The sequence below is a fragment of the Clinocottus analis genome, unplaced genomic scaffold, assembly GCF_023055335.1.
Source record: "Clinocottus analis isolate CAN_PGR_092001 unplaced genomic scaffold, fCliAna1.0.p SCAF_6, whole genome shotgun sequence".
NCBI lineage: Eukaryota > Metazoa > Chordata > Actinopteri > Perciformes > Cottidae > Clinocottus > Clinocottus analis.
This window is the reverse complement of record NW_027176218.1, coordinates 1,391,704-1,534,683: the sequence shown is the minus strand read 5'-3', so window position 1 is coordinate 1,534,683 and position 142,980 is coordinate 1,391,704. Positions and strand designations below refer to the sequence as shown.

The 142,980-nt window shown below is 42.7% G+C and overlaps 10 protein-coding genes across 13 annotated transcripts in view; 7 read left to right on the top strand and 3 right to left on the bottom strand.

Moving 5' to 3' along the window:
• Positions 1 to 1,851, top strand: part of LOC137803784 (serine/threonine-protein kinase pim-3-like) — a 4,672-nt gene extending 2,821 nt beyond the window's left edge. The window contains exons 5-6 of the mRNA XM_068602513.1: positions 284 to 460; positions 564 to 1,851. Coding sequence (XP_068458614.1) covers positions 284 to 460; positions 564 to 730 — 344 coding nt within the window. The 3' untranslated portion in view covers positions 731 to 1,851. The remainder of the gene's footprint in view (positions 1 to 283; positions 461 to 563) is intronic.
• Positions 1,852 to 2,548: 697 nt separating this feature from the next.
• ftsj1 (FtsJ RNA 2'-O-methyltransferase 1) lies at positions 2,549 to 6,465 on the top strand. Its single transcript, XM_068602512.1, has 11 exons — positions 2,549 to 2,575; positions 3,218 to 3,354; positions 3,675 to 3,744; positions 4,106 to 4,217; positions 4,493 to 4,571; positions 4,668 to 4,720; positions 4,799 to 4,852; positions 4,959 to 5,061; positions 5,344 to 5,427; positions 5,761 to 5,864; positions 6,026 to 6,465. The coding sequence occupies exons 2-11, from the start codon at positions 3,234 to 3,236 to the stop codon at positions 6,188 to 6,190; spliced, it is 945 nt and encodes a 314-aa protein (XP_068458613.1). The 5' UTR covers positions 2,549 to 2,575; positions 3,218 to 3,233; the 3' UTR covers positions 6,191 to 6,465.
• Positions 6,466 to 7,056: 591 nt separating this feature from the next.
• LOC137803779 (bromodomain-containing protein 1-like) lies at positions 7,057 to 18,572 on the top strand. 2 transcript variants are annotated; one of them, XM_068602507.1, is made up of 12 exons: positions 7,057 to 7,340; positions 9,349 to 10,739; positions 10,872 to 11,028; positions 11,451 to 11,579; positions 11,732 to 11,860; positions 12,081 to 12,393; positions 13,093 to 13,902; positions 13,998 to 14,127; positions 14,726 to 14,856; positions 15,543 to 15,637; positions 16,000 to 16,184; positions 16,875 to 18,572. In XM_068602507.1, exons 2-12 carry the CDS (start codon positions 9,367 to 9,369, stop codon positions 17,062 to 17,064), a joined length of 3,642 nt encoding a protein of 1,213 aa, XP_068458608.1. In that variant the 5' UTR covers positions 7,057 to 7,340; positions 9,349 to 9,366; the 3' UTR covers positions 17,065 to 18,572. The 2 variants fall into 2 exon arrangements, with proteins under 2 accessions (XP_068458608.1, XP_068458607.1); XM_068602506.1 differs by lacking the exon at positions 15,543 to 15,637 and having other exon boundaries at positions 16,875 to 17,020.
• Positions 18,573 to 50,330: 31,758 nt separating this feature from the next.
• On the top strand, positions 50,331 to 51,974 carry LOC137803780 (E3 ubiquitin-protein ligase TRIM21-like). 2 transcript variants are annotated; one of them, XM_068602509.1, is made up of 2 exons: positions 50,331 to 50,557; positions 50,594 to 51,974. In XM_068602509.1, exons 1-2 carry the CDS (start codon positions 50,331 to 50,333, stop codon positions 51,972 to 51,974), a joined length of 1,608 nt encoding a protein of 535 aa, XP_068458610.1. The 2 variants fall into 2 exon arrangements, with proteins under 2 accessions (XP_068458610.1, XP_068458609.1); XM_068602508.1 differs by having other exon boundaries at positions 50,331 to 51,974.
• A 7,356-nt stretch (positions 51,975 to 59,330) lies between these two features.
• On the bottom strand, positions 59,331 to 83,538 carry LOC137803596 (chemokine-like protein TAFA-5). The gene is made up of 4 exons (XM_068602206.1): positions 82,888 to 83,538; positions 72,583 to 72,732; positions 65,303 to 65,430; positions 59,331 to 60,852 (listed from the first exon to the last, which is right to left on the bottom strand). Exons 1-4 carry the CDS (start codon positions 82,976 to 82,978, stop codon positions 60,844 to 60,846), a joined length of 378 nt encoding a protein of 125 aa, XP_068458307.1. The 5' UTR covers positions 82,979 to 83,538; the 3' UTR covers positions 59,331 to 60,843.
• A 13,121-nt stretch (positions 83,539 to 96,659) lies between these two features.
• On the top strand, positions 96,660 to 100,103 carry LOC137803693 (zona pellucida sperm-binding protein 3-like). Its single transcript, XM_068602404.1, has 9 exons — positions 96,660 to 96,789; positions 97,440 to 97,747; positions 98,047 to 98,165; positions 98,475 to 98,578; positions 98,883 to 99,060; positions 99,163 to 99,280; positions 99,398 to 99,480; positions 99,681 to 99,772; positions 100,042 to 100,103. Exons 1-9 carry the CDS (start codon positions 96,660 to 96,662, stop codon positions 100,101 to 100,103), a joined length of 1,194 nt encoding a protein of 397 aa, XP_068458505.1.
• A 1,185-nt stretch (positions 100,104 to 101,288) lies between these two features.
• On the bottom strand, positions 101,289 to 102,932 carry LOC137804010 (E3 ubiquitin-protein ligase TRIM21-like). 2 transcript variants are annotated; one of them, XM_068602931.1, is made up of 2 exons: positions 102,706 to 102,932; positions 101,289 to 102,669 (listed from the first exon to the last, which is right to left on the bottom strand). In XM_068602931.1, exons 1-2 carry the CDS (start codon positions 102,930 to 102,932, stop codon positions 101,289 to 101,291), a joined length of 1,608 nt encoding a protein of 535 aa, XP_068459032.1. The 2 variants fall into 2 exon arrangements, with proteins under 2 accessions (XP_068459032.1, XP_068459031.1); XM_068602930.1 differs by having other exon boundaries at positions 101,289 to 102,932.
• Positions 102,933 to 107,044: 4,112 nt separating this feature from the next.
• Positions 107,045 to 118,946, top strand: LOC137804106 (ceramide kinase-like). Its single transcript, XM_068603125.1, has 13 exons — positions 107,045 to 107,381; positions 108,693 to 108,833; positions 109,207 to 109,329; positions 109,427 to 109,552; positions 109,935 to 110,001; positions 110,091 to 110,236; positions 110,754 to 110,828; positions 111,733 to 111,885; positions 112,144 to 112,249; positions 112,752 to 112,831; positions 112,988 to 113,193; positions 114,114 to 114,328; positions 114,450 to 118,946. Exons 1-13 carry the CDS (start codon positions 107,243 to 107,245, stop codon positions 114,535 to 114,537), a joined length of 1,665 nt encoding a protein of 554 aa, XP_068459226.1. The 5' UTR covers positions 107,045 to 107,242; the 3' UTR covers positions 114,538 to 118,946.
• A 5,167-nt stretch (positions 118,947 to 124,113) lies between these two features.
• On the top strand, positions 124,114 to 135,146 carry LOC137803692 (cadherin-related family member 5-like). Its single transcript, XM_068602403.1, has 14 exons — positions 124,114 to 124,198; positions 124,850 to 125,028; positions 126,818 to 126,907; positions 127,316 to 127,402; positions 127,624 to 127,725; positions 128,059 to 128,229; positions 128,703 to 128,793; positions 128,889 to 128,986; positions 129,798 to 130,001; positions 130,862 to 130,972; positions 131,053 to 131,119; positions 132,097 to 132,294; positions 133,432 to 133,601; positions 134,655 to 135,146. The coding sequence occupies exons 1-14, from the start codon at positions 124,114 to 124,116 to the stop codon at positions 135,144 to 135,146; spliced, it is 2,145 nt and encodes a 714-aa protein (XP_068458504.1).
• Positions 135,147 to 141,094: 5,948 nt separating this feature from the next.
• Positions 141,095 to 142,980, bottom strand: part of LOC137804349 (GRAM domain-containing protein 4-like) — an 11,691-nt gene continuing 9,805 nt past the window's right edge. The window contains exons 18-19 of the mRNA XM_068603533.1: positions 142,191 to 142,259; positions 141,095 to 141,728 (exon numbers count right to left, since the gene is read on the bottom strand). Of these exons, the coding sequence (XP_068459634.1) occupies positions 141,606 to 141,728; positions 142,191 to 142,259 (192 nt within the window). The 3' untranslated portion in view covers positions 141,095 to 141,605. The remainder of the gene's footprint in view (positions 141,729 to 142,190; positions 142,260 to 142,980) is intronic.

Below are 142,980 nucleotides of genomic sequence, written 5' to 3'. Positions count from 1 at the left end.
GTTCATTTTAAATGTATAAATGTTCATTTTAAATATATAACAGTTTATTTTAAAAGTATAAATGTACATTTATATATTTAAATAAGACAGATGTTATTATTAATAATAATAATAAGCAGTCAACAGTCAAGTGTTCCTTTCTTTTGAGACGTTTGTAGAAGGCGAGGACCATTTTAGAAAGTATTTATTTATTTTTGGTCGCTTTTTTTGTGAATATTGAAGTGGCTAGAAATTTGGAAAAGCGTGATTACATAAAATATGAATCCTCCATCATCATCATCAGGCACGCGGGTGTATAGCCCTCCGGAGTGGATCCGGTTGCGTCGGTACCACGGCCGCCCGGCGACGGTCTGGTCTCTGGGCGTGCTGCTGTACGACATGGTGTGCGGCGACATCCCCTTCGAGCAGGACGAGGAGATCCTGAGAGGACGCGTCTACTTCAGACGGGACGTCTCCTCCGGTGAGTCCACCACATCGCGTCACGCGGGGACAAGGGTTTCCCTCCGACCAAAAGACGAGTCGATGTTCATCTCCTCGTTTTTCTTCTTCTTCTCCTGTCACAGAATGCCAGCAGCTGATTGGTCGGTGTCTAAGCCAGCAGCCGTCTGACCGGCCGACCCTGGAGCAAATCCTGCTGCACCCTTGGGTGAATGACGGCGCCGGCGTCACGCTCCATGCCATCGGAGCCGACGCAGATTCCTCCTCCTCCTCCAGCCAGCAGAGCTGCTGACCCGTCAGCGCTTGGCTGCCGGGACATCTTTTCTTCCTGCTTCTGAGCCACTCGGTGCTCCACAGCGCCCCCTGTGGTCCACAGAGGGTGACAGCCGGAGAGCTGAAGGGTCCAGTTAGTTTCCAAAGAATTCATTTTATTTTTGTAAAGTGTAAACTAACGAGAAACGGCGCAAGGATTCAATTTATTGGGAGTTCACTTCCTGTTTCCATTCATTGTGCTAAGCTAAGCTAATGTAAGTCTCCAATGTCAATGAGTGAAGAAGTCGATCTTCGCATTTCACGCTCTGCAGGAAGTGATTAACAGGATTTCCCAAAGAATGTCAGACTGTTTTTCCCACCTCCAAAACAGGCCCCTCCCACCTGTTGATGTCATCATTTAGACATGCAAAGACCCCGCCCACCTGGTGATGTCATAATTTAGACATGCAAAGACCCTGTCCACCTGGTGATGTCAACATTTAGACATTTATAGGCCCCTCCCCCCAGTTCTGATACCAAAACATGACTTTCTGATGCTTTTCTGCATTTTCTTCATAAACTAACTGAAAAAAAATAAATATATATATATATATATATATATATTTATTTATTTTTAAATAAATTTTCAGTTAGTTTATTTCTCAATCAAGTGTCCCTCTTCAGGTTGACGTTATTTTTCCACAGTTGAGGTTCATCGAGACGGTTTGATTGTTTGTTTGAATTTTGACTAGTTTTGATGCACTACGATATCTCATGACCTCGTCCTCTCTGGTACACGATGCACAGTCAATGCAAATATTCACTATTATATTTTGAATATACTGTACGCGTTTGTTTACATATGTATATATTTATATATTTTGTACATTCGGTTTTATTTCTTTAGTAAAGCGATGCTCCTCATCATTTGGTTATTTATTTAAGTTGTCTAACGTTTCGAAGATGTTTTTTCATTTTTTGTAATTAACTTTTTTTATTTTTTATTTTTCGCCCATTGAACGGGAATACAATCGGGGTTGGGATTCCTCGGATTCTGATTTTTGTATCTTCATTTTTGGTGTTTTGTAATCAATTCTGACAGAAAGAGAACTATTTTTTCATGAACAATGTTTGAATTAAACCTCTTTCTATACAAACTAATGATCTGTGTGATGTGTTTCTCCTTTATCTAAAAAAAAAAAGAATAAGTTCCTCAAATTTTAAATGATGTTCTCCCCCAAAATTCACTTCTATTGATTAAGTGACTCACTATTAGAGGAGCTAAATACATTAATTTATTTCAAGACTTTATCATATAATGTATTTATTTAATTGCCTGTTTTTGTAATAGACTTTGCCTACATTGGTTCATTGGACATTGAACATTCCTTGAAACGCAACAAAATGAGCAAATAAACTGCTTTGTGATCACCGGTGGTGTTAATTTTGATATAAATATTATGGTCTGCTAGTTCATGGTGCGTTAAAGCAAATCATTTTGGGGGAATTAATCTTTTTTTCCATCCACATATTTTATTTTTTAAAAAATAATGCGTCTCTGTTTTTTTGATACAGAGCAATACAAATGTCCTTTTACTTGGACCCAATACTTCTATCATTGACATTTCTCTCGAAAGCAGTTTCCTGTGTCTGCAGCGACACCGTGTGGCCGCTACCGAAACGACAGAAACCTGCAATAAAAAAGAAAAACAAATCCTAAAATGTGTCATCACTAAAGTATAACTTTGATGTCAAAATAGAAATGCCTTTAATTTATCTTTTAGCCTTGAGGTTTGTCACAGGCGCCGCCATTTTGAACAGGCGCTTTGGGGGCAGCTATTAGCGGCGGTCCGTCCGTCGTCAACACCGGAACTGCACGTGTGCGGTAAGCGGCTCAGTTTGTTAGCGGTTCATTATCTATTAAAATGCAATTTGGCGCTATTGTTCTCCGTATCTTGTTTTGTATAAAGATGCATTGATTCAACATGCAGACATAAACTAATCTAACGATGGACAATAAGCTCTGGCAGCCATGACATAAGCCGCTTCCCGTGCACTCGACGCCAAACTGCGTTTGAAAAGTGCTTCAAAGTAGATGAGCCGGTCTCCAGCACGATAACAATGTTTACTTAACAATCAGCAAATACAGTTTGTGTTCATTAAGATGCGCTATAAAATTCGGCTGATTTAAAAATCAAACCAAAAGTCATTAATACAAAATCTGGACATCACTTGGGTCCTCTTAAAGTGTAAGGTGCGGTGTTTGGTCATTAATGTTTGCGTTGGTAAATCATAAGAGAAGTAATATCAGTTGACATAAATTGGATTTTTTTTATTCTTCTAATCCAGCAGAGCTGTGTATCACAACATGTCGTCATCATCTTATTATTGCAGTGAGTCCACTGAGAGAAAGTAAACCATTAAGGGCTTGCTGGTGTGTGTGTGTGTGTGTGTGTGTGTGTGTGTGTGTGTGTGTGTGTGTGTGTGTGTGTGTGTGTGTGTGTGTGTGTGTGTGTTTCCATCAAAGGGGGTCAGAGGTCAGGATGGGTCGCTCTTCCAAAGATAAGCGGGACATTTATTACCGCCTGGCCAAAGAGGAGGGCTGGAGAGCAAGGAGCGCCTTCAAGCTGCTGCAGCTCGACCAGGAGTTCAACCTGTTCACAGGTGAGACCCCGCAGGCCCCGCCTACATGTCAAACAAATAATCTTCCTGAAAGTGTTTTTTTATAGGCGGACCTGAAACCTTTTCATTTCTTCCTGTGTGTCATCTTCATTTCCTCTTAACCAGTAACATACAGACTGATATTTACACATCTGAACAACATCTCACATGTGTTCCTTTTATTATAACATCAACATTATTCAAACAGCCCTAGTGGTTGCAGATATCACACTTTTTAGTTTGGGGATGACATTTTAGAGGAAAAGGGACTTTTCTATTGGTTAACTGTCTGCTTTGTGTTAACGTGTTCCTCTCTCTCTCAGGTGTGAGCAGAGCCGTTGATCTGTGTGCAGCTCCTGGCAGCTGGAGTCAGGTCCTCAGTCGAAAACTCAGGTTTTTTTTACTTCTTTTTTTTGTACTTTGTGTGACCCTTAAACTCACATGAGCCGAGCCTGTGCCTGAGAGGGAGGAGCCAAAAGTCCTTCCTTCCTGCTGCTGTTAGGCTGCATAAGAAGCTGAGCTCACAGTAGCCCACACACACTTTAATCACGTTCATCTGGTGCAATATATGATACATTTAAGTACTTTATATACATTTTTATTCCGTCTGTATATATAATATTGCTGCTGTATTCTTCTTAACTGTTTTTATTACAGTTTTACTGTTTATTTATATCTCTTGTGTTTCCCCGCTGCGGGACTAGTAAAGGATTATTTCATCTTAACTATTTCCTTGTTTTGTTTGTGCGCTCAGAGGCCGGGAGGAGAAGGGCGTCGGAGTGGAGGAGGTGAAGATCGTGGCGGTGGACCTGCAGGCCATGGCGCCGTTGCCGGGCGTCACTCAGATCCAGGGAGACATCACCAAGGTGAGGAACCCCGATCCTCCTCCTCTTCCTCTTCTTTCTTCTTCAACTCCTTCTTCGCCTTCCCCGAGCGAAGCGTGAACACCGTCGTCGTTGGATTCACGCTCCTGGAACTAAATCAGGGGACGCAACGTCCAAGTTGTGTTTTTGTGTTTAAGGACGTAATGTGACCTGGTTCTTCTTCTTCTTCTTCTCCTTCTTCTTCTTCTCCTTCTTCTTCTTCTTCTTCTTCTTCTTCTTCTTCTTCTTCTTCTTCTTCTTCTTCCTCCCACTCCCAGGTGTCGACGGCTCAGGAAATCATCCGTCACTTTGAGGGTCAGCCGGCTGACCTGGTGGTGTGTGACGGTGCTCCAGACGGTGAGACTTCCTGTCTGTCCTCAGGACTTCAGACTTCAGGCTTTTTGTTTTTGTAATTCAGCCGTCTGGATTTATGTTGCTGTTCCGTCTCCATAGTAACCGGGCTGCACGACGTGGACGAGTATATCCAGGCTCAGCTGCTGCTGGCGGTGAGTCCGGCCGTGTGTTCACGTTCTGTTCACTGTGACATCACTGTGACATCACTCTGACGCTCGCTTGTCTCTCAGGCGCTGAATATCACCACACACGTCCTGAAGCCTGGAGGCACGCTGGTGGCCAAGGTGAGACCTGTGTGTGTGTGTGTGTGTGTGTGTGTGTGTGTGTGTGTGTGTGTGTGTGTGTGTGTGTGTGTGGAATGTAACAGCATCAGGTCTCTCTCCTGCTCAGATTTTCAGAGGTAAAGATGTGACTCTGCTGTACTCTCAGCTGAAGATCTTCTTCAGCAGTGTGACCTGCGCCAAGCCGCGCAGCAGCAGGAACTCCAGCATTGGTGAACACACGCACACACACACACTTTCTGACCAATCACATGGCTCAATAAGGAGACAAACCCCACCCACCTGCTTTTACAGTCATCGTTTATATACAGCTGAGATCTTAAAAAGTGTAAAAATGAGACTAAATTTACTACATTCAGTAACATCTTAACTATGAACTACATCTACAACTCTATGGACTAATTACTGTGCGTGTGTGTGTGTGTGTGTGTGTGTGTGTGTGTGTGTGTGTGTGTGTGTGTGTGTGTGTGTGGTGTGTGTGTGTGTGTGTGCAGAGGCCTTCGTGGTGTGCCAGCATTACTGTCCTCCTGCCGGTTACGTCCCCAACATGTCCAACCCGCTGCTGGATCATTCCTACGGTGACTACGATCTGATCTAGAAGATAGAAACATATCTGTTGACAAGTCAGCTGGTGCTACGCCACTAATGTCTATTAAAAACATCCATAGAGTGCAAAAAAAAAATATATATATCATGCTTATTATCTTAGTTTTGTGGCTAAAAGACCTCTCAGCATGTTAATACCAAAGAAACCTGCTGAACAGTGACCCCTGTGGCCGTATGTGGTAATGCTGGGTAAAAGTGGTGACTACTAAAGCGAATGCGTTACTTCCTACTCTAAAGGTTGCATTCTGGTAGTTCTTTTGTTCCACTGCGTGCTCAGTCTGGACTCTGCTGTCTGTCCTTTTCAGATGTGGACTTTAACCAGCTGGAGGGTCCCAACCGCGTCATCGTTCCCTTCCTGGCATGTGGCGACCTCAGCGCCTTCGACTCGGACAGGACCTACCCTCTGCAGGTCTGACTCACAGAAACATGAATATTTTCACTTTAATAGATGCGTCTTTTTAGGCATTACTTGTTTATTTATAGTTGCCATGCTATTGAATCAGATTGTTTTAAAAATGGTAAATTCCATCAATTATCCATCGACTTTTTTTCCTTCCTTCCTCCCTTAAGCTGGATGCTGGTAAACAGTACCAGTACACGCCCCCTACCCAGCCGCCGATACGCCCCCCCTACCAGCAGGCCTGCCACCTGCGCAAAAACAACCTTCTGTCCAAAGAAGACGCTCAGCCCGGCCGTCCCGACCAGAGCTGGGACGAGGCGGCCGAATCCACCTGAAATGTCGACTACCTAAAAAAAAAAAGAAATGACGGCATCTTGAGGTAATCGCCTTCTGTCTGATGACAAGATGGGAACTGGTCTTGATTCCTGAAGCAGAGGATTCTTTATTAATCCACCTTTTTGCTAAGCTAGACTAACCTGAACAATCGGACCGCACCAGATATTTTTCCTTTATTTTTAATTTTTTTATGGCAAATACTTTCCTTCCATTCGTCGTGAGTAATTGTAAACATTTCATATTTTAAAAATAAAAGTCATCTCTCTGAGGCAAATGTTTTTTGTATTTTTTTTTGTCATTTCTTACCTCCTTCATATCCTGTTGTCTAGTTTATTCTACATCATTGCATCCTATTATATAAGATCATCATGTGTTTGTAGCGTCTGTGTCCCGTGGGAAGCTTTTATCTCTAGAAAAGACCGTTTTCATCTTTGTGAAGATGTATTTTCCAGCTGATCCAAGAGGCTTTAATGAGTTCATTTATCCGAAGAAGGAGAAAGAGTTTCTCAACACGTGGATTTACCTGGACAGGAAAGGATGATTGTCATGTACAGTAAAAAGTACAATATTGTAGAGCAGGAGAAGTATAAAGCTACATTACAGATTGTTATAATTATGATTCCTAATACAATTAAAGTTAATGTTATATAAAATATAATGTAATATACATACTAAAATAAACAAGAAATAATTTGGTATAATAAAATTTAAAAAAAAATAAAATTCATGTAATACAGTATAATAAAAAAAAACATTAAACGTGTGTAAAAAATTAAATTAAAAAAAAAAAGCCTCGAGTTCCCTGTGTCTGTACGCGGTGACGTCATGACGCACGACGCACTCGCACAACCGCATTGTTGTTGGGGGAAGAGAAGCTCGCTCCGCCGCTGAGCTCCGCCGCTTCAGACGGTCTCGTTGAGCAGCAAACCGCCCGATCGGTAGGACCGACACCCGGGGAAAATAAAAAAAAACGGCTCCCGTCGCCCTGGATACCCGTGACGGTCACGCGCAGGTTTTCACTCGGTTGAGCGCGAGCCGCGGCCGTTTGGAAGAGCGGACCGAATGTGGATTTAACTGCCGCTCCGCTCCGCAGGCCGCGCCGCCGCCATTGCTGCCGTTTCTACACGCCGAATTTGTGAAAATACCCGGGTAAGTTCAGCCCCGCGCCGCCCGCACCTCTTCAACATCGACCCCTCGCATCCCGGGCCAGTTCACGTCGGGACCGGGGTCCGCGCTGCCGTGCGAGAGAGCCTCTTTTCCCCTTCGGAGGCAGCTTCTATGTTGTGCTGGTCGCCATCTTTCCTCCTCCCCCTTCCCTTCACTGTAACACAGCCGGGGCTAACGTTTAGCCCGGGCTGGGGACGGAGTGTCCTAATGCGGCTAAGCAGACACCGGAGGGGCCGCCTCCACCTCGCGGGGGACGCCGGGGGAGGGAGGCCGGTTCATCTCTTATAAAGCTGGCTCGATTCACGGCTAAAGATCGCGAGGCAGTTGGAGAGGAGCTAACGTCAGTGGGGCACGCGCACGCACGCACACCCCTCCATTCAACCGAACGAGCTGCAGCAACAACAGGCGGCTTCAGCCCGGGCTCGCGGAGCTGACAGCCGCCGTGGAGGTGGGGGGTTGTGTGGGGGGAATGAAGGCTGCAGAGCCGCCAGCGGGGGGGCGGAGCTACCGCTGCCCGCTGCACTGGTTTGTGTCCTGGTTGCACAACCAGAGCAGAGTTGGAAATAACTTGTATTATTAACACCTCTCTCTCTCTCTCTCTCTCTCTCTCTCTCTCTCTCTCTCTCTCTCTCTCTCTCTTTGTGGTGGAGGAAGTCCTCTGTATTTAAAGGCCGTCACAGCGCCAACGACACGGATACAAGAGAAAGTCCTGCACGCAACACCTCGCTTAGAAGCATAAGCGGCAGAAAAAAGAAAAAAAGTGGAAACATATTGATGCAGAATAGCCTTTAATTCTGTTGGCAATGAAGGAAACCACGAGGTTTGTTTTCCTCAGCTGCAGACAAACACATGCACAGGAGACACAGGTGCACGTAAACACACACAGGTACACCAAGTACAAGATTGTGGTACAAGTAGTGCATCGATTTCTGCAATACATATCTGTTAATCTACCTATAGTTTCAGCTGAACTGGTAAGCCAATTTGACATAATTAAAACCAAGGCAAACATTTGATAAGGCTAGTCAAATGTTAGGATTTTGGTACTTAAGTTGACACGTTATCAATATTTAACACACTGCCATAAACTATGACACGTGTTACACATCCAATGATCGATCCATTAGAATAACTTTAACTGTTTTGTTCTGTTTGAAACCTCAATACTTGTTGAATACTAAAAAAAAGGCTCTTTGGTGTCCTTTGACTCAAGAATATCTGATTTAATTACCGCTTTAAAACTTTATACAACCTAGGCTTTCTGTTTAAACTAACCCCTTTAGGGCCACGCTGTTAACGGTCGAGGAAAAGCCGCTTGCACAATAAATCCAGCGTCTCCTGATCGAGAACCAGCCGCCGTGTGAAACAAGTGCTGTTGGTTTCAAAATTTGTTGGCAAAAAGTTTTGTTTCACTTTTTCTAAATTTGAGTTAGCAGGAGCCGCTCTGTCGAAAGATGTGAACGGCAGCTGGAATGGCACAGCATGTAAGCGTGAACATATTCTGTCCTTTTAAAATCAATGAAAAAGTCGTGACCTCGATGTCGATCAACAATAACCACGGTTGTCGCTTTGCCCGTAATCGTTGAATACATTTTGTTACGGAGGGGAAAATGATCGAAACTCGGGTATCGTAGTGGCCCAAGATATCAAACGATAACCAGCACGTATCTGGTGAAAAGACGCGTGTCTGTCGCATGACAGGAAGTTGATAGTTTGCTAGACCCGTAGGAATACAATTACTTTTTGTCTTCACGTGTTTCTTTGCTCCCGCGTGATCGAAGGCCGGAGGAGGTGAAGACGTCCTCGTGTAAACGCCACGGTCGCTCCTGAAGGCCCCGTCGAAGGTCGAGGCTGTCAATCATTGCTGCGGGTCGCCGTAGATGCACACGCGGCGCTCCACTCGCTGCTTCACAGACGTAATTACTACAACAACAAAAAAAACAGTCGGCTGAGTCTTTGATGCTGTCGTTTCATCCGTCTGGTCTTTCAGGGTCTTCACGGCTTCAAGATGAAAAAGAAAAGTCGGCACCACCGCCCCGCGGTGCTGAAGAGGGACTCGTCGCCCATCAAGCCGTCGGCCAACCGGGAGACGCTGACGTACGCGCAGGCCCAGCGCATCGTGGAGCTGGAGGTGGACGGCCGCGTCCACCGGCTCAGCATCTACGACCGGCTGGACGTCATTGGCGACGACGACCCCACGGCGCAGGAGATTACCGAGTGCAACAGCAACAAGGAGAACAACGAGAAGCCCCAGCAGGTCCTGGTGCGCTCCGTGCGCCTCAAGAACAACCAGCAGAAGAAGAACGCCGCGCTCATGGCCACCACCACCACCGCTGCGCACGCCGGCACCGGCGGTCTGCCGGAGCCCAAGGTCCGGACGGTGGAGTACAACCTGCCGGTGGTGCCCAAGAGGCCGGCGGCGTTGTACAAGTACACGGAACAGACGGCGGAGGAGCTGGACGAGGAGGTGGAGTACGACATGGACGAGGAGGACTACGCCTGGCTGGAGCTCGTCAACGAAAAGCGGAAGAGCGAGGGCGTCAGCCGGGCGTCGTTCAACCTGTTCGAGTTCCTCATGGACCGCTTCGAGAAGGAGTCGCACGCGGCCACGCGGGGCCAGGGCGACCCGCGCCCGCCGGTGGATGAAGACGCCGTGTGCTGCGTCTGCATGGACGGAGACGGCGCCGACAGCAACGTCATCCTCTTCTGCGACGCCTGCAACATCGCCGTGCACCAGGAGTGCTACGGCGTGCCGCACATCCCCGAGGGCCAGTGGCTGTGCCGCCACTGCCTGCAGTGTCCGCGGCGGCCCGCCGAGTGCGTCTTCTGCCCCAACCGCGGCGGCGCCCTGAAGAGGACGGACGACGAGCGCTGGGGCCACGTGGCGTGCGCCCTGTGGGTGCCCGAGGTGGGCTTCTCCGACACGGTCTTCATCGAGCCCATCGACGGCGTGCGCAGCATCCCGCCGGCGCGTTGGAAGCTCACCTGCTACCTGTGCAAGGAGAAGGGCGTCGGCGCGTGCATCCAGTGCGACCGCGTCAACTGCTACGCCGCCTTCCACGTCAGCTGCGCCCAGCGCGCCGGCCTTTACATGAAGATGGAGCCCGTGAAGGAGGTGACGACGACGACGTCCGGCGGCTCCTTTTCCGTGAAGAAGACGGCTTACTGCTGCGGCCACACGCCGCAGGGCTGCGACCGCCGGCCACTCGGCGTGTACGACGAGCCGCGCTCCAAGAACGGAGCGTGCCACAAGAGGGCCGACAAGAGGGGCAGGTCCCGTGCCAAGGGCTGGGCCAAGAAGAAGAGTAAAAGGGCCGAGCTGGAGCCGAAGCCGCAGCCCGAGACCCCCGCCAATGCCGGGCCGAGTATCACTGCGTCGAGGTAGGCACAACAGGACTCCAAAACCAAGACCAAACCAGCAGCGTTGGTCCTGCTCGGGTTAATCCCTCTGATGAAGTGTGCTTATTGATTAATGTCTCTCTCTCCCCTCCTCTATTCCCTCACGTGGGTCAGCTTCGACACCATCCTGAACCAGGTGGCGGTCCAGAGGAAGCGCGTGTTCGTGGAGCGCGTGCTGAGCTACTGGGTGCAGAAGAGGCAGTCGAGGAACAACGTGCCGCTGATCCGCCGGCTGCAGGCCAACACTCAGCCGCCCAAAGTCAAGCAGATGGTCAGTGACTTGCTAACTCACTCACTTGCTCACTCACTTGCGCACTGGGTTGCTCACTCACTAGTTTGCTCACTCGCTTGCTCACTCACTCACTAGCTCACTCACTCACTAGCTCACTCACTTGCTCACTCACTTACTCGCTTACTCACTCACTCACTAGCTCACTCACTTGCTTACTCGCTTGCTTGCTCACTCCCTCACTTGCTCACTCACTTGCTAACTCATTAGCTCACTCGCTTGCTCACTAGCTCACTCACTTGGTCACTCACTTACTCGCTTGCTCACTCACTTGTTCACTCTCTTGCTCACTTGCTTACTCACTTACTTGTTAACTCGCTTGCTCACTCGCTTGCTCGCTCGCTCAGCGCGCCGTCCTTTCGTTGTGGTCCCTGTTGACTGGAGCTCGTGGTTTGCTCCTGCAGGACCGGGTGGAGACGAACCAGGCGCTGAAGGAGCAACTGAAGGAGTGGCACCGCCTGCGGCACGACCTGGAGCGAGCGCGCCTGCTGCTGGAGCTCATCAGGAAGAGAGAGAAGCTGAAGAGGGAGGAGGTAGAGACGCCTCGCCGTTTCCTCACTGCCAATGACGACGACTCGTCTGGATACGTTTGTTTCCAAAACACTTAAAGACTAAAAGTTACTTTTACTGAGGGCTTGTTGTGTGTGTGTGTGTGTGTGTGTGTGTGTGTGTGTTCTCCCATCAGATGCGGCTGCAGCAGTCGGCGTTGGAGATCCAGCTGACCCCGTTCAACATCCTGCTGCGAGCCGTGCTCAGCCAGCTGCAGGAGAAGGACCAGTACACCATCTTCGCTCAGGCCGTCAGCGCCAAAGAGGTCCGCTGCCATTTTTTATCGTTCATCTGTTTGACAGGAAACTTTCAAATGAAAATCACAGTTTGACATGTGAAAGAAGTCTTTACCGACTACTGGGAGCGCTAATGAAACCAAGTGTGCCATCAGTGTTGTCTTTTCTCGACTGTTACCACCAACGCGTCACTTCCTGTATGTGTTTTAACGCAAAGACACCCCCGCCCCTCTCTGCGTCTCTTCGCAGGTTCCCGACTACTTGGACCACATCAAAGACCCCATGGACTTCTCCGCCATGAGGAGGCGCATCGACGCCCACGACTACAGGAGCCTGGAGGAGTTCGAGGCCGACTTCGACCTCATCATCTTTAACTGCATGAAGTACAACGCCAAGGACACGTTCTTCTACCGGGCCGCCCAGCGGATGCAGGACCACGGGGGGGCCATCATCCGCAGGGCCCGCCGAGAGGCCGAGAGGATCGGCTTCGACTTCCCCAGCGGGCTGCATCTGCCCGAGACCCCGGAACTGGAGACGCCGGCCCCCTTCTCCTGGGAGGACGGTGAGTCCGATGATCGTTCACGAGACTCTAATCCTCGACACTGGAGCTGGGCGGTACGGGCGAAAATTAATATCAGGCTATTTTGTAAGAATCTGGCGGTTTCACAGTATTTTTTGTTGTTGATCAAACTTATCCATTGACGCCGAAAAGGAACCGCTGCTGTCGCTGTTGCAACTGGCCAGCGTTTGTACCAGTAGCTGTTTGTACTTTAGGGTGTGAGGAAGTAAACAGGGAGGGATTTAGGACCCAAGGAAATCTAGGTGGAAAAAAGAACGGAAGGGTCTGTCTCTTCCTCTTTTTTTTCTAAACGTAGTGACAGAGTTTCTTCTTGTTGTGACAGCAGGCGAGCTGTACCCAGCATGCAGTTTGGTGTCATTTCATAAATGTCAAATTATTAGTGTCACAAACTGTTGTGTCGTGGTGTTTAACCCTGTTAAAGAACGTTAGTTGTGGGTTATTAACTGTTTTCAAGTTATAACCATGACTAAAGTTATAACATGACACGTAAAGAGCGCCGACCGCTGCGCCCTCAGCGGTGAAAATGAAATGTTGCTGCCTGTCGAAGAGCGATAGTCGTTACTTTATACCGTATTGAAATTTGAAACCTGTATATCTGCCCAGCCCTGCACATATTGAACATGAGTATTTATTATGAGTAATGCCAGCGATCACACTGTGACGATGTCATATCCCTCCCAGTGGACCGGCTGCTGAGCCCCGCCTACCGCCAGCTGACGCCTCTGGAGGAGCAGCTGAGGGAGCTGCTGGACAAGCTGGACCTGAGCACGGCCATGAAGCACAGCCCGTCGCGCAGCAAGCGGCTCAAGCTGCTCAAGAAGACCATCACGGAGGTGCGCAGCGAGCTGAGCCTGAAGAAGTCCCTCCTCCGAAAGCGGCCCGCGGCGCCGCCGACGGAGGAGGCCGAGGAGAGGCCGCCGCCCGAACCCGAACCCGAGCCCCGCACGCCGCGGGAGGAGAAGCCTCCTCTGTCCCCGCAGATCTTAGAGCTCTTGACCTCGCTGTCGCGGATCGACACTTCGCCCGGCGACTCGGAGCCGCCGCCCTTCCCGAAGGCCGCCAAACCCGCCGCGGATCGTTCTCCCTTGGAGCTCGACGCCGACGCGTCTACTACCTCAGTGCCCGCGGGCGCGCCCAACGGCCATGCCCCGGACCCACCGCTCCTGAACGGCGACGTCCACGCCACCGACGCCTGCGGCGCGCGCAACCGGCGGAACAACATCCTCTTCCGGAAGTCCAAGAGCGCCAGCCCCCAGAAACCGCTCAAGAGCCACGAGGCGTCATCCGCCGCGCAGCAGCAGCAGCAGCAGCAGCAGCAGCAGCAGCCGCCGCTGACGCCGCCGTCGCCTTCCCTGGGCGCCAAAACCTTCCTGTCGGTGGTGATCCCTCGACTGGAGACGCTCCTCCTGCCCAAGAAAAGACGGCGCAGCAGCAGCGCAGACGGCGAGGAAGAGGAGGACGAGGAGTCGCCGATAAAACGCCTCGGCACAGGTGACGACTTGACTGAAATTGTCGAAGAAACGATGAGAACACGAACCCCCGACGACACCGTGACGCATGTTTTTTTTTATCGTCTCTCTCCGCAGGAATAGCAAATGGCTTCGTGGTAGAAGAGGAGGAGGAGCTCGCGCCGTCCCCCCGCCTGCTGGAGCCTCGCCGCCGCTGCGCCTCGGAGTCGAGCATCTCCTCCAGCGGCAGCGTCCTCTGCGGCACGAGGTGAGGCGAGGACGGGAACATCCAGAGCCCCGACGACGCAATTAAACCCCCGACCCAACCTCCCACAAAAAAAAAAATCAGTTTGAACCGACCCAGTTAGGAGCTGAGCACTGTTGCATGATGGGAATGAAATCTGTAACACGCTGCTCTTTACTGGAAGGTTTGATCTGCACCCAGTGAGTTTCATTCATGTGGTACTGCTACTTGTATCTAATATAAGAATTTAGCTTTACATACAAAGAAAACCAAAAAAAAGGCGGTTGCTACCAAGTCACTCGCTCTTAACCAATCGGGGCCCATTGTGGGTGATTTTTACAAACTTCATACATTCAACCTTTTGTTTCTTCTTAATGCTTTTAACACTTGACTAGTCTCTTTACGGGGTTTGTATGAAGCTACTAAAGCGGTCCATGAACAGGAGACATCAGTTTTCATACCGTTACACTCTATCATATCTCCGAGTGACACTCGCTGTGTTTTTTTTTTTGGATTCCTCACGGTTCCCTTTGCGAGACATCGTCCTCCCGCGTCATTGACTCTAAACGTTTTGGTTTCGTGTCGTTCCCCCCCTCCCCCCTCCCGCCCTCGTCTCTTTCAGCACCGTCATCGTCTCTAAAGGCGGTAAAGGCCGGTCGCCGGCGGCCCGCCGGAGCACCGTGGACGACAAGAGCGCCCTGGTGACCTGCGTCGAGAACGGAGAGTTCGCCAAAGCGGCCAAGATCTCGTCAGGTGAGCAGAGCAGCACCACCCGATGGACGCGCGTGAAGCCGCACGGCCGCCGTCGCCGCCGTACTCGCCGCCGCGCTCCATTTTACCAAACGCATTACACTGCTGTTCACATGTAAGGAAAACATTTTTGTGTTGAACGGTGAAGTAGAGCTTGAAGTGTCGAAGCTGCAGGTTTAAGCCGTGAAACAGGAAGTGGGGCGTGAGCGCCAGCAGCAGGAAACCTGCGCGGGGGACGCGCTGCGGTGGAGGGTGAAGGGAAGTCCGTTATTTTGCGATTACAACATTCAGCCTGTTTTTGTCTTTGAGCCGACGGGCAGAAGGACAAAACACACACTTTATTCATTCAAAAATACAGAGAGCGCCGATTCCAAAACTACAGAATCCAGGAGCTTGAGTCATCCGTGTGCGATTGTAACGAGAGAGAACCGTTTGTAAACTCATGTCTCATATTCATGGATCACTTTAATGCCTTCATACAAACCCCGTGCAGAAACAAGTCCAGCATTAAAGCACGATGAAGAAACAAAAGGTCTAGCAGAGGTGATGGTGGAGGCCTCTGGATCCGCCCCATTGCGCTCCTGGTGCCTCTTCAACTGTGTTTCTGTGTGTGTGTGTGTGTGTGTGTGTGTGTGTGTGTGTGTGTTTGCATTGAATACCTCATAACCTGCTTATCGTTGTTCCTGTAGCGGTGTGGAAGCCCTCCGCCGCTCCTCCATTTGTTCTGGAGCCTCTTAAACTAGTTTGGGCTAAATGTAGTGGATATCCCTCCTACCCCGCCCTGGTGAGTGAGTGCTAGCAACCCCTCCTCCACACCTCCATCCACCAACCAACCAACCAACCACCACCACTCTGTGTCTCATTACCCATCAGCCCCCTCTGCCATCGTGCGTGCCGTAGCTCGTGATTTGTGCTCGCGGCCATGCGGTGTGTGTGTGTGTGTGTGGAGTTGGCCGCTTTCGCTCAGAGCGTCTCCGGCTGGACTCGGCCGTGCATGCGTGTGTCTCTTCTTGAGTGCGTTGGCTTCCTGTGAGCGGCCGCCGCCGGCAGGAAGTCCTCCGCACCGCGTCGACTGTGAGAAGGCTTCACTCACTCTCCATCTCGCTCTTCTTCTTTTTTTCGTTTTTTTTGTTGGGGCTTTCGCAGATCGTGGAACCCAGAGCGCGGAGGACGGGGGGTCAGCACAAAGGGGCGGAGCTTCCCCGGTCGCCGCCACCACCACCACTGCCGCCGCCGCCGCCGCCGGACGTCCTCAGAGCCGGAGAGCGGATGCAGTTCAGGTCCGCAGAGAAACTCTTCCTCGTCCACTTCTTCGACAGCAAGCGCAGCTGGTGAGGAACTCACCGACTCACAGAACCACAACCTCTCGTTAAAAGACTGTTTAATGAGTTCTCATCAGTCAGCTTTTCATAGAGCTTCTGGTATAAGGATGTATGATATAAAGCTGGTTTAAGAAAAAACACCCACACGCATATGAGCGTATGACGCGCCACATGTTTAGCTTTTTTTACGATCTGAGAAACCAAAAATAATCACTGACATGCTGAGGAGTAAAGGGGGATTTACCAGAGGCCCCACGATGCAATATTATCACAATATTTAAGTCACAATGCAATATTATCACGATGCCTCAGCCATGATACAATATTATCACGATACTGAAGTTGCGATACTTACGATGATACGGTATTATCAAGATACTTAAGTCCCAGTACCATATTATCACATTGTTAAGTCCCGATACAATAATATCACAATAATGTGATATATTGAGTATTGCGATATATTACCCTTTTTTTTCTTTTTTTTTTTTAAACCGCAAATTGTCCCCAAAGGGAAGCGTTGTGAACATATTTAATCTAATAAGATAAAGCTTTACAATCGATACTCTGCTTCCGTGCATCGATACAATATCGCCATGCAAAATATCGCGATATGTTGCTGTATCGCGATAATCCCCCCTCCTTTCCTCCTCCCCACCGCTAGTCGCCACACTGACCTCCTGTCCGCTCTCTCCTCAGGCAATGGCTTCCTAGATCCAAGATGGCGCCCTGCGGGGTCAACCGGGCGCTCGACAAAATCAAGCTGGCGGAGGCTCGGCCCTCCTGCATCCGAAAAGCTGTGCGGCTCGCCTTCGAGCGAGCCATGAACCACCGGAGCCGCGGCGGCGCCGAGCCGGAGCAGAGCGCCGGCCCCGCCGCCTCGGACTAAACCTCCCCCACCACGCACACGCACACACACACACACACACACACACACACACACATACACACCCACCACCTCTGAAGTCATCCCTCTCTCCTCTTTCAGCCTTCTGTTTTGAACACGAGCGGAGACGCTCAGTCTCGGCCTCATACGCACACAAAGACCCACACATCATGTTTACCACTTCCTGTAAACTGGACCCCCCCCTTTCCTCCTTCTCCTCCCACTCCCACATCCAAAATACTGTAGCTGGTGACGTCATCATGTTTTTGTCAAAGAGCTATGCAACGACAACGACTCAGTTAGCGAGTGCAAAACGTTAAGAGAGAGAGAGAGAGAGAGAAACCCTGGGCTGTGAGAACTGAAAAATCACAGGTTCACCTGTTGAATGTGTCGGATTTGACCTCTGACCTCCTTTAAAAATGTGCTGCAAGACTGCTGCAACAATCTCACTGCCATGAAAGTGTCCATCAGAGTGTGTGTGTGTGAGTGCGTGTGTGTGTGAGTGCGAGTGCGTGAGTGAGGGTGAGATTGTGTGTGTGTGTGTGTGTGTGACTGCAGCAGCTCCTGTAAATATCCTGTACAAGGCCTGACACTAATTTATTCACTCCCTCAGTTTGTTTTGGTACCTGGTGTTCAGATATTTATACGGCTGGAGGTGTTTTCTGGTGCTATCTCTCCACGGAGAAAACAAACATGCATACTGTAATACCGTCTTTATTTTATATCTCGGCTCCAACGGTTGTTTTTTTTTTGTAAGTTATTGAGTTCTCAAGCTTCAATTCTTTGGCATTAATTGTTTTTGTGAGTCCTTTTTTTTCTACCTGAATGTTTTTACTGGATTTTTTTTTCTTTCTTTTTGTTTGTACATATTTATATAAAATCTATATAGATGCTCTCAAAGTTTAAAATGCCTAAAGTGCATCATTCACACCGAAACCAAAAAAAAAGAATCTGCTGCCCACAATTATTTTTTTTTACAGTTTCATTGTTTTTCAGGTTTTTTTTAGTTTGTGTGCTGTGACGAGTTTGAGTCTGTGTGTTGTCACAGAATCTCATCTTTTCCACCTGAACTGAGCTCCAGTCGCTGTCGGAGGAAAGAGAACGTGCCTGTACTAATTTATTGTAAAGCAGAACATGTTTATGCATTACTTTATAGAGAGAGAGAGTATTGTATGAGGATACTACGGGCACACAGGGAGCCGTACGTAGAGGCTCCTCCTCTTCTTCTGTTTTTTTTATTATTTTTTATTTTTCGGGGGATTTTTAGCATTAAATCTGAGAGGTGAAGTGATAGTGTTTTTGGTGTTTTTATTTTGGCAGGGTAGCAATGGGTAGACTTCCTGTTTCTGTTTGGCCCTCTGGATGTGGATGTTGTGTGTAAATAGATTTGGTACTTTAGCTGATTCTCTGGGAAAAACCACAGTTATAGCCAACGGGAGCGAAACCAGCCGGCAGCTGGCCGCTGGGATTTTTATACTAAAAACACTGAAAAATTAAAATATGTTATTGAATCACTGATTCAACGTGTCATGGTTTTATTTGAAATTGAACTCGTATATTTTTTTATGGTCCCGTTTTATTTTGTGATTGTTTTCTTTTTGCAAATGTTTATATCTATATATCTATATCTATATAGATATAGATATATAGATATATCTATAGATCTAGAGATATATCTATAGATCTATCTAGATAGATATACATATATATCTATATATATATATATATATAGATATATATGTATATTTTTCATCTGTGCGTTTACATTTTTGCAGTTTAATTTCATTTTGAACTTTTTAAAAGATATTTCGATAATTTGAACTTGTGATTATAAAGCACTTTGTATCACATGCACTCATAAATCCCAAAAGATCATGTGAAAAATGTAAATGAAAAGAAACCTTTAAAAAAAGCATTAAAAATACTTTCCTCAGTGAACATGTGACCAGATGACCACAAGGCGGCGCCATCGTTCTGCCCGTGAAACAGCTGACGAAGCAGAAACGAGGAGGAACCGGTGCGGTGAGTGTTAAACTCGGTGCACACACGTACACGCATACACGCACAAATACACACACCCACATACACACCCACGTACTCATAGGCACATATACACACGTGTATATATATAGACGCACGCGCACGCGCGCGCTCTCTGGGGGTTTAAATGTCTTTGAAGTTGGAGATGACGATCCAGAGTGTGCGGAGTAATTAACTGTCCTGCTCATAAGTAAAGACATTTCCTCTGCACACACACCATTAATGCTGCAGACGCCGCTGGTTCAGCTTCATGGCGACGGAGGAAGGTGGACAAAATAATAGAAACAGGTCTTTTTTTTCTGCGCAGCGTTGTGTTTGAATGCTGTGCGAAAAAAAAAGAGCCGTTTCTATTATTTTGTCCACCTTCCTCCGTCGCCATGAAGCTGAACCTCCTCGGTGACGGATACACTGCGAGGTAGCGATCAATACTTCCTCAATATGTATCCATGAGTATCTGTTCATTATATATAACTTGCATTTTAAGTTATTAAATGTAGAAATAGTAGTAACAAGTATAACACTGCCTTCTGAATGTTTATTGGAGTATAAAGTAGAAGGAAATTGAAATCGTCAAGTACAAATACATCAAAGTTTAAGTACTTATATGACAGCTATTTCCAATTTACATATTTATTGTAAAAAAAAAAAGAAAGAAAGAAAGGCGAAAATAAATATATGTTCAACAACCGAATACTTGAGGGAGACATTTAGTATAATTAATATTACTTAAAATAACCAAAGACAAAACTTTTCTCAGGGGTTAGATTCACATATAGAACACAAGTGTCTAATATTTAAACATTTTCAGGTTTTCAGACTAAATAAAACTCAAACTTAAGCCCAACTTGTCCTCCGTCAGTCACGTGACCCAAGTTACAGAAGTTCAGATGAGTAACTGTAAATGAATGAATGAATAAGTAATAACTGGCTCATGCTGGTGTAAGAGTTATTAATAAACATTCACATACACACGTATCTGTTCTTGTACCATGTGGGGACATTAACATTCTTCACACACTGACATGTGGGGACACCCGGCCTTGTGGGGACCGTCAACGGGGCCCTCTTGCAGAAAACACAATAAATGGTCACTACTGTTTGTTTGTTTGTTTGCTTGCTTCCTCGTGAACATATGAATGCGATGCTCTCTCTGAGACACAAGAGGAGCATCAATGACTTGATAATGAACAGAAACTACGAGCCTCATTCGGCTGCCGTTAATAGTTTTGGAGGGAACAAAACGTTTTTGTTGCTTTGTTTTCTTTCATCTGAGAGCGAGAGCGCCGGCGGCGGTAAATAGTTTAGTGATTGTTTTGTTTAAGGTGGTGAGAGAGTCACAACGTTCTTTAATTCTGCACACAGAGCTGGAGGGAGACAGGAAGTGAACAACGCACGCCAATGAACAATGAATATATTAGTTTTTTATTTATAGTGTAAGATTGAGAAGAAGACACTGATACATGACAAGGCAAGAGAGAAACAACAACAACAACAACGACCAAGAGCAAAGATGTTAGAGATCGTGATAGGCTGAAGTAATTAACGGGAAGTACCTCTAATTTATTCCCCAGGGGGCGACTCCTCTGGCTGTATAGAAGTCAATGCTTCATGTGTCAATGTGTTCCTGAATATGTGAGTAAAGAAGTAAACAGTAAACACACACACATGAATAAGCGAGGAGGTTTTGTGTGTAATTGTAAACGGATCGGCAGGTTTTGACAAAAGATTTTTTTTTTAAAATCTAATAAATTTACTGGAAGCATAGCTTCCTGTCACGTTGCCACGGTTACTGTTGAAACCAGCGAACTGCGTGTGTGTGTGTGTGTGTGTGTGTGTGTGTGTGTTCTCTGTTCAGTTCCCAGCGTTATGTTTTAATCGCGGTCTTAACGAGCTGGAAGAGGAGAGGCTTCAGGCTCCATTAGAAACTCTGTCACCTTTTAACTGCTCTGAGAACGAGCTGCCTGCCGATGGAGAGGGGTGGGAGGGGGGGGGGGGCTGATTGACAACGCACTAATTAACCAATCAGAGCGCGTACGAGCTGCACCTGCAGGTCCATTACCTGCTGCTGCTCTGCTGCTTCCTGTTCACACAATCTGTCGGCCTCCGAGAGCCCAACGACCCGCTAATAAGACGAGCGCTGCAGAGTCCATCTTCATGAAAACCTCCTCCTCCTCCTCCTCTTGTTCTTCTTCCTCCTCCTCATCATCATAACAGCTGGTCCATCTCGACCTTTTCATCCCCCCTGAGAATCCGGGCGCCGTTGGATATTATAATAAAAAAGAGGAGAGAGTGATTTCCGTTGGACTTGATTCTCTCTTCAGAAAGAGGAATGAACAGGATGATGAGGAGGAGGAGGATGATGGCGGTCTTTCACCAGGAAATGAAAGAGCTGCTCCTTCCTCTCATCTCTCGACCCCTCAGGTCATTATGGGACCTGATTGGACGAAGCAGCCGGTCCACCCGGCGGTCCGGAGGCAGCTTCACGCCGGAGAGGGAATAAAGAAAATAAGTCAGGTAGTAAAGGTCTGGACTGTTTCAGCAAAGAAAGAAATAAGACACGCCCACATTCAATAAGACACCTCCACCTAGAAGAAGGCACGCCTACCTTCAATAAGACACGCCCACCTTCAATAAGACACGCCTACCTTTAATAAGACATGCCTACTTTCAATAAGACACGCCCACCTTCAATAAGACACGCCCACATCCAATAAGACACGCCTACCTTTAATAAGACACGCCCACATTCAATAAGACACCTCCACCTTCAATAAGACACGCCCACCTTTAATAAGACATGCCTACTTTCAATAAGACACGCCCACCTTCAATAAGACATGCCTACTTTCAATAAGACACGCCCACATTCAATAAGACACCTCCACCTTCAATAAGACACGCCCACCTTCAATAAGACATGCCCATCTTTAATAAGACATGCCTACTTTCAATAAGACACGCCCATCTTCAATAAGACACGCCCACCTTCAATAAGACACGCCTTTGAGCCTCCAGCTGCTTCTGGACGTCGCCGAAAAGCTAAATCTGAATTTAATTCATCGCTGTGAAGAAACACAAACCCTTAAAGCTTCTGTTGTGTTGAGTTCAGGGGAAACATCTCAGAGCACCTGAAACACAAGACGGTAAGACAGTTGGGGCATCATGGGTAATAGTCACCTGACGCTGATTCACGGGTAGTTACGCTCGCACAACCAGCGATTAAATCTAATATGATATCGGACTATTGTTTGTGTGTGTGTGTGTGTGTGTGTGTTGCTGGGAAAGTGACAGTATATTTTGCAGAGGTATGAATATTTTATGGAGTGAACTCATTAGACGCTCGGCCTCTCGGGAGCTCAGAGGAGAGTTTGTTTTGTTCCAGATTATTTGCGTGATGAATTATACATCTCTGGGATTCAACAATATGAAAACAACGCGGCTACAATTAGACGCAGGGCGGAGGACTATATTTACACTCCACGCATCCGCAAAACGCCGACCTGGCCCACTTTACCGTCCACCGGCTCACTTCCTGTCTGCGAAGGACACGTCGAGTCGGCTTTAAGTCACAAAGATCTGCAGTGGGAACTCGTTTGAGAACTATCTGTACAAAAGGAACCAGGGAAAAAATACAATGTTTTTTGTTCGTTTGGTCGTACACCTCGGACCCAATCCGTTAAATTTAACTTGTTTCTTTTTGAGAGCGAGAAGTCGGATAAAAAATCGGAAAATAAATCTTTCATGAATCAAACGTTATCTTGAGAAAAAATAAATCTCATATTTGCTCTCGTTGTAGTTTTCATGACATCGTTAAGAAGACAAAGTGTAAAAACAAACCTGCAAATGTTCAAATGTACGTTCCCCTGCTGTCAATCAAAACATAGACACGCCCACTCTGAGTTTTTTTTATTTTAACCTTATTAAGCCCCTCGTGCCTATCCAACAGTTTTTTTTTAACGTTTCCTTAATTATCTCCGCAACGTGGTTGTTTAACTTAAACTTAATGTTTATCTTGCCTGAAGCCTTCCTGGTCTGCCGACATTTCTAACACACAGCGAGTGCGAAAAGCTGAGGAATATTTTGATACCCAGCATGCCCAAATGGGCTAATCTTTTGCCATAGATTTAGACAATTTAGACAGGTTGAACAACTCTGTGACCGCTCCAGGAGGCGTTTTTGGTGAATCTTGCTCATAATCATGCTGGATGTTCATAGTTATGATCAAAATATGGTATAAAAGTGATGTATTTGAAAATATACATTTTATTCCCAAGAAAATTCTGAAGAAAATCATATAAAATAACACAAGTATGTGAACTCATTTGGGGTTCCTACTACTACTGGAACTCGGGGGAAAAGAGGTGCCATGGGGTTCTATTGAAGAAATTATATATATATATATATATATATATATATATATATATATATATATATATATATATATATATATATATATATATAAACTTAATTATAGCTGGACTTTATCAGATGAACACTGGTCACTTTCCACTAGTTTTTCTGTCACTCTGGTCGACTGTACCTTTAACAGCGAGGTGTGTGTGTGTGTGTTTGTGCGTGTGTGTGTGTGTGTGTGGGGGGGGGGGGGGGGGGGGGGATCGTCTCCAATCTCCTCCGGCTCCATTAGAGAGCTGACAGGGCTGTGAATGGGCAGGAGGCCTCGTGGCCTCGGAGCAATCACCGCGGTCATTTCACACCCTGCTGATCCCCTCATCTGCTGCCGGGACGAGAGCGAGGCTCCGAGGGCCCCGAAAGGCCCCTGATGAAGTCCTGACCTCACTCTCCAGAACCCCCCACCACCATCACCACCACCATCATCCACCCTTTTCTCCCCCCGGGATTAAAAAAAAAAAAAATACTCCTCCCGCTCAAAGTGAGGACGGCCGGCTCGAGTTGGTCGACGGAAAAATTGGAAAGTTTTATTGCGGGATGAGAAAAGTGACTGTGGAGGCGACGAGCCTCACAGAATGAGCAGAAACATTTAACACACACACATTTAAACCCCCCAGGTGTGTCATGTCAAAGTTTTTCTTCCCCACATAATAAAGTTGGCAATTTCGCAGATGAAGTTTCTACATTTGATTCTTGACGCTTGCCAACAGATTCGCGTCCACCGCCTCCGTCTTGTTCTGGTGAAAATAATGCAACATGTTCTATTTTTGAATATAAAGAGGTAGATTTCCAAATGTAGACTTCCACGTTCCTCCTCTCGTCAGGTCTTGATAATCAACGCTTGAAAAACGCCTGCATGTGAAAGTCTTTGTCAAGAGGAAAAGGGATGAAGACATGATAAAATAATAATTTGATGACTTAATATGGAACTAAAATCGTGGCACATCCACCGATGTGATCATCCTCTCGAGTTCAGAGGTTTTTTTGAGCTGTCGCTCCACAACTTCCAACGTGGAGGCGATCAGATGTCACGATTTTGTCTTTTAACTCGTCGACCGCAAATATTCCTCCCCGTGAAGTATTTGATCCTGACGAGCTTCTTACTGTCGTCAAAGGTTGAGAAAACTTAACAAAAATCGATGCATCATGTTGCGTGATATTTTAAGTTTTTCCAAGTCCTTTTTTTTTTTTACAGTGCAGTTATTCCATGTCTGGACCTTTTCTGTTAAACGCTGGTGGGGCCGGGCTTTTGTTGGGTAAATCCTGAAGTTCACCGATGTAGCTGTGTGTGGTTTCTTTAGATTTGTACAATCTTATAATCTGATGCGAATCGAACATGTTCAGCCTCACAGACTTTGAATTCTTTTGGACCTTTTTTCTGCCGGACGAGTCGCGTTCGTCCAGTTTGTTACAAGAGGAACCGCGTCGAGCAGCGGCCGCAGCATCAGGACACAGATAACCGGCAGAAAACACACACACACACACACACACACACACACACAATCACAGCAGTAAATGACAATCTGCTGCACGACAAAACCAGAAACGAGCTCGCTGAAGAAGAAGAAGACGCAGTCCCACTCTGTGTAATGATCTCGAATCAGAGGCCACTAAAAGGACAATTTTCCTCCCCGGGCGTTAGCGTGCGGCGCTCATCAGCTGCTCCGCCTCAAATAGAAACTGATGTGCCGGCTCTCTCGGCCCGTTTCTTGCGGGGGGAAAGTGAGAATTTCAATTACCTCGCCTCAGCGGCGGCCAATCTTAATAACTTCTTTCTTAATTCGTGTTCGCGTCCAGGCGTCGCGTCCAGGCGCTTCCCCCTCGCGGCGGGGGCCGGCGAATAACGAGACTGGCACCACTTAGCTCCGCCGGGACCCCGCCCCCGCTAACCGCCCAGCTCCTGTGGAAGGAAAGGTCAAGTAATCAGGCATCTGGAAGGACAGCTCATTTGTCATCCCTTGATAAATGCGTCAGCGGCTAATCTGCAGAGCAGGACCCCGCCGCGCCGCGTCCCCTCCTCCCCGTCCCCGAACAGAAAGGTTACGCGATTCAAAACAGGAAGCGGTGGAGGACGACGAAAGAATATAACTTCATTTTGATTCAATTGTTTGGTGGCTATTTCTGGAGCAGTGCATTGTGGGGAGGCGCCGACAATAACCTCCACCCCGCCGCTAAATGACAGCAGACTGCGGCGAACATTAACTGTGACAAGACATTAGCGGCGATGAGGCGCCGCGGGAAGGAAGACGCCGCTTGCCTCCATCACCGAGAGCTCACATTCACTCCTCCTCCCGGTCGCTGAAAGTCAACTTGACAACGCTGGAACAAAAAGTGGCTTCACAGAGATACAAGGACAACGGCCCCCAGACTGTCTACAGGAACTGGACGACGTCATCGTGACGTTGCGCAATAGTTTGTGGTTTTGAAGCCTTGAGTCTGACGATGTGGCCGTCGCCATCTTGGCCTCCTGCAACCGATCAACATAAGTTACCATATTTGGATTGAAGAAGAGTGACGTAGAGACACTGTCACTGTGGTAGAGACCTGTCAATCACCTGGTAGCCCCGCCCCTAAAGCGTCCCCTGCTTTATGGTCTGTTTGAATCTAAATGACCATAATGTACTAAATGAACATCATGCTGTATAGAAGAAGACTTGAAACTAGAGATTGGGACATAAACTCATGTTTACAATGTTTACTGAGGGAATACATCAAGAGAGAAGTAGAGTCATTTATATAGACTTCTATACAACCAGAGGAGTCGCCCCCTGGTGGTCAGGAGAGAGAATGCAGCTTTAACACATGAAGCATAGACTTCTATACAACCAGAGGAGTCGCCCCCTGGTGGTCAGGAGAGAGAAAGCAGCTTTAACACATGAAGCATAGACTTCTATACAACCAGAGGAGTCACCCCCTAGTGGTCAGGAGAGAGAATGCAGCTTTAATACATGAAGCATAGACTTCTATACAACCAGAGGAGTCGCCCCTTGGTGGTCAGGAGAGAGAATGCAGCTTTAACACATGAAGCATAGACTTCTATACAACCAGAGGAGTCGCCCCCTGGTGGTCAGGAGAGAGAATGCAGCTTTAACACATGAAGCATAGACTTCTATACAACCAGAGGAGTCGCCCCCTGGTGGTCAGGAGAGAGAATGCAGCTTTAACACATGAAGCATAGACTTATATACAACCAGAGGAGTCGCCCCCTGGTGGTCATGAACGTAAACACATGAACATAAAATTCAAAAAAAGTCTTGTTCTAATTCACTTCTGGGGTTTCGCGCTCCGTCATTCTCCTGAGCGACTCGTGAACTTTCTGCTGGGATGGAACTAGTCTCAGAAGAAAGTTTGCGTCCGGCCTCTCGGCTCGGACCCCGTCCCGTCTCTAAAGCGCAGATGAATCACTCGTCCAAACTTTTCACGCTCCATCCGTCTTGCTGCGGCCGGTGGACGCGGGGGTCGATCAATGCCGATATTGCCGAATCGCAGATCCGGACAGAAGGTCTTACTAAGATGGAAACAGTTGCCGAGGCGTCGATACGTCGATATGGAAGAGTGAGAGCTGGACAGAGTTACGGACTTCCCTTCACAGTGGGGGAATGTAACCAAGTATGGTTGATCAAGTACTGATAGTTAGTACCAATGGAGGTGCGCACTGTGAAAGGATTTAGGTTCTAAGATGGAAACCTGGAAAACTCCCAGACGCTGTGGTAGAGACCTGTCAGTCATCTTGGTAGCCCCGCCCCTAAAGGGTCCCCTGCTTTATGGTCTGTTTGACTCTAAATGACCATAATGTACTAAATGAACATCATGCTGTATAGAAGAAGACTTGAAACTAGAGATTGAGACATAAACTCATGTTTACAATGTATTCCCTCAGTAAGTATATAAAAAATGAAGTCAATGCTAAAGGGCCTTAAACTTGCATTCTCTCTCCTGACCACCAGGGGGCGACTCTTCTGGTTGTATAGAAGACTACGCTTCATGCGTTGAAGCTGCATTCTCTCTCCTGACCACCAGGGGGCGACTCCTCTGGTTGTATAGAAGACTATGTTTCATGCGTTGAAGCTGCATTCTCTCTGCTGACCACCAGGGGGCGACTCCTCTGGTTGTATAGAAGACTACGCTTCATGCGTTGAAGCTGCATTCTCTCTCCTGACCACCAGGGGGCGACTCCTCTGGTTGTATAGAAGTCTATGCTTCATGTGTTAAAGCTGCATTCTCTCTCGTGACCAGCAGGGGGCGACTCCTCTGTTTGTATAGAAGTCTATCAGGTGGTGGGCGGGTTTAGAGACCCGTCAATCATCTGTCATAACAACAGCATCCAATCAAGTTTCAGTACATCTCTACCAGTACGATACGTCAGTTTGTGGTAAAGCCAAAGTCATCCACTTAATAGAACTGTCAATCACACACACACACACACTCACACACACACACACACACACACGATGACTTATTGATCAGCTGATTCATAAACACAGCAGGAAATGTTCACATTGTTCGTTCCACATCTGCATGACGGAATGAACATTGAATATCTGTCGGCCTCTACACACTCATTAGCATATTTTACGCCTTCAATTAGCTCTGACACAATTGGTTACTGAGCTTGCAAAAAAAATCTTTGTACAAGGTTACCGCGTTTGTGTGTGTGTGTATGTGTGTGTGTGTGTGTCAACAAACTGCAGGCGAAGCAGGTAACAAGCAAAGCAGCTGATTCAATAAGAAAATGAATGAACACTCAGTCTATATGTATTTCTTTTCATAGTTTTAAACTTTTTTTAGTTCGATAAACTCTTCAGAGGGAGAGAGAGAGAGAGAGAGAGAGAGAGTGACGTGAGATGTCTAGATGTTCTTACACGGCTTCTTCACCTTGAGGGTCGGGTTGCACAAAACAGTTCAATATGCACAAAGATTTGAATTTATACTACGGTGATGTGATACTGTTAATGAGCTCGAAGCTGTGAGACATCAGCAGTTTGTGTGTGTGTGTGTGTGTGTGTGTGTGTGTGTGTGTGTGTGTGTGTGTGTGTGTGTGTGTGTGTGTGAGCCTCCTGAATTATAGGACGATTATGGTGTTCAATACATCCAAATACAGCAGTTTTGGTCTTTTTTCAGAAAATAAGCTATGATTTACAGTTTTATTTGTTAAATTGTCAACTGGACTCTCCCTTCCCTCCCAAAAGTAAAATATATGTATTAGAATTTTGCAAGAAATGCTTAATTTCCCCCCAAAAATGGATAATAAAAAAAATTAAAAAAATTAAAATCCCCAAAATGTTTCCAGAAAAAGAGTTCACAAAAGATTCGCCCAAAATGTTCTGAATAAAAATTCCCCCCAAAAAACAAATATATTTCCAAAAAGCTAACAATTTTACTCACATAAAAATGTAAATCCCAGTTAATTACAAATTATGTCTAATCCGTCAAGAGTTTCCAAAAAGTCCAGATTTTCTGGATGTTTAATTTCCAAAGTTTTTATTTTAACAAATAAATACTTCCTCAATTTACCCCCCCCCCCCTCACCCCCTCCTATGACCCCCCCCCCCCCCAACAGTAATGAAATGACGAGGAACAGCCGCTTGTCTTCGGTGCATCAATGACTCTGCTGACGAGAGAATAATCAAATGGTTCATTTTCAATTTTTCATTTCTTTCATTATTTAAAAAGCTGCTGTCAGCTGCTCGGCCTCAGACTGACCTTCACTGATTATTATTTGTGCAACACTTTCTCTGTCAATCCTCCTCCTTCTTCTCCTCCTCCTCCTCCTCCTCCTCCTCCTCCTCCTCTTCCTCCTCTTCCTCCTCCTCCTCCCGCCTGTCAAATCCTTCATCTGACTCCTTTAACTGAAGAGTAAACAAGCACCGGCCCATGAATCGGTTCATTACTTTATATTAGTGCTGAGCATGTAAACACGTTATAAATGCGTTATAAACGCGTTATAAATGCGTTATAATTGAGCCACTTACACGGTTCATTATATTGATGAACTGGTGCTGCTTCTCATGCTTTTACTGTTCCTGCATTTTTTTTTTATGTCATTGTAAATTGATAATCACAAAAATAACAAGATGAAGATAAATATGATGGCGTTCAGTCTCCAGAGAACAATTTAATAATTATGACAGTGAGAAGTTAAGGCGACATGTTTGGATCCGCCTCCAATTGAAGCTTTAAAGCTTTATAATAACAATAATAATAATTATTATTATTATTGTAATAGGTTATTTGCAAGATGAACTTCAGCCTATTACTCTGAGTTTTGTTGTTCGGCTGTCAGTGAACCCTTCACGTCTTATTTTAAATGCTGAAGCCGTGTCTGCAGCCCCGAACACTGACTGACAGGTAAATGCTTTTATAACCTCCACACCTCCATCCTCCATCCCTCCACCAGGCCGGTGGTGAGTGAGCGGCGGCTGCAGAGGTCAAAGGTCAGACGATGGAGGGAATCGCTCCATCGGAGCAGAGAGGATGAAACCAGAGATTAGAGCCAAAGTCCCAATGGAGACAAATCTATAAGAGGAGGAAGAGGAGAAGGAGGAGGAAGAGGAGGAGGAGGTGATTATTTTACTCTCCGTCACTGGTGGAAAAGAAAAACTATAAAAAGTTGAATTCTTCTCACTAAAAACCTTTAATTGTAATTTTAACTACTTTCTCATTCTGCATTCTGGTCTTTTTCTTCACTGTACTGAGTTTTCATGCCGTATTATGAGGCTGAGTCTCTCTCCCCTGAACACACCTGAGTCTTCCTCCTCGGCCGCTTAATAACTCGGTGCCAGTTATGAACGTATGAAAATCAAAAGCTTACAAATCAACATCCGGCCGGCTTGTCTGAACCGGTTTGCGCCGTCATTCGTCTTCACGATCGGGGTTACGCGAGTAAATATGGACGCGATCCATAACCGCCGACCTTGTTAGATGCTCCCGCCGAGGTCAGCGCTAATTGGGTGTGTGTAAGTGTGTGTGTAAGTGTGTGTGGCGTCTGCAGGCGTCAATAAAACAATTCCCTGCCTTTTACAGGAAATCGTTTACAAAGAAAACCAACCACTGGGTTCAGGGGTCAAAGGTTAAGAGAAGATTCAGAGATTATTCACAAAACTAATTTTCTCTTATTCTGAAAGAATTTTTTCACTGAACTTTATTTTGAAAAAAGTGAATGGGTGACTCAAGGGTCACAGAGTGAGTACTACACAGATCCAGGGCCCCAACATATGGAGGGCCCTAATTCATGAATTAATTTGACCCTCATTTTGAAGGAAACGCGAAATAAGACTTTCAATATAAAAGACAAAAAAAATTGAAATAAAATAACTTCAGATATGTTGCTTAATGTTAATTATTTCTGCTGTTATGTAGTACATATTTTTTAAAACTCTGAACTATTCTATAATAACATTTTGAGCCAAGATACATTTTTTTAAGGGCGGCCATTTTGTTTTTCCTGTATTTCGGGTTCCTGTTTGCTTTAATTGTTTGTTAAATTGACAAAATAAACTGCGTTCATGTGATTAACGTTTGTTCTGTTTGTCCAAACCACGTGATCATGTATCTGAGCCACATATTAAACACAAAGACAATGGACTGTGTGGTGAAGGACAGTTTAAAACAAGTGTTAAAAAAACGAAAATAAACATAAGTCAACCAAAAGGTCAGAGGACTCTTTTGGGTTGGTAGAGTCTGGCCATGAAACCATGGATATTAACAAATAAAGTTTGACTCGGCAGAATTTAACTACTAAAAACACAGTATTTGTCTTTTATTTTGAAATGAAGTTCAATGCTTAATGCATTCAGACTAGTGACGGGTCATTTCCTGTTTCCACGCCACCGATGCAAGAGGGAAGGTAATGGTTTATTCAATCACTCCCATAGACGTCTGCTGTTATGACAACCTATTAACACTAAATTTACCCCCCCACCCCCTATTTTTGACGAAAGCCGTCCTTCTCTTCCCGCTGTCAGGGCGCCGAAGGGGCTTCAGAAACAGAGATAAATGACCCGTCAGCACGGAGCGACTCGGACAGCCCAGAAGAGGGAGGGGGAGGGGCTGATTGGCTGTGAAAAATGAAAATGTCACTCGACCGTTAAGCGGGGTGTTTGCCGGCTGTCGGCGCCGGTCGCTTCAACCTAAAACAATATGACGGACACGAGCGCCGTCGCCCTGAATGTTAATATCGACGCAGGAACATTCTTTCATTTTATTGTGATTATAAAGAACAGACGAGCAACAATGTAGCAAAAGAGCGAGCGGCCGACCAGATCGTCAGCGTAGAAATGACTTTGGTTATCGCTTCGCGTAATATATTCTATACTATGATATACTAAATATATCTTTATATACTTCATGGTACTCAACGCACATATTGTACTGCAGCTGTGTAACTGTACTTCAGTCTTGTACTTAAACTTTCTTGAAAATTGATAATACTTATTTGCAAAGTAAAGTCAGAATATGTTTAGAAAATGGGGGCATTTTGGTTAATGAGGACGTTTTTGGAAAGTGAGGACATTTTGTGTGAAGTTGAGGCATTTTTGCAAAGTAAAGACATTTTAAGAAGGTAATTTTTTGTAAAATTAGCACAATGTTGAAAAAAGTGAACACATTTTTGTAAAGTAAGGTTGGGGTAAAATTAGGATTTTTTATTTTGCAAATTATGGACAAAATTTAAATGTTGGACATTTTTTATGAAATTAAGAATGTCTTTGGAAAGCGAGGCCAATTTTGGATAGTGAAGATATTTTTTGAAAATGTTGCGTAACGTGGGGACGTTATTCCAGAGCGAGGACGCTTTGGTTAGCGAGGACATGTTGGTCGTGTCTCGGGAACGCTCGATGCCGATGAGCGTCCTCCAGAGTCCAGGAGTACAGTGTGTGCGTGCTTGTGAGATCAGCGTCCGTCCCCTTTGCTCTGCCTTATTAATCACAGATCACTGACCCTTCAACGCGGTCGGGCACATCGTCTCCAGACCGCCCCTCCTCGTCCGCGTACCTGGACAGAGTGCCAACCGATGTCCACCGCGACCTCGTCCCCTGTGCGCCCGCGGTCCGCTGCGCGCCGGGACACCGACATCCATCACCTCAGGATGCAGGTCGACATCAATCAGCGGCGGAGCGCCCGCGGACAGGCTGGCCCCGCCCCTCTGGGTGTGAGTAAGGGGTGTGTGTATATGTGTGTGTGTGTGTGTGTGTGTGTGTGTGTGTGTGTGTGTGTGTGTGTGTGTGTGTGTGTGTGTGTGTGTGTGACATATTGACCTGTCATCTGAATATCGAATGAGGACCCTGAGAGTGTGTTTCCATGACAGATTCGGTTGCAACTGGACGGAAAATGTTACTAGAAGTTTTGGAGGGAATGTGAGGACATTATTGGAAAGTGAGGACATTATTGGAAAGTGAGGACATTATTGGAAAGTGAGGACATTCTTGGAAAGTGAGGACATTCTTGGAATATAAGGACATTAATGGAAAGTGAGGACATTATTGGAAAGTAAGGACATTATTGGAATATAAGGACATTATTGGAATATAAGGACATTATTGGAATATAAGGACATTTTTGGAAAGTGAGGACATTATTGGAATATAAGGACATTATTGGAAAGTGAGGACATTATTGGAATGCCAAAGAACAAACAGAAGGACGAGTCATATTGTTAATTTAAAGCAACAAGTGATTTCTCATCATAATTCAGAACGAAAACAAAAAGTGCCTCAATTTGTTTTAATCTTTTAAAAAAGAGAGAAGGTGCCAGCAGGAGTCCTTGGCTGACATTGTTACAGCTCTCCATATTTTAGAAAGCTCAGACAGCCCCTCCCCCTCTGCTCCAGAACACGTTTCCAGCGCTAAATCAAAGTGTGAAATTAATGACAGTGAACAAACGTACCTGAGCTCCCCGTCCACTACCTGCTGCATGTGTTTTATTATAAATATATATATAAAAGCTTTATTTAGGTCAGAGCGTCCCCTCTGGTAACAGAGGATCTTCTGGCTGCTGTTTCTGTAACAGATTGTGTGGGGATTTCATCGGGATGCCTCCATGGCAATAGAGATTAGGCAATTAACCTCGGTGTCACTGTAATTATTAAGACACGTTAGCCAAAAAAATGAATTAATTTCCCAAATGGTGGCAGCAGAAGAAAAAAGGGACGTAATGCCGCCCGGCCAGAGACAGAGAGAGAGAAAGAGAGACAGCGAGAGCGATACCACGCCGACGGGTAATTAGAGGAAATGAAAAGAGTGAAAGATAAAGAACAGAGGATTCATCTTCATCTTCATCTTCAGCGGGTTTCTTCTTCTGAGGCCGAAGGGATCCGAGCCGCGTCGTTCCTCTTTCATGATTTAAAAATACAAAACTGAACCCCTGGTCTCGCTCCCGGGGCCACATGCAGACGGCGTCCTGATACCGACGCACAACACACAACTCACGACACACAACTCACAACTCACCTTCAGAGTCTCCGTGCAGCCCGGGGAGTCAAGTGGGGAAACCAGCCAGTGATGCTTTTGTGTACATGGACACAACTTGTGTGTGTGTGTGTTTTGTTCTGCTCAGGGTGGAAAAAAAGTCCAACAACAACACTTTCAACCTTGAGACAGGTGTTTGACATTGTGTGTCCCTTCAGACATGTCGTGTGTCCCTAGAAACAAGTTGTGTGTCCCATGAGACAGGTTGTGTGTCCCTTCAGACATGTTGTGTGTCCCTTGAGACAGCTTGTGTGTCCCCTGAGGCAGGTGTTTGACATTGTGTGTCTCTTGAGATATGTTGTGTGTCCCATGAGACAGGTAGTGTCCCCCTTGGGACAGGTGTTTGACATTGTGTGTCCGTTGAGACAGGTTGTGTCCCCTTTCAGACAGTTTGTGTGTCCCATGAGACAGGTTGTGTGTCCCTTAAGAGAGGTTGTGTGTCCCATGAGACAGGTGTTCTGTAACGTTGGCCATTTTAACACGGAGGAGGATTGGCTTGAGCCCCGAGTGGACATTTGAGGAACTGCAGTCTTCTGCACTTCTGTGTTCGCTTCATTTTTCAGGACCGAAGGTTTTTCAGCTAAAACACAGTTTTCCTCCTCTCTTCCTCCTTTTTTTCGACACATTTGGTTGTTTGAAAAAGCTTAAGAGGGAAGAGAAATAATTCATCTCTAAACATCTCCTGCTCAACATGTGGAGAAATGAATCAACGAGCTGCTGTCGAGCTCTCGCTGTGAATGTGTTGAGCCAACGGGCGATCACATTGGGAACATTCAACACATTATAAATCATCCAGGAGAACTGCAACCGCTTTAATCCAAATATGTGTCAGCTTCTCGCCCACTTTCTACTTTTTATCTGCATGTTTTTAATCTCATAAACACTAAAAGAGTGTTTGATTGAGGGAACGCTTTTTCCCCTCAATCAATATTCATATTTTTCTCCAGGAAACCCTAAATATTAAATCCACTTTAAATGAAAAATAAAAAAAAAAAAACACTTTCACCTCTTCTGTCATCATAAAAAGAAAAAGTGGAGACTCAGGAATAATTAATGTTCCCATCATAAAATAAGCCTGGGTGCATTCAGAGAGTTCATGGGAGAGCCTGCGGTCTCTGTTTGATGGACACGTGTGAGCAGCCGCCGCCCACATCTTCTACACCGCTCCACCCGTTCATTTCACCACCTGCCGCTCCGCCCAGATGCTTAATTACATCTGAGTGCAGGCGAGGGTTAATGAAATCAGTGTCATAGTGGCGGCACGGCGGAGGTCAGAGGTCACGGAGAGACCGAAGGGGGGGAGGGGAGGAGGCGTGTTAACGAGTGGGAGGAAATGATGGTATTTTAATTAGTATGCTAATGTGTTACAGTGAGAGTGTTTCCAGCTCACACGGCGTCTAGAAGTTATTTATTTATTTATGAAGATAACGGGAGAGATGACGAGGCGTGACGAGAACGTTGACGTGAAGGCTTGAAGGCTTGAAGGCCTTAATCTCTTGCTGCAAAGATATCTATCAGAAAATACATTATATATACATATATATTTTCTCAATATAATTGAAATAATACAATTTATTTTATAAATAGAATTTCAATAAAACAATAAATATTTATTTATTTTATAAATATAATTATACTTTTTTTTTACGAGTTCTTTATAGTCAAATTATAATTTTTTTTTAGAAATCTGTCCTTCTCCAAATCCCTCTTTCTTTGAACATGGGCTCTAATCCTCGGTTTTAACGGAAGAACTAACAAGCCAACGGATTAAACAAGAAAAAAGAGACTGAAAGAGAGGAAGAACGAGGAAGCAGTGAATCAGTGAAGCATTGAGTCAGTGAGTCAGTGAATCATTGAATCATTGAATCTTTGAGTCATTGGTTCGGTGCCTCTTCTCATCTGTCCGGCTGCAAACCATCAGTCAGCTCAGACGAGACATGTTTTTTCATTCATATCCTGCTGGTTAGCGCTCTGCGCTGCTGTTGCTCATTAAATGCTGCTATGCTAATAAGGACGCGCCTGCGTTCGTCTTAACAAACACTAATTACAGCGACTCGCTCGGCTCTCGTGACATTAAAATTCACAAAAGGCCTTTTGAAGCTTCAGACCCGGAACGCAGGAGGAGCCGAGCGCCGTCGCCTTCACCTAGAGACCGGCGCAGGAGGACGCAGATCTTTATCCACAAGACTTTCTTTTCTTTCTTTTTTTTACCCTTTTATTTTGGGGATTTTTGACCTCAATAAAACTTCTTAAAAAAAAGAAAATAACTGATTTGTCACTTCTGGAATGCTTCCAGTCAACGAGGCGATGCTACAGTGTTGAACTTGTGCTTCTTTTTGAGCTCGTGAACTTTCTTTAACTCAACTTCTGACCAACATGATCCCACTCAGACCCTTTGGTCTAAGGGGGCGGGTCTTACGACCCCGAGTCCTGAATTGAAACCAGAACGTCACAAACTGCCTGTTAAGAACCACAAACATCAACATTTCCCCCAAAAAACGTCTTTCTTTTTTTTTTACAAAAAAAAATCTTTACAAACCATAAGTCCTCACAAACCATAAGTCCTGACAAACCATAAGTCCTCACAAACCATATGTCCTGACAAACCATAAGTCCTCACAAACCATATGTCCTCACAAACCATATGTCGTCACAAACCATAAGTCCTCACAAACCATAAGTCCTCACAAACCATATGTCCTTACAAACCATAAGTCCTCACAAATCATAAGCCCTCAAAAACCATAAGTCCTCACAAACCATAAGTCCTCACAAACCATATGTCCTTACAAACCATAAGTCCTCACAAATCATAAGCCCTCAAAAACCATATGTCCTCACAAACCATACGTCCCCATAAACCATAAGTCCTAACAAACCATAAGTCCTCACAACCCATATGTCCTCACAAACCATAAGTCCTCACAAACCATAAGCCCACACAAACCATATGGCCTCACAAACCATACGTCCTCACAACCCATAAGTCCTCACAAACCATATGTCCTCACAAACCATACGTCCCCATAAACCATAAGTCCTAACAACCCATATGTCCTAACAACCCATATGTCCTCACAAACCATACGTCCCCATAAACCATAAGTCCTAACAACCCATATGTCCTAACAACCCATATGTCCTCACAAACCATATGTCCTCACAACCCATATGTCCTCACAACCCATAAGTCCTAACAAACCATATGTCCTCACAAACCATATGTCCTCACAACCAACATATCACGACAAGCAACACATCTTTACAACCAATCTGTCTTCACACCACCAGCTTGTTTTCGCCACCTGTTTACAACCAAATGACCTCGCAAACATAACCTTGATGCTAGCTCACACCTGCCGCCATGTTGAGAGCCTTTGAGAGGCAATAGAAATGTTCCCAATGTGGTACGTAGCTCTTAAAATAATTTCAAAGCTTCTGGGAGACATTTAGTGAGTAAAAAATAAATAAAAAAATCTACATATGGTTGTGTCAAAAAAGAATTGCGAAAATGTGTAAATTAACGCAAATTAAATGTTATTTTTTAGTTCCTTTTTTCAGTTTTTTTAGCTAAAAAAAAAAAGATTTGCACTTTTTTTTCTCCCCCTCTCACAGACAGCCACACACACACACACACACACACACACACACACACACACACACACACACACACACACACGCACACACACACACACTGAACAAGAGGTTTTTTAATATACCGTGAGCCTGATCGTGGTCTTGGCTTCTTTCTGGCAGCTGTGAGGATAAAACCCCTGACGGAGTGAAAACAGCCTGCATTAGTCTCATTATTACCTTCAGAGGAACACATTTAATCTGCCGGATAACTGGCGGAGCAGCACAGTTCATACTTAACAGAAACACAGCAAAAAATACTCCATTAGAAGGTAAAGTCCTGCTTTCTCACACAGTAGGTTGTTTTATCTTCTTTGCGTTTACTTTGGAGGACTCGCTCGTTTTGGTGATTTGAGTCAGCAACACAAAATTTACATCCCGTGTGTGTTTTAGAATACATAATACATAATTCATGAGTCATCCAAGTGTCACTAAGCATCAACAAAATATTAGCACAGATGTTGTTAAACTTGTGGACTCTTCTGAATTCAGTTGATTATATATCAGTAGAAGCTTAATGGATGTCTTAAACATGCATTCTCTCTCCTGACCACCAGGGGGCGGCTCCTCTGGTTGTATAGAAGTCCATGCTTCATGTGTTAAAGCTGCATTCTCTCTCCTGACCACCAGGGGGCGGCTCCTCTGGTTGTATAGAAGTCCATGCTTCATGTGTTAAAGCTGCATTCTCTCTCCTGACCACCAGGGGGCGACTCCTCTGGTTGTATAGAAGTCCATGCTTCATGTGTTAAAGCTGCATTCTCTCTCCTGACCACCAGGGGGGGACTCCTCTGGTTGTATAGAAGTCTATGCTTCATGTGTTAAAGCTGCATTCTCTCTCCTGACCACCAGGGGGGGACTCCTCTGGTTGTATAGAAGTCTATGCTTCATGTGTTAAAGCTGCATTCTCTCTCCTGACCACCAGGGGGCGACTCCTCTGGTTGTATAGAAGTCCATGCTTCATGTGTTAAAGCTGCATTCTCTCTCCTGACCACCAGGGGGCGACTCCTCTGGTTGTATAGAAGTCCATGCTATCTGTGGTCGCGCCCCAACATGGCTGCCGGTAAGCTTCCTGCAGAACCACTTGACCTTCTTCTTATTTATAAAGTTGTTTTATTTTCCGTTGTTATTCCACGCTGTCTGGTCGTGAACAGATTCATATTTTGCCGTCAGGACAAATCTTCACTTCATCATTTGTTCCCGTTAGCAGACTCTGCTTCCAGCCACTCATTTACACTCTCATTTGTCTTCTTTTCTTTTTTTTTTTTGTTCCGTGAATTATTATCAGCGATGGCTGCATTTATTATAAGCGGGGAGTTATGTTTCCTGGAAGCCATTTCTAGGGGAGTGGCTAGCCCCTGTTGATGAATGTTAGCTAATCGCAGGCGTCAGACGCGGCGTTCTCGATCATTTATCACGTCTTTAAAAGGACGTCCCTCCGGGAATATTAACCAGACTGCTGCCACCGCTCCACTCTTTAAGGAAGTCTTTAGTGATATTACAGCAGCTCTGTGCCGACACGTCAGGTGACGGAGGGAGAAGACTTCAGGCTATAGAGGACGAGACAAAAGTCCTGCAAAAATGATTTGGCTCAACAAACAGATGATGTTGTACAGATACGAGCGGGGGCGAGTTAAAGATAACGGCGCCGCCGAAAAGGTCTCGAGCTAAGTTTGCATGTCGTCCAAGTCGAAAGTCAAAAGAGGGATATTTATGATGCCGCTTGCAAATTACCATCAGAGGTGAGACATTTGGGTCAGTTTTTGTTTTTGTTTCGAGCTGCAGTTCATCTCATGTAGGAGTGAAGCGCAGCTGAATGAAACCTGTTGTCGAGCTGCAAGAGTCCGGAAGTCAATTGAGCCGCTGAACTTGAAGTATCGAGTGAAGAAAAGAGACTTTTGCAGCTGGAAGTGTTCATTGATCTGCCAGAGGAAGTCATTGTGGGAGGAAATATTAAGTTAAATATCGTGAAATGAAGACGTGGCTGTACCTCACTGGTGGGTTTTATTAGCTGCTTTAACTGAAGAGGGGACCCTTTTATATCAGGTCTTAAGGTACAAATCAAGAAACAAACATCGGTTGAATCCAAAAAAAACGAACATGTTGGGTATCAAATTAAACACTTAAAAAAAATATACTCCCATACAATGAACCTGCGTTGTCAGTTACGTTTCCCAGGGATTGCGATTTCTTTTTTCAACGTATCACAAATCAGTTTCTCTTCATCGTCGCCGTAGGAAGAGAGAGCTCGAGTGTCGAGTGGGTCCAAGAAACGGGACTTTCATCCAGAGAAGCCGTTTGTGGAAGCTAAAGTCACGAGACGTTGACTCGTTCTAGTTTACATTTAAAGCGAGTAACATACTTATCTTAAGCTAAAGCATGATGCTTTTAATTTAACACATCAACCAAGTGTTTAAAGCTGCATCGGCTAAAGCTTTAGTTTCATGAGAACGTAATATTGAAGGAGACGTCGTTGGCTTTTTCTAAAAGGCCAGATTTGAGACACAATGTTTGATAAAGGTGCATTAATAAAGTGGATGAGGACAAGCGGCTCCATAGAAACCTAAAGTTGTGGATTCGAAGAAAGACATTTCAAAGCTGACCATCTGACTTTCAAGTTTGCGTCCGTCACAACAACCACATCCACTAGAGGGTGGTGTCGTCTCCTTGTAGTCCCATCGGCAATCAACCTTCTGAACCACTATAAAAAGGTATACCAGGCTCCTTCAAACAATGACACATGAGTGCACAAAAACATAATTAGGCACCCTACAGGAATCACTAACAAAAACTATGAAAAATAATGACCAGAGCAAGATAGATCATCATCACAAGAACTCGCGAAATAAAGAAACGTGAAACAGATTGATCTGTTCTGGAACATTTCAGACTCTGCAGCAGCTTCATCAATCTCCGATCTCCTCAGAGATCTCTGTGTTCTCGGTCCTGAAGAATCTGCGTCCCCTAAGACGAGTGCATCCTGGTCGCTCCAGCGACATCTGCACAGCGATCACACTCCAGTTTCAAGCTCCTGCTGTCCCAAGTTTTGATTGTCCTTTAAAATGTCCTGACATCGTCAAAACTGTTATAGCAGAAAGGGACCTTTTGTACCTTCATTACGTCTGTTCGCCACCAGACAAACCGAGATAATAAAAGGGATTCGGACAATTAAGTGAAGCTTTCTTAATGAAACAAACCGCTATTAGCAAGCTGCTCTGGGTCGTTTTCAGAAGGCCGGATCCTGAACCGACTTCCTCAATCCAAGCACGGATCAGACAGAACAGAAGAGCCTCTCCTCTTTAAAACCTGTGCGCCGCTCGTCTCGGCCCGGCCCGGCTCTCCTTGTCAGCTCATGATTTGTGGGTCTCACAGGAGAGAACCGAGAAGATCTCCTCTAGGTTAAAATCTGCAAACAATGAGTCTTCTGTGGGTGTGATGGATGGTGCACATCCGGGCCCATTTGTCTGTGCTTTACCGCTCGCCGGTATCAATTGTTAAAGAAACTTTGCTTAACATGCAGTCCTGGATGTTGGCCGGTCACAGCGAAGGAAGAAGAAGAAGAAGAAGAAGAAGAAGAAGAAGAAGAAGAAGAAGAAGAAGAAGAAGAAGAAGAAGAAGGAAGGGAGATAAGATGGATGTTCGCTCCGATTGGGGAGATATTAAGAAGGCTGGTCTCCAGTGTCTTTAGAAAATACTGTTCTGATACTGAACTCCTCGTAACTCCCATCAATAGATAAAGAAATATGTCCAATCAAGTACGTTTAAACTGTTATTCTTATTTTTTGTAAAGTGAAGACATGCTAAAGTAAAGAGTAAATATAGATATATAGTAGATATGTCCCTCAGGAGGTGGTGGAGACCAAAAAAGGAGCTAAAAAAGTGAAATACGACTTGTCCTTACGTTCATAAACACAAAGACTCCCAATGAATCATCGTGTTGATATTTAACTGCTGGGTGTGCAAAGAAGCAAGTGATGCTAACGAGTTAAACATATTAGCCTGAAAGCTGATATGTTACCGTTATGTTCGTAAATGTGTCGCTAATATCGAGTTATTTCTTAATAAGCTGGATTATTGAAAAAGAACATGATTAAATGGCTCAAATAAGATAGAAGTACAATAGCAGTGAAGTCACCGTGGAGGAACATGTCGACTTCGCTGCAGCAAGATGAGCCACCAGAGGGCAGCAGAAACAAGATTTTCTTTAACTTTACTCAAGCCTTTAAGGGTGTAGCTAAATATTTAAAACGATGTCGCCATTTTTAATCCCACCATTAATTCAAAGCTCTAATCGTCAGGCAGACGTTGTTAAAAAACAAAACAACAAATGTTTTAAAGTGCGTTGCTGCTATCGCTCGAAGCTCCGATCAAACCCTGATCAAAATGTCAGTGTAAGTTGTTTGTTCTTAACATTTTTAATTAGAGTTTAAATATAAACAAAGCCCAGATGCCGGCTGCTTTAGATCAATATTGTTATTTTGCGTTTGAAACTTCCTGTTAGCTTACATGCACAGTGCAACGTTTGCCTCTTGTGTTGCGTAACCATATTTAGTTGCATTAGGCAATTTGTTCCACGCCATCTGTTGGAAATGACAGAAGCACATTCAGTCGTTTGCTTGAACAACAGATGCCGTGTTTTCTTTTTTTAGCATGTTGATCCATGTTTTGGTCCCTTTAAAGAATCATCACATCAGATTGCCACCGGCAAACAATTAAAAGTTTACCGAGAGAAAATGAAACTTTTACTCTTAATTCAACCATACTATTGGCTCTGAATTTGCACGAGGAATATAAAGCTGTGTATTCTTAGCATCTTTTGTACCCACTACAGTCAGCCGATCCGACGACTCCTTGCTGGACCGGCGGATTTGCTTCATGTCCAGCCACCGTCGAGCTAATTGGACCTCTAGAGGAATAATTAGGTGATGCGATGAAAAGCGACCGGGCTTTTTGGCCTCACCAACAAACGTCTTTTTACTCCCTTTCGTGCTGCAGATCATGGCGCTTTGCCGTCGCCGCGGGAGTACCGCCTGCACAGGGAACGGCTAACGAAACAGCATTAATCGCACCGAATTGCTCAAATCTGTCTGTTTTCAAACTATTTTTTCACACAGAAGAAAGTTTACAGCTGAAGATGTTGTGCTGTTAGCATTCCCCAGAAAAGACAATTAGAAAACAGTTTCAGGAGAACTTCACTTACTCAACCCTAAAAACAGACTTTCTGAGCTTTGGATCGTCAAACAGATTTAAGCTAATTTAGTTATAAACAGAGTTTTCATCAGTGCTCTAGTTGTTCGGACAACATGCGTTCCATTCACCAACAAACAGCTACACGTCTCCGAAAGAAATACTTAAAAAAATATACATGGATACCAGTTATATCTCCACGCACAGTCCAGAGATAGCTCACAGGTTAGCATAAACACACAAAACTAATATCAAGAACTAGACAACTTACAATTCCAAATTCAAAGCTAACAATTCCGTTGAATAGCGCAAACGTCATGTAAGTTAACTATTCAGTTTAATAGATAAAGCCAATCCGCGGAAACAGTTAGCTAACACAAAACAAAAGGTTTTGGTTAGCAATTCAAACTAGCTGAAGTTAACTTGCACTTCATTTGAAAGTCAAACAACAAGAACAGTGAGGCTTTGAGCAAATAACCAAATCATTAGCGCTGATACAGTGTGTGTGAGTGTGAGTGTGTGTGTGTGTGTGTGTGTGTGTGTGTGTGTGTGTGTGTGTGTTGACAAATTACAATAAATGAGGCCATGATTGTGCAGGGATGCATTCACACACAACCTCAAACACTTGTTCCCTTTGGCCAAATGCAAAAGTACGTCGTCGCTGAGACAAACGATGCCTCCCAAAAGCATTCCCGGGAAATGGTTTAAGAGTTATAGAAATGGGCGGAGTCAGTTTGAAGAGGGCGGAGCAAACCGTCACTGTAGGGATAAGAGGAACTCTGCTGAGACGAACGATGCTTCCCAAAAGTGTCGACGAGAGACGATTCAAGAATTATGGAAAGCAGTGGAGTCAGTGTGAAGCGGGCGGCACTGGAGGAAAGAGAAACTCTGCGGAGACGAATGAATGATGCCTTCAACCGAAATAAATCCAAAACCGAAATGTCCTCCCTCGGTTGAGGAATCCTTTAAAAGATTGCATTGACAGTACCAATACCTGTGCATCCTCTCTCTGGGTTCCTCCCTTCTAACTGTCAGCACAGTTAGCACTGTCGGCCATGGCTAGCTCTGTTAGCACTGCTAGCACCGTTAGCTCGTAGCTGCAGCTCAGACGTCCCAGCTGTTGGGGTTGTGGCCCAATCACACATAGCACTAAATCAAAGTACGCTTGCAGTGATTGGCTGAGAGCAAAACCTTGACTTTACTTTTATTACATCTGGATACTTCCTCCACCGCTAGTTTATGTTTCGTTTTCTTTTCTTTATGCTCTCAGTTCATCATCAGACACCTGAACGGTTGGAAACCGTCCCCAATGTTTGACAACTAGTGTGTCCCCCAAAGCAGATTCATATTGTGCTACAGATACGACTTCTTGTGGTGTTAATACAATATGTATATATATGTGTGTGTGTGTGTGTGTGTGTGTGTGTGTTCGTGTGTGTGTGTATGTGTGTGTGTGCGTGCACGGCGGCCTCCGCTTATGATCTACTAATGACAAATGGATGGAACGAGCCGGAGGAGCCCTCGATGTGGAGCCAGTCGTGTGAAGTCAAGTGCAAAATTGATATTTGAGGACAGCTGATGCATTGTGGGAGCCGGGTCTGCTCGGTGTCATTGGCTCAGTGTCCCGGCGACGCTACACTGACTCTGTTTCGATCACGGCTTCATCCAGAGAGGGGAAGCGTCTTTAGAAAATAGTCCCTCGGCCGCAGGGAGGATGTCCTCGGACCCGGTGGAGAGTTGAGACTTCACAGTGAAATGACTGAATCACTGAAGCGACGCAAATTAACGTTTGCATATAGACGACCTGGAAACCCGGTGTAGAAGCTACAGCTGTGAAAAGTGGGCGAAGAACTGCAGGAATTTAGTTTGAAAATACAAGTTGTTCTTAGAAACCTTTTCCAGACTCCTCATCATTTAAAGTTAATGTTCAGCGTAATCTGATTGTTTTTTGAAGCTTTTCTGTCAGATATTAATATAAATCTGCTGAATCGCTTCACAAACGTGATGCAACATTGTTCTTATGTTGCAAAATTATTCAACAATTAACCGTAGACCCTAACCATAACTATGAACAATCTCAATAAAACAAAGTTTCAGTCAAAAAAAACTGTGTCGATCGGTTTAAAAATGGAAATATACTCCTTAAGGATTCAGTTAAATCTTACAGTTCGCCGTAGAAGTTGACAGAGCTGACGAAGTTTACATAAGTACCTAAACTTAACGGTTACTTTCTTTATGTTTTAAGTTAAACAGCGATGTGGTTTCGGAGATAAGTGAGAAACGTTTTTTACTTTGTGTACGGTAATAGGTGCTTGCTGTCCAAAAGGTTAGCAAACAAATGTGTCAGTGGGTTAAAATGACTAAAATATGTCATAACGTTGACTTTAATTCACTTGAATTACAGGCAACTGTCATAATACTTATTAAAAACATGAATTAATAAATATTCCAAACTGCTAATAATTAATAAAAAAACATACAGTATGTACACAAGCAAGGTTTCCATCTAAGTAGACGAATAACTGAAAACAGAAAAACTTCAGACTTTTGGTTTTGCAGCTCATTATTTATGTCTAGAACAGAAAGAAAAAACATGTTAGATTAAAACATTTTTCAGCTATTAAATCAAGAATTAACACTAAAGTATGGAAACCCGTTTCCACCACTGTGATAAAAAAAATTGATCCTGTATAATCTTAATTTTGATTTACAGGATCACATTCTCTTTTCACAGTGCCGGTATCGGACTTCCATACAAAGTCATAAAACGTCATAATTATGACAACCTCTCCATCGTGACGTAATAAATCATAAAATATGATATAAACTACAATCACAGGGGTTCAATATGTTATATATTAAATTAGGACAAATAATTACACGACTCATAATTAGTACAGTCAGAATTGCTAATTATGAGATTAGCAGACACACATTATGTTTAGTAAATGTATTCACGTCCGCGGTGGGAATGTGGTCTTGTGAGTAAATGCGTCTTTGCGTCTATAAATACAAATAAGCATGATAAGTGCGTCTCCAGCGAGGTGAGCGATGGCCCCGCATTAAACCTGCTTTTGCTGTGTTTTCTCTGATAGAATAAGAACGCGCTCGCCGTCCGGCTCCTCCGCGTTTCCCCCGCGACACTGAACGATGGAACGCAAAACGTTTTATCCGCCGCCGTCGTCCTTCTGCTCCGCGCGGATTTGAAGCAGAAACCTGCAGCGCCGGATGCTTTTCCTCCCGGGGACCGAAAACTGCAACCTGCGCGCCTCCCTCGGGAGGCGGCCATGATGGATGGCGTCGGAGAGCAACGGGACACAAATCCCAGGAGGCCGAGCGTCTCTCTCTCTCTCTCTCTCTCTCTCTCTCTCTCTCTCACTTTCTGCAGGTTAAACAGCGCTCAATGCTGAGCAACGTCTGCTTGGACAATGTGTCAACAACAACACATTGTCAACAAATAGGAATATAAGAAGCATGCATTAAAGATAATAACCATAAAGCACAACATGAGTAAAAGGTTCAGCATTAAACATTTCATTTCCTGGATTCTGGTGAGTATGTTTTCATTGTGAGCTTGTTAGCATGCTTGTGTTAGCATGTTGGTATTGGCTGTTGTAGGCATGCTAGTGTTAACATGCAGGTGTTAGCTGTTGTTAGCATGTTGGTGTTAGCAGGGCGGGCGGCGAGGGGGACTGTTACTCAGTGGTTAGCACGCCCGTCTTTAAATCAGAGGATCGGTGGTTCAAGCCCCGGTTAGAAGCTCACGTCTTTAAAAAAAAAAGAAAAATTAAAAAAAAATAAGTTATTTTTTAAAAAGTATAGACATCGAGGAGCGATAAAAAAAAGTTAAATAAACAAAAAAATATACTTAAAAAAAACCTAAAGACATAAATGCAGAATATACTGAATCAATGTAAAAAACAACTAATGGTGCAGAACTCTTCCACTTCTTGCCTCCTTCCATTTCTCTCTTCCACTTCTTGCATCGCCTCCTCCCTTCCTTTCCTCCTCCACTGCTCATCTGTCTTCTCTTCCACACTTCCTTTCCTAATCCTCCTTCTCTTCCCCTCTCAAAAACAAAAACAGGTTTAGTATTTTAGAAGTCGTTCATTTGTTTCCGGGTCGCGGCCGAGTGAAGAGAAAAGAAGTAAGTAAGTAAACTCCTCAGATTCTCACTGCGCTGGTGTCGGACATGAACATAAAAGACTTCATCATATATTTATAGCCGTTATAGAGATCTATGCGTTCGTTCTGATCCGGTCTCGTGTTTAGATTCCTCGCCACTTCCATTCATTCAATATTTAGTTGCTGCTCAGCTCCGCATGCAGCTTTGTTTCAGACGTTCATGTGGAAAGATCAAAGAGCACTTTTTTTTATTTCATCCTCCTCAGGACCAAAAAAAAGGGACGGATAAATCTGAGTGACACGTGTTTTTACTTTTAAACCAAGAAGATGAAACATGTTAGGGCAATTTTGCATTAAACCTATTCATAAAGGCAGATATGATCATTTACAACACTCGCGGCACGTTTTAATGAAAAGTTTGGATGCATTTGTGATCAGAAGACCAACGACCAGAATCTGAACGACACCCGAGGAGATAACTGGAGCTCTTTGTCTGAAGGGGAAAGAAATCATTGCAGCTGTTCCCCCGCCGCCGCTCGCCATCGCCATCACCGCCGCCGTCGTACTCGTCCTCAAACCGACAGCGGGAGAAACTCCGGTGATGTTAAAGACGGTTTAATTAAGTAAAAAAGGAGACATCCTTAAAAAATTCCACATGATAAATGTCCCTGGGATGTAATTTAAGGTGTGGAGGGGAAATAAAATGCAAAAAAAAGAACAAGGCCGAGGCGGACGCGGCTCCAGGGAGACGAGCGAGGCTTCATCCTGCCGGGAGTCCTTCGGGGCGGACTCGCCGCTTGCGTACCGGTCCGCGAGGTGCCGCGGCGGCGTACTGGGACCGCCGGCAGTCCTCAGCCGCCTCGTCTAACCTTCAACAAAACAGCTCCGACCCCGACATTAATCATCCGCCGGCAGCGTCGCCTCTCCGCTCCACCCCCGACGCGTCTCAGAGGGGCCGATGGCGTCGTCCCCGTCTCACCTGTCGTCCCTTCCCCCTTCCCCGGAGCTCGCCTCGTTTGCCCGTTGACGGCGACCCTCCTCGTCCTTCAGGCCTCCTTGACACCCCACTGTCCTCGGGGCCTCGGGGCGTCCTGTCTCTTTAAGGTTCTCGGACATGATGATGTTTTTGTTTTTTTATTGGAAGCCTTTAGTTTAGTTCAGTTAAGTTTTAGATCTTTTTCGTGGAAGACCAGCAGCTGGGACATGTTAGAGGTTAAATGATGAAGGGAAACTAAACTCTCTGAACTCTGATTGGTTGGCTCTTGTCCTGCAGCGTCTGGCTGTTCCAGGAAGGTTTGAAGTTGTGTTCCTAATGCCGTGTTTACACGGAAAGAGTTGTAAAATATCAACGGTATCATAGTGGCTGTTTGTGATGAATGTGATGAACTGAAGGATGAAGCGTTTCCTTTATGTGTTTAGAAACTCCTCCTTCAGCTAAATAAACTCTTTAAAAAAGCCTATTAGATCAGCAGGAAAATGCTGATTAAGTTTATAATGCACGACATTTACTTGAAGTGGATTATATTCACAGTTTGGTACTCAGACTTTTACTTCAGTGAAGGATCTGAATACTTCCTCCACCACTCCCTACTGGCGATGGGCCACTAAGAGGAGGAGCAACACAGAATGAAGAGAGCTGTAGAGTCACTTTTCCTGAAATGTAATTAAAGTTGTTGTGAGTGACAACAGAGCTGCAGTCAAGACAAGTCTCTCTGTTTCTCTCTAAAGAAACATTCAACTGAATCCAGCAGCTTTTCCTCAACAACAGAATCTCTGACAAACACTGGTGAGTCCTCTGATCTACAAAGACTAAATACACTCTCTACATATTTGATCCACGTTGAGTTCAAACTAGAATCTGATTGTTTTACATCAAGGTTTATCAGATAAAGAATATGAAGCCACATAAATGTGTCATTGTAGATCAAACCAACAGGTAGAAACCAAACCACAGGGACTGAACGCTGGCTAGTTGAAGGTTACACAGGATACCGTCACAGCTAGCATTAGCTTCAGCTAACTCACAGACCTGTTTCCTGTTTGAGCTCAAAACCTCAGCTCTACTCAGACAGGAAGTTCCTCTCAGTGAATGTTGAGCTGACTCACCGACAAAGCTTAAAAAAACAAGTCAAGTGAAACATTCCTAAATATATCACAGTAAAGTGTAATACATGTGTTAAGTCCAATATTTTGAAAATATTTAACTTTAAAAACAGACTTAACAGCAGTTTAGCAGTATTATTATCTTATTTAATCTGCGATGTGACAGTAATGGAGGGATCACATTGTGGGTTTTTGTAACTGTGCTGAAGGTTTGCAGGAGGCTGCAGCAAAAGTAATTGATTTGTACCCAGCATGCAGTTTGGCGGTGTAATTTTATGAATGTACAACCATTAGCGCTACAAATTGTTTATGCGTCACGAACTGTTGTGTCATGGTATTTTGCGCTGTTAAAGAGCGTTAGTTGTGGGTTATTAATTGTTGCTAAAAGTTTTAACCATGACTAAAGTTATAACCCTGATACGTAGGTAGCTCAGACCGCTGCACCATCGCCTGTCAGCTGTCAAAATTACAATTTGGTGCCTGCCAAAGGGTGGCAACAATCGTTACAGATATGCACCAACAGTATTTGAAAAATTCAAACCATACGGACCGGTTAAACCGGTACAATGCACAACCCTGATACGTTGTTTGCAATACACACAAAGTATATTTCACTTGAAATAATTTAGTTTGTTTGAAATAGTAATATGAAGTTGGCTAAACTATTCAAAAGTACATCTTAAGTAAGGTTTTAAATACTCCTTAATCATTATTTCAGTTACTTAAACGCAAGTGTAATTTTATTAAATGAGCATGTTAGTAAAACAAACAATACATAGTCAACCTTACTGGACTGTAATAAGTTCCTTTACTTGCTTTTTTTTAAGGCAATCGGTTTGCAAGGTTCTACAAGTAAGGTTAACTAATCGAATTTTACAGTGTATTTATAGAAACATTGCGTGAACATCAGATTCAGATGTTTCTGGACACCGTCACGATAATAATACAACCGTCGTAGGTACCGAGACTCTCTTTGATCCATAAGGTTTTGAGGTTGGAGCAGTCACTTGACCGTGTGCTATGTGCTAGCTAGATGCTAGCGAAGCTAGATAGTTTTTCTTTAGCCATCTCAGTACGGCTGTTTAGAGTACCTGTATTTTCAATAGAAATATTGATGTTTCGCGCCACTGTATTGATAAGAATTATAATACATTCCAATATAGTTGTCTCACCACTCCCGCTGAACTGCACATCTGACTTCTGGTTCACTCTTAGCAAATTCAGGATGACTTTCTTTATAATAATCATATAATCAAAAGAAATGTAATAAAAGTTAGTTTTTCTACTCTTGTTGTCCTCAGAGTGTCGATATGTCTGCTGCCAGCTGTCTGCTGACTGAAGATCAGTTTCTGTGCTCCATCTGTCTGGATGTGTTCACTGATCCAGTCACCATACCATGTGGACACAATTTCTGTAAAGCCTGCATCACTCAACACTGGAAGGTTAATGTCTCGTCTCAGTGTCCCAACTGTAACAAGCGTTTCTCCACCAGACCTGAGCTGAAGGTCAACACCTTCATCTCTGAGATGGCTGCTCAGTTCAGACAGTCAGCTCAACAGGAAGCCAGCAGCAGCAGCTCAGAGCAACAAGCTGCCAAACCAGGAGAAGTTCCCTGTGACGTCTGCACTGGAACCAGACTGAAGGCCCTGAAGTCCTGCCTGGTGTGTCTGAACTCCTACTGTGAGACTCACCTGGAGCCTCATCTAACAAGACCAGGTCTGAAGAGACATCAGCTGATCGACCCTGTGGAGAACCTGGAAGACAGGATGTGTACAAAGCACGATAAACTGCTGGAACTGTTCTGCAAGACCGACCAGATGTGTGTCTGCGCGCTCTGCACTGTTCTAGACCACAAGAACCATGATGTTGTTCCTCTGAAAGAAGAGTATGAAGGAAAGAAGGCCGAGCTGGAGAAGACTGATGATGAAATCCAACAGATGATCCAGAAGAGACGACTGAAGATTCAAGAGATCAAACACTCGGTGGAGCTCAGTGAGGGAGATGCAGACAGAGAGATAGCAGGTGGTGTTCAGGTCTTCACCGCTCTGAAGGAGTCTGTTGAGAGAAGCCAGGCCGAGCTCATCCACACCATCAAAGAGAAGCAGAGAAAGACAGAGAAACAGGCTGAAGGCTTCATCAAAGAGCTGGAACAGGAAATCTGTGAGCTGAAGAAGAGAAGCACTGAGGTGGCGCAGCTCTCACTCTCTGAAGACCACCTCCACCTCCTCCAGAGATCCAGGACCCTGAAGGCTGCTCCACCCACCAAGAACTGGACAGGAGTCAGAGTCAGTCCACCTTCACATGAGGGAACTGTGAGGAGAGCTTTGAATCAGCTGGAGGAGACGCTCAGTAACCAGATGAAGAAGCTGCTTGAGATCGCGCTGAAGAGGGTCCAGCAGTCTGCAGTGGATGTGACTCTTGATCCTGATACAGCTCATCCCAAACTCATCCTGTCTGATGATGGAAAACAAGTTAAACTTGGTGATGTAAAGAAGAATCTCCCAGACAATCCAGAGAGATTTGATACTGGTGTTAATGTCTTAGCAAAGCAGAGTTTCTCTTCAGGAAGATTTTACTTCGAGGTTCAGGTTAAAGGGAAGACTAAGTGGGATTTAGGAGTGGTGAGAGAGTCCATCAACAGGAAGAGAAACATCATACTGTCTCCTCAGAAAGGTTTCTGGACGATATGTTTGATGAATGAGAATCAGTACTACGCCCTTGATGACCCTCCAGTCCGTCTCTCTCTGAGGTCTGGGCCTCAGAAGGTGGGGGTGTTTGTGGACTATGAGGAGGGTCTGGTCTCCTTTCATGACGTTGATGCTGCAGCTCTTATCTACTCCTTTACTGGCTGCTGCTTCACTGAGAAACTCTACCCGTTCTTTGGTCTAGGTCGTAATGTTGGTGGTAAAAACTCTGCTCCTCTGATCATCTCTCCTGTCAATCACACTGAGTAGAACAACCACTTGATTCTCTACAGAAAGATTTACTAATAATGAATACAACAAATTTATTGTTTTGGTGATGCACATTAGTGATTTTTTATATTTTTATCTGTAAATGTGTTTCTTTGATTTTCGTGTTGCTACTACACACAGCTTTTATTCTAGTGATTGTTTTATAATTTAAACAAAAAGATGTCCTCATGAATAAGACAATTTTCAATTTTTTTACTGAGTACTTTCCTTCAGTACAAATCTGAGATGATTTTACATTGCTTCAGTATTGGAAATTGGTTTTGTGGCGTGAGAGCGTATGAAAATATGCAAAAGCGTGTGTCACACTCTAGAAAACTGTTGGTTCTTTTTAGATATGGAGGTTCTCTACAAACACATGATGATCTTGTAGAATATGATACATATGATGCATTAATGTAGATTAAACTAGCCAACAAGATATAAAGGAGGTAAAAACATGCAACAAACACATGAATGCAGAAACATCAGATATATTTTTAAACAGATTTTTCTGCATTTTCAATACTTTTCCTACTTCAAGTAAATTTGGTGGCAACAGCTCGCACTTTTTGCGGCCGTGCGTCGGTTGTGAAAAGTTTCCAGCGGAGGATGTTAGCGGCTAACATTGTTTAGCGGCCGCTAACATTGTTTAGCGGCCGTGCGTTGGCTGTGAAGAGTTTCCAGGGGAGAATGTTAGCCGCTAACATTGTTTAGCGGTCGTGCGTCGGTTGTGAAGAGTTTTCAGTTTAGCGGCCGCTAACATTGTTTAGCGGCCGTGCGTGGGCTGTGAAGAGTTTCCAGGGGAGAATGTTAGCTGCTAACATTGTTTAGCGGTCGTGCGTCGGTTGTGAAGAGTTTTTAGAGGACAATGTTAGCGGCTAACATTGTTTAGCGGCCGTGCGTTGGCTGCGAAGAGTTTCCAGGGGAGAATGTTAGCCGCTAACATTGTTTAGCGGTCGTGCGTCAATTGTGAAGAGTTTTCAGAGGAGAATGTTAGCGGCTAACATTGTTTAGCGGCCGCTAACATTGTTTAGCAGCCGTGCGTTGGCTGTGAAGAGTTTCCAGGGGAGAATGTTAGCTGCTAACATTGTTTAGCGTCTGCTAACATTGTTAAGCTGCTCACCAAAGGTGAAGGCTGCAGATTTGGTCGACTATCAGAATCCATTCGTCATTTAGACACAAACTAAATAGAGTACGGGTTAAAAAAAACAAGTAGCCCTTTGAGTAAAGGATCTGAATATTCCTTCCACATATTCTCAAACTCAGCGAGAAGCAGAAGCACAAGCAGAACATCCGTCAGATAGTTCAGCAACCGCTTCACTTCCACTCGGGTAATGCTCTGGAAGTCTCCGTGACCTTCCATCCTGCATGGACCGCTATCCTGTCGGGCAGTAACCCCCCTCCACCGCCTCCGGGGTGCAGCGGAGGGGCAGTAACAGGATTACAGGAGGCCGGACGTCTTTTGTTGTGAACCCGGCTGCTTGTTCCAGACCGCCGGAGACCCAGACTGATTGATTCATGAGCCGAGTGGAGATTCCTGAAAGTCACCTTCCAGCTGGACGTCAGAGGCTCTGAGAGGAAGAAGACAGTTTACATGTCAATGACTGTAATTTGTAAGTAATAACGTGGATGTAATAATGTAACCGAATCAATCGATTAATGGAGAAAATAGTCAGAATATTTATGAATATAATCATTATTTAATAGTTTAAAATGAGCTCGATATATGAGTTCAGTTCAGATCAAACTACAGTCATGAATAAAAGAAGTTTTAACATGAATATATATTTAATTTATATATATAAACATATATGCACTGTATATGTATCATATATATTTTATTATATTGTATAGCAAGCTACTGTGTGTGTGTATGTTTATAAATTTACGTGCATCACATCCTGCAAACATGAAGCTTCCGAGCTTAAATTATTCAACCGAAAATCCTCTGACAGACACACAAAACGTAAACACACACACACATACAATGTACACACACAGCAACACACAATATATATGTACTGTGTGTCGTATGAAACCCAATTCAAGTTAATGGAAAATGGCATTACTCTGCTGTGAGAGGCCTGCATAAGCTTGATAAAGTGCATGTGTGTGTGTTGGTGTGTGTTGGTGTGTGTCTGCCATCATGCTAATGTTACATGTAGGATGAGGGTTTTAGGAGGAAACTGCTACATTTTTCATATCTCCTGCATCCATTACAGCTCTCGAGGTCGATACGACATCCGTTCCTTATCAGCGGCTGATTTCTTTTATCCCGTGTACAATCGTGTGTTTTGTCGTCACAGATATGTTTTGCTCTTTTCAACAGTCATGTCTTGCAGAAACAACTGAAAATACAACAATCTAGAGGGAAAGGGGAAGAGAATCACGGCACAGTTTCCATTTCTTTTGTTCACCATCTTATACCAGGATCAAATGTTTGTCTTTTAAGACGTTCAGTTGACGATCAAAGAGCCGAACATTCTCGCTGCGGCTCGCCAGAGAGACACAAAAACTAGCAACGTATCCTCGAGGTCTCGTACAAAAACATTCTCACGAAATGTCCGTTTTCATCTGAAGGTCCAGCGACACGTGTCAGTTTCCTCTCGTTACATTCATTCAGTCTTTTCAAAATATATGTTTGTCTTCACTGGAAACAAAGTTAGTTTAGACTACAAAAGTACAAAATATCATGAAATACTTAGTTAGTTCGAAGCAACAAAAATACGTAGTTAAGTTTAGGCAACAAACCTACTATAGTTAGATTTAAGCAACAAAAATACATAGTTAGGTTTAGGGAAAACAAAAACTATAGTAAGGTTAAGGTAAGACACATAATTAGGTTCAGGCGACAACACTACTTTGTTTAAAGCACCAAAAATACTTACTTAGGTTTAGGCAACAAACATACTATAGTCAGATTTAAGCAACACAAATACTTAGGTTAAGGTAACACAAATAATTAGGTTCAGGCAACACAACTGCTTAGTTTCATCGGCAGGTTGCTGTGGGCCATTCAGAGGTGATGAATCAGGTGTAAGGAAGCCCTTCCTCTCTAACACACAACACAGGTTTGAACCAGCAACTTCAGCTGCCAATGTTTCACGTCACAGCTTTCAAGGACGCAGAGTCACTGGAAACTACGCGTGTTTGTCCGTGTTCATGCAGGTGATATGTGCGCGTGAAGGAACATGAATATGCGTTTTGAATTTACATTCCCTTGCGTCGCATTTCAAGGTAAGATTCCTCATCGGCCGCTCGCCGATTCCAAGAACGGAAAGAGTCGTGAACCAACTGCTGAACTCAGCGAAGGAGGAAAAAAAACATTTGCTTTTTTCACGCCGGTGACGGATTTGAAAGTCACTCTGACCTGAAAATGTTCTCAGTTCCTTGTTCGGTTTGTCACGTTTCTCTCGGAGCGCTTCCAGTTTGTCTCCTCATGTTTTTAAAGAAATCACTGGAGGCCTGAGTAACACATACACAGGACAAACATTATTATTTACTTCATAAAAACAGGTCTAATGTCACTGTAAATGTTCATGTTGCCCATACTAACCAGTGTATGGCATTACATTGTACATATTTTCAATTGGCATTATTTTCACCTTGTTTTAGGCTTTTACATCATCTTTATTGCCACAATTTGCGCAACAATTTCCCCCAAAGATTCCTCTCATCTTTTAGGTTCATGTTTTCATAAATCTTTATTCTCTTTACATTGAGCTCATTGAAGTCCACATGTCTCGTCTTCTTCTGGTCCTAATGTCTATTTCAGGCTGCAGGAATGTTTCTCCAGAGATGTATGTCAACATGTCCGCATGCCCACACAGAGAAAGGTGTTGTGGGTCGTTTGCATCGTCCCAAAGAGCCAACATGTACACCCCACAAAATATAACTCAAGTAATATAAAGAACTAACCAATTCAAGGTCACTAATTCACAGCAACGTGTCTTCAAGGTCAGCACGCTTGTGGTAAAGTTGTGATTCTGGGATACAATCACGAGTATTTCCCTATTGCGCAATCAAATTGCAAAGGGTTGATTGAAGTATTGAGAACCTTAAAACGTGGTTCCTTAACAAAAAGTTTAATACCTTTGGAAAGTTCCGAGAGCAATGTGCGAATCCATCCAAAAGTTGTTGATACAATAGATTTTCAAATTAAGAGTCTCCACTTTTATTCGTTCTGCCTGAACTGAGCCGAGTTCACACACTGAGGGAACGTTGGGATTAACGTCGCATGAAAGAAGTCGCGCGACAACGTGTTGCTGCTTTTACACTTTGTCTCGTAGGACTGTGCGATCGAGCCGACGCCCCAGAAAACTGCGTGAACGACCAGCGTTGAACATGAATTCAGCCACCTGTGGATAAATGAGCCTTCAGGGGGATCAGAACAATATCCAGTAACATCGTGTGAGGCTTGAGCTGCCGGCCCCATCTGTCCTACATTTAGACATTGAGTCTCCTGAGGGCCAATCTGCCACTGAAATAAAGGAGAAATGGATCAAATATAAGAAACGTTTCGCCACAGGAAGGCCCTCGAATGTTCATATTGATGATGTAATGTTAGAAAATATAGCATCATATCCATAGCCAGTTTAGAGTCATCATGCTATTGTTAAACTATATGAAGAGGTTTAGAATTATATATATCATAATATAATACCCTGTTATTTGAATTGTCAAACAGGATTTTGTCAATATAATTATTGATTCACATGGGTTTGCAAATTAAAAATTAAACCTTGAATTACAGAATTCCTCCGACAGGAATGGACCGCTCCTATTAAACTGTTTGTATTGAAGAGAAAATATAAAATATGATAAAAAATCTGCTCACCTGAGTGGTTCTTGCACATTGACTTTACGGTTGATATTTTAGAAACACATTTGTTGGTTTCATTTGTTGAAATTAGAAGAAGTTATGAATCAAATCCTGTGATTAAAAACAAAAATGAAGCGATTGCTTGATATTGACTTTCACCACTTTGTTTTATGATGTCATATCCATATCGATATAAAGTCTGCAAACCAAACGAACTCCCTGGAAGTCTGCAGATCGTAGTCTTGAGGCTCCTTGTGATGTTCGCGGGGCAAGAGAACTCCGGACATTTGCCATCACATGAAAGAAAATGAACCTTGAAGCCACAGCGAGGGCCGATCCTCAGGAGCAGTTTTCTGGTGATTTCCTGTTCTGGGAGTCCAAAGTGGGCTAATAGTGCTGAGAGAGAGAGGGAAGTAGGCCAGGATATGAAGTTAATAAATAAAAAAGGATAATGTAAGAGCAGCGACGCCTTCAGAGAGCTCAGCCTACATTCTGCTGAGTATTTTTAGTTCATCCGAGGTCTGAGAGCGGATCCATTCGGTCGCTGAATTCATCAGGAAAACGTCTGAAGGCTTCGGTCTGACGGGGAGACGAGTGAGTCAGAAACACCCGTCACTACGCGAGCGTCTCCCTGCGTTCATCCACATTAAACCACCTCCACACCGGCCCTTTAGTGACTTTATAATGTTTGAATATCAGCATCGTGATGTCATCGTCTGGGTATTCCAGACCCGTCTTCATTAGATCTACATGACATTAGCGTAGCGGATAGAGTGACCGTGATTGTGGTCAAATAAACATAACTAGCAAGGTCATCAGCTATGGGCAGGATGGGTCAAACAAACACAGGACTTTCACCCAGGAGGTTGTTGGACACCAAAAAAACCTTAATTATCTCCACTCTCATGGTTGTTTAACGTCATTTGAACGTCTAAATGATCGTAAGCCTCCTGAGAAGATACCGAGGGTTTAAAGTAACCGTAATGACGTGAACTAAGGTTTCACTAAACCCTTAATAAGTTCCTTACAAGGTGGGATTTCACTAACAGACACATCATCCCCGTGACCGTACGGGCTGCAGGAGTCTAACAAAGCAAAGTGAATCCAGAATAACCTCCTAGAAGTATCTCTACATTTATGAGACGGGCGCACACGTTTCTGACTCCTGAAGCCTTCCTGGTCCGCCCACTTTTTTTAAAATTTCTATTCCATGCCGCACACGCGGAAGATGCTGAAGATTTTAATACCCGGCATGCCCAAATCGGAGAGATGAAAAGTTCTGGGACCTTCTGGAGGAGACATTTTTAGGGAATCTGGCTCATTTCAAGTTGGATGTTCATAGTTATGATCAAAATATGGTATAGAATGTTTTTTTGGAAAATATACTATGTTTTCCTGAAGACCTCGTTCCCCGATCGTCTCGGCCAAGACGAGTTTCTCTGTTTCTGGTTCTCAACTCTTCTTCTCCGTTTGGTTTATTGGCGGTTTTGAGGAACCACACAGTCGAGTTGTTTTAGCTCCAAACCAAGTAGAACCAATAGAAACACCTTCATATTTTACACTTCTTACCTGCTTTTGGTTTTTCACACAACATCTGAAAGTAGAATAAAAAACCTTTGAGATGAAACACAAAGGAAACGTGTGTTTTCTGTTTAATGAAAAATATGGTTCATATGGTTCATACTGGCAGAGAAAACAGACAATTCTGGGATATTCTGGGATATGCTAAGCTAAAGGAAAACTCAACGCCACTTTCTCATAAAACAAGATTTATATGTTGTAACTAACACTTTTATTAATTATCAATTATTTATCAATGCTAATCCCTCCAACATGACCCTTTATTTGTCATTTTAGACCCTTAAAGCATCTCTCTTGCATTCAGTTTAATGAGTTTTATTGGGTTAATAGTTAAATGTGCATTAAGAGGTAATAAAACCAATAGTTACAACCTATAAAAGCTTCATAAAGGACGATCAGAACGTGGTATAAAAACTCTTCTTTGTCAGAAACCACAGCCGCGATGAGTTAAATAAATGTTCTCTACAAAGATACAACATTTACAATTGTTAAATATAGAACTTTAGGCTTTTGAAAATACATTTAATGCTTCTCACCCCCCCTCTCCCCAAACAGACATGACCGCTTGGCTTCCTGTGTGAAATGGTTTGCTTGTGGGTTCAGTCAGAGCCACCATGGGTGTAAAAGCTGAATGCACGATGCAGTCTGGTGGAGAAGAGACAGAAAATCTGTTTTTTATGATGAAAAGTGGAAACTTTGCACACTGACGCCAAAATCCTCGGAAAATAAACTTAAAGTTGGTCGTGGGCTTGTCATCTGTCCAGTAGGAGGCGCCATCTCCGTCTCATTTCCAGGGAGTCCGATACCGACGCGTTGACTCGTAAAAACCATCCGTGACGCCGTTAGACGCTCAGAAGTAGTATGAAGACAGAAAAAGAGGACGATGGACAAACAAAACTAAAACGTTTAACTTGGAGACAGCGAAATTGGAAACGTGGTTATTTGAAGATAAAATAATCTTTGACTTCTCCTCAAAGGAAAAACCCTTTTTGGTTTCACATTGAACCTTTTGTGAAGGTTCGAGCTGAGACTTCGGCAAACGGGTTCTACCCAGAAACCAAAGGGTTTTACAGAGAACCGTGTGTGAAAGGTTCCAACTAGAACCCATGAGAGGCTCCACGGGGAACATGATTATTTTAACCCAATACCAAGTGGTTTTGTTTCCTATTCTCTTAATGACAAAGGTGCAAACTAAAACACTTCAGGATTCTTTGGCTTGTCCATTTTTTTTTGATAGTGAAGTGTGAAGTGAAACCGAACACAGCCGTCGCTCGCTATAACGCGGTTCAGCTTTCGCAGACTCGCTGTTTCGCAGATTTTATTTTATTTTTGCGGATTTTTTTTTACAGTGTACATTATGAACGCATTGTGTTCGGCGTCCTGATTGGCTAAGGGACTGGACTGTACACCAATCAGTCTCCTCCGTGCAGCGTCTCCTGTACAGGACAGATGTCCGGATAAAAAGTCAGCGGAGCGGCGCCCGGACAAAGAGGCGTGGTCAGAGGACCTCACAGATTGATCATTAAATGAAATTTGTTCAAAATGTTTGGGCTTATTCTTTTAAATACGCGAAACTTTGAACTTTGAGAGTGTTTAACTAAGAGAGAAATGTGAGAAAATGTTAATGCCCGTCTGAGAAAAGTGTATAAAATGTGTGTTTAGGGGTTTTACAGCCTTAAAACATGGATAATAATGGTAAAAAATAAAGCTGACTACTTTGCGGATTTTGTCAATCGCGGGTTATTTTTAGAACTGCAGAGTAAAACCTTCCCTATGAATTGTAGTAGAGGTATAAAGGGGCATTAGAAGAATATTGAAGTAAAGTACAAGTGAACCAAATGTGTGCTTGTGTGCAGTAAATGTACTTTGTCCACCAGCGATCGATCTAATCTTTACATTTTTTTCAGGTTTCTGTGTGCAAAGGTTTTACGTTCTCACCATGAAAATGTCTGTTTCACCTTCTCCACCCGACGGGTGAAGGTCTGAGTTTTCCCAACAGAAACATCAACAGCTCTCATACAGATACATGTTTTTTATATATTTATATCATGAACTCATATACATGTTTCACTTTGCTCAGTTAAGTCGCTCACTGTATAATATCACAACGTGTTCGTTTCTTTACATAGACGTGAGGTCGCGTCTGGAAACGTCTCATCGGCTCCTCTGTTCATCTTTGGTCTGTAAAAACACAAAAACAAATCCGTCCGGCAGCTCGTCATAATCCACTTTTTTTCTTCTTCTTCAAATCTCTTCTTCAAGAAAACGAACATTTTCTTCGCAGAGAGTCAGACTGTCGTCTTCCTCAGGTCGCCCGAGCACGAGGCAGGAAGTGACGACGCCCCGCCCCTCGGCTGTGAAAGGGGGCTGATGATTCGTTTGGCGGCGGCGTTGGATGCTCCGCTTGGCGGCGGCGGCCGATGGGAAGGAGTCTTTCTCTGGAGACGTCTGTCCTCGCCGCCGCTGTCAGGAGACCTGGAGGAGAGAAGAGAAACCATGAACACCAAGCAGAGCGTCTGAGACACGAGCGCTTCAGTTTGTTATTAAATGTTAATACTTATTTTGATTATTTTGTTAATTCAATTGATAAACCTCACGATTAATGTTTTCACAGAATGAGGTTGGGGATTTTTCCTGAATCTTTTATACTCGCCGACAATTCCCAAGAGAAGACCCAAAAATATTTAAAAACACAAAGATATAGTTTCATAAAAAATAATAAAGCCTCAGTAATTTTCGAAAGAAGAAGAAAAAAAAGTGAAGAGGAAGAAGAAGATGATGAAGAAGAAAAACAAGAAGAAGAGGAGGAGGAAGAAGAGAAGAAGAAGACTAAGGAGAAGAAGAAAAAGAAGAAGAGGAGTAAGAACAAGAAGAAGAGGAAGAAGAAGAAGAGGAAGAAAAAGAAGGAGAAGATTGAAAAAGAAGAAGAAGAAGATGCAGAAGAAGAAGAAGAAGAAGAAGAAGAAGAAGAAGAAGAAGAAGAAGAAGAAGAAGAAGAAGAAGAAGAAAAAGAAGAAGAAGAAGAAGAAGAAGAAGAAGAAGAAGAAGACGCTCTGAATTATTCATCCTGCTCGGCTGCAGCTGGAATCCTAAAAGAGGAGAAGAGTCAGACGAGGACGAGCTGGATTACAGGAGAACTCGTCCATCAATCTGGAAACATCAACATTCTGAGATGTAGGAGAGTAAAAGTACAATATGTACCTCTGAGATGTAGTAGAGTAAAAGTACAATATGTACCTCTGAGATGTAGTGGAAGGGAGTAGAGTACTAGTACCTTGAAGTGCAGCACTTTGAAGTAAATAACCTGTACTCTGTGTTTAGAGTTTCTATCCGAGCAGCCAGCTGAAGACCAGAAGGTGTGATGTGTCTCCTTCTGGGGTGAAGAACACAAAGTGTTCAGGATATTCAGTCTGTGCTCACATTCAAAGTAAATACTCGTCCTTCTCTCCAAGGAGAATTGGATTTCTGTCTGATTGAGCGGAGCGTGATTTGTTTCTCAGTCTTTTCTCTCCCGGTGTGACCGGAAAAATAAATTCAAAGTACCTCTGCAGGTTCCAGCCAGACGGGAGGCTTCAACACACACACACACACACACACACACACACACACACACACACACAAGTGCGCTAACATACATGCAGACAGGCAAAGTCACACACTTTGTTCAAGGACGGTTGTGTTGCGATGCAGCGAGACACAAATGAGTTCTGCTTTCTGCGGCGACGCCCGGCAACACCTCCGCAGCGGCAAACGCCGCCTCGCTGCAGGAATGATCGCACGCGGTGGGAAGGAAGCGACGGCCGGCCGAGCGCAGGGCTCACCTCTTCGACCTCGACGTCGCACCGACGGACGCTCAGAAGTTTAGTTTGAGCTGTCGTGAAGCTTCATATCAGTTGTGTACACGTTGTTTCTTACGGACTCAAAAATGGTAAATTTTATGGAACATTCTGGCGTTTCGTCCAGTGTGTATCGCTTCAAGAGGAAGGTGTGTGTATCCCTTTAAGAGGAGGTGTGTGTATCCCTTTAAGAGGAAGGTGTGTGTATCCCTTTAAGCGGAGGTGTGTGTATCCCTTTAAGAGGAAGGTGTGCGTATCGCTTCAAGAGGAAGGTGTGTGTATCCCTTTAAGAGGAAGGTGTGTGTATCCCTTTAAGAGTAAGGTGTGTGCATCCCTTTAAGAGGAAGGTGTGCGTATCGCTTCAAGAGGAAGGTGTGTGTATCCCTTTAAGAGGAAGGTGTGTGTATCCCTTTAAGAGTAAGGTGTGTGCATCCCTTTAAGAGGAAGGTGTGTGTATCCCTTTAAGAGGAAGGTGTGTGTATCTCTTTAATAAGAAAGTGTGTGTATCCCGGTAATAGAAAGGTGTGTGCATCCCTTTAAGAGGAAGGTGTGCGTATCCCTTCAAGAGGAAAGCGCATGTATCCCTTTAAGAGGAAGGTGTGTGTATCCCTTTAAGATGAAGGTCTGTGTATCCCTTTAAGAGGAAGGTGTGTGTATCCCTTTAAGAGGAAGGTCTGTGTATCCCTTTAAGAGGAAGGTGTGTGTATCCCTTTAAGAGGAAGGTGCATGTATCCCTTTAAGATGAAGGTCTGTGTATCCCTTTAAGAGGAAGGTGTGTGTATCCCTTTAAGAGGAAGGTCTGTGTATCCCTTTAAGAGGAAGGTGTGTGTATCCCTTTAAGAGGAAGGTGTGTGTATCCCTTTAAGATGAAGGTCTGTGTATCCCTTTAAGAGGAAGGTGTGTGTATCCCTTTAAGAGGAAGGTCTGTGTATCCCTTTAAGAGGAAGGTGTGTGTATCCCTTTAAGAGGAAGGTGTGTGCATCCCTTTAAGAGGAAGGTGTGTGTATCCCTTTAAGAGGAAGGTGGGAGAACAGCAGACCATAAAGGATCTACAGTCTTCATGATCTATCGAGTCTTCATGATCCAGAGACAGTCGTCAGAAGCAACTTCTACAGCTCTTCATGGCTAATTAGCTCCTCTCTGCGCCCCGTTGGCCCCTGAGCGCCTGGAGAACGTCCTCGGGGCCCATTGCACGCCGTTTGTTCCCGCTCTCTGAGCTTTAATGAACGCTCGCTGCTCTCTGAGCTTTATTGAACGCTCGCTGCTCTCCTCATGTAAACACGGTTGGAGTTTTGCGTCGGTCCGCCCGCTCACCGCCGCCGCCGCTCCGTGATTTAGTTTGCCTCCTCGCGGCGAGGCAAGCGGAGCCGGCGTCGCTGTGCGGCGCTCCCCATTTTTGTTTGAAATAAAAACAAAACTGAAAAAAAAGAAGGATTTTCTGCAGCCGGAGGCGACAGAGACGCAACAACGCGCCGAGTTTCAGACGATCACGGAGCTCAGAGAGGATGAAGCGCCTCCTCCCATGATCCTCTGCTTCCACTTGTAGGATGGAGAGAAAATCCCCATCCAGTGATGACATAATGCGGTTATTTAGCTGATTATGTATTATTTCAAACAGCTGGTGTTACACTCAGGTGAATTAATACTTTTCCTTTGGCCAATCAGCTTCCTGTTTCTGAGCTCTTTCTACTTATTCTACTATGTATGTATATATATATATATATATATATATATATATATATATATATATATATACATATATATATATATATATATATATATATATATATATATATATATATATATATATATATGTATATATATATATATATATTGCCACTGAAACAAAGAGGAGAGATGAAGAGACTCTCAGTTTCTTTTCTTCTTTTTGTTTAGTGCTCATAAATCGAACTTTCCGCCCTAATTCCCTTTTCCTCATTTCCCTCGCAATCAATGTATTATTAACTCAGCCTCGAGGGGGATTGATTGAAAGTTATTTAACATTTTCATAAACGGTATTTTAAAAGCGGCTCAAATCTCAAATCCAACTGAAACGATAGAATTTGAATATCTATGATAAATAGGTATAACTATTAAAATATTGTATTCTGGGCGTCTTAAAGGGATGTGATGTATTCACTGTGTCTTAAAGGGATGTGATGTATTATGTGTGTCTTAAAGGGATGTGATGTATTCACTGTGTCTTAAAGGGATGTGATATATTCTGTGTGTCTTAAAGGGATGTGATGTATTCACTGTGTCTTAAAGGGATGTGGTGTATTCACTGTGTCTTAAAGGGATGTGATGTATTCACTGTGTCTTAAAGGGATGTGATGTATTCTGTGTGTCTTAAAGGGATGTGATGTATTCACTGTGTCTTAAAGGGATGTGATGTATTCTGTGTGTCTTAAAGGGATGTGATATATTATGTGCGTCTTAAAGGGATGTGATGTATTCGGGGCGTCTTAAAGGGATGTGATGTATTCACTGTGTCTTAAAGGGATGTGATGTATTCACTGTGTCTTAAAGAGATGTGATGTATTCACTGTGTCTTAAAGGGATGTGGTGTATTCTGTGTGTCTTAAAGGGATGTGATGTATTCACTGTGTCTTAAAGGGATGTGATGTATTCACTGTGTCTTAAAGGGATGTGATGTATTATGTGCGTCTTAAAGGGATGTGATGTATTCACTGTGTCTTAAAGGGATGTGGTGTATTCTGTGTGTCTTAAAGGGATGTGATATATTATGTGTGTCTTAAAGGGATGTGATGTATTCGGGGCGTCTTGAAGGGATGTGATGTATTCACTGTGTCTTAAAGGGATGTGATGTATTCTGTGTGTCTTAAAGGGTTGTGATGTATTCGGGGCGTCTTAAAGGGATGTGATGTATTCACTGTGTCTTAAAGGGATGTGATGTATACTGTGTGTCTTAAAGGGATGTGATATATTATGTGTGTCTTAAAGGGATGTGATGTATTCGGGGCGTCTTAAAGGGATGTGATGTATTCACTGTGTCTTAAAGGGATGTGATGTATTCTGTGTGTCTTAAAGGGATGTGATGTATTCGGGGCGTCGTCACACATTCTCACCGTGGTGGTCTTGACCCGGCCTCCCGGTTGCGTGCAGGTCCAGCCCGACTGACTGACCAGGAGGTCGCAGCCTTCGTCGTCCAAACACGGAGACATCTCGCACCACTGTCGGGTCCACACGATGCGAACTGAGGAAGAGGAGGAGGAGGAGGAAGAAGAGACAGGTGAGTTCACTTCTTTCATCGGTTTGTGTCATTTTATTTGTTTGCACGGCATTAATGACTCACTTATGACTTTATTTTAATGTTGCTGTTTTTAGATTGTGAACAATATGGAAAATATTTGTGAACAAGTATTGATTAATTATTAAGTATTGCAGGACACCTTTGGTTCAACAAAAATATTTTGGGGATAAATTATAAAAAGGTTGTGATACTTGGTGAGGAACGTTTTCATTATATCTCCTTTAATTCCCCTGTAAACGTCATACAGTCTATTCATGAAAAAGTACAACAAAATACAAAAAATCTTAATTTTTAAAATCTTTTTAAAACTTTTTCTAGCAAATCCAAATGCTAATTTATTTATTTTTTGCGGCTATACCAGCTTTTATTTTGGACAGATTGAGGTTTTTTTCATATATCTAAATATTCCATCTTGAAATCTCCAAAAGGAAACACACACAGAGACTCAGTCCACCATCAGAGGACGGATCCTGTTTACTGTACACACCTCCTCTTCATCACATTCGGCTATTTATAAAGAAATAGGACATTCTCACCACCGCATTTGCATATCGCGGCTTCCTGATTAGCCCACCGAGAGAGGGGAGAGGGGGTGATGAAGAGGAGGAAGACGAGGAGGGGTGTGTTTAAGGAGTTTAATTGAGCAGGAAACAAGAAATAAACAGAATCGCAGGATGTGCGGGTGAGGTAACGGGCTGAGATAACCTCACTTTTATGGTTCACGAAAATATACAGCCTACATTTCCCATAATGCAATACGATACAGTCTTTTCATCAGACCATCATCAGTCCAACGCACGCTGCGACTTTATTCAGCAGAATATGGAACAAACATCTGTCAGCAATTAACAGTACGTGCATCTGATCAAAGATGGCCGCCGGTCCCAGAGGGGGAACCGACACACAATGGAGAACATAAAGCGATGTTCCTCATTATGGAGGAAGCTTCAAGCAGAACAACATGAATCAGAGAAACACTTCCTGCAACAAATGCCTGTGATTAATGAAGCTACTTAGAGCGGTCTCCTCATTACATTATCATAATTTACATTATAATCAAATGTGAAAACATTGCTCTCAATATGCAGCATTGACTCTAAAATACTCAACATGTAAATATTCATAATATAGTGCATATACAATATTTAAGGCAGTATGTCACTCCTAATGAGCTTGCTTAGTTGACCATTGTGCAAAACATATTGAGTTCAAAAGTTAATAGTAATCAAGTCCTATTAAAATATTTCCAAGCATATGACATGAATCATTATTGTAGCATAAAAACTGCAGGAAGAGAAGAAGTCTCTGACATGTATGAATATGTAATATATAATAATATAGATATAATACATTGTAGCGAACATAAAGTGGCGAACACAAAGTAGCTAACACAAAGTAGCTAACACAAAGTACTGAACACAAAGTAGCGAACACAAAGTGGCGAACACAAAGTGGCGAACACATTGTAGCGAACACATTGTAGCGAACACATTGTAGCGAACACAAAGTGGCGAACACAAAGTGGCGAACACATTGTAGCGAACACATTGTAGCGAACACATTGTAGCGAACACATTGTAGCGAACACATTGTAGCGAACACAAAGTGGCGAACACAAAGTGGCGAACACAAAGTGGCGAACGCCACGTAGCGAACGCCACGTAGCGAACGCCACGTAGCGAACGCAAAGTGGCGAACGCAAAGTGGCGAACGCAAAGTGGCGAACGCCACGTAGCGAACGCAAAGTAGCGAACGCAAAGTAGCGAACGCAACGCCACGTGGCATGAGTCCAGTGAACCTTCATGCGTAGAGCACATTGCATCCCCAGAGCAACTCATTGAGCTTCACAATGAGCAACATTACTACACACCTTTCAACAGGTAGCAGTGAAGTACATCTCTAAATATACGAGACACTCACACAGTGAGAGCTCAGGCTCACAACCATCACATGAAAATAACCTCAGCACACGCTGCGCCCGTCCACCAGCTCGGGCTGATCCCGTCCGTCTCGCCTCGCTCTTTCGTTTAAAGACGAGCTCTTCCCTCTGAGGGATTTCCTGTGTTCGGGCAACACTTCACTGACCCGACCGCTCACTGAATTATTACACTGCGCGAGCCCGGTGGGAAAGATGAAGGAAATGAGAGCCTGTCGTACATAACCAGGTAATCACTTCTCCCTTTGCAGCGGAGGAGCAGCGGTGTGGAGGTGATAGCCTGTTAGCTCGCTAGCCCGTTAGCCGCCAATTATCTAAGCAATCTCCTACTGAACAGCAGCAGCGCCTCTCAGCCGTGACACTTAATTAAATCCTCACATTGAGAGAGAGAGATACATACATACACACATATATATATATATATATATATATATATATATATATATATATATATATATATATATATATATATAATAAACAGCAACAATCACATCAAATGAATACATTTTTCCAAAAATGATCATATGACCGAGAACAAATTAATAAAAGGTCAACTCTATCGAATTCCTCTGCTGTGTTAGAGTACACACACACACACACACACACACACACACACACACACACACACACACACACGATTACCATGGCAACAACATCCCAGTGGGAACATGAACTAAACTAAATGGAAGTTTAAATCCTCTTCTTCTGAAGCCAGAACTGTAAATATGAATAATACATATGATTCTTATTAGTTTTCATTGAAGGAAAGAAAAGAAAAACTTCAACGAGTCCAAAATATCTGATATAGTGTGGGCTTTGTTTATTTTTCATATATATATATATATATATATATATATATATATATATATATATATATATATATATATATATAAATGCGTCCTTTGTTTATGATCCATGAAGCGAATGTAAACAAGCAGGTGTTGCTGTGGAGTGATTAATCTCAGGTATCAGTGAGCACCTGAACACCTGCGAGCGCTGATTAACGAGCGGCCTCGGTCGATCAATCCGCCGCCGCCGCTCAGCGCAGTTCATTTATCCGAAAAAGAGAGGCGGCCATTTTGTAATCGCTTCATTCATCAAAAGAAGCGGGCGTCCGGGACGAAAAAGGGACGCCTGCTTCGTTCCCCCGAGAGGAACCAACGGGAAGGAGGCGAAAAGGACGAGCAGATGGACGCAAATAGAAGGTGTGTTTCTGAACAGGAAGTGGATCCAGGACAGACGGGGAAACCATCCTTTTTATCCTCCTTTATACTCAACTTTACTTTCATTATGAAATGTTCGTCCTCTACTCGGAGGAGGATAGTTTTACAGCGGCTTCCGCCGAAGTAAAATATGTTTATTATCAAACGACAGGTTTTCAAAAGAGGAATCAGACGCTTTTATCCAGAGCGACTTACAGTTTTTTATACATTGTAGATACAGCAAGAGCCGGGACTCGAACCACCAACCCTCTGAATGAGTCCCTGTCGTCGAGAGCTAAGCTGCTCGTCAGATTTGCGATACAAACATGGCCTGATTAAAAGCTAACGAGGTCATGAATATGAGCTCTTCCAGGCATCGTTTCCTCATAATTCCTAAATAGTTGTCTCAGATTTAATCATCACGAAATAAAAGTAATTATGTGACACATTTCATGATCATGAAATATGCAGAAACATCACGACCAATTATGAATATAATAATTAGGAAGTCGAGCGTTCGAGAAAAACAAAAGTATTTGTCTCTTTGTTGAAATGCATTGGCTGCTTCTGCAATATGCTCTGACTTTTTTTACACTAAATGTATTTCCTTTTTTCTTATATTACTCAGAAACCAGAGTCCCTGAACACACCGCGGCCTTTCCGCCCTTCCCAGTTCGTCTCCACCTGACGGGAAACAAACAAGCTCTTGTTTCTTATTGTTTGTTTCACAACATGAGCTCAGAGCTTTGTGGCCCTTTTTTTAAAAAATTCATAACTATCACTCTGATCTCATTAAAACAAAACAGCAGCATATTGTCTGACGAGGTGGACACCAATCCTCTCTGGTCATGTTTCAGGATTTAGCTCCAACTTACAGACTTTAGTGTTCCCATCCTGATGACGTCTCTATAATTGTTGCTTCGGGACCCGTGATGCATGCTGGGATTATCCTTCCACACGGGAACCAGGACTCAGACTCGCGGGGTTTAAAGTGAGCCGAGCCGGAGCTTTAAACGAGAAGCGACTGCAGTCTGATCGGCCCTCTCTCTGGGAGCTTTCAGCAGCAGAACAACAGAAAGCGAAGCGAGAAGCAAACTGACATAAATACCAACAACGCGCAGCTGAAAGGTCACGGGGATCCTAACGGAGCGGCTGCCGAGTTCCGAGTTTCATTTCAGACTTTCTAGAACTTCTGAAAAATATCTCAAAAGATGATTTGTCTATTTGTATTACATCTAAAAGAGAAAAAAGTAAAGACCTCACCACAGAAAATGTGATCGCTAAAACAGACACGTATACACACACACAACAGACAATATTGAGGTTGATCAAAATGATCAAGGTACACTGTAAAAAATGACTTTTTGAACATGGAACTAATACTTTGATGGTATGCGTGAATTCTACAATACATTTGTACTTCAGTCCTAAACTTGTATTAAATGTGTTACTTTGTGTCTGTTTGTAATTATGAATCCTTATTTTGAGAAGTAAATGTGATCATTCACACCAAGTAATCTTAACTAAACTACTGGATCGACTGTACACAACAAAGTAAAAACGTACTTGAATATTTTTGGATGAAAAAACCTTCTTAGTAGGAAGTAAACTTAACTTGAGAATTCTCTGAGTGAACAATTTCTTCCAATTTCTGTGTGGAAATTGTTACTTCGCCATTTTAAAGTAAATGGCACTCCAATTTTTTACAGTGTAAAGTCCATATACGTATATATCGTACAATGGATCACGTAAAAGTTAGCGTAGTCATGTCCATATATCCGATAAATTGATTGGGTAATTGTACTTTTTATGATATTTACGACTTTATATTTGAGTAAATGTTTTGAATACTTCTTCCCACACTGTGTACATGACGCTCATGATCCTTAACCTTCTTTATATTTTAGTTTCTGTTCATTGAGCTTTCTCTACTTGCACCTTTGTTGGTGTTTGATTCATTGCCCTCTTTCCCATCTTGCACTGCAACATTTTGAACTCATTTCTTGTTCCCTTTGGATTGAGTAAAGCTGTTATTTTCTATCTTAGATGCACCAGTTTGTCTGCCCAAAACACTGAAGAGACTTTTGCGTTCACGCTACCTAAGATTGCAACAGAAAACACAAACTGACATGAATACCAACACGCAGCTCTGTAAAGGTCGCGGAGAGAAACGAGTCTTTCTGCTGGACAGTTACAATGATTTACGTGAACATTTTTTCTTCCTCTGAAATGAAGAAAAGTTTAAGACTTAACTTTGACGACCAGATTGCAGGAAGTGCTTCTCGGCTATTGAGCGTTAAAGTTTTCGCTTCTTTCAACCAGCTCCAGAGAGTATTGTCTATAGCGTCTGTTGGCTCCTGGTCCGTCCACTGCAATGAGGAAGTCACTGCAGAGGTTTTTCCTTTTTTTTGGGGAGAAATGCACAGAGAAATCTGCTGATGAGTCTTTGAGCTGTGAAAAGAGGTCGCATGCAGCGATCAGAGTCTGAAAATTTCCTCCTCGCAGCAGCCGAGCACGTTCAGACTGACGAACTTTACCCAGTTCAGCTCTTATGGGTTATCTAAACGGTTAAAGAGATAGTTTGGATGCTTTGCGGAGGGGTTGTATGCTTTAAAGCAGGGAGTTGTGGACTCATTAGAGATCAATGACAATCGGGTAGGTATTCATATCGTGGTCATATGAGCTGAAGAACTCTGGGGTGAACCGGCAGCTGTATCTATCCTGTAGGTTGACAGAAAAGTTTTGGATGGAAGTAAAAGCGGTTCAGTTAACAAGTTAAAGTTGTTTTTTTCTGCTGATTAGGTGAAAACGATCTTTGTAAAATATTGTTGACTGTGATCATTTCCCTAACTGTAACAGCCCAAAAAAGGAAATCAACACTGATGCGAGGAAACTCTATAATCTGAGGGCAAATCTAAAGGGAGGAAAACATGTGAAGTGGAGCTCAATAGAGGAGAAAGCAGCGGGAGAGACTGCAGTGCTTCCGCTCAACAACTGTCCACGGTGTCTGGAAATCACCGGGAGAGCCTGTGAAATCCCCGCAGAGCAGAACGAGTTCCTCCAGCTGCTGACGTCGTCTCCAGATGGCGGCCACAACAGAAACAGAAACAAAGAGAGGAAGAGGAGACGGCCGCTGATGAAATGCAATGCAACTCTGCGCCGTTCCCCATCTGGGCGTTGACTTTCTGAACCCCCCGCGGTTCGGATGAAGAAATGCGGAGGATTGAGAGAGTGAGCTGCACATATCTGTGTGCTGGCTTCCTTCAGAGATTCTGCAGACCTGAACTATCTTTTAAATAACTAATATCCCTAAAAATACACTCAATCAATTCTTAATTTCCTCCGAAACACACACCGAACACTTAAGGGGAGTCACGGCAGGTGACTGAAGTAAAACTTTAATCTGATATCATCGTCATAAAACTGACCCAGTTGATTTGGAAAATTATTTTTGTATCGCAAGTACCAATGTTTTGACACAGGGAATGTTGGATATATGCTTCTATCACTACGTTATCAGAAAATACCCTCGTTAAAATCCATTTTCTTCCATACTTTTTGAGGAATATTATGTTTGTATAAATCAGGCTATGAATGATATATTAACAACACCCTCTGTACAAACCTTCAGAATAAAGAGAGGAATTAAACTGTAAAGTTTGGTGGACGTAGGAGGTGCTGAAGTGGAGATTTCTGGATCAGAGTTTGAGAGAAAACTAATTTAGAGAAAACAGCCTTAAAAGAAATGTATCATAATATTCTGTACTAGAGTCGCCCCCTCATGGCCATTAGAAAGAATGCAGGTTTAAGGAAGTTCCTCATTCCCTTTTCAGACCCCGAGCTCGCCGACAGTCACGTCATTGGTCCCCAACCTTGACAAAGTAGCAATTTGAACCCAAACCAGAAGTGAGATTGACAAAACAAGATATTTCCTCGTTAATCTGGACGGCGTCTTACCGTCGACGCAGGCCGGTCCGGCTCGCGTCGTCCCGGCGATCTTTCCCTTCCTGCAGGCGCAGCGCGCCGTCTGTCGGGCGATGGTCCTCCTCGGCTGGCTGCTGTCTCGGTCCAGAGTCACGATCTCACAGGTTCCCGCCGCCAGCTGACCTGAGAGGAGGAAACAGGAAGTCCGTCATGTGCAACAAACACTTCAGGCGACTTCGTTTTGGACGCCAAAAAAGTTGTATCGTCGCTCGCAAAAACATTTTGTAAATTGCAACGTTTCCTTTGATTCTCTGTTCTGATGCCGTTAAACTCACTTATCAACGCTGCAGGACGGGCACGGCAGCGGCCATTTTTTTTGTGTGCCAGTTGACTGTTGGAGCGAGCTAACGTCTCAACTGAACAGCCTCAACGAAAAGTCACGGACTGAGATTTTGTGGTGACAATTAAAGCAAGCGAGTAGAAATGTTGCAAAGCGTAAATGTGTAAACTTTACCAACTTAAATACAAATATTAATAGAAACACATCGCTATCACTAGATGAACAACTCTGTTCGTCTTGTGCTCTGTAACCAGTGTAGCAGTAAAGCGCGGTGGAATTAGCAAGCTAGCTAGTCCACTGGTTAGCTAGCTGGGTAGCTATTTCTACCACGCTATACTGCTAGACTGGTTACAATACAAGAGCTGAACAGCAGGCGGCTGGTTAGTTAGCTAACTAGCACGCTTTCCCCTAGTTAGCTAGCTAGCTTGCTATTTCCACCGCGCTTTACTGCTACACTGGTTACAATAGAGGAGCTGAACAGCGGGCGGCTGGCTAGCTGTAGCACGGGATCGCCGTCGTTCTGAAGAATGACAAGCTAGGTACTTAGCTATGGCGCCAAAAAACAGCATTTTCTTGTATACAAGACAAATGACCATGAATAACAGTCCAATGTATGTTGTACTCCTATTATTTTTCTTTGATATAATCCAATAGAAAGTTCAGTTTGTGGGACTGAATCATCATTAGCTGACTCGTGTTTCTGCTCACTGGAATTTAATATCTGCATTGGTGGAATTTCCAAAATAAACCTTTACCTTTTTCCATTAGCGGATGATTTAGAAAATACTGGTTTTGTCTTTTTGTTATTTTGTTCATTGGTTCATTGGCTTCACACGTGACAAACTGCGGCTGTTTAAAAACCAGTTCACAGACCGACAGGAAGTTGAATAATGTTTGTTCTATTTCTTCAGCAAAAAAAAAAAACAGAATTCGGTTCAGTTCACGAAAAGGATCATTGCTTGAAAAGGGGTTGATTCTGAGTTTGGGCAAATATGTTTTCTGTCTGCAGCCTCCACCAGCTGACACATTACCATTAAAAGGCTCCAACTCTCCTGTGATGAAAGTTATAAAAGTGAGACGGGGAGAACAATCCCTCCAAACTTCTGCTGCCGCGACGCTGAACGAGCTTCAAATTACCAGCTCGGTGTTTTGACTGACAGCTGACGAGCGTCTGAACCGACTCGCGGCTGATTGTTTCCTGTCAGTCAGTCTGTCACTCAGCTCATCCTCACACACTCATCCGACACTCTTTTTTTTTTTCTTTTTTTTTTTGCAGACAGGATACCGCAGCAACCATAGAAACAGAATCCTGCTCTCTGATTGGCTGACAGGCGTCTGTTGAGAGGAGACATCTCGGGTGAACAGGAATTCTTAACAGATAGAAATCCCCATGAAACTTCCTCAGATGATAATAATTGTCCTTGCATTGGGACATTTGTTCTTCTAGTTTTCTGAAATGCAAAAATTGCATACATTTCCAGTAGAGTAATAACAACAATAGATGAAGCCAGGTTGATTTTGTTGACATCTTACAGCCTCTCTACTGACACCTAAAACTCTCAAAATTGACCAGTGCCTGCAGTGTCTTGTTACATGTGTTCACCTCAAATATAGTTCTGGAAATCAGAATCCACGTTTTATTAAACTTCAACAAACCAAACCAGCGATATCTTTGTTTACAGACACAAACGCCTTTGAAACTCCTCAATGACCTCCACGACCTCTGGAGATGATCTACATCTTCACAAGGAACTTAAATCATAATCAGGGTCTTTTAAATGCCTCTTTAACTTAATGAAGGACGGCCAAAATATCCTCAGTGACACTGAAACTTCCAAGACAGCTAACAGCTTTTCATTGGACTCTACAACCTCATCAGTGAAATCTGAAACCATCCCAAGAACCTCTTCAGGGGCATTACAAGCCAGCCAAACAAGGGCAACATTTACTTCTTACTGTGGTGCGGTTCGTCTGGGCACTTGTGAACGCAGTAATTGTACTCTGGCGGTCCAAAACAACCGGTCCGAGACCACAAAGAGGTTGACTTGGACCATTTAAAAGCAAACAACACTGCTGCTGCGCTGGAGCCTGCAACCTTTTCACTGCCTCTTTAACCTCCTCGAGGACAGCTCAAGCCTCTTCAAGGACCACTGAAACATCTTTACAGACAGGGAAAACATGTCCAATGATTGATAATGCCTCTTTGTGACCTTTCTACCTTTCTTAAATACCACTGTGGTCTTTTCACGACTTCTTAAAAACTCCTCAAGAACAGCTTAAACCTCCTCAGGGACCTCCACACCAGAACACCTGCGAAAAGTCAGATTTTAACCCCCATGGGCCACAAATGTCTTTACATGATGTCAAATCAATCTACTCAATAGCTGTTGAGTCATATAAGTGTGGCCCAAAGTGGCGGACCGTGACATCCATAAAACCTTGCCACAAATATTTGGGTTGGAAACAGAACTAAAGCTACACATCCAGCTTTATTTCTGCCATTAAAATGAACTAAATGTTTCATAAATACAACGAATTGTTGACGTCTGAAGGAATCGATAATAAAAGGCAGAGGCTGGATGATGGAGGGGTGAATATTGGGTGAATCAGAGGGGACAAGAAGCTGTATTTGGTCGCTGTGGGGACGGCGGAAACCCCCCCTGCATGCTGATGAGCCGTCATCAATAGAGCCACGGACCACCACCCCCCCTTCCTTCAGAAAGGACCAGGACCTCAGAGTCAGGAGAACAGAGGGAGCAGTTCTCCAGAAAGACGGAGGGCAGCGGCGGTCAGAGCGGGAAGAAACAACATCAACAACAGCTTGTTTAGTTTTAGAAGCACAAACTACTAAAAAGGTTCAACAGACGATGGATGGAGACACTTGAGAACACTGAGACCTGCAATTACACGACATGCAAGCCACAACCTGCTTTACGTGATTCAAATATCACCAATGTAATTAAATGTACAAAGCAACACTTTTTTATATATAACCTGACCATTTTGTCCATTGGCAAATTAGTAGATTATGGTAATTTCAACGTCCAACAGACCATAAAGCTGGGGACGCTTAAAGGGCGGGGCCACAAGTTGATTGACAGTTTGACACCAGACACGTATTTGCTGTCTCTATGTCACTTCTCTGCACGTTAACTTCAGTTTACCGGTTGCAAAAAACATGGCGACGGCCGTAATCCAAGATGGTTTACGATCTAATTTTACACAGTGGCCAAACTGTGGGATTACAAGTTGAGTGTCTGTCACGTGACGCCATGGGGCCAACAATATCTTTCCCTTTTCAATAATGCATGAGATAATAATCTAATGATATAACATATTAGCACAACATTCATAGGGGCCGTTTTTCTCACGTTATGTACTTCTAAAGTAACATTTCCAATGCAGTACTTTTAATTGTCATTTATTGTAACAACGTGGCGATTGAACTCTGAAGTAAAGGATCTGAATACTTCCAAAAACACTGCTGGATTGCACTTGTAACCAGGCTTTCCCCAAAAAAACTAGAGTCTTTGTAAGAGGACGCTTATGACACAGTCTTTCTGTTGAGAATAAATCGTTATTTTACAGTTTTTAAAGGCCGCTCCAAACCAAACCATTCTGTCATTTCTGCAGCCGCAGCTGTTTGAAGCCCTGAAAAGCTTCAGCTGCCAGCCGGAAACATGATGCATCGCAGCAGCAGCAGCACTTGAGAGGTTTTTGATGTGGCGAGCAGCGTTTTGCTGTCAGCAGCGTCTCTGTGAACCGTGAACGAAGACACAGTGTTGTTGTTTCTATCGGCTCAGAGTCATCGCTGCTGTCCGTCAGGTGAGTTATCGTTCAGGAGGATGGATGTCTGAGACGACGGGTATTTTGTTCTCCGGAAGAAAAAAAACACAGGCTCCTCTACTTTTACAGGAAAGTGACATCAAAACAACGTATGAAAACATGAAAATGTCCAGTAAAACCAGTCGGCGTCACAGTGCTCTTGAATCAGCTGGAAGATGTTTTGTCACAAAGCTGAAAACTGTTTCTTCTTTTTTAGAAATTCCTGTGCGTCAGTACTGAATCCTCAGCCCACGAACCAGTTCCCAATAACAAAACTGAAATGTTGACCTCAGAGATAAAGCAGGAGACGTCTCGGTGAAAGAAGTGCCTCTTCAACACTGAAGAAATGTGCATGAAGAGAGTTTCAATGGAAATAAAATGACAAAATAAGCACAAAGCGCATCGTCGAGGTCTGTCCTGGTGCAGAAGACCTAACACGTGTCGGTCTCAAAAGGCCTCACAGCAAAGGAGTCTAAAGAGGTCTGTAGGAGCGGTCAGTAAATCAATGCGCATTATTTCATAGTTTCACTTCAATGCTTCCTTTCATAGCAACAGAAATATATATGAAACACCTCTTAACCTTTTCCACCACGTCGGACCCCAATTGGGGTCTGTACCTCTTTTTTTATGACTTTCAGGTACTAATAAGGGATTTACAAAGACATGGATTGCTTTGTTAGATTCCCAGGAAACTTACAGTTAAGTGAATGTGTTTATTAGGGAAATCAGACTTTGTTAACGGGTACTAATCACAAGTTTAGTGAAACATTACGGTCGCTGCAGCAAGTTCACAGAGTTATGTACTTAAATTTAACAGTTACTTTATTTAAAAATAAAAAATAGGTATATTCTCACACGGGTTACAGTATTGTAGCACTTTAAATGAAGTTAATAAACGTTGTGGTTGCGGAGATAATTAAGTTTTTAAAAGAAAAGAGACTTTGAAAATCAGGCCGTGACTCGGTGCCCTCGAAATTCAGTCTCGTAATGCGGTTGAAAATAGTTTGCCCTTCCGCTCACACACCTGGCCGTACTCAGGTGACGTCTCCATGGAGTGTTAACGCCCCCTGACATCATCATTGCATCTTCGTCATCATAACCAAACCAAACAAATAGGTAAAACACACAAATCAGTGTATTGGCTTCCACAAGGTCAAAGCGACGAGTTTCTGGCCGACGGGAAGTCCGTTCCAGATGAACGAGCAGCCGTCAAAGAAGACACAGGAAGTCAGAGAAACATTCAGATCCTGTTAGATCCATCTAGAAAACCTTTGGTACTTTAATGCGGCCAACATGTGGATGATGCCGGAGCAAGTCGGGATCCAGTCGGACGCTAAAGTGCGTCGATCACTGGCTGGTGATCCCTTCTGCGAAGGCCCAGATCATCTCGACTTCTCCTCAAACGAGGTCTGCGGGGAGGATCCCGGAAGGATCGGAAAATAACTCGCGATTCGCCGCCTCTCTCCTCTTCGCCCCCAAACAAAGGGCGTCGTCACGCTCTGATTGTCCGGGAGGGCGAAATGCAACCAAAGCTGCTCTCAGTTCCTCGGGAGCGGCTCGCTCCCCGACAGGTGATCTGAATAACCCTCCGATCAACTCGGGGGAACTGCGGCGTCCAGGAAAAGGATTTGGGAAAAGGGAGCGAGGACCGAAGAACAAAGGACTGCTTGATGATCTCATAGAATATGACGCATTGCTGTAGATTAGACTTGACAACAGGATATAAAGGAGGTAAAACCCAACAAACACATTCATCCAGTAATAAAATGAAGTAGAACACTCACAGGGAGCATTTCACTGCACAATTAGTACGTCTACTTTTCCCACCTTAAGTGCATTCTGCTGAAAGATTCTCAATTCGGGACTTTTACTTGTAATTGCAACCCGGGTTGGTATTGCTTCTTTTACTTTGGTGAAGGATGTGAACACTTCTTCCACCACGGATGTTAAAAACACTACCGGGGTTGAGATCTCTGCAGTTTTAATGAAGCTCATAATTACATCTGACAACCTGCATTAACACGACTTCTGCTCTCTGTCTGATGCGTCCTCCCCCTCCTGTTAGCCTCCAGGCTACATGGAGATGATAAACTCTCTCATCTCGGCCTGAGAGCTGCTCCACCTCCTTCTCCACCTCCTCCTCTCCCTCCTTCTCCTCCTTCCTGTATACACACGGACTATCAGACCACTCTGAGTTCTGTATTTTCGTGTTTTAAAGGCTCAAAGGTCACAGTGGAAAGTGTTCAGGCTTCACATCTGTCGACAGCTACACGACATACCGAGAGGAGGCTTTAACCTTCCTTCCTCTGTATGTGATCATATCTGACACGCTAGGGTCAAAGGTCAGACACACTCACACACACACACACACAAAACCGGCGGAGAGACTGACCTCTACGGCGAGGGAAGCACACGAATATTTGACGAAAAACTAAAGTCAGCAGTTGTTTAGCTCGATAGAAGCACAGCGTCGCCGCGCGAGGAAACGACGCGACAGATAAATCAACGTACTTTTTTTTTTTCTGCTCCTTGACAAAGATCTGCGTGGGAATCTGCCGTCTTTGCACTTCCTCGTGCACGAACGCGGAGGATAAACATCATTTCGCGGGATGAGACCGGCCTGAACGTTGTTATTTTTAGATTCAAGGAAAGATGGTGTTCTTGGTTAAGAGATTGCTCCAAATTCAACAGCGAGTTTTGACGTTTTGGGGCCAACGAGCCCGTTGCTCTCAAGAAGTTCGACCGCCGCCGCTATTGCGCCACCAGGACATCGGAGGAAGATCAAAGTTCAAAGGGACCAGCGGCGCTAGTCGCCCTGTTTTCTATTTCAAAAGGCCCCTGAACCCTTCTGGAGCCGCTCGGGGCCGAGAAGCCCCCGGAGCTCTTCTGCAGTAATTGGGCTTCAGTCAAATGTCGATGTCAGAGGCGCTGCTAGCTAACGGGGGAACCCATGGCAACCAGAGAAACGGTGACAGCAGAGGCGGCGGCAGCGGGCGTCCGTTAGCTCGTTAGCGACAGCGGGCCTCCGTTAGCTCGTTAGCGGCAGCGGGCCTTCGTTAGCTCGTTAGCGGCAGCGGGCGTCCGTTAGCTCGTTAGCGGTAGCTCACCGCCGACCTCCTTTAATTCTGCTGCAGAGCACCAGAAGGAAACATGTTATTGTGTCTCGTCTCCGCCGGGCTGAGCATAGCATGCTGGGAAAAGACGAGTGAACAGCACGTTTGCTTAAATAATAATAACAGGGTAAATAATAATATTCAAAATCTGGTTGTACAGGAATTTATTTTTAAGAAACAAAATGCTTTCTTTCTATTATTGTTAAATATCACTTTATATGTGTTCTGATTACTATTATTTATTAAAATTAGTACTTTTCATTTTTACTTTCTATCAAATTGTGTAAAATAATGCCCAACAGCTGTCTTTAAATGAAGAAAAGGTCACATAATGCTCTAGTGATGAGAGGAATGTTGCATTAAAATACTAAACGCCAAGTACGAATGTTTATGTACGACATCTGCGAATTTGATTCTGATTTTGTGAGCATAAAGCTCAGTTTAGCAAAGATTTCAGTGCTGTTGTTACTGACTTTATATTGCTGCAGAGACTCTTATTCTGAAGGCGATGTGATTACAACGTTTTGCTTTCACGCTGACGTTCCCCTCCAGATGAATTTATTCAAATCCTATTACACCGTCTGCCGCGTTTTGCTCCGTTAATTTGTGTTTGTGTTTTATTTTTTCTTTCTCGGCTGCTGATCTTCTCTTTCATTCATTGTGTTCATAATTCTCATGAATATATATATATATATATATATATATATATATATATATATATATATATATGTATATACGCTCCACTTAATGGAGCATTGAGAATTAATTTGGACTCCGAAGGCTCCTTGGATCAGCTTCTCCACACGGCGGGGCTCAACGGTGTATATCTGCTGCGTAATGGGCTATTTTCCAGGATCTAAATGAGCCTTGTGAGCGAAGAAAAGAGAGAAACTCGGTAAACAGAAGACGTGTAGGACTTTAGTTTGGTCTGCAGGTTTGTGCTCATCAGAGCTTTTCACACACGGGATCATCAATGAAGAGACGACAGCGGACACGCCTCCTAAAACAGGTTATTTATCGTCTTTTAAAAGGGACGTTCACTGCGGGCAGCAGAAATATGATGACGCAATGATCCGCTGTCGTAATAAATAGGGGAAAACATACCGAGACAGAGATCTGAGACCTCGTCCTCCTTCAAAATCAAAGTCTCTGCAGCGTGACAGGAAACCTGATCCTGCTCGGTCGAGTCAGTTTGAGCCGTGCTGCATTTTACTATTTTCTTCTTCTTCTTCTTCTTCTTCTTCTTCTTCTTTCTGCAGTGACCTGAAGCAACTTAGTGAGCAGAGTTTCGGCTTTAGGCTCTCAAAGGGTTAACCCCTGTACCTTTACCGCGTCACAACAGTACGGTTACAATCTGGTCGGCTCTCAGGAAACATTTGGGTTTTGGGTGAACGTTGCTACTTTTAGCTGAGGGGCACCTTTGTTGTCTTGATTACGACGATGAGCACGTGGTCGATCCTTCCATCCGTCTCTACAGAGTCACCTGACTTCCTTTGCCCTTGTCATAACTACTACGGCCACTAGAGGGCGGTGGCGATTGAGCGTAAGCAAACATCTGAAACTAGCGATGCCTTGTTCCTTTTGCTGCCTTCTTTTTGTTGTTGTTTTCAAAGTAGCATTAAGCATCCTAAAAAACATATTTAAAAAATAAGTTCCCACAGAACAAAGCTGCAATGTTGATTACTTTTTGAAGACAACATATTTTTTGGATCGCGATCTGGTCTGGATTACGTTTTTGACGCATCATGATCCCGAGCCACACCCTTTACAGAAAAATGTTTCTCTCAAGTATTTTATTCACTGTAAAAAAATATATATATATAATGATAATGATACACCTTTGTGTCATTATGTAGTTACTTCAGCATTGATTTATTGCAATTTAATGATGGGACAAATGAGCTTCATTCAGCTAAAGAAAACATTAAATGTATGTTGTTTTTCATTTCAATAGATCCCCTAAATCCTTCACACAATCCTCAGTATTACACTCCAAACACATTGTATCCCTCATTTCACAACTTTGTATGAATGCATTACAGAAGTAATATCTTTTAAAGATGGTTTGAATGAGATGCTCATGGGGTTAACGTCCTGGAACTTTAGCGCAAGCTGATTAAAAGATTCATTAATTTACAGAAAAAGTATCACAAACAATTCGGAAAAATGACTCACTGTTCACATTTTTATTCTCTGGTGTCAAATGGACAATTCTTTTATGATTGTAAAAAAAAGAAGATATATCAAGACTGAGGTTGAATATATTTTATAAACAGCTAATCGATATGTGGAAAAATATATCCGTTGATTAGTCTAATGGAATAAAATGAAATCTAGTTAACGTTGCCAAATGATAACAAAAATGTGTCAGTAAAATATCAAAACTACGCAAAACATAATTCGTTTGCACACGTGTGTCTGTGTGTGTGTGTGTGTCTGTGTGTGTGTGTGTGTGTGTGCACGGTGAGCGAGAGAGAGAGTCAATTAGAGATAAGTAGGGTTTCCTCTCTCCGTCATTTGTCTTGTCTCTAATCCTTCTGGATTATTCCAGTGAAAACCAGCAGACCCCAGCTGGAGCTCAGCCCGGTCTGGACCAGCTACTCGTGTCCCTGCTTTTGCTTTCGCCGCTGCTGCTTTATCGGTTTTTCATTTCCCGCCTTTTATTACCTTCTCATCCGCTGATGTACTCTAGTTTAACCGCTGGCCACTGACAACATCTGAATAAAAAACTGATTTCCACACATTTTCTGTGACCTGTTTCGGCAACAATATCCTCACTACTAATATAAATACAATTACAATAGCATGGTCCTCACACACACACACACACACACACACACACACACACACACACACACACACACACACACAGTGGTGTGTTCATGACTTGTGGAGACATCACATTGACCATTCCCCTAACCTCAAACCGAAGTCGAGGTTTGAGTGTGTCCCCTTCAGGTTCGCGAGTCCCCACAATGTGAGTGTGTGACCAAGACGCGTGTCCTCATAAGGCGGGTAAACACACACATGAAGTCCGTGAACCGGACACCAGAGCCGTACCTTCTCTCAGGATCTGGTGGTGGAGGATCAGCAGCAGCAGGAAGCAGACCGCAGAGGCAGTCAGAGCCCAGGCCAGCCGCAGGAGCTGCATGAGGGAGAGCCGCGAGCCGCACGGGGGAACCACCGCAAAGTCCAAACACCCAGGAGCCCCGCAGGCTGGTCCTCACTGCGCCGCAGACATCCCGGCCCGACGCAGACCGGAGCCCGGTGACATCTCCCGGATGTTAATACCACGCACGAGCCAAATCCACAGTGGAGGAGATTCTTTTGAAGCAGAAGGGGGTGAGGTATTTTATGTACGTCTCCCTCCCCGGACTCTCCGGGTGAAGCTGCCGGGGCTCCTCGCCGCGCGCTCCCGGGGGGCGCGTCACGTTGATGCCCGGGGTGATCCCCTCCACGACTCCATGTTCATCAAAACACCAACGATCTGCTCCGGATGTGAAGTTTTCCAGTTTTCCCCCCACACCCCTCCGCTCCCCTTCACCTGGACTCCAACTTACAGCTGTCTGCGCTTCGGGTCCACCGGGAGTCTCCGTCCGCTCGTCCGCGTAAATCCTCCCAGAAGTAGAAGAAGCGACACCGGGCCCGGCTGGAGCCGCTCTGCGGGCATGTTGCACACGTGTCCCCGCCCGGGGTGAGTCGCCACCCGGGTCGGCTGGTCGGTGCCCGGCGGAAGAGTCGCGGAGGATGAGAAGAAGACGCAGCTGCTGCCTGCTGGTCTGACAGTGCGCTGCGATCTGCGGAGTTTCTCTCTCTCTCTCTCTCTCTCTCTCTCTCTCTCTCTCTCTCTCTCTCTCTCTCTCTCTCTCTCTCTCTCTCTCTCTCTCTGACGTCACACTGGTTACCATAACGCGTGTCAAATCCATCCACCGGCTGTGAAAGACACCGGGCAGAGGAGCTGCTGCAGGCGCAGAAGCCCGGAATCCCAGGGGTCCCTGAAGGGGGCCTGTGTGATCTGTAGGTGCTTCTTATGAAGTTGATTCATAATGAATGGATTATTTATTAAATATCAATGTATATATGCTTCATGAATCAGTGTGAAAATGACCTGAAATCTATTTATCATTTATTATCGACTGATTTACATTTTGAAGGTTTTTTTTTGTTTTGTTAAACTGTAAAAAAAAAACTATACTTTTTCTTTTAAAGATACTAGTATTTCTACTACTATTTACTTTACTTATTTACCTGCTTAGTCTTTGTGTGTGTTTTATTTCCTTATGACCCTTCTTGGCCAGACACATGGTTAATGTCGTCTATTCTTTCTTACTTTTGAAGGTCATATTTTTTGTTAAACTGTAAACAATAATTATACTTTTTTTTTAAAGATATTAGTTTTTTTGTGTGCATACATATTGCCAACAGAAACAGATCAGAGCATGCTTCCCTCACTTCAAAGTAAATAAATACACTACAGACATGTTTCTGTTGAAGGAAACTGTAGTTGCAGTTGTTGGCGAGCAGCGACAACATGAATTATTGCAGCAATCCAGCAGCCAACAACTATTTTGATGTTTTCCCTGAACTGACAACATTGCTGCAATCTGCTTCTCTTTACATTCTGCTCTAATTACTGTGTTTGTTTTCCTGCGTGCAGGAATTCATTATTCAGAGTTCCTATAGAAGCTGCAGCTGCACACAGAAAACACACAAGTGTGTAACGTTAAAGTTGAGGCAACACAAGTATTTCGTTATATTTACACGACCAACGTTGTTGTTTCAGTTGAGGCAACACAGTACTTGGTTCACTCAGGACATGAACAGGAGTCCAATGGGTGAAAGTTGTGTGTTTTTTTTACTTTATACCAATGTGGACATTTGTGAACGTAAATCACAATCCGTGTTTTTTCTCTGAATGTGAGCGTCAGTTCAGGAGGCGGCGCTGCAAAGTGTTGCGTGGCTGTTTTGTTTGTTTGCGTGAACAGATGATGCTTCGCCTTCCAAAGCCTCGCTCCAGTTTGTGTTACAGGTATTTTCCTCAGGCGTGAAACAAATGCAAATTCACAACAACAACAAATAAATAAAATCATCTGCACACTATCACACGCTGGGACGCAGCCGGCTCCCAAACAAAGAAAGATTCTCCCCAAGACTTCTTCTCTAATTCAGTGCTGAGCATCGATTTCTCCGCTGGCTCCGCGGGGTTCAGGCTTTGTTCCACTCGACAACGTTATATATCGAATGCAGCAGGAAGGAAAACAAACAGTGACACCACAAAATAAATGTTCTATTCTCTCCCTCTTCGCCTGCGAGGCAACTTGTGAAATAGATATTTTCATACTTGAATTCTCTTTTTGGGATTGTTGATTTGTTTGTGCGTTCACAGTTTTAGTTAATGACATAAATCATACATTAAAGTGTGCGTAATGGGACGTAATGGGGAAAAAACAGATTAATATGTAGAGATTTTACTGGTGGCCCCTGATTGGTTGACGTTGGATGTTAATGTTAATAGTTTAGGTTTTTAGGGTGTCTGTATGTATGAGGTTGAGTGGGTTTATCATTATAATTTATACTGTTATAAAGTACTGTTATGTGTTTGTTGTTTACAATGTTTATCTGTTAATGTTCATTTTTATTGTCTTATTATTATACACCTTCACGTTTGCATGGAAAGTGGAGTAGGAGTAGAAAGTAACATGAAGTGAAAAATACTCAAGCGTAGTAAAAGTAGCTCAAAAACTGTGCAGTACTTGAGTAAAATACTTTGTACGCCAAATAGTCGAACATACTTTTTTTTTAAAAACACGGGTTAAGTCGACTCTTTCAGTACATTGTGTAACTGTGTGTGTGTGTGTGTGTGTGTGTGTGTGTGTGTGTGTGTGTGTGTGTGTGTGTGTGTGTGTGAAATACGAGCCTCCGACAGCAGCAGCTTGCACACAGCGGCAGTAAAAACTAAAGTATCAGTGATTAAACACAACACATTTTATCACCGTGTGAGTGTGTGAATCACTGAAGAACACTGATCCTCTGCAACACACAGGAAGTGTTATGTTAACTACACGATAATATACTACACTATATTAGAAATATATTTCAAGAGGCCAGTCAAACTCAAGTATTAAGACTATTTCAGCTTTACTAAACGGCGGAAAAAGTAATCATGTATCAACGAATTCACCTCATTTGCATCTTGATTGAAAACAAACGTCCCTTCAAGGTAGAAATCCAAGTGAAGTGACTTGTAGTTATTGTGTATACGTTTTAAGGAGTATTACACTTTTAAAATACCACAAAAAAAACACTTTTAATCAACCTGAACGTTTTTCCAGGATTGCAATTTACAAGCTAGCTATTTTTTAGCTAGATATTGCTTAGCTATTGCTAAATAAAAAATGCACATCAAGCTAGCTGTGCTTACTTAGCTAGCTATTGCTTAGCTAGCTATTTCCAAGCTAACGATTGCTTAGCTAGCTATTGCTTAGCAATTGCTAAATAAAAAATGCACGTCAAGCTGGCTGTGTTTGCTTAGCTAGCTATTTATACGATAGCGATTGCTTAGCTAGCTATTGTTTAACTAGCTATTTCCAAGCTAACAATTGCTTAGCTAGCTATGGTTAAGCTCGCTATTGAAATAGCACCTGAGCTAACTTTTCAAATCGGCTTCACACATTTGAACAGAAACAGATATTTTTCAGAGGGACGTATCGTCTCGGATTGCTCTTTCCACTTCCATCCCTCCGTACTAACGTACTAACACACAGAGTTCAGATCAGACATTAACAAGCAGACGGTTTTATCCTCACGACCTTTCCGTTTCCCGAACGACTTCTCGTTCGCAGAGGAAACGCAACAGCGCGTGAAGCGACTCGTCTGGAGTTCCCGCCCGGCGGTAGAAATGACCGATGGATTTTTTAACAAAAGTCGTCTTAAAAACAAGCATGAGACAATTCAGAGAGCCGTCTCTCGAGCGGATATTGCAGCTGTAAAACAACTCGAACGGCGTCTGAGAGCGAAGGCCAGTTTCTTTTCGAGAGAGAGATGAAATAAGTTTAATGTCCCCATAAAAAAAAGAGGAGGGATGAAGTGAATGAAACTGGCCTCAGGTCAGCACTGAGTACATTTCATCCAAATTCAATCTGAAATTCTCAGAGTCATTGCTATGCCGAGCACAGAGGTTCTCAAGGCGACGCATGAATAAGAGAATATGTGAGAGACCTGGACGAGAACTCTTCTCTTTTCATCTCTCGCTCAGCGTTTCTCTGCAGAAGACCCTCCGGAAAATGTGTAGAAATTAGAAGTATGATATCTCTTTTGGTCTGGTTTCAGTCCGTCGTCCACTAAATGAACACATGGCACGCTGAGTCAGATGCATTGGTATTATTAGTAGAATCACTGGTAGTATTATTAAGTAAAATAGATACAATACAACAAAATAACAAAACATGACCGTTCTGATCCAGGTAACTCTGTCTTCTAGTAATCACATGTATGAGCCACTAATTTACAGCAGAAAATAAATATTTTGAGTTTGTGAATTTTTCATTTTAATTTATTTACTCAGTTTTTGTATTATTATAATTGTTATTATGAATTTTAAATCAATAAAAAAAATCTGCTTTTCGATTAATTTTTATTTTATTTTTTATTATTATGTTTTTATGATTTAAAAAAATATTACATTTAAATTTTCAACAAAAAATAAATATTTTTTTTAGTTTTTTTCTTTTATTCTTTTACTTGAAAAAGTATAATTAATTTTTTTTATATAATTTTCATTACTTAAAATATATATTTAATATATATATATATATATATATATATATATATATATATATATATATATATATATATATATAATTTTATTACCCTTTCATTTTTCAGTCTGTATTAAAGACTTCTGCTTGTTTCTTTGATCATCCTGCAGTATGTAAATCATCTTTGTGAACATTTTGAAAAGCGTTTATGACCCGTCTCCGTCAACATAACATTCATGAATCTGAAAACGCGCTTACATTTGAACCCCCGAGCTCAGTGGAAGCCCCTCCCCTTTCCTCCAGACCCCGCCCCTTCCCCCCACGCTGTGTCCCTCCTTCACCTAATGGCCGCATTATTCAGCCGCCGTCTCCAAAGGCTCCTCTGGATTTATGGTCCGGCTTTAAGTCAGAGGTAGAGCAGCACATTAGCTAGATCAGAATTATTACACTCACTTTACTGCACAGGAGGAGGATTAATTAAAGGGAACGCAGCGGTGATCCATCACCAGGCCGTCACACACACACACACACACACACACACAGTGTTTTAACCACCGTATCAGTACATAAAGAGTCGTCTTCACTGCAGAACAACACGCTTTCAGATTGCATGTTTTTGTGTAATGTTTTGTGCGCACAGAGTGCGGTTTGATCTGGTCAGCATCCTTCAACGCTGTAAAAAGACACAAAACAAAACCCATCAGTCTAAAGGAGGAAACTGAGAAGTTTAAACTGAGATTAGATGTAAAGTTCTGGAGGCTCAGCTGGTTAAAAAACACATTATTTCACTTCCTTTAAGTCATTTTCTCTTATAGAGTCCTATAAGGGACATTTATATCAGATGTATCACATTTACATAATAATTTATGTGAACGGCTGCTGTGACTTCCTGTCACGACCATATTTGGACATTGTAGCAATGTTGTAGCAATGCACAGTGTATAAAGACACAATGAGCAATACTATTGTTAATATTATTATGATATTGTATATATTTATCATACCAATACTATATCATATTTTTGTGCAATACTATTATATCTTTTATATTTTGTGCCTCAATATTTATTTATTTATTTTTTAGCTTAAGTTTATTGTAATTCTGTGTTAAAGATGAAATTGTCGTCGTATAGAATAACTGTCTGTTATCTGTGCCTCTGACAGTAAAAACATCTTGAATCTTGAATTTATTGATCATAGGATTTATAGTCGTAAAGGTGAGACACCTTTTTCAGATTTCAAAACAAAACAAAAACCACTCTGAACAGACGTAAGCGTTGGGTTCGTGGGAGCTTAGCGTCCTTTTTTAATTTAACCTTTTTTTACAAGGTGCTTTACACAGCAGCGTTAACTAAAACCCAGCAAATTATGCAATATCTTTTTGAGGTTATTGCTGCATTTTCTATTTTATTTTTGTTGCTTCCATGTGTTCACAGCGGGATCTGACCAGTAACAGCTGCACCTGCTGCTGGAGGCGGTTTTCAGGGTCAGCGCTCCGCTGAGAAGATTAAACACCTTCGACAGAGAAGAGAACGAGAACAAACGGTGAACTTTGCCTCCCGTTTGAAGCGGGGACGACTAAATCCACGCCGACGTCCATCCTGATATCTTAATGCAGCAGAAATCTGAGTTCGGGGGGAAAGTTTTGGAGGGAACTTTTTTTTTTTCCTTTCATATTTAGATAATCCACTTCCCTGAAATCAGAGCACGTTTGGGCTCACACAGCTCCCCGAATCGAATCCTCACAGAGCCGAACGGCTCCGGGTGTTAACTGTCATTAACTTTAATGAAATATCATTAAATGCCACGAAAAAGATGTCGGACTGTATGTTATCGTCAGCTAAAATCCCCCCGATATCATCGTCCGTATGTAAACTCTTGAGATAAATGGCGGCCGAGGAAGTCTCGGTGGGTCGGTGACTCTGAGAAAGCAGGTGATAAGACAGCAGGATGAATCAAAGTCTTATCGGCGAAGAGCTCTTACGGCGCTTTTCTTTCTCAGGTCGTCCTCAGACGAACGAGCTGCAGGGGAGCGTCATCAACCATCCTGCAGAAGTCCCTCCCTTTGGGTTGAGTCACGACGGAATAAAAAGCTGAAAAAGTGTGTGTTGAGAGGGAGGAGCGCGCTCTCAAGGCCTTTACTGCCTGGGAACATGCCGAGCAAACGATAATACAGTGGATTTTCTACCTGTGCCTTCAGTGCAGCTGTTTAACAGGGCGTTTATGTATATATGTAAATGTGTATCGATATATGTATATATATGTATAAAAAAATGCATAAATTAAATATATCCATGAATTTGTTGAATAATCTGATACATTTTTCACACTATATTGATACATTTAATGTTCCTTTATCCAGATGTATGTCCCTCTAAAGTCCTTTTTTCTTCAACATCAACATATTTTCCAATGACCAAGAACATATAATCAATGACACTTTTCATCACGACGTCTTTACCCAGTAAAGAATCATCAGAAAAAGATTCAACCACAAAGTGTTTACAGTGTAAAAGTAGGAAGGAGGAGAGGAGGGAAGGCGAAATACGAGGAGAAGGAGGAGAAGAGGAAATTGGTTAAATGCTTTTTGATAAGGCAGATTTTTCCATCCGTTATTTTCTGACTGAATCAGATTACGGACGAAATATTGAAAGAGTGAAAAATGTTTTGTTTCAAAAATAGAGTGAAGTGAATGTAATGAGCAGATATTAGGATCAGCGCACATCTGCTGCACAGGACTTAAATAGCTCCGGTCTTTAATAACCACCATGAAACACCATCGCATAAAACTGATGTACATGAAGGAGGCTGTAAAACCAGAAGGTCCATCAAAGGAATGCTTATTAGTTAAATAGTTTAACCTCTTTACCTTTTGGTGTTTCCCCTTAAAAACAATAGATTGTTAAAAAGTGATAGCTTTCAGGCTCATTACAACGTAAAGTAAGTGAGTAAAGTTTCTGATGATCATTGTAAAAAAACATCTGAAGAAGAAATATATACAAATAATTAGTCTAATAAAAGTTTATAATGATAAGACCAGTGGAAAGAAAAAAAATCCAAAATATACATTTTGGTGTTTATTTTAGTACTTTTTGCATCGGTTGTTTTCTACTAAATTCACCAAATATTACCATTACATAATGCCTCATTTGCCTATTTAAACATGTCAGTAAACTTGTATTCCAAAAGATGATTCTCTTAATGTCAGTAATCACATGGTGAAGTTTCATGGTAATATCTGTTAGAATGTATTTTTACCCTTTTTACCTGTAGAGTCTTCAAAATGAGTGTAATTTAACAAAACTTCTCTTTAAAGGCCATTTTTGTCTAAATTAGTTTTTCACAGACTTATGAGCCATAAATGTTCACTACAGCAGCTTTTTACATCCACTAAACTTCACTTTTTCATTGTTCTACATTCTGAAGGTTTTCTCAGAGGGTTGTGTTCATATTTCATTCATAAACTGATTAATACAACATTTTATCACTGAAAACATGTAGAACATAGTTTTCTTTCTGTTATGGCCGCTGCTAGTATTTTCTGGTTCAAGTGAACAAAAGAAATACCTTTAAGTTTAATATGTCAACCAAATGAAACAAGAATTTAGGAACCTGTCTTTATCCAATGATTTTAGAAATGTTCGCAAATTAAAACATTTAATTCTGATTTTTTTTTTTATTTTCAAAGGGTTAACTTTATGTTCATATTCAAACATCACATTTTAGGAAACTTTAAATAAATATCTTAATGTAAGTCGTCTATAGTGGAGTTTTAATGGAATGCTTATTGGTTAAATAGTTTTACCGTCTTTACCTTTAGTGTTTATCGTTATAAAGAATAGATTGTTAAAAAGTGATAGCTCATAGCTTTCAGGCTTCATACGAAGTAGGTGAATAAAGTTTTTTGTTGTCGCACCTTTAATCGGACAACATCACAAAGTGCTTCACAAGAATACAAAAATATATATTAAAACCAAGACTATAAAAAAGTGTCATAAACATCAACTTCTTGGTGTCTGTTGGTCCTCAAACCAGTTTATAGCCACATTACAGCAACAACTGGACATGTGTGGAGCAGTCGACTGTGGCAAATTGTGCGATAAACTTTGTTACGACAAGCGAGCGTCGTTAAGTGTTTTTTCATACTTGGGACACAAATTTAAACTTAGGCATCAAGCCCTGTTTTCCTAAAATCTGAATGGTTAATATACCCAAACTAAATTCCTATTATCTCCTCAACCACAAGGTCTACTTAAATAGTCAAAAAAGGTACAACATACAGAAAACCCCATAGATAATAAGTTCATATATGTGTTACTAGTGTATTAGTTTATGAGTGCACAGAAAAGGAAAATATATATCTTGCGAAAATTGTAATTAAAAGTTGTATTTTGTTATCGTAACTATATTTGCTATATTTAATACATGACATAGCTCTATATGTTAAGAGTATCTGTGCAAAATGTGGCTTTGATTTTTACTAATTATACAAACAGCTAAAAACCAGGACGACAAATCTGAAAATGTAAAATACGAAATACATAAGTATCCAATAAATAGAGGACGTGCGTGTTGAAGCTTGTAAAAGACGTTCACATACTTGATGGGGAACTGACAGATGTTGCTGTCTGAGTGCAGCTGCAGCGACGTGTTGACCAGCAGGCGCTCCGGTGCATCCATCACTGACGCTGACTGATTGGTCCGCACGTCGCCTCTAAACAGCAGCTTCCAGCCGGCGGATAACGACCGCCATCGTCTCGGCAGCAGCAGAAACAGCAGAGTCATTATCCTGCTGTGTGCGCTGTCAGGGGCCGGATGAGGGGGCCGCATATCACCCCTCCGCTGTCGCTCGCCGCCGCCGCCACTGCAGCAGCAGGCCGAGGAAAATGGATTCTTTGTGCTTAGCGCCAAAATATCGCCAAAATATTGTCAAAATATTCCTCCTCCTTCTTCCTCTTGTTTCCTTTTCCTGGCCAACAGTTTGGTGAAAAATGAAACCGCCATCCTGTCGCCATCTTGTCGCCGTCTTGCCGTCGTGATCTTGTTTTTTTGGCCGTCGCCATCTTGTATTTTTGCCCGTCACCTTTTAGTTTTTTTGGCCGTCGCCATCTTGTTTTTTTTGGCCGTCGCCATCTTGGTTTTTTTTGCCCGTCACCCTTTTGGTTTTTTTAGCTGTCACCATCTTGTTTTTTAGCCGTCGCCATCTTGTTTTTTAGCCGTCGCCATCTTGTTTTTTAGCCGTTGCCATCTAGTTTTTTGGCTTTCACCTCTTCCTCTCGCTTCCTCTTCCTGGCCAACAATTTGATGAAAAATGAAACCGCCATCTTGTCGCCGCCTTGCCGTTGTGATCTTGTTTTTTTTAGCCATCGCCATCTTGTTTTTTGGCCTTCCCCATCTTGTATTTTTTCCCGGCGCCGTCTTGTTTTTTTTGCCCGTCGCCATCTTGTTTTTTTGCAAGCCTTAATGACACAAGAGGGCGGAGCTAATTACACCCACATACTGAATTAGATGTTTTTAGGTGACCCAATTGTTACAATTAATAAACTTTCTTGAAGTTAAATCACTCTGTGAAGAGGTTAAAGGGTTGTTTTATGGTCTGTTTGACTCCAAATGAATTTACAATATGAACATCATGCTGTATTAAAGAAGACTTGAAACTAGAGATTGAGACATAAACTCATGTCTCAATGTTTTAAACAAAAGAGAAGTAGAGTCATCTCCGGTCGTTTCCTTTTCCCTGAGCACTGATTGGAGGGTTATCCAGGTGAGTTCGGACCTGGAGAAAAGGTCCAGAAAGTCTGATCTCTCGGAAACTTTGTGGATTTCTTTGCTGTCTGAACTTTTCTGATTGCGGGTGATTTTCAGCACTCTGAAACCAAGCCGGAGCGAAAGAAGAAGAAAACCTTCACACACAGTTCTCCACATCAAAGAGACATTTTATGAGACTTGAAGAGGCCTTTTTTATCATTATTGTTATCATTATTATTATTATAAATGTGTTTCTCATGGTAAATGTCTCCTATGTGGTCGGTAACTTGTTCCCATCTGAAACCTGGGATTAAATGCTGAGTCTCTTCTCTTGATGTCGGTTTGGCGAATGTGTTTAGTGAGTGTGTGTTCTTGAACTGTGTGTCTCCATGTTGTTTTCTTCATCTATGAGTCAAAGCCGTTCAACGCATTTGAACCTTTGCTTGCTGAACTGGAATTTGCGCTTTTCTCCGTAAATGTCAGCTCCAACATGCCGGCAGTAATGCAGGAAGAGCATGTGCTGGCTGGTGATGATGACGATGATGAAGGATGGGTGGACGCTGAGCCCCGTTTCCTGTTGAAGGTAAATAAGAGGAAAGCTTATTAGTTATTAGTTAGCTTGTTACTTTATGGACAGTTGTTGTGTTATCATTAATTTCTCGAGGTCATTTAAAGCTTTTGAAATGTCTCAGGAGCCGGTGAAGGTGAAGCAGATTGTAAATACTTTGTAAATTAATAATAATACATCATAATCTATCAGATATATATATATATATATATATATATATATATATATATATATATATATATATATATATATATATATATATATATATATATATTTGTTTTGACATAAAACAAAAATTAAGATCTTTTGAAAGATGGTCCGTCGAAGACCGGCGGTTCGATCCCCGGCTCCCCCGACTCGCCACAAGTGGATTAAATCTTTGTGTGTGTGTGTGTGTGTGTGTGTGTGTGTGTGTGTGTGTGTGTGTGTGTGTGTGTGTGTGTGTGTGTGTGGCTTTTCATTTCTAAGTCTTTAGCTTCTCTGCCTCTGAGCTGTTACCTGGCAACCGCCAGAGGTTTTCAGGAAGTCGCCGTTCCTGTTCAGTGCTGGAATTTATATTATATTAAAATATATTTATATATATTTATATATATATATATATATATATATATATATATATATATATATATATATATATATATATATATGATATTTGAGTGACAGTTGTTCTGGGACTGCATAGGGAAACAAATATAAATGTAACTATGATCAGGTGTGTGTGTGTGTGTGTGTGTGTGTGTGTGTGTGTGTGTGTGTGTGTGTGTGTGTGTGTGTGTGTGTGTGTGGTAACACAGGTGTGCATCAGATTGTTTCTCAGTAGTTTTTGGGGCAGTTGATGAGCGTTCGAGCTCTTTTAGTAACAGGCAGATTTCTAATGAATTAGTGCTAATAGCTCACTATTTATATATCAGACTAATGGAGCGTGATGAGCGACGCCCCCAATTACAAAGTTTCATTATGTAACTGATTCATTCAGAGAGAGAGAGAGAGAGAGAGAGAGAGAGAGAGAGAGAGAGAGAGAGAGAGAGAGTGTCTCTCTCTCGGCCCTCTTTGTTCCAGACGGGAATAATAAAGTTCATGTTTTGACTCTCGGCGGCCATGTTGGAGAGGCTAAGTCCCGCCTCTTCTTCTTCTTCGTCTTCTTCTTCTTCTTCTTCTTCTTCTTCTTCTTCTGGACTTCCTGTCTCCTTCCACCTGCACCTTCTGCATCCCTGAGGCCCGGTGCTAGAAAGCTTTTACACACACACACACACACACACACACACACACACACACACACACACACACAGGAGGCCAGAGCTCAAACAGGAAGTTCCACTACAGCAACCTCTGACCAGCAGAATCCAACTTTTAAAGGAAAGTCTTCGTCCACTAACTGTCTTCTTAAATACACTAACTTTATATGTGTGTGTGTCTGTGTGTGTGTGTGTGTGTGTGTGTGTGTGTGTGCGTGTGTCTCGTCACGGCAGAGTTTCTCTGCTCTTCATCAAGGTCGTCCCTAAAACCTGCTGCCATCATCATCATTAACAAACTGCTTCGTTTTCGAGAAAGAAAAGAAAACAGCCACGTCTGCGTAAAAATACCACAACATTAAACTTAAACGACTGAACCGTTCACACACACACACACACACACAGACACACACACACGCTGGCTGTTAGCGGCTAATAAATAAAGGAAATGAGCAGAGAGAGAGCTCATTAATATCAGTGAAGGTGAGCAGCTAACAGCCCCAGGAGGCTGCTGCTGCTAATACAGGCGATGAATGGAGCTAACGCTAATGCTAACACACCCACCTACTCTGGTGATATGGTGGTCAAACTCTCTCCAGTATATATATATATATATATATATATATATATATATATATATATATATATATAAAAATAATATTTTTCAGGTCGAAGAAGTTTTTCCCACATGTTCGAATAAACATTTTCCACAGACTATTTGATGAAGTTTGGATACTAACACTTTTTAATCATCACATAGTAGTTTTATGTATAAAATTACATATATGTGTATATTTCTATAAATAAATACTTAGAGATGATGTTTCTTGTACTTTCTCCGACCTCCTTCCTTTTTTCCTTTCTCATCAAATTTCTCCCACCAGAAAACCAGTGTGTGTGTGTGTGTGTGTGTGTGTGTGTGTGTGTGTGTGTGTGTGTGTGTGTGTGTGTGTGTGTGTTAGCATTAGTGTTAGCATGAGTGTGACCTTGGCTGGACTAATTATCTTCATGGAGAGCTCTAATGATTCATAAACAATTTTAACAGGATGAACTCCATCAGGACCTTAATTAGACTGCGACACACACACACACACACACACACACACACACACACACACGCACACACACACACACACACACGCACACAAAATCCTCGTTATATGGCCGTATTGTATTTCAGTGGAAGACCGGTGTAGAATAAAAAAGCACACAAGCAAAGTGCCTTCAGTTAAGACTATTTTCAGTTTTCTAGTTTTTCCGACGACAAAATCTTTAAAGTTCGCTCTTTAAATGTCAACAATGAGCCTCGGTGCTCAGCTGCTTTCATAAGTTGTCACTCCATCAAATTAAAACATTCACGTCTGCTGATTAGATTCATGATTGAACTCAGCTGAGTCTCAGCAGGTCGGCTGCAGGTGAACGAGGCCCGGCCGAGGAGCAATCAGGTCGACCAGAAGGTGGGCGGAGCCAAATGCTACAAGAGAGGGAGTGTTTCCAGCAGAGGAACCGCAGCAGAAACTCATCAGCATGGCCGTCTCCTTCCTACTCGTTCTTGTCCTGCTCTGTGGAGCTTGTTCAGCGGCGCTGGACTTCAAGTGGAACACGCAGCCCGCTGCCGGCAGGCTTGAACACCCGGGACCGGCCCCCAAGCCGCAAGGTACGGACCTCACCCACAGGAAGCGCCGCCACACTGGTCGTGTTCAATATCTCATGGAGGCGGGGGCTGTTACGTGATTGAGTAGTTGCTACAGTGTCTTTACATCACTCCTTTGCATTTCTAATATTGTCATCCTCTTAAAAATAATGGCCTAAGTCATTTTTGACTTTCTTTCCTAAAAAATGCGTTTATGCGCCTCTACCCCCTGTAGTATAACGGCCTATGTAAAGATGCATGACTTAGGTCATTTTTAGTCAAAAGACAATGTGTCTAAGCCAATTTTACATGCTTTTCAAGCTGGCATTTCAAAGCTAGCAATTTAAGCTAGCAATTTAGGTAGCATTTTTGCAAAGAAAATCTCACTTTAACATATTAGTAATCATAACCTATCAGTGTGCCTGTTGTGCAGGCCCTCCCCTATTGCATTAACAGTTTTCTGAAAAACCTGAGACATTGAAGTCGGCCATTTTAGGAAGGCCACAATATGGTACTTTCCATTCACTTTTGGTCAAAAGCTAGTTGGCGACGGCCATAATGCTGAACTTGTGGCTTCAAAGCACATTTCACAAACAATGGATCCACTTACTATACAGTTAGTGGCAGCATTACCAGTGAAACTGATCATACCCGTTCACCCTCCAACCTACCAGCTGCCCTTCAGGAGAAGCAGTCTTTTCGCGAACCCTTGTCTTGGCGCTACCCGGATCCACCGGCGGAGGAGGAGCCTCAGTTCCCACCAGAATTTGAGGAGAAGACTCTGTCGGCGGCCGACAGCATCAGCGCCGTCTGCGGCGAGAACTCCGTCTGGGTGGAGGCCAACAAAGACCTCCTGGGCATCGGTAAACCGGTCCTGGCCGCGGACGTCACCCTGGGAGGATGTCCGGCCATCGGGGAGAATCCCGACGCGGCGGTCCTGATCTTCGAGTCGGACCTGCACGGCTGTGGCAGCCAGCTGGCGGTGAGGTTTTAATGTGACGATGATGCCTTTGTGGGAATCTGAAAAGTCTGTTTTGTATCAAAGCCTATGGCTTGGTTGACTTGAGAACCAGGTGCATCTGTGTCCACCTGATGCATTAAAGTCTAATGTATTTCTTTTGGCTCTTTCGGTCTCCAGCTTGTCTGACGCTGAGCCGTTGGGGTAGAGTAACTTCCATCCGCGCAAACCAGACCGTTGAGGCCCTGTGGGAACGCAAAGATGCAGAGTTGGAGACCCACTAGTTAATTTGAGGACTGTAAATGTTCCGGTGTGTTTTTCAGATGTCCGACGACTCGTTCATCTACACCTTCACGCTGCTCTACACTCCCAGTCCTCTCGGGCCCAGTGAGATCATCCGAACCAGAGAAGTCGCAGTCGACATCCAGTGTCACTACCAGAGGTCAGAGTTCTACACCTTTATGTGGAATTTTAGGATTCATGGAAGATGTACACTGTAAAAAACACATTGTATTGATACATTCATTACTTTTATGTTGCCATTAAACTGAATTAGAATTATTTCATGGCTAAACCTTTAGTTTTGCTTCTGATCTGCAGTGACAAGCAAGCGCTTTAGAGTTTCCATTTGATGCTACTTTTACTAAATGGGCTACCGAGCCACCTATCCTGAAAGGTCACTGGTTCCTTCGCCTTTCAGAAAGAACATGGACGTGTTTTAATAACATCTTTGCTGTTAATGTTGTGTTAGGAAGCATGACGTGAGCAGCTGGGTGCTGAAGCCGACCTTGAGTCCCTTCAGTGTCACCAAATCCTCCGAGGAAAGTCTTTACTTCTCCATCAGACTTGTGACTGGTGGGTGTTTTGTTCAAACTTCATGAATTCATTTCTATTTAACGGTGGACCCTACAAGTGAGTGGAGTCCACCATTTAAAAACTTTTGTTTAGAGGACTGTAAGAAGAACTTTAAGTTCATACTTTTGGCTAAGTCTTTACATGACAAACTTGGTAATTGCATGGTGTGTTCAAAGTCTTGCTTTGAAATTAACTACAGCTGTAACTTTAACGTAAGCAGTCGGTTCTTAATCGAAAGCCACAGTTTTTGTTAACCTCCCTGCAAAAAGTCACCTCTGTCCTGAACACCTCTTTGGTCCTGCAGATGATTGGCAGTCCGCTCGTCCTTCCGCTATGTACCTGATGGGAGACATGATGAAGTTTGAAGTGTCTGTCAAGCAGTTTTACCACGTCCCGCTCACGGTGACGGTGGACCGCTGCGTGGCCACCGTGGCCCCGAACATCGACACCGTCCCTCGCTACATCTTCCTGGGAAACAACGGGCGAGTTTGTTAAAAGTCCACCAGCATGGCTCGCGCAGTTATCTGTCAAAGTTGTTTTTGAGGGTTGCCTTTAGGTGTCTCATTGCCCTGTGTTGCGTTCAGGTGCCTGTTTGACAGTCAGCTGACCGGCTCCAGCTCTCGGTTCCTGCCTCGCTCGCAGACCGACAAACTGCAGTTTCAGGTGGAGGCGTTCCGGTTCCAGGAGGAAGACAACGGCGTGGTGAGACTCAGATTTCGTCGAACACACTTCCTGTTTAGCTCCCACTCGCTTTGGACTTTAACAGATGTTTTAGTTTCTGTGACGTCTATTTGAATGAACACTGCTTTGTTTCTTTAGATCTACATCACATGCCATGTGAGAGCCACAGCAGCTACTTCGCCGGTTGACGCCACCAATAAGGCCTGTTCGTTCGCCAACGGGTGAGACCCTACAACTCCCATCATGCATCTGCTGAAAACACTAAAATTGTGTGACAAAGCAGCTCTCAACTTCTATTTTCTCTGAATACAAAGTTGCTGTTATCTTGGAATCAGAAAACTTTGGCCAGTAACCCTCAAAGGTGTAGATGAAACCAACTTTTTCTCACAACATTGTAAGAGGCAGAGCTTTTGATTGACAGGTGGCGGGAAGCCAGTGGAAGCCATCATCACGTCTGTAGCTGCTGTGACTCGGAGTGTGACTCACAAAGCCAGAGTCACCTGACTGCAAAGGGTAAGTTGCTGGACTCAAAACGACTACATTGTGCCAATGCTGGGTCAACCTGAATCTACACTGTAAACATAAATGTCACATGCATTGGCCATATTACAAACGCCACCTTACTCCTTAATAAGTTGTGTAATGGGTTCAAATTGCTTTTCGGTTAATTTTTAAACCCTGCCAACAAGCAATTTTAACTTTAATTAAGTCAACATTTGGGGCGAATACACTATAAATTATGGGGTACCTGTAATTTACATGTATTGCATTCTTTGCAGCAGGACCTCAGTGGGAACAGGATGCAGCTGTTGGACCAATCACTGTTGAGGAGAGACCTCTGTAGTGACAAAACGAGAACTTTTTAAGATGATATGAATAAAGCTCTTTATATTGTGGGACCTGGTTGTCTGTGCTTTATTCCAAAGGTTGAGTCAGAAGTGTTGCTTCAGAGTACAATTATTTGAATTAGCTGTTTCTAGTTTGAGCCCCTAGAACCAGAGCCCATCAGCACCCATTATCGGATAAGGGAACGCCAAGTGATCCTACAGGATAACTTAATTTAGATTTCTGAAAGACTGTAAAGCCTTGTAGGAGTTGTATCCGAAAGATTAAACCTACGTTAAGCTTAGGCAATTACATAAACCCTGTAACCTCAAACCTCGCAGTCACTACTTCTTGCGGCTGTAACTTTTCACTTTAACTAACGAAACCTTTACTTGTGTCAGATTTCAATAAGAAACATGTTAACGCCCCGCGCTTGTACATATCTAAGGTATGATATATTTTCCTACTCTTGATGTTTCAGACTGCGATTGAGTCGGCTTTTTTTTTTTTTTTTTTTTTTTTTTTTTTTCACACGTCTTAAGGGGAAATGTACGCAAACTTTAATACCCAGCATGCCCCAATCAGAGCAGTTTTAGGCATTAAGCTTACAAGTGTTACACTTTTTACGACTTTTTTTGACAAATCCTTGGTAACGGGCAAAGGCTTTGTTTTTATATTTATAGTTCTTTAGGTAATTATCTTACTGTAGGTTTAGGCCTTGACCCATTTGATTTGAGACATCCAGGGCGGCTCAAAGGCATTGTTGGGAAATTTGTTTCACAAATTCTGAAAAGCGATAAAATAACACTTGGACCTCATTTGGGGTTCATATTACTTGAACAGACCTTTGAATGGGCTTCCATAAAAGTTGTGATAACGCTTGTTTCCCACTTATTCAGTATTGTAGCATTAGCTCAAGCTACTTGGAAACCTGTTTCCTCTATACAAATTTAGACATGGAAGATTATTTTTCTTATGCTGTGATCCCTTTGCGGTTTCAATTAAAAACACTTAAGATTTTTATTTTGGCGGGTAGACTTTTAATATACAGTGCAACTTCTGTTTGATTCAGAATGCAAGTAATGCAGTCATTTATATTTGACTACTTTAGATGAGTTTAAAGTAATATGACACGTTAGAGAAACATTTACCAAACCTTTGAAAACCAGATTACTTAAATCCTGTAGAGAATAAAGTTGCTGTTCTACTCGGTGTGATTGACCGGAAAAATGATAAGAGGAGCAGAGTTTTTACCACCATCCTTAAGACATGGACCAAAGAATGGGTAGAGTTTCTCAGTGAAGTAGCAGCCAGTAAAGGAGTAGATAAGAGCTGCAGCATCAACGTCATGAAAGGAGACCAGACCCTCCTCATAGTCCACAAACACCCCCACCTTCTGAGGCCCAGACTTCAGAGAGAGATGGACTAGAGGGTCATCAAGAGCGTAGTACTGATTCTCATTCCTCAAACATATCACCCAGAGACCTTTCTGAGGAGTTGGTGTGATGCTTCCCTTCCTGTTGATGGACTCTCTCACCACTCCTAAATCCCACTTAGTCTTCCCTTTAACCTGAACCTCAAAGTAAAATCTTCCTGAAGAGAAACTCTGCTTTGCTAAAACAATATGACCATAATCAAATCTCTTTGGATTGGTTGAGAGATTCTTCTTTACATCACCAAGTTTAACTTGTTTTCCATCATCAGACAGGATGAGTTTGGGATGAGCTGTATCAGGATCAAGAGTCACATCCACTGCAGACTGCTGGACCCTCTTCAGCTCGATCTCAAGCAGCTTCTTCATCTGGTTACTGAGCGTCTCCTCCAGCTGATTCAAAGCTCTCCTCACAGTTCCCTCATGTGAAGGTGGACTGACTCTGACTCCTGTCCAGTTCTTGGTGGGTGGAGCAGCCTTCAGGGTCCTGGATCTCTGGAGGAGGTGGAGGTGGTCTTCAGAGAGTGAGAGCTGCTCCACCTCAGTGCTTCTCTTCTTTAGCTCACAGATTTCCTGTTCCAGCTCTTTGATGAAGCCTTCAGCCTGTTTCTCTGTCTTTCTCTGCTTCTCTTTGATGGTGCGGATGAGCTCGGCCTGGCTTCTCTCAACAGACTCCTTCATAGCGGTGAAGACCTGAACACCACCTGCTATCTCTTTATTTCCATCTTCCTCACTGAGCTCCACCGAGTGTTTGATCTCTTGAATCTTCAGTCGTCTCTTCTGGATCATCTGCTGGATTTCATCATCAGTCTTCTTCAGCTCGGCCTTCTTTCCTTCATACTCTTCTTTCAGAGTAACAACATCATGGTTCTTGTGGTCGAGAACAGTGCAGAGCATGCAGACACACATCTGGTCGGTCTTACAGAACAGCTCCAGCAGTTTATCGTGCTTTGTACACATCCTGTCTTCCAGGTTCTCCACAGGGTCGATCAGCTGATGTCTCTTCAGACCTGGTCTTGTTAGATGAGGCTCCAGGTGAGTCTCACAGTAGGAGTCCAGACACACCAGGCAGGACTTCAGGGCCTTCAGTCTGGTTCCAGTGCAGGCGTCACAGGGAACTTCTCCTGGTTTGGACTCTTGTTGCTCTGAGCTGCTGCTGCTGGCTTCCTGTTGAGCTGACTGTCTGAACTGAGCAGCCATCTCAGAGATGAAGGTGTTGACCTGCAGCTCAGGTCTGGTGTAGAAAAGCTTCTTACAGTTGGGACACTGATACGGGACATTGATGTTCCAGTGTTGAGTGATGCAGGCTTTACAGAAGTTGTGTCCACATGGTATGGTGACTGGATCAGTGAACACATCCTGACAGATGGAGCACAGAAACTGATGTTCAGTCAGCAGACAGCTGGCAGCAGACATATCGACACTCTGAGGACAACAAGGAAGAGAAAAAAGAGAGTTTAGACCACAAAAACATGGTCTACTCCTAGATTGGACATTGCCGTGGTAGCGACCTGCCAATCACTCTGTAGCCCCGCCTTAATGCATACTCTATCATCTGTTTGACTCTAAATTAACTGTGCCTTCAACACCATCCAGCCTTTGCATCCCTGGTACTGGGCCGCACAGAAAGAATGAATTTAAAAAATCATGGTCGGGAAGAGATTACATAATTCCTCAACCTAAAAATTAAACTTAAATTTAGTTTTCGACTCTGCCGGCGTTCTGGATTCAAATCAAGGCAGAATATCCTGAGAAAAAAGCTCTGAAAAACCCTGCTTCCATTTCCAACATGCAGTCTTTGTGAAACGGGTTATAATTTTTAAGTTACGCAGTAGACAAGGTTTTAATTACGGGGTAGACTGGACTAAAGGTTTAATTAATTTTTTTATATTTACAATGTTTAGCCTTACAATTTTATTTTTTTAATTCACTGTCATTTATTTAGCCAATATTTACTTTAATTATTTGTTCTATATTAAAGTGTCTCAGGGAGCAGTGTGAAATGAAAATATATATTTTTGTCTAAAGAGCTTCAGAGTCAAAGTGCCAGTTTGGACAAAGACAGTTCAGCTCAACATTCACTGAGAGGAACATCCTGTCTGAGTAGAGCTGAGGTTTTGAGCTCAAACAGGAAACAGGTCTGTGAGTTAGCTGAAGCTAATGCTAGCTGTTACTGTATCCTGTGTAACCTTTAACTAGCCAGAGTTCAGTCCCTGTGGTTTGGTTTCTACCTGTTGGTTTGATCTACAATGACACATTTATGTGGCTTCATATTCATAAAACTTCATAAAACTAGATGTAAAACAATCAGATTCTAGTTTGAACTCAACGTGGATCAAATATGTAGAGAGTGTATTTAGTCTTTGTAGATCAGAGGACTCACCAGTGTTTGTCAGAGATTCTGTTATGTTGTTGAGGAAAAGCTGCTGGATTCAGTTGAATGTTTCTTTAGAGAGAAACAGAGAGACTTGTCTCGACTGCAGCTCTGCTGTCGCTCACAACAACTTTACTTTCACTTCAGGAACAGTGACTCTACAGCTCTCCTCTTTCAGTGTTGCTCCTCCTCTCAGTGGGGAGTGAGGCCTGTAGAAGTATTCAGATGATTTACTGAATTGAAAGTACGAGTGTCATTCGGAAAGTATTCCACTATGAGTAGAAGTCTTGCATTCAAAACTTACTTTTATATCTGATGTTTCTGTATAAATATTCCTGCTGCTTTATTGTGTGTGTTGCATGTTTTAGCTCCTTTATATCCTGTTGTGTAGTTTAAAATTGTCATGTTTGTAGCGATAACACAACACATAAAGGAACACTTCATCCTTCAGTTTATCACTAACATTTATCATCAACACATAAATTAACACTTCATCCTTCAGTTTATCACTAACATTCAACACAGAAATTAACACTTCATCCTTCAGTTTATCACTAACATTCATCATCAACACATAAAGGAACACTTCATCATTGAACTACATTTAGCACTTACGTGTTAAAATGACTTTCAGAACAAAAAACAGGATCTTTTTCATGTTTTTAAACACAACCCCTGTCCACCCCGACTGACCTTTGACCTCCTGACCTGTTCTCTCTGCAGCGAGTTTACTCTCCTGGGTCAGTCGGCGCCGTGCGGGGACAGCTGCTCTGCCACCTCGCCACTCGTCCATTTGAGATGACATCACCTGCGTGGATGCAGCTGGAGAGGCTGCCATCATGCATCACGGAGAGAGGGCAGAGCAGAGGGCTCGTCGTCTGTTTTCTATATATAACCCTGACCTACACCCTCCTCCTCTTCCTCCTCCCTTTTCCTCCTCCTCCTCGCCACCTCGCCGCGGCCCGAGCGTCCGAGGCAGCGGCATCCATCACGGGCCGGAGAGAAGCTTCCTGTCGGACTCATCCATCTCTGCTGTCCGCCTCTCGGGGGAGGAGAGAGGACGACTGCTGGCTGCGTGAACCTGAAAACAAGAGAGGTCACGGGGGTCAAACTTCAAAATAAAAGTCTTTAACACAGGAAAGGTCAGTCTGTCACAGTGAGGGATTTAGTTTGTCTCTTTTTATTTATTTTTTTGGACATAACATTCTGAAAACTCACGGCACAGAGCTGAAAACTGGGGTGAGGTTTTGAATGCAGGACTTTTATTTGGTTCACTGCGTAGTATTGATGGTTTTACTTTTAAAGGATCTGAGTGTCTGAACTCTTCAGATGTTCTTCATCAGCTTCAAGTTCCAGCAACACCTTGATCAGGACAAAAAAATACATGTTTCTTAAATACCGCTGAACTTTGTTTACAGCTGTGTGAATATGTACTTATTCTTTAACATAATTGTCCTTAAATCTTCATTTGAATGATGTGTATATATGTATTATTATACTTGCATATATTCTTTATGTACGGTTTATATTTTGGCAAAACAAAACACAGCATCCAGTCACAGACATATAAACTGAATGTTAAAGTTGTATTAATTAAATATTATAATAATTACATGTTATAATAATTACATGTCTACCAATGCCGAGCCGAAGTCTGCAAAGAGCCCGAGGTCAAATGAATTATATCCAGATTAATTATGGTATTCTTAATCTGCTGCCGGATTCTACTAATAAAATAATCATAATCACGCAGGTGAATCAGGACATTTTGAATGTTTTGAGTTGTTCAGAAACCAGTTTGAGTTGAGATGAAATCGTATTGGTTCAAATCAAACTCATCACATCAAAGAAGGATGAATGAAATATGCAACAGAGAACTGCCGTCTCAGCGAAACCACACACACACGCACACGCACACGCACACACACACACACATACAGACACACACACACACTTTTCTATCGGTGTCAGTTTTTAAGTCACAACGAACAAAACTCAAAATGTGACCTCTGAGACTAGAAAAGGCTTCTTTTTAGCCTTCAGTTGATCATTTGCAGCCACATGCACACACACACACACACACACACACACACACACAGAGAGAGAGAGAGAGAGAGAGAGAGAGAGAGAGAGAGAGAGAGAGAGAGAGAGAGAGAGAGAGAGAGGGAGAGAGCAGTGAGTGCAGCAGCAGCGCCCCCTGCTGTCTCTGCATGACGCATCACATCCTGGGAAACCTGGAACTTGTTCCTTCCGATCATGAAAAAATCCATGAAAAGAAAAGTTTTAAAAAAAATCTATTAAATAAAATAATCAAACATTATTAATATTGAAGACCTTTAATACTTCTTTAAAACTGTTTCCTGTTTATTTACAGGAGCTCTTCCTCTCGCGGGATACGACCACGTGATGACGCAGCTGCCGACCGACGCCACCGATCTGTGGTGCGTTCAAGCGCTGTAAGAAATGTTGGAATTTTGTGAAGTGTCTTACGTAAACGCAAGTAACCAATCAGTGAGAGGGGACGGCGTACACGTTGCTTTATTTGAGACGTGTACAACTCCTGTAAAGACATACGAGTTTATAACAAAGTATTGAGTTAATTATTACACCCACACATTTGATTTCTCTTTTAATCTCAACTCAACTTTATTCCCACAAAAAACACAGATATATGGTTAATGCACAAATGTAATGATTAATACTAGTGAATTAAATATACTATGTTGTACTATGTATGAATATGTAGAGATTTATATATCCAGGTAATAAATTTGGAACAATATAAAATAAGATATGGGAAATTAATAGATAGATAGATAGATAGATAGATAGATAGATAGATAGATAGATAGATAGATAGATAGATAGGGGAACATTGGTTGGCAAAAAAGCAGTTTACAGATACAACAATGAAAATAACAGGGATGATATATATATATATATATATATATAAGAATAAAAATACAAGAATAAAAGTGGCAAAAAAAGTATCCAAAATATAAATTAAATACTTAATTTAAATTAAGTATCTGTTATTTATGTCACGCAGACAGCGTTGAACAACACAATAGCTGAATTAACAAAATATAGAAAGTACAGTTTTTCGGCAGCACCTGAACGCACCATCTAGCTCCTCCTACTTCCGGTAAGAAACCGCTATCTGTCAGAGAAAAACATCCCGAGGTGGAATCCGCTACTTTGCTTGTTGTGCGCCGTCATTATCGGCGCCTCTCCGGACACTCGGGGGGAGACATGCCCGGACGGAGGTGACCGTCCCCGGGGCTGCTGCTGCCTCCTCGGCCGGCTGAAGGACCGCGGCTGGACGGCCGCAGGAGGAGGAGGAGGAGGAGAGATGGAGAGACAGCCGGGCAGGCTGCTGCTGCTGTCCGAGCTGCGCGTCAGGAACGCGGCGTGCGACGTGAGCCTGAGCCGGTCCCTGCTCACCTGGAAGAGACGGCTCTCCAGCCCGCTGTACCACCCGTTCAGACCCAGTAAGACCCGGGAAAAGAGTCTCGCTTGGGGTCTCGTGCGTCTGTTGCGTCGGTCGGGGCCTTTCTTTAAAGCCCCGTGACATCCTGTGATTAAACAAAGGGACGGGGGCCGGGGGGGACAAACCAAACATCATACGTGTTCTACTGTACTTTAGGAGATAAACAAAGGGACGGGGGCCGGGGGGGGGACATACCGCACATCATACGTGTTCTACTGTACTTTAGGAGATAAACAAAGGGACGGGGGCCGGGGGGGACAAACCAAACATCATACGTGTTCTACTTTACTTTAGGTTCAGGAGACATCTGGAGACTTTCAAAGTTAAAATGCGTGTTGACAGATTAGGGAAGCAGTACTAGTAGTTTTAAAGGTACTTGTACATCACAGTATGCTCATTTTATGATTCTATTGGCCTGTGAATACTCCTCTGCATTTATTTGACTACTTTTAGACTATGATTTGTATGAAACAAAATATAACTAGAGATTGTACCCGGCAGTATATTCATTTAGTAAATTAATATGGGAAAAAAAGGATCAACATATATTATTTTTTTCGGATTCCTTGAGCTCGATAAGCAGAGATATTTCCACGACTGATTGGCTTGAGGAACTCAGACGTAACAGCTCACTGGTCATACGTCGCCTTGTTTGAAAATTCATGGACTTTGGCGCTTTTGAAAGCTCAACCAGCAGTGAAAGTTCACCGTAAAGTACAGAATAAAACTCATGGATCTAATGTATACTAAACAGTAGGTGAATATATGAATAATCTGAACATAAAATGGAGCGTGGAACCTGTACAACAGTCCTGATACAGACGCCTGCTGGTCTTTGGGTCTCGGCTGATACCAAAAACCGATCAGACACCAGTGTTCAATAATTAAGCTGCAGGCCTCACCGGGCTCATTCCCTTCATGCATTATGCAACACCGGTAAAAAAAAAGAGAAACAAATTGATCATAACTTAAACGGGAAGTTCCACTAAACTCTGACTTGAACGGATTAGTCACGATATGAATTATAGACAGAGGTCATGTAGATTTTTGACTCAAAGTAAATGTTTAGTTGTTGGGTGTTGGTTTTATTTATCTTCTTGCTTTTGAAGTATTTGTTCAGGAGACAAGCTGACGTTTGAATTCCGTGATGTTAATGTTTCAGTACTTCTCGTGAAATATTAAATATCACATGAAACTGGAAGCTCGTGGTGCATTCATGTTCTGCAGAGAAGCTCTGAAATATCTACTGTACCAGAGGTGAATCCTGAAGGTGTGTGTGTGTGCGTGTGTGTGTGTGCGTGTGTGCGCGCAGGTGTATCTCACAGCGTGTCGGTGTCAGAGATCATCTCCGTCAGAGAGGAAGAGGAGGAGAACAGTAGCAGAGGAAGAGACGATGGCAGCTGGAAAAAGATCAAAGAGAGAGAAGGAAAGGACTGCAGGCAGACCTTTACAGGTAAGAACACCTGGAAACATGGTAGCAAAACATCTGTTAACACGGTAGCAAAACATCTGTTAACGCGGTAGCAAAACATCTGGAAACACGGTAACAAAACATCTAAAAAATGGTAACAAAACATCTGGAAACACTGTAGCAAAATGTATGGAAACACATTAAACACATCTGGAAACACGCCTGGACATTTACATGTACCTGTAAACATGCATGAAAACAAACATCTGGAAGAATTCCTGAGAACACATCTGTAAATAAAGTGAACACGCCCGATAACACACCTGTTGACAAAGTGAATGCATCTGATAAAAACCCGCCTGTTGACTATGACGTGTGTCTGTTGTGTGTCTGTTGCGTGTCTGTTGCATGTCAGTGTTGTACGTGGAGAGGTGTCAGCAGCACCGCTGGCGGTGCGCCGAGGTCACCTTCAGCTGTCCAGAGGGGGCGCTGTGTCGCCGCTGGGTCGGCAGCATCAGAGAGCAGCTCGCCGCCATCGGTACGACTTCACGCCGACAAACTCGCATGTGATCGTTGTCCAGAAACACCAGTGACATCATCATCGTTGTTGTTGTTGTTGTTGTTGTCGTCTTCAGCCTGCAGACCCAAACGCCTGCTGGTCTACATCAACCCGCTGAGCGGGAAGCGGCAGGGGAAACGCATCTACGAGCAGAAGGTCGCCCCGCTGTTCGCCCAGGCGGGCGTGTCCGCGCACGTCATCGGTAAGTCCCGCCTTCTCGCCCGCTTCCTGTCCTCTGGATCACCACGTTCATCGTTTCTAACGTGTTTGTGCAATATATATATATATATATATATATATATATATATATATATATATATATATATATATATATATATATATATATATAATACATTTACCGTAAAAAGTCGGGTTACAAGCCGCCCCTACCTTCGGTGGGTGTCTCCGCAGTAGCTAGCTAGCACTCCCGCTAGCTCCCCGCTGTAGGAAGCTAGTGCTGCTGCTAGCTCCTCGCTGTAGGAAGCTAGTGCTGCTGCTAGATTAATAAAGTACATATCTATCATGTAAAACTGTCCGCACTGCGGCACTAATGGAGGATTATCTTATGTAATCGTATCTTATAGTGACGGAGCGCGCCAATCATGCGAGGGACCACCTGCGGACGGAGGCGGAGCTGAAGAAGATTGACGGGTGAGAGTTTAGTTTACGGCTAATGGCTCCGCCAAAATAAAAGCATCCTTTTGAGGGACGTGGAGTAATAGCTCTCGCGGTGCCTTCAGGGTGGTGTGTGTCGGAGGCGACGGCATGTTCAGCGAGGTCGTGCACGGGCTGGTCTGGAAGACGCAGGTGGATGGCGGCGTGGATCCCAACGGTCCGGAGGAGGCGCTGCTCCCGTGCTCGCTCCGCATCGGAATCATTCCTGCAGGTCAGAAACACTTGAATACTGATTTTATTATCAGTTTTAAAGTTGAAGAGGTCGTAGGAATTGTCTGTTTTGATTTGATTGATGTTTCTGCATTATTTATTTAGCCCAAACTTTAAGGCTGACTTGTCATTTTAATAATAAAAAAAAGTGTTAAAGCTGCCTTGTACACATACAAAATGTACAAAACTTTAATTATAATCACTCCAAATATTCTTATCAACACTAAAAGCTTCTCTATTCATGCAATAAATTAGATTTAGAACGGAGGTTAAACTGTTTTTGAAATGAATCCTGATAGATTTTGATTGACAGCCGACAGCCAATCAGAGAGCAGGAGCCTCTGTTGCCGGGGCGTTAATGAAGGAACCGAGTGTGGCCTCGTTTCTCCGTTTTTTTCTGTTTGTTTGTGCGCTTTTGCGTTTCCTGTTATTCACATGCTCTATAAACACACACACACACACACACACACACACACACACACACACCAGGGAGACATTAACTGTTCCTTCGGTTTCAGGATCGACCGACTGCATCTGCTTCGCCACTGTGGGCGCCAACGACCCCGTGACCTCTGCGCTGCACATCATTGTGGGTCAGTATCGTGCGGTTGTTGAGCACGTTGCACACGGGGACGAAGAAGGTCCAGCTTCTCACATTTGCAAGAAAAATTAAATTTGGTCACATTTTTACAATATTTCTTGTCGTGATGTATTTTCCTGTCATCTCAGGTTATTATAGTGTATGTTTCAAAAAATTTCGCCTTTTTTTAAATGATTTTTTATTTGTATTCATATCCAGTTCGTCCTCCGTCGTTCAGTCTCACGCTGCCATCTAGTGGTAGATGAAGTCTACTTTATTGACAATTCTGCCACATCGAACAAGATGTATAGAGGAATGGTTGTCAGGCTCTGTGCCATCAGTGTCTGGCTTAATATGTAATTACATTTATGAACTTACACTTATATTTATTAAATGGCTCTTTTTAGTGGATTTTTTAAAAATTGATACTCATATCGGGTTTTAAAAATACAACAAATAAAAATCTAAAAGATGTACAACCCTAACCTCTTATCCTATTTATAGTTTGAGTTGTGTTTAGAGGTTGTACATGGGGAGTATATATTATTATAGCCCTGATGTTTATGTTTTATATGATACCCAACATGTTTTTGGAGGGATTCATACCATGTTTTTTTCTAGATTTGAACCTCGTGATCTGATATTAAAGCTCAACAGGTTATAAGCTTTACATTTTATCTCACAAGACACAGAACAAAAATAATGCAGACAGACATGGAAAAGTAAATAATAAGTTTACATGGTAGAACCAGAAATAAAACATGCAGAACCGCAATGAGGCAAATTTAACTTGCAGAGGAACAAAATGGAAGAAAAGCAATAATGATATTAAGATTTACAATAAAACAGCGTAAAAAGCTTTTACATAAAACGTCCGTTTGCTAATTGTGTGTGTTTGTGTGTGTGTGTGCGCTCAGGAGACTCTCAGCCGATGGACGTGTCCTCGGTCCACCACAACAACGCCTTCCTGCGATACTCCGTCTCCCTGCTGGGTTACGGTTTCTACGGCGACGTGCTGACTGACAGCGAGAGGAAGCGATGGATGGGACCGGCCCGATACGACCTCTCGGGTAGGAGCGAACACGGGTCGAGACGTTTTCTGATACTTAAAGTTCCTACGGGGGGAGCTGTCGTTGCGTGTTGATCTTTGGCGACCCCTGTGGACAGAGGTGGTATTGCTGCCACGTGACGGCTGTGTTGATCTTTGGCGACCCCTGTGGACAGAGGTGGTATTGCTGCCACGTGACGGTTGTGTTGATCTTTGGCGACCCCTGTGGACAGAGGTGGTATTGCTGCCACGTGACGGCTGTTTGTCGCCGTGCCTGCAGGTGCGAAGATGTTCCTGACGCATCACTACTACGAAGGAACCGTGTCCTACCTGCCGGCCAGAGGCATCATGGGAACGCCGCGGGACGCCGCCAAGTGTCGATCCGGGTGAGAAATGTTGTATGAGGATGTGAAGATGTAGTACGATTAAAGTTAGCTTAAGTTTCAGTTGAATACAAAACTGTAAATTTAATGTTATTAATAAAATTGTTGGTTAAATTCAAATGTATTTATTTTGCGTTTATTAAATTAGTAGATTACAGTAGTTACAGACAGTAACCATAACTATATCTAAGTAAGGCTCTGCATTTAATTAAATGAATAATTTATATATATATATATATATATATATATATAAATCATATTTTAAAATATGTTTTTTTTAAATATTTTTTAATACATATATAAATTTAAACAAATATTTTTAATAAATATATATATATTTATGTATATACATTTCTTTTTTTGTATATATATATATATATATATATATATATATATATATATATATATATATATATATATATTATATATATATTATTGTAGTCATTATGATAAAATATTATGTTTTATGTATATACATATATGACATCATCCTGTCCACTTCCAGCTGTGTGGTTTGTCAGCAGAAGGGGCAGCTCCTTCCGGAGAAAGCTGAGCGGTACGAGGTGGACGAGGCATCGGACAGCGGTGAGTCCAACAACTCACAACTTCTAAAGCTGATCGTCACCTGTGGTTCATCACCTGAAACTCTGCAGTCAATAGTGCCGGAATATCAACGTTTTCCTCAATTCTTTTAGCAAAACAGGTCAAATGTGGTTTTTTTGGGGGGGGGGCTGCTTTCAGAGCGGGACAGCGAGTGGAGGACCATCAGAGGGAAGTTCCTGGCCATCAACGCTGCCAGTATGAGCTGTGCTTGTCCTCGCAGCCCCAAAGGCCTCTCCCCTGCCGCTCACCTGGCCGACGGCACCACCGACCTCATCCTGGTCCGAAAATGTTCCCGCTTCGACTTCCTCAGACACCTCCTCCGGCACACCAGCAAAGACGACCAGGTAACCCAAGAAAGTCACTATACCCACGATACCCAACATACGGACGATACCCACGATACACAAGATACACAAGATACTCACAATACCCAACATACGGACGATACACAAGATACTCACGATACCCGGGATACCCACGATATTCATGATACTCACAATCCCAAAGATACTCACAATACCCAAGATACTCACAATACCCATGATACTCACAATACCCAACATACGGACGATACACAAGATACTCACGATACCCGGGATACCCACGATATTCATGATACTCACAATACCAAAGATACTCACGATACTCACGATACCCACGATACTCATGATACTCATGATACTCACGATACCCACGATACTCACAATACCCATGATACCCATGATACTAACAATACCCACGATACTCATGATACCCATGATACCCACGATACTCACAATATCCACAATACTCATGATACTCACGATACCCACGATACTCAAGATATCCACAATACTCATGATACCCAGGATACTCACAATACCCACGATACTCACGATATCCACGATACCCACGATACTCGCAATATCCACAGTACCCACGATACCCACAATACTCACAATATCCACAGCACCCACAATTCTCATGATACCCACGATACCCACGATACTCATGATATCCACAGTACCCACAATACTCATGATACCCACGATACTCGCGATACCCACAATAATCACTATGCCCACTATATCCACGATACTCACGATATACACAATACTCACGATATACACAATACCCACGATACTTACAATATTCATGATACACAGCATACCTACAATACCCACGATACTCAATATACCACGATACCCACAATACTCACGATACCCAACACCTGGTCCAGTCTTCCCTCCAGTGCTCCCTCACCGTCTCTCTGTGTCTCCACCAGTTCGACCTGAACTTCGTCGAGGTCCAGCGGGTGCGGCGCTTCCGCTTCACGCCGCGTCACTGCCAGAGCGACTCGGACCTGGACCTGCGGGAGAACGGCAAACACCAGATCTTCAGCCAGATCTGCCGAGACCACCCGGCCTGCGGTTGCGCCCCCGCCTACAGCAGCTGGAACTGCGACGGCGAGATCCTGACCCACACGGCCATCGACGTCCGGTACGACGACACCTGAAGGAGTCCTTTTTTTTTTTTTTTTACCTCGTATCAAACGTTTTAACCCCGGGTCAAATGTCTTGTTTTGAAGCTTCTCCTTTTTGTTGTGGTTGTTTTTTCCCAGGGTGCACTGCCAGTTGATCAAGCTGTTTGCACGAGGGATCGAAGAACCGACGGTGTTTGAGGACCTCAGCAACCCCTGTGCGATATAGGCCCGCATCCACAGTTACTCTTCCCCCGTCCGACACTGGAGTCGTCTCTCTGTTTTCAGCCTCGTCGTTGTTGTTGTTGTTGTTGTTGTTGTCGCCGCCGCCGTCACGTGACGTTCACCACGTCCGTCATCAGGAGGCTTTACGGAGTTGTGCTGTTACTCAACACAGATAAGCAGTAGAGGAAGGACACAAGTCAAGATATTTCCCCCACAGACAGGAAGTGAAATGTAGTTATTACGGGATTTAAAGCTTTTAAAGAAATAATCTGATAAACCCTCAGATTGGGTTTGTGTTCCGGCTCATATTCGTTGTTTGCCGGGAGTCGGGCACCTGATTTTATTTTTGGTATTTAACTGCAGGCCCTGAAACTTGAGCCTCTTGAGGTTTACAAATTCCTCTTCCAGTGACACAATGTTAGACCAACATCTGTCAACCAACAACATGAGTTCGTTTCGGCGTTGCCCAGAAGGTTGTGTCACAAATCTGGTGTTAATCTCTAGTCTGGCGTCTCAGACTCGTTTTTGAGGTCAAATTGTTGTTTTGACTCGGGCTCGTCTCATCTCTTGGCCGCTTGGACTCGGGCCTTGAACTGGGCTTGACTCAGACTTGCGGGTGTTTTTGAAGTGGACTTGTCTGGGTGTCTTGAATCAGACCAGTCGGCCTTGTGGCTGTTTTGACTGACTGGTTGTGGCCGTTTTGCTTCGTCTCTGTGTCGACCGCCATCTGTTACAGACTCAACCGAGTCCAGGTGTTAGTTTACCTGCAACGGGTCTTGACTTGAACTCCAGCTTGTAACTTTTCCACATTCTTCATTCGTGCTTCAGGGCTTCAGTCAGAGACAAACCTTACTTTGTCTTTTTTTTGATGATTTGACTCAGATTCTTCTCCACTGCACCCCCTCGCTGCAGTTAAGAACAGTTCCCATATTTATTCAGCTTATAGAAATGTTTTTAAAAAATTGTTACAGAAATCTTATTTGCACTTTTTAAATGCTGGATTTGGAATTTTCTGTTACAAATGTCAAGGACGCCAGACACCTGCCAGTCATCGCTCGGGTCACGATTCCCGTTTATGAACGAGTACGTGGTCAGTGCCTGTCTGGGGGGAAATAATGCCGACAGGACGTTTATGATCCAGCGTTGAACCTTCCTCTCACCGTCTTGTGTTCTTCAGCTGCGTTCTTTTGGCTTTCTGCGTCTCGACTTTTTGATTTGTCTCCGGTCCGCCGCCGTTTCCAACGATTCTCAGGAAAAACCTGAGCGCAATCGTAAGTGTGAAATGTTGAATTTTTATTGGTTTTAATCACCAACAATGAAATGATTCACATTTTTGTCTCGAGGGTTTTGTGTCCGTCGAGCTGGTCTGCAGCGCACGCCTGAATGTTTTTAATCTTCTCTTTCTACTCGATATGCAAATGAACAGCAAGCGCCGAGCTCAAAGTGACTCAACTGAAAAAGCAATGCTTTAACACAATATATATATAATATATATATTACAATATTTCACTCAAACTGTGCACATATTCCGTCTTCAAAACCAGCTGAAGTTGTAGCTTTAACTTCAACATGCTCCGGGTGTGAAATTGTGTTTTTTAAAGTCGTCCGTCTGGTTTATTTTGTCCCTTAAAGCCCTGAAGTTGATAATCTGAAACCTTCCACACATGAAATAAGTGTCACATGCAACCAAAGACCTGGAGGATACCGAACCCTCCTACGAAAGCTTGTCATGCATCGTTGACCACTCATTGGATCGATTGCCAGAGTAGTTACAGATGCGAAGACGACCACCAAAGATGGCGAACGCAACCAAAACAAAATGGACGTCCCACATTCGGGAGCGAGCGAGTGGAATACATCAGCAAGTTGCCCAATGTCTAGTGTCCAGATACGGACGTGTAGCCGGTGACGAAATCTAAGAAAAAGAAGAAGAAAAGCTCGCCAGAGATGTCACCGGTGTTTGTGTTAACTGGTGCGTTTCTTCTATTAACTCACAAAAACAATCTAATCCGGATTTTAATTGCATCCTGTTGCTGGAAGGTTTCGATTATTGATTTGAAGTTTGGGGAATTCTTGTTTTGTTGAAGGAAGCGTCGCTGTAAAGTCCGGTGTTAATATTCAACAATCTGCTCACACACAGACACACAAACATGTTCACAGTTTGGATTGATGTGTGTTTGTATATATTGTACTTCCAATACAATCACCATGTAGCAGCATCACCTGTAATGGTTCCATATTCTTTCTTAATATTCATAGCAGTGTTGCACTTTCTCCACTTTTAATAACTGCATAATCTTTACTCTTCACTCGAAGCTGCACATCTTGAAAATATTCTTTCGCAAATGTCATTTTTTTCCCAAAACCACTTAAAGAGCTCCATTTGACTGGACAGGAAGTTGAGTATCAGCGCAGGACTGTCGGACTGTCGATGCTGTTACTTAGTGTGTTTTTTTTTGTCTCATTTGTTTGTGGACGAACAATCCCGTTTCCTCTCTGCCGGCGTCGAGCCGGACTCAAACCGGCGGAGGAGGGAACCAGTAGCAGCTCTCGGTGCTCACGAACGCCAACAGGCTAAATGCAGATGTAGCCGTGTCCGTCGGTGACGGTTGTAGCTCGGCCGAGACGACCTCACCGGTCCAAGATATTGAACCCAATCAAAAAATAAGAATGCATTCATTTCCAGGGCTGTGATGGAGGCGAACCGTCTCCTGTTGACGTGTCTGTAAACGCTGCAGTGATACAATCAGAGTCTGAATGTCTGCTGTAAAACCTCCGAACAACAACCAAATCAATCATGTGCACAGAGGTCGACTGTGGGATGGACGGCTGAGGTGTTTAGTGGATAATTATGATTATTTATTTACTCTTAGCGGTCTGTAACGATGAACTAAATGTCTTTAGTGTGTATAGATGCAGTCGAACCAGAAACCGGTTTATTCATTTGCATGTTTTTTATGTGGTGGCAGTTTGTGCTGGAGAGGAAAAAAAAACCTGACGAGCTGGAGAGCGGACCTTTCAATCACATATTGACAAGCTGAAGTTGCTCAGAGCTAGCTGGCAAGCTAGCTGGCTCGCTACTAGCTAATGCCGTGTAAAAAAAAAAGTAGAAATACCAAGTTGCATGAATAAATATGCTCATCTTGACGAGGCTTCACTAGAAGCTTAGCGACGTAGCGACCACACGCGGGTATGGTTGGTAAAGTACGCTATCTGGAAAGCTGGCAAGCTAACGGCTAACACACTAGCAAGGCGCGAACACGCAAGAGCTTGTCTCTGTTCTAGCGCTGCCGGGCCGTTCCACTCATTACATTCAATGAGCAAGCGCGTTAGCTTGGTAGCTAACGGGGACAATGAGTTCACGCGGTTGATTTCAAAAGACGTCTTTGTACCATTGACGCGTTTGTACACGAGCAGAAGCTATGCAGTTGATCAGAGCTAGCTGCCAAGCTAGCTGGCTCGCTACTAGATAATGCCGCGTTCACAATTCGTACGGACCGAAAAGGCAGTCAAGAAAAAATAAAATGTCACATAAAGAAATACTTAATGCGCATCTTGACGAGGCTTTACTAGAAGCTTGGCGACGTAGCGACCACACGCAGTTAGCTATCAGCTAAGACACTAGCAAGGAGCGAAGACGCTAGAGCTTCAATCTGTTCTAGCGCTGCAGGGCTGTTCCACTCATTACATTTAATGAGCAAGCGCGTTAGCTCGGTAGCTAACGGGGACAATGAGTTCACACGGTAGATTTCAAAAGACGTCTTCGTGCCATTGGCGCGTAACGTCTCTGTTGTGTAGTTTGTACTCGAGCAGAAGCAACGCAGCCTGCGCGGCTGCGGCTGCGGCTGCGGCTGCTTGCTCTCGGTCAGCCGAGAGTCAAACATGCAGTTTTCTTCTGGTTTGCTTCATGCAGACGTGCTTTCTGCTCGGCCGACAGCGCGCAGCGCTGCACCACCTCGACCGGACGTCTTCTGACCAATTAAATGCAGTATTGATCATCCACTGACTGAAGAAATGAATAGATGTTGTCTTCAAATGGACCGTAGGGTAATATGTAATAGCCTCGAGTATAGCGACTAGAGTTAAAGGCGTCATCAGCTGTGGTGTTTTACTAACCGCATGGAGAACTTGTAGAATGAAGGATTAGCCTGAAAATACAGAATATTTTGAGTGAATAGTTTCCTATAAAATCCTGAAAAGTAACTCAAGCGTCCGTCTCAAGTCCTCAAAGTCCAGACGTGTTTTCCTGAAACTCCTGAAGCACAGCGGGTCGTTTCCACTCATTGAAACATCTGTAACATCTGATTTTATTTCTGTCTGACGCTGATGAAACGTTTCAGTCCACCTCGAGATGAAACTCATCTTCCTCTTCCTCTGTTTCACCTTCAGGAATAAAAACAGATTCAACTCTCACTTGTACTTTATTTATTGTGTGTGTGTGTGTGTGTGTGTGTGTGTGTGTGTGTGAGAGAGAGACACAGAGAGAAAGTGTCTATTTGAGAGTTTGTGTGTTCAACACTCTCATTTGTACTTTATTTATAGTGTGTGTGTCTCAGAGTGTCTGTTTGAGAGAGTGTCTGTGTTCAACAATCGTATTTTATTTATTGTGTGTGTATTTTATTGTTTACATCTGTGTGTGTGTGTGTGTGTGTGTATTCAACACTTTCACTTATATTTTATTTTGTGTGTGTGAGTGTGTGTGTGTGAGTGAGAGTGTGTGAATAGTCCCATTTTGAGCTTTTGTTGAGACTTAAAACCTGACACCGATATAAAAGTTGTGTTCTCGTTGTGAACTGAAGCGTCTGCAGATTAATTTATTTCATGATCCTATTTTTTTAAAGCTTTTTTTTTTAGACCAAAGATTTGAAGATAATTTACTTACAAACAGACATTTTCTCTGGTAAAAAAGACACAAATCTACCTTCATATCCTCTTTAATCCGGCAGTGAACAAGTGAAGCTTCTGACCGCTGAACTGTTTTTATTCGTACTTTATGAAAACAACATTTACTTCATAGTAGAAGTTGAAATCAACACTTTACTCAAAAGATGCTCGCTGTCAGTGACAAAACTGAAGTGAGTCGCGTGACGTTAATGAATTGTGTCGGTCGGCCGTGAAGGAGAGCAAACAGGATCATTAATGGAGGAATAAAGCGATCACAGCGCGTCACGGATCAATACTCTTCTTCCGTGTGACCGGACAGCCGGCGGTGGCCAGGAAGTCAGATCCATTAATCTCATTAGGACTTCAGGAAGACGAGGAAACTGGAAAATCTGCTTCAAGTAAATGTGTTGACACGGTAAATAATCAGATACGATAAAACCGGAGGGTCGATACCCGGCGGGGTAGAAAAGGAGGCCGGTGGGACCCGACACCCCGTCTGCAGCTCTGATCCGGTCCGGTTCTCTGAGAAGGATCTGTCCAGGTGAGCTTATGGGATATTACATTTTTGTTTTAATTCATTTTGAATTAGATTTATTTTAAATTAATATTAAATTATTTTTTTATTTAGGTTATTTTATTTATTTTCATTTTATTTTTTTTATTTATTTCATTTTATTCATTGAATTCATTTTATTTGTAATCTACTTAAAACATTTGTTAAACTGAATATAATAAAATGTTTTATGGACTTTTCTTATGTTTTTTATATTAAGAGTCAAACTTAACATAATCCGAGGGGATTAAACCTTAATCTATTTATTCAAACATTAGGTGTTCAACCTTTAATTTTATTAAAATCTGTTTTTTTTTAACTATGTGTAGTCGTGTTTATAAGTTTTGTAGATATTTATTTTAAAACTTTGAGGTTGAAAATCTAACTTTTAAAATCACGTTACTGTCAACTTCCTAATTTTGTTATGAGCTTTTAAAAATATGAGGATTATTTTTTTTAAATGAATAATTACTATAAATTCACAACTATTTGTGACAACCAGTGTCATAAATCTGCTTCCATACGCAGCCTCCAGTATAGAAACCTGGCTGTGCGTTCAGCCGCAGATTCAAAAGTTTACATTTTGGGTTTAAATGTGTTTTTTGAACAAATGTCAAGGTTCTAAATGTGGCACTTCCATATTATTGATTGTCAAGTCGGATTAATCAATTTTCATATTAATAATTGTAATTTGTGACTTTGGCGTTGCTGTAAAAAAAAAGGACCCTTCACAGACTCTGATTGATCAGAAGCTAATTAAATGTTTATTTATTAAGATCACATTTATTAAGATCACAATATTTGCTCTACACAGTATCAACCTGTCAGATGTGTTTGTTTTTTTTAAAAGAAAAAATATCAGACCTGAACATAGAAACGTTTACAGGAAAATTGTTTATTTTTAATTTGATGGCTTAAAGCTCACAAAACTGTGATTGCAGGTAAAAAACTTTATTTTCAAGACCGAATAATTGCATATTCCAAACCTGCAGGATTTCCAGAACAAAAGGATGCATCTGTGTGATTGGGAAAAACTATTTGTCTTCGCAGGAAATCTCTAACCTTCATCTTCGTCTTCATCGTCCTCGTGATGCCGTCCGTTAGCGTGACGCAGCTGTTCCTGCTGTTGGCGCTCCTCCACCTCGCCACGTCACTTCCTGTCCGGTACGTCACCTGTGAACTTCCCACAGACGCTGCCAAAGAAACGCCTCCCCGATTCCTCTAAATATAATAACACACCACGATCCACGTGATCATGAGTATGGAAGCTCGTTAAAAGATCCTGTAAGTCATAATTATGAGATATTATCTCATAATTATGACTTAACTATCTCATCATTTTGATTTACTATCTCAAAATTTTGATTTACAAAATCTTAATTTTGTTATCACATTGGCAGAAATGGGCTTCCATACAGAATTGATTCATATTAAACAATAACAGCTGGATTTTCATCATGTTTAGTTCAGTTTTCCTTTCTTCATCAAAGAGAAATCCTCCTTTTAAATCATATTTTTTGATCGCGTTCTTGGTATTTGTTTCAAGAGGCATGTTGTGTCTTCTGTCATGTGACCCCAGGGATGAAGAAGAGGTGGAGAGTTTCCTGACTCGGATCGGACACCTGAACGCACCGTGGTCTCTGCCGAGGATGAGCTCTGCGGACGCTCTGCTCGAGGCCCGACTCCGGTGAGTTCCCACCAACAACAAAAAAGTAAATTAATTTGCAGGGTTCGTAGTTTTTTTTAAGTTTTCTCATCGAATCAGGAAAAAGTTTGGAGACCTTTAGCTTCGGCTTCACTCTGGAAGGTGTTTCCTTTGTTTCTGCTGCCCCCAAGTGGCCAGAAAACGTCAGTGTTTCATTGTGTTCTGAATCCTGTTGCCTCCATACAAAGCGATATTCTGTTCATGGTGCCGTTGGTCCGACGCGCTTCAGAGACGTACGAGTTGTTGATGTGATGTTGTTCCAGGGAGCTGCTGCTGTCGGCGGGTCTGGACCGCAGGAGGCAGCTGGGAGACATCGAGTTCTCCAACAGATACGCCGAGTTCCTGCGATCGAAAGCCAAGCACGGCTCCGTCTGCGCCTTACTGCGCCGCATGCAGAGCGTCAGGAAGAGGTGCGGCACTCCAGACACGTTAGGGCGCTGGGCGGACTGAGCGATTGTTCTATAAAACTGTAAATCATAGCTTGTTTTATGGGAAAAAGCCCCAAACTGCTGTATTTGGATGTATTGAACATCAGTGATATACAAATAATTAGCCATTTGGCCCAATGGCCCCAATGGGTCCATTGGGGCCATTCGAGCCATTGGGGCCAATAGCCCCAATGGCTCCAATGGCCCCAATGGACCCATTGGGGCCATTCGAGCCATTGGGGCTATTGGCCCCAATGGACCCATTGGGGACGTTGGGGCCATTGGAGCCATTGGGGCTATTGGCCCCAATGTCCCCAACGTCCCCAATGGGTCCATTGGGGCTATTGGCCCCAATGGACCCATTGGGGACGTTGGGGACATTGGGTCCTCGCCTGAATGTTCTCTGTACTCAGAGTTGTGTCAATAGGAAAACACCTGTAGTTTCCTCTCCTGCCCTGTTTGAAGCTAGGTTTGGTAATGTAAAAAAAAAAAAAAAAATTCCAATGAAAGTAGTTGGCAGCATTAGTTCCAAAAGTTGGGCAACATGTGTGCCGAATGAAAGGATCAGACGGATTTATAACAGCCCTGCAATCCCAGATTATTATTTTGGATGTGTTTTGTCAGTCAGAACGTTTGATTCCTTCGTTTCACTGTCGGATGTAAAGGTTTCTTGAAGAAGACTTCACCTTCCTCACGGTGTTTCTGTCCACAGCGGCGTGGGCGGAGACCTGGAGAAGGTGAACCTGCTGCTGAAGCAGTACATGTGTCCGTCCGTCTACAACAACTGGTAGAGGAGGAAGAAAACAACAACAACAACAACAACAAATAAATGAAAGCTGACGTGAGGAGGACATGCATTGTGCTGATGATCTGCATGAAGCGCTTTACATGCAGCTGTAATCATATTTCATATGGAAACACATGTATCTTTGTTATTAAAAAATATCTTTTATGAAGTACTTTATGTGTTTATCGTGTGTGGTTCTCTGTATTAGTAAGGACTGCTTGAACTAGAGTTAAACTAGAGGTTATGAAGTCAGTGAAATATATATATATATATATATATATATATATATATATATATATTTATATATATATATATATATATATATATATATATATATATATATATATATATATATGTATGCTTGAGATATCTATGATAATAATTGTTGGCTTTTATGCACATTTTATTGAATTAGCACAAAAAGAAGAAGTGTTAATGTGTTAATAGTGTTTCCATTGATCAAAAACAACTGATTGCTTAATCTGTTGCAGTTCCAGCTTCTCTGTGCGGCCGCGTTAACGTCCCACAATGCTTCGTTGGCAAGTTGCATTGTGGGATGTTAATGCGGCCGTAGTATTTCACAGGAAATAGTATGCGGTCCACTTCCTGTCAGTCTCATCAGAAGGTTTCAGTCATACTGACACACATCAAATACTGTTTTAATACATTTTGGACACAACCACCGTTAGCGCCATTAGCACCCTTAGCTGTTAGCCCCTTAAGCTCTTAGCACCCTTAGCTGTGAGCTGCCATGTTGAGAGCCATGTGGAGGCAACAAATATGCTTTAAATTTTGAATTTAGCACCTTAAAAGCTATAATTAATAAGTTATAATAATAAGTAATTTTTATTTACAATGTGCACAAAGGTTTTGTTCATAATTGTCCCAAAAATTATAGTAAATTCATGGTCTTGGTCTCTTTTGAAAGGAAAAACTGAAAACATCGGTTTATTGACAAACCGATGGGCGATAATATGAAGAACTTGATCAAATAAAACTTAATGAAGGGCAATCATGAATTATTTCACCTTCTGCGTGTGTGTACACACACAACCACGATGTGCCTGGAGTCCAACCCATCGAGTGAAAGACAATTCGTTCAAAATAAGGTTTTTATGACTTCCCGGGACAAACATCGGGTGAAAGTCCACTGCTCCATAAAGCCGAGCAGATAAGTGAACAACAGACGGGCGAGGATCAGTTCAGAAGAGACGGACGGAGACATGGACGGGATTCAGCTGCGCTCCACCGCGAAGACGTCCTTCTGCTTCCTGCTTCTGGTTCTGCTTCGATCGTCCGCTGCCCAAAGTGAGTACTGAACAGCGGGGTGCTAGCATGTTGCTACCTCTGGTGCAGACATATCAGTTATAGCCAAGTTAGATGAATAACTTACAAGGGGAATAAAAAAGCAGAGGGAGCTCGGGCCACTGAAGCGGGAATAAGTGGAACATCGCAGTGGGAAGTTTTTTGTGTGGAGGTGAACGATGCTCACGTTCAATTTAGGATTTCAAACTATCATTTTTTCTCAATTTCTCAATGGGTAATCTGGATTTTTTTACTAACCAGCAATTATTGCAGCAATAAAACATCATTGCGGCATCTCGCTACGAGGCTGCAGATTGCTAACAACTGAAGCCATTTAAACCAAAATGGCCAACACAAAAACACGAACGTCCCCGTCGAGAGTGCAGTGTTTGGTTTGTCTGTTCTGGGCTTCTGTAGAAACATGGCAACCGGCTCCTTGGAGAGGACCAAGCTACGTACGTGGACACACAAGTTTCTTTTATTTATTTTAGGTTTTTACAACATACTTCATAATGTTGTATTCCATTTTGGCCAATAGTTCCCCTTGAATGCTCCACACTGTGAAACATGTGTATATAAATGTTAAATCGCATTCATCCTGTGTATGCAGTAAAAAAATGAGGTAAAAATTCATCTCTTCTTGTTTGCCAACAGTCTGTTCGGCACCTCAACAGGTGGAGATATCAGAAAACAACGCGGTGGGTGATGTCGTGGTGCTGATCACGGTCCAGCCGAACGTGACCCTCGAGTTCAAACCTGCACCCGCAAACCCCAACAACCCCTTCGGCCTGGTGGGAAACGAGCTGGTGGCCGAGAGGGTGTTGGACTATGAGGTGTGTCGGTCATGACGGGTGGTGTCAAACAGATCTAGACCCCAGGTCTCAGTTCAGATACCCGTCTGTGAAAACACCCGACTGTCCAGCATAAAAGTTTGTTTTTGTTTGCAGACTGCAACATTGCATACGGTGGATATCATCTGCAGGGAAGCAGACGGCACCGGGGTAACACGTTCTTCATACACTAAAGACGTTAAACTGTGAAACATTATGTTGTGGTGACTTTAACTTTCCCTTTGCGGTGTATTCAAACAGTTACAGAGACCAAATGCATTTTTAGGGAGGTTTCTGAGGTTCTTGAGGAGGTTCTTCAGGTTCTTGGGTTGGTTGTAAAGGTTCTTGAAGAGGCGGTACATGTCTTTGAAGACCTTCTCTGGGTCACTGAGGAGATTCTCCAGGTGTTTGAAGATGATCTCTATGGGCTTGAAGAGGTTTTATAGGTTCCTGATAATAATGTACAGATACTTGAGTAGGTTTTCTAGGGGCTTGAGGAGGTTTTCTATGGGCTTGAGGAGGTTTTATAGGTTCCTCATAATGGTGTACAGGTGCTTGAGGACGTTCTCTGGGGGCTTAAAAGAAGTTGCACCGGTTCCTCTAACAGGTTCTACAGATGCTTGAAGAGCATATATGGGTAGGTTCTCTGGGGGCTTAGAGATGTTCTTTATGGGCTGGAGGAGGTTCTTGGGTTAGTTGTGAAGGTGGTTGTAAAGGTTCTTGAAGAAGCAGAACATGTGTTGGAAGAGCTTCTCTGGGTCATTGAGGAGGTTTCCAGGTGCTTGAAGATGTTCTCTATGGGGTTAAGGAGGTTTTATAGGTTCCTGATAATGGTGTACAGGTGCTTGAGGAAGTTCTTTGGGGGCTTGCAGATGTTCTCTATCGGCTTAAGGAGCTTGTACAGGTCCTTGATGATGATGAACAGGCACTTGAGTAGGTTCTCTAGGGGTTTGAAGATGATCTCTATGGGGTTGAGGAGGTTTTATATGTTCCCGATAATGATGTACAGGTGCTTGCAGAGGTTCTTGATCAAAATGTTAAGGTGCTTGAGGAGGTTCTTTGGGGGCTTAAAGGAAGTTGTACAGATGCTTGAGCCTGCACGGGTTCTGGAAAAAGTTCAGAGGTGCTTGCGTAGGTTCTGTGGGGGCTTGAGGATGTTCTACAGATGCTTGAGGAGCCTGTACAGGTTCTTCAAAAATATATACAGGCGCTTGAGGGGGTTCTCCGGCAGTTTGAGGTGGTACAGGTTCTTGAAGTGGTTCTGCAGATACTTGAGGAGCCTGTATGGGTTCTGGAAAAAAATAATGCTTGAAGATGTTTGTTTGGGGGTTCAGGAGATGGTTCTTGAAGATGTCCTACAGATGCTTGAGGAGCGACCAGGTTTCTTTTTTTGGCTTCTTTGGGTAGTTGAGGATGTTGTGAAGGGTGTTTGAAGAGTTTCTGTAAGTTATTGAGATGGTGGTCAAGTTTTGTGAGTGTGTGAGAAGGTTCTCAAGGTGCTTGTAAAGGTTGTAAAGGTTTTTCAGATGGTTGTGAAGGCATTTGGTGAAGCTTTAGAGTGTCTGTTCCACTTTTTTAAGCAGAAAATCAGATCATGTGTCTACCATTATAGGAGTAAAGATACACGCAGCTCAGAGATGGATGTCAGAATGTTGTGTTTGATTTATTTAATATTCTTAATGTATCGTCACATATTATTAACAAGTTCTATGCAATCAAAGTTGCAATAAACAATAGAATAAAATCAATAGCAAAACAAGTAAACAAGGCTTGTGTTTCTCTTTGTTTCTAGTTTTCACTCCTCATCTTTGTAGTTTTGATCAATATGAATGATAACCGTCCCGTCTTTGACCAGAACCCGTACCGCGTCGATGTCAATGAGGTAAGAGTCTGATGAACACCTTTAGATGCACAGGAGTTACTGTTCAGCATTGTTTGTTGCCTTGATCAAAAGACAAAATGTGATTTTAAATCATTTATTTTCATCCCGCGTTCACATCAAAGTTGCTCTGGATTACGGTACAGTATGTGGACGTGTATTTCATGTTTTGGTTGAGGTAAAATAATCATATTTTAGGCATTAGCGTGCTTCCATCTTTTGTTTCAACATGGGAATACACTTTTGGGTGGAAGGTCTGCACAAAGTCCTGACCCCAACACCTTTGGGATGACCTTGAACAAAGACTGTGAGCCAGACCTGATCCCCCAACATCAGCGATAGACCAAAGATCTACTGATGCTCGTGAAGTGTCAAAGAGTTTTTTAGGATGTGTGATTTAATCCCTTCCAGATGTCTCCTATCGGCACAACCGTGCGTCGCATCGCCGCCACAGACTTAGACGGTACAGTGATCAGCTACACGCTAACGCCAGAATCGGTAAGACCTCCTTCTTGTTTTCATCTCCCAGCAGGTCCAACATTTAGATTAATCTCCTTATCGTTTGTCTTACTTGGCGTCACGTGAGATATCATAGTTTAATCTTCAATCCAGAGATTTGCCCAGAAAAGATGTATGCTAGCACAAAGACGTAGGAGGAAACTGCTCGCTCGAGGGCCAGACCGAAAGAGATTTGACATTGTTCTGTTGGACTCATGCAGAGCGGCTTCATGCTGAAGTCGCCCAACAACCCGGATCTCCTCGTTGAGACGCCGCTCGACTACGACAAGGTCCGAAATGTCGAACTGGTATTAATCGCTGAGGTGAGTACTGCTCCCTGCTGGTTACGAACTCTGATTTCCCGAAATCAAACATTTCTTTCGGTCTCTGGAGGTCAGGCGTCTCTTAAACGTTTGAGACATCACGTGAACTCTTAAATGATTTCAGTTTTTGCTGACTAAAGATTAGATTTGACTCAAGCTAATACACATTGTCGTCCAAAGACTTTAATTGGAGACAAGCGTCTGTGAAATGTTTGGATTTTGAAGGATTTTGAGTCCCTGAACAAGTTTCAGTCCAGTTTCTCAGGTATCTAACCGTCATACTGCAGCTACGTCGTACTAAAGTAATCAGATTATCGTTTCTTTTTTTTAAAGGATACATTTGACGGTGTTTCGTTCACTGCCACCACCACCATCCTGGTCACCATCGTAGACGTGGACAACAGGCCGCCGTGGTTCCAGCCCTGCAGCAAACACGAGGTCGGGGGCCTCGTGATCTGCCAGAGCGCCGGCTACACCGGCAGAGTCGACCTGAACGAACAAGAGGTGCGGCCCTTAATCTGGAAAGTCCGTCAGGTGGCAAACGTAGATGCAGGGAGGCGATGCGATCCACCGGGAGACGATCAGAGAGCTCCCGAAACTGAAGTTGATGCCATGAATCGTTCAAATAGGGATAAAGGGCCCCAATTTCAGAAACAAAAAAAATCTAAAATCTCAGTTTTTATACTTAACTGGAAGTCCTACGATCTGTGTGGAGCAATGAAGAGACTAACATTCCTCCAACTAATACATGAAACAAACATAAATGCCATATTTGCATTGTGTTTTTCCACATCGTTCATTTGACGACGTCATCTTTTCAGGTTTCTGCTTCGTTTGTTCAATGGTACCTCATTGGAAAATTGGAGCCACCAGTCGTTAATCTCCACGAACCAACTCCTAATAATGGCACAGCGGTAGTGGATGGAAACTGACATCAGCGCACATTTACCTTTGCCCATTTTTGCTTCCCTCTGCAGACCGGAGCGTTGCCTCTGGAACCAGGGCCGCTGTACGCCATCGACGGAGATTCAGGGATAAACGGGGAAGTGACGTACTCGTTCTTGGGCGGTAAGCGACGCGTGGTTCGTTCCTCGGTCTGACGTCAACGTCCAGTTCGCTGGCGATCGGCGGGGTAGCAGCAGCTCAGTCTGTCTTTGTTTCAGGAGACGCAGGCGGTCTGTTTCAGATCAACCCCAACACGGGGAACATCACCATGCTGAAGCCGGCCGACAAGTTGGGGACGCTCAGCCTGACGGTTCTGGTAAAGACAAACCTTGTTTTTACCCAATCGGCCGGTCAAAGGATGGCGTCTTTGTGTCTTCTTTGTAGTTTCATGATTCATATAGAAGCATCATAACGTGTAGTCTAGCCCTCTGTCATGTTTCTGGGAATTTGGAGGGTTTGATGATGAGTTTAAATTATAGAATTCATGTCACGTTACAGTTGTTGGGTTTCTTTTTAACTTGTCTCTAGTCTCTGTAAAGTTCATGTCCTGTGTTCTCCGAGAAGAAAAAGAGCTGAAACAAAACGAGGGCTGAACTTAAGTTATTCTACATCATCAAACTTTTTTTTTTGTGACTAATTTAGAACCATTTGGTCCACAAGATGGCCGCCATGACGTCAGAAAAGTCTAAGTTGTCATCAGTTTGCTTGTGTTGTCGAACCAACAGTACAACACAATGATAGATGACGACAAAAACTTGCATGACTTAACAATTAGCATCTCTATAATCACAATAAACACAACCATTGACATGTTAGGAAGCATATTGAGTCCAAAAAACTCTCATTTTCGGAAAATGAAAAAAAGGAGCCTTCAGTTTATAAGGTTGAAAAGGTTTTGAGACAACATGAAGACTATGATGTAAAAATATTAGGAAATCTAATTGAATGGGGAATCAATAATCCGAAAAGTCGAACTGCTATTAATCGCTGAGGTGAGAACTGCTCCCTGCTGGTTACGAACTCTGATTTCGCGAAATCAAATACGAGGTTTGTCGTTCATTGAAAGGTGAGTTTAGACTGTCGGTCTGTCAGCAGTGGTCACCGTCATCCCCGTGTTTCTCTCCCAGGCGGCTCAGACGACAAACCGTTACCAGTTTTCCACCGCCGTCGTCACGTTCAGCGTTCTGGTGAAGAGCCTCCACCGGCCGCAGTTTCAGAGGCCTCAGTACGACGCCGTCGTCACTGCGGTGGGCGTCATGGCCACCGACCCGACGGCCGAGGGCGAGTCGCTGCGGATCCTCGCCACGGACGACGACTACGCCGCCACCGCGGTAAAAAAAACAAAACACTGATTCCACAGTGTGATTTCAACCCTCTGCTTTTGATAGACATTTTCAGTAAAGTGGAAACGCTGAAAAAAACGTCACGTAGAAATGTCCTTATTTTTCAAAGAAAAGCACAGTTTTTTTTCAATGAAGATAACATGAAATAAATCAGAAATACACTCTCTACATTGTTAAATAGATGGAAACATCTGGTTTTTCATGAAATGTCTACATATAGGTGTATAGAGGCCCATTTCCAGCAGCTATCACTCCAGTGTTCTGATGGTACATTGTGTTTGATCATCGCCTTAAAAGATTAATGGATGAGTAGAAACCCCTTGAAAACTCTTATGCAGTGATGTTAGCACAGCTGAAAACAGCTCTGCTGGTGAGAGAAGCTATAAACTGGCTTTGCTTTGAGCTAGTTGAGGATCTGGAGCATCACAATTGTGGGTTCATTATATTCTGAAAATGGCCAGAAAAAGAGAACTTTCATGTGAAACTCGCCCGTCTCTTTGTGTTCTTAAAAATGAACGTGCCAAGAAACTGAAAATGTGTCTGGGTGGCCCGAAACTTTTGAATGGTAGTGTACACACATTTTACTCAACAAGTTAAGAGCTGAGATCCAAAACCAAAGACCGTGAATTGGAGATAATGTTAAACAAACAAACACTAAACTACTTTATTTGGAGGTCAAACTGAAGGGTATTGAGTGCACCTGAAATCTGAACCCTCTTCACGGCTATTGTCGTGAACTAAAAGCGGGAATCCACCGTTAAACTGAATGTCCATCGTATCGGTTTCCAATGTCCGGGGACTGAGGAAGTCTTCTTTTGGCGCTGACCTTTTGATTTCTGACCAAACAGGGTATCAATCCCCACATCACCTACTCCGTCAACGGTAGCAGTGACTTCTCCGTCATTGCCGGCTATTTGTTCATGACGACGGATCTCCCGGAGGGTTCGCTATCTCTGCAAGTGAGTTAACAAAATCCCCCCAAAAAAGTCACAGAAAGATCATAGCGGCCATTTTGTAACTGCTAACTGCGTTCTTCCAGTTGCTGGCAGTGGACGCGACCAACGGAGAAACTGCCGAAGCGCCGCTGCTGGTGGAGGTGACTGCAGGTAGGTACGAAAACCCTCACGGACGCTCTGCTGAGCGTTGAGAGGCACATTTAACCCGTTAAAAACTGTGGAACCAATTTTGTCTCCAGACCTCTTTTGTTTCCTGTGTTTGGGGTTTTTTTTCCTGTGTTTGAGTCGCTGTAGGAACCCCAAGTTAATTCCAATACTTGGTCTGAAAAGTCTTGGGGAGAAAAAATGTATATCTGCAAAAAAAAAAAATCACTTTTAAAAGATATTTTGATCATAACTGTGAACATCCAGCATGATATGAGCCAGATTTCCCTAAAATGCCTCCTGGAGCGTCAATAAGGACCTAAAGATGCTGAATCTGCAACGAAAATCACAATATAACAAAGTCTTGGGCTGTTAGGAAGGAGTTTCAGCCAAAAGACTGTGTTGTCCGATTAAAAAAAACGAAAGATTACGTATTTAATGCCAAAAGATTGTCTGAATGGGGCATGCTGGGACTTAAAATTGACACAGTGAGATTTTCGCGCACGGTTTCCAAAAGGTTAAATCCGCTCAGGCTCCGCTTCCTTGAACAACGTTATCCTCCATAAATGCATGCAACCGTGAGGGCCACAACGACGAGCTTGAAACTTTGCAAATTAGATGCCGACGCCTCAGGAACAAAAGCAGATTCATCATAAATTCCGTGTCCTCGGAGGAACAGTCCTGTGGTTGGTCTGCTCTCGTGTCACCAAGAAACCAGACAAACGGGGTCCTGCAGGGTGCAGCGGTTTCGTACTCACAGAGTTTGTTTAAACGACGTCCGTCCGGGCGTCAGAGTGTTCAGGCTGAACAAAAAAAGGGGGAATTTCGGAAGATCTTCAGTCGCGTAAACGGGGAACCGTTGGGTCCAGGGATTGCTCAGCGGTTGGAGGTTGTCTGGTTTGTGCAAATAGCTCAAAGGACCACTAGAGGCTCGGAGAGAACAGGAACACGAGGTGAAGCTTCAAAGTGTGTTCTCCTCGTAGGTCCGACCACCACCAGTTTGCCCGTGAGCACTGCAGACAGTGGGGCCACGACGTCCGGGGGGGAATCCTCCACCGGCAGCGAGACCACCGCAGGAGGGTCCACCTCCGACCCCCCGACCGCCACCTCCGACCCCTCGACCGCCATCGCCGACACGACCAGCGAGAGCGGCGTCTCCACCGCTGATCCCAGTGTGACCAGTGAGGGAGGAGCCTCCACGGCCGGCACAGCTCACCCGCCGATAGGTGGTCGACCCTTTTTGTTCCGCTCAGAAGAGCGATCCGCACGTTGGTTTTAGAAAATACGAGAAAAAAGTCAACGGAAAGCGAGGCAGCAGAGGGAGGAAAGGTTCTTGTGGGAGGAGTTCACGCGATGCGTTCAGGAGCAAAGAGTCTTGTTGTTGACATGAAAAGCAGCCAACCACAGAGCTCGGATTTCCCAAACGCCAACATGTGTATATATATATAAATATATATATATATATATATATATATATATATATATATATATATATATATATATATATATATATGTTTATATATATATATATATATATATATATATATGTATATATATATATATATATGTATATATATATATATATATATATGTATATATATGTATATATACATATATATATATATGTATATATATATATATATATATATATATATGTATATATATATATATATGTATATATATGTATATATATATATGAGCAATAAAAGTGAGCAATAAAAGTGTCCCATATAACAAAAAAAGTCAAAAGTTAATATGCCAGGAAAATGTGATGGTATACCTTTTGAGAAACTATAAAGTACACCATTAAAAGGTCATATTATATACCATTAAAAAGTCATATTATAGTATCCTATTAATAGGTCATATTATATACCGTTAAAGGCTCATATTATACAACATTAAAAGGTAATATTATATACCATTAAAAGGTCATATTGTATACCATTAAAAGGTCATATTGTATACCATTAAAAGGTCATTATATACTATTAAAGGGTAATATTATATACCATTAAAAGGTCATATTGTATACCATTAAAAGGTCATATTGTATACCATTAAAAGGTCATTATATACTATTAAAGGGTAATATTATATACCATTAAAAGGTCATATTATACTACACCATTAAAGGGTAATATGCTATACCATTAAAAGGTCATTATATACCATTAAAAGGTCATATTATATACCATTAAAAGGTCATATTATATACCATTAAAAGTTCAAAAAGGTCGATGTCATACAAGGTGTTTTTTTTGTGTGTTGCATCTTTTCGCTGACGCCTGTATTCAGTAATGTTTCTGCTCCCGCAGTGGTCGCCCCGGCGGGCGGCTTCGGGCCGGCGGACATGGCGGCGCTGGGGGCGACTCTGGGCGTCCTGCTGCTGGCCTCCCTGGGGGTCGTCCTGGGGCTCGCACTTCGCCTCCGCAGGGGGGACGCCGACCGGAGGAAGATCTTTGAAGCCAGCGTGTTCCAGAGCGCCGTACGGTCAAAGTGTTTTGAAACCATGCAGACGCAGATATCAGGATTATTATAGACGCATTTCCCTCCAACTAGTGGGCAGATTTTTAAAGTCTCTCACACGTGGCCCTCTCTCTTCTCCGTCCATCTTAAAGTCACAAATTCCATATTTGTGGTCAAGAAATCCAAAATCTCTTTTTGAGGCCAAAGTGTTAAATGAAATGCACACTCATTGGAAAAGGAAGCGTCTGTAAGAACGCCCGGAAATTACTTTGGTTTAATAATTAATCCAGAAGATTGTAAATGTATGGAAGCCCATTTTGGTAAAAAAATAATTAAAAAAAATAATAATACAATACATTTAGCCGTGATAATAAAAATATCCCCATGATAACAAGACAAAATTATGAGATAAAATGTAATAGTTATGAGATAGAAAGACAAAATTATGATAAATTTCGACTTTTTATCTCATAATTATGACTTTTTATCTTATAATTATAACTTTATCTCATAATTATGACTTTTTATCTCATAATTATGACTTTTCATCTCATAACTATGACTTTTTATGTCATAATTATGACTTTCTATCTCGTCATTTTGACTTTTTAATCTCATAATTATCACAGCTATATTTACCAACATGTGTGTTAATGCATAGCTTCAGGGTTATATGCATCCTTAAAGTAATAATTATGAGATAGAAAGTCAAAATGTATCATAATTTCAACGTTCTATCTCATAATTTTGACTTTTTATCTCATAATTTTGACTTTTTATCTTGATTATGGCTTTATCTTATGATCTTATAACTTATTTTTATTATCACAGCTACATTTTCATCATATTTTTATCTTTTTTCTGCTGAAATGAGCTTCCATATCATCCCGACGTGTGCGGGCAACCGACAGGAAGTGGGGCGGTGAGGTCACATGGGTCGGCGGTAGAATTTTACCGACTGGTTTAAAAACCCGCAGGGCCTTTTGTTCGGCACCCGAGCAACGTGAGCAACTTTTGTGAGGTCCGTTGTTGCCGAAGCTCTTGATTCCACCTGAACGTCTTCCGTCCGCAGCTGGTTCAAGGCGGTCAGAAGGGCGGCGTCCAGTACACCAACGAGGCCTTCCAGAACGACGACAACGACGGCGGAGGCGGCGGCGGCGGCCCGGCGGCGGCCGACTTCCAGCCCACCGTGGCGACATGGTCGATGCCGCAGCGAGCTTTCTCTCGCGATGGCGACGACGACGACGCGGCGGCCAGCCAGGCGGGCTCTGACGGCGAGGAGAAGGAGGTGAGACCCATCCTGACCAAGGAGAGACGCAGCGACGACGGCTACAAGTCCGTCTGGTTCAAGGAGGACATCGACCCCGACGCCAAGGAGGAGGTGGTCATCATCCCGGACAGCAGGGAGGACGACAGCGAGGAAGAGGACGAAGACGACAACGACAACGGCAGACCCTCGAGGGTGATGTTTAACGACGCGGATATGGACAGTGGACTCGGAGTCAAGATGGAGGATCCGGATGAAGACTCCGACGGTGACGAAGAGTTGACCGTTGATCTGTGAAAGACGAGCGCCGCCTATCATAAAATGTGATGATTCATGGCTCACAAGCCATCTGCCTTATCAATTACCAACGAAGGACCGGGACTGATCGCACCTTCTGGGAAGAGTTTCTTTCAGGAGGTCATTTAATTCTGCGGCAGGGTGAAGCTTCTCAATAAATTTAAACCTTTTACAGCATTTTTAGTCGATGTAAATACTTCATATGTTGTAATTAATGTAGAGTTTCCTGATTAAACAGATTATGTTCATGTGTTAAATGGGTTTGAGGCTCTTATCGACGTCAGAAATACAGAAACCGGCGTTCCCACCGACCCCCTAGTGGTCCCCGCTAGTATTGCATTTAGTCTGGGAAAAGAGTTTTATTTGATGGATTTATGTTCCCGAAAATCAAAAAATAAATAAGTTACAAACTCAAAATGTTGGTAGCCCTTTTGCGCAGTAAAAGACACCAAAAAATAAGATAATAGAAATATCCCCATGATAAAGTCAAAATGATGAGATAAAAGTTAATAATTTAAGAGATAGAAAGTAATAATTATGATTGAAAAGTAATAATTATGAGATAGAAAGTCAAAATTATTAGATTAAAAAATCTAATTTATGAGATAAATATAATTATGAGATAGAAAGCCAAAATTGGTCATAATTCTGACTTTATATCTCATAATTAAGACTTTTTATCTCAAAATTTTGACTTTCCATCCCATAATTATAACTTTTTATCTCTTAGTTCTGACTTTTTATCTCATTATTTTGACTTTATCGTGGGGATATTTGTATTATCACAGCTACATTTACCGACTTGTGTGTTAATGCATGGCTTCAGGTTAATATGCGCGCTTATGTTTTATACTAGATGTTTGTTATCCTGAAAGTTGGGTCTGTTTAGTGGTTCAGCTTCTCCATTTACTTTTGTATCATTAAACAATGAGCTTCCCAGATCTACTGGTATTTCTGCTTGGATAATTCACTGGTTACGCTGGTCGTCATGACCGTGTATTTTAAAAACACTGAAACGCACGGAGAGAGAAACGGCTGATGGAAAAAGAAACGTCATGTTAGTCATGTGAGAATAAAACTCCTCCCGGCTGATACTGGAGGTCGTAAAACATTAACTACTAAACTCTGACCTCAAACGTTTGTCAGCAGATAAACTGAAAGAATTGAAACTTGTGTGTAAATACAACAAAAGTTGATCATTTGACTTAAATCATTAAAAAAACCTTAAACTGAGAAAGAAGTTGCTTTTATTATTTGAATTAATCTAATAATTATGAGATAGAAAGTCGAAATGATGAGATAAAAAGTAATGAGATAGAAAGAAAATTACTTTTTGTCTTCTCATCTTATAATGATGACTCACCATGGGGATGTTTTTTATGATCAAAGCTACATTTTCATCGTATTTTTTATTCTAATAATTATATAAACGTTCATATTGAATATGTGACTCATCATTACGTCATGAAACAAAGAGAGAGGGCAAAGTTTCCTTCAGGAACCACAGAGGAAGAATCCAACCTGCAGAAGATTTACTACTGACACCAACAGGCTGAAGCCGGTACTGCATTGAAAATCAACAACAGATTGTCATTGTCTGACATTTTAATTTTATTTAATTTAAAAAAAAGATTTACATCACTTTTTAAACAACAGAAATCATTTCATTCTTTTTTTCTTTAAATGAACATCTATTTGTACAATGAGACCCTTTAAAAAAAACGTTCAGGACGGAGAAGACGAGCCGGGAAACGAAACCAGAAGACGAACCCCGAAAGAAGATTAGGAGGTGAAAGCAAAAGTGTCAGGAAGCGCATTAAAACACGTAAACTCTAAATGAGGCAACATGGCGTTAATAACTGGCATCAATACTGAAAAAAAAAATAATAAAATCAAAAACTTCAAAAGACGAAATACTTGAGCTGAGAGGCCCGATCACTGACGTGACAAATATTTATCAAAACATGATTTTGAATATATATATATAGATATATATATATATATATATATATATATAGATATAGATATAGATATATCTATAGATATAGATATATCTATAGATATATATATATATATATATATATACATACATATATAGATATATATATACATATATATACATATAGATATATATATACATATACATATATATATATATATATATATATATATATATATATATATATATATATATATAGATATATATATACATATATATAGATATATATATATATATACACATATATATAGATATATAGATATATATATATATATATATATATACATATATATACATATATATATATATATATATAGATATATATATACATATATATATATACAGATATATATATATACAGATATATATATACATATATATATATATACAGATATATATATACATATATATATATATACATATATATATATACAGATATATATATACATATATATATATATACAGATATATATATACATATATATATATATACATATATATATATATACAGATATATATATACATATATATATATACACAGATATATATATACATATATATATATATACACAGATATATATATACATATATATATATATACAGATATATATATACATATATATATATACATATATATATATATATACAGATATATATATACATATATATATATATATATATATATACATACATATATATATATATACATACATATATATACATATATATATATATATATATATATACATACATATATATATATATACATACATATATATACATATATATACATATATATACATACATATATATACATATATATACATATATATACATATATATATATATATACATATACATATATATATATATATACATATACATATATATATATATATATATATATATATACATACATATATATATATATATATATACATATACATACATATATATATACATATACATATATATATATATACATATACATACATATATATATATATATACATATACATACATATATATATATATATACATATACATACATATATATATATATATATACATATACATACATATATATATATATATATATACACATATATATACATATATATATATATATATATATATATATATATATATAAATCATTTTACTGACACTTTCATTACGCTGCATGTTTATGTGCAATTTAGAAACAATTAATACCTCATTGTACTCATTCAAAAGGATCTATTTTAGACAGATTGGGGGTTTCTTTTTGTACACATTTGTTTTTTTCCAATACAATTAAGTGAATTCCACATGACATGAAAGTAATAAATGCTGGTATGACAGCCTTCAGACTGCCAGTTAAGACGTAATACACAGTGACAGACACAGCGTTATAAAATGTACACGGCTGCTATTTAGCTCGCTAGCAAACACTTTCTCAGGCTGTAACGCAAGGAAACAAAACAACAAAAGAGTAGTTTCCTTAATTAATGTAACATTTTTTTAAATCAAAAGATCAAAAACCAAGTAGCTAGTGTTGTGAGCGCAACAATTAGTTTTGTAATTTCTTCTACAACATCTAGAGGAGCTAAAACGTCACCATTTTTGTTTTAGCTAACATTAGCTAACGTTAAGATCAACAACAGTTTGGTGCCGCCTCCATACGGGGATCGATTTGTCTGTTTGTTTGTTTACAGCCGCATTATGTTCCATCAACATTGCGAGATTTGTGCTTTATTCAAGTGGTATTAAAATACATAACTTAGTTCCCATGTTGGAAAATTCTCGAACATCTCAAATAAAGCGCTAACATCTCGTTTACGCAATAAAATACAAGACATCTTCGTTGTTTCCACATTAACGTTAAACGTCACCAACACGTGCAAGTACTTGCTTTCTCAGAAATTGCTTCTAAATTGTTCTTTTTTAAATTTATTTGTGCTTTACTCCTATTCCAAAAGTTTTAATTTGTCTACTGATGTGTTTTTTACTTTCCCAACGAAAAAAAAAAATCTTATAATTTAAAAGAAATGTAATTTTCATGATTTAAAAAAGTTTCGTCAACTTTAAAAAAATATTCAGTGGCACCATTTAATAAATAATTCGCTACACAATTTTTCGCGACACCAAACATGGTGTAAAAGATAATATTTGCTCGTAGCTTGTTGGCTATAAAAGAAAGCTAAACCTAAAAAACATTCCAGGTTATTGTTGTTGTCAATTGTTTAGGTTTTGTCGATTAGCTTAAAGCAGAGAGAAAAACTAAAAACTAAAATTAGTTGATATTTAACGTCAATATGTGGCTTCTGGTTTTTATCTTTGTCTTCTCGATTGTGAAATAAAGCTAAAGAATGAGCTGCATTAACAATGATTACACAAACCTTCAGAGCTACGTGTTTTATCGCTGTTATCTTCAGTGTTTAGCTAACGCAAAAAGAACTACGCTGAAGTTAGGTTCAACCTTCTGTTTAATATTGTTAGATTTAGTTATTTAGTGTTTAGCTAACGCAAAAAGAGCTACGCTGAAGTTACGATCAACCTTCTGTTTAATATTGTTAGATTTAGTTATTTAGTGTTTAGCTAACGCAAAAAGAACTACGCTGAAGTTAGGTTCAACCTTCTGTTTAATATTGTTAGATTTAGTTATTTAGTGTTTAGCTAACGCAAAAAGAGCTACGCTGAAGTTACAATCAACCTTCTGTTCAACCTGTCTTTAATATTGTTAGATTTAGTTATTTAGTGTTTAGCTAACGCAAAAAGAGCTACGCTGAAGTTACGATCAACCTTCTGTTCAACCTGTCTTTTACAATGTTAGATTTAGTTATTTAGTGTTTAGCTAACGCAAACGGAGCTATGCTGAAGTAACAATCAACCTTCTGTTCAACCTGTCGTTAATAATGTTAGGTTAAGTAATTTAGTGTTTAGCTAACAAAGAGCTACGCTGAAGTTACAATTAATCTTCTCCAGCGTCCAGCTACAACTGGAAGAAAAAAAAACCTGAAATAACTTTCGTGGTTTACATTGACAGAAGACAAAAAAGAGCTATATTGAGGTTAATTCCGTGGCTTACATTACATTTTCTAGAACATTCATATGTTTAAAAAAAAAAAAAGTTTCTTACCACCACATAAAAAACGACATCCCATAATATTAACCGACTGTAAGGCTTAGCTGCTAAGTACAATACGAGTCGTGTAACGTACGTTTTTACAAATCCCTGAAGACACTAATGTAAATGAAAGAGCTTTAAAAATGTTAATCTGCTAACAGATTAAACTTGTTATTACATCAGTGGTAATGCTGCTTTTTAAGAATCATTTTAAACTGAATATTTTGGAGTTTTGAACTATTTCTCAGGCAAAAAAAACATTAACGGCATCTCTTTGGGACGGACATTATTCCGTATTTTATACTTTTTTTAAAATTAAACTAATTATACATTGCAGACCCACTTTTGAAATATTACTTTTGTTCGACCACTAGTTGACGCCAAAGTCAGATTTTTAAGTTCGTCACAAAAGTCCTTAAAATCTGTTTAATGGTATTTTTGTCTCTTCATACGTAACGTCCACTGATTATACCGACTTCTAATGTCTCATTTTGCCCGACCAACAGTCAGAAACATATATTCAGTTAACAATGAGGAATAAAGCAGAAAATACTCACATTGGAGAAGCTCCAACCAAAAGAATGATTAAAGTTTTTGATTGATAATGATGATGAATCCATGTAAATGCTAACAGAGCGCTCTCTTCCCACTGCGTAGTAAACGTTTTAGTGTAATATCGTGATAAACCTCCGTTGGAAGGAAACTGAAATTACACGACCTGCAGCCTCAACAAATTAAAAACGTCAAGAATGCAAAACTACAACAGATTTTTCATGTCACAGCTCGTGCTTCACAATAAAAGCCTCACAAGTAGAGGAGGGATTGTGCCCTTGCAGGCTTTTAATGTTGAAGCACCTAGAAGTTTTGAGCTCACCGACTGCAGCTTTACAGGGATGAAACTATACGACTGAAACCACAGCGTTGATGTTGGTGAGTGACTTGGTGAGCTGCTGTTGTACTGAAATGTACTTTAATGTCTCGGCCCCTCCATTTCTTAACGCAGGAGACTACTTGAGGTTCCGCCTTTCGGCTTGAGATGGTAAATTACCACTCGCGGTGGGCGTCACGTTGTCCGTTCTGCGGGGAACGTTCTGCGTGGCGGTCTGAGAACAGTGCTCGGTGTCAGCTTATTGCCGAATGCGACACGAAACCGGCGATTTGCTGGAGAACCGGCGGACGTGATGTCGCTCGTCGTTGAGTTTGAAGACTGAACCGGCTAAAAAACTAAAATTGAGCAGCTGTTTGAAGATGTCACCGGTGAACACAGTGGAGCCATTGCAGTGTTTCTGTGTGCGTGTGCGTATGTGTGTGTGTGTGTGGTGTGTGTGTCAAGGCGGCCATCTTGGGGAGTCGTCACTGCGTCTCCGGGCCGGTGGCCGCCTTCGTTGTCGTGGTGGTGTCGTGGAACTTCGCGTACTGGGTGAAGATGGCGTCGAAGGCCTCGTCCCTGTGGATCATCGCGCCGAACACCATCGGCTGCGAGAGAAGAAAAAAAACGAAAGGGAAAACGAAGCGTCAAGTCACGCGCAAACAGCGCAGACAGTGGCTAACAGCGCAGACGGTGGCTAACAGCGCAGACAGTGGCTAACAGCGCAGACGGTGGCTAACAGCGCAGACGGGTGGCTAACAGCGCCGGCAAGCGGCTACCGGCGTTGGCCTGCGGGGGGAGCCGGGCGTCACCGCCCACACGGCTCCCGTTCACATGACGGGTATCGAATGAAGAAAAAAACTTTAAATAAAGGTTCTGGTATCATCGTTTTCTTAACGATTCTCAGCCCTTTTTTAAATGTGTATCTTTATCATGCTGCTCATTAATACATCTGGAGGAACAAATACATAATGTATAAAACTGTGACTCTGCCCATTGGACACGTTACACTTTTTATACTGAAAAGATCTTTTTTTCGGTGAAGTAAACACACAATGAGCACGTCGTACCTTCTGGGTTGACGGCGTGGCGATGGAGATGCCCATCCCCGATCCAGGAAGCACGGACAAAACTTTATACTGCGAGAGACGAGAGAGAAGAAGACGCGTTTAAATACACGAGTCAGCATCGCTTACTGAAAGAAAGAAAGAAGGAAAGGATGAAGAATAAAGAAAAAAAGAGAGAAAAGGAATAAAGAAAGAAGGAATGAAAGAAGAAAGAAAGATCGAAAGTAGAAGATAGGTAGAAAGAAAAAAGTAGAAGATAGATAGATGGAAAGAAAGGAGAAAGAAAGAAAGAAGAACGATAGATAGAAAGAAAGTAGAAAGATAGAAAGAAAGTAGAAATAAAGTAGAAAGAAACAAAGAAAGTAGAAAGAAAGATTGTATAGAAAGAAGGAAAAATAGAAAGAAAGAAAGTAGAAAATAAAGTAGAAAGAAACAAAGAAAGTAGAAAAAAAGAAGAAAGAAAGATGGATAGAAAGAAGGAAAATAGAAAGAAAGAAAGTAGAAAAGAAAGTAGAAAGAAAGTTGAAAGAAAGATGGATAGAAAGAAAGTAGAAAGAAAATAGAAAGAAAAGCATCGGGTCCAGGATCTAAACCGAGTCACGGGGACTTTTTAGCCGAAGAGGAGGAATCCTGCAGGAAGGAGAACGATCACAAAGACTTTACAGAGAGAGAGACACAGCAGAGAGAGAGAGAGATGAGAGGAGAGAGAGAGAGAGAGAGAGAGAGAGAGAGAGAGAGAGAGAGAGAGAGAGAGACACAGCAGAGAGAGAGACACAGCAGAGAGAGAGAGAGA

Bases quoted from the DNA above. Each gene is read 5' to 3' on its own strand.
- ftsj1 (XM_068602512.1), top strand. From the start codon at position 3,234: ATGGGTCGCTCTTCCAAAGATAAGCGGGACATTTATTACCGCCTGGCC. The intron at 4,218-4,492 runs GTGAGGAACCCC...TCCCACTCCCAG, and splicing joins TCCAGGGAGACATCACCAAG to GTGTCGACGGCTCAGGAAAT. The intron at 5,062-5,343 runs GTGAACACACGC...GTGTGTGTGCAG, and splicing joins CAGCAGGAACTCCAGCATTG to AGGCCTTCGTGGTGTGCCAG.
- LOC137803692 (XM_068602403.1), top strand. From the start codon at position 124,114: ATGGACGGGATTCAGCTGCGCTCCACCGCGAAGACGTCCTTCTGCTTC. The intron at 128,230-128,702 runs GTGCGGCCCTTA...TTCCCTCTGCAG, and splicing joins TCGACCTGAACGAACAAGAG to ACCGGAGCGTTGCCTCTGGA. The intron at 131,120-132,096 runs GTAGGTACGAAA...TTCTCCTCGTAG, and splicing joins GCTGGTGGAGGTGACTGCAG to GTCCGACCACCACCAGTTTG.
- LOC137804106 (XM_068603125.1), top strand. From the start codon at position 107,243: ATGGAGAGACAGCCGGGCAGGCTGCTGCTGCTGTCCGAGCTGCGCGTC. The intron at 109,553-109,934 runs GTAAGTCCCGCC...CGTATCTTATAG, and splicing joins CGTGTCCGCGCACGTCATCG to TGACGGAGCGCGCCAATCAT. The intron at 111,886-112,143 runs GTAGGAGCGAAC...CCGTGCCTGCAG, and splicing joins GGCCCGATACGACCTCTCGG to GTGCGAAGATGTTCCTGACG.
- LOC137803780 (XM_068602508.1), top strand. From the start codon at position 50,331: ATGTCTGCTGCCAGCTGTCTGCTGACTGAAGATCAGTTTCTGTGCTCC.
- LOC137804010 (XM_068602930.1), bottom strand. From the start codon at position 102,932: ATGTCTGCTGCCAGCTGTCTGCTGACTGAACATCAGTTTCTGTGCTCC.
- LOC137803596 (XM_068602206.1), bottom strand. From the start codon at position 82,978: ATGCAGCTCCTGCGGCTGGCCTGGGCTCTGACTGCCTCTGCGGTCTGC. The intron at 72,733-82,887 runs GTACGGCTCTGG...TCCTCCTCTCAG, and splicing joins CCACCAGATCCTGAGAGAAG to GTCAGCTGGCGGCGGGAACC. The intron at 65,431-72,582 runs GTAAGACGCCGT...CCTCTTCCTCAG, and splicing joins CGGACCGGCCTGCGTCGACG to TTCGCATCGTGTGGACCCGA.
- LOC137803693 (XM_068602404.1), top strand. From the start codon at position 96,660: ATGGCCGTCTCCTTCCTACTCGTTCTTGTCCTGCTCTGTGGAGCTTGT. The intron at 97,748-98,046 runs GTGAGGTTTTAA...TGTGTTTTTCAG, and splicing joins GCTGTGGCAGCCAGCTGGCG to ATGTCCGACGACTCGTTCAT. The intron at 99,061-99,162 runs GCGAGTTTGTTA...TGTTGCGTTCAG, and splicing joins ATCTTCCTGGGAAACAACGG to GTGCCTGTTTGACAGTCAGC.
- LOC137803779 (XM_068602507.1), top strand. From the start codon at position 9,367: ATGAAAAAGAAAAGTCGGCACCACCGCCCCGCGGTGCTGAAGAGGGAC. The intron at 11,029-11,450 runs GTCAGTGACTTG...TTGCTCCTGCAG, and splicing joins CGCCCAAAGTCAAGCAGATG to GACCGGGTGGAGACGAACCA. The intron at 12,394-13,092 runs GTGAGTCCGATG...TATCCCTCCCAG, and splicing joins CCCCTTCTCCTGGGAGGACG to TGGACCGGCTGCTGAGCCCC.